The following is a 121,896-nucleotide window of genomic DNA, read 5'->3' as shown; positions in this document are numbered from 1 at the left end:
CAAAATGACTGGATAATGATATGAATCAATTAAACAGATACTATTCTTCAGCAATATTTTACCTCGCACTAATGACATCAAATCCTAATTGTATGTTGAGTACATAGAATAAAGATTTTTTTTTCCTTTTGATGATAGAGGGTTGATTCAAAACCATTTTGAAGTTCCTGTCCACTGGATATTCCTGGAATATCTTTACCAGTTTAATAAACACTGTATCTGAATAATGCACACATTACTTATTAAACACAAAAAAGTGTTAAAGAAATTAAAATGCCATTAAAAAAGCTCTTTATTATTTACAGTATGTAAGTCAGCAACAGCAGGTAAAGGTACCAAAACAATCCATTTGTTACAGATAAGAAATAGTAGGATACATGTTTCATAAATGATAAAACATTGACCAAAATAATTTCAAATAAAATCATGCAATCAAAAATTAATGCTTTTTTAACCCCAAAAGCAAACTGCTCGCGCCAATAACTTACTGTAAGGAAAAACAAAACCACAAATGTATACTTCAGATTAACTTATTTTTACATAAATACAAATTCTTAACCACATAACTATGTACAGTAGACCATCCCATTTCTTTTTGTACTGACAACACTAGGCTATTTACATGACATCACTAAACATTCAATGTAATTTGAAAATACAATTGTTCGTGTTTATTTCATCTTGGTATGTGGCAAGCTTTTTTGAAAAATAAAGACCTTCTTTGGCTCTTGGCAAATGCCAAGCTTACATGTAGATGAAACATGGCAAATAAACAAATGTTGAAAACTCTTACTGCCATCCTGTCAAAATATATGTGACAATTTAGTCATTGACATTTATTATACTGCAACATCCTGTAAACTTAACTCACATTTCCTTTTTGTTGAAACAGCAAAGTATTAGTATATTATGTTAGGTTATGTGAATTATGTATCGTCCCAAAATTATTATACACCAATGTTTCTTCAACATCCATCACTAATACTCCAACAAACATGTATGCACAGTGATTTCAGGTAAACAGCCTGATACAGCTATACTTGGTGCTGAAATTATTCACAAGTCATTTTAAAAGAAATGACATCTTAAAAATACATCTGGTCAAACCTTTATGGTCAATGAATAGCTACTGTATTACTATGTTGCAACAGCCAAGTTAGATTGCTAGCAAGGTATTTTCTGATGTGCCATCTATGTAATTATCTTGTACCTCTTATGCATATAGCACAGGAGAGCATTGCCTGAGACAGCCAAGGCTTTTGTAAATAATATGATTTTAGTTCTACCCCACTCTGGCTCCAAGTCAGCCAAAGTATGCTGCAGTTAACCTAAAACATAACATAAGAAACAGGAGCAGGACTAAGCCATTTGACCCTTTAGTCCTGCTCCACCATTCAGTAAGATCATGGCTGATCTGACTGTGGCCTTAACTCCACTTTCCTGCCACCCCCATAACCCTCAACTCCCTTGTCAATCAAAAATCTGAATATATACAAGGCTGTTAGACAATGACCCAGCCTCCACTGCTCAATGGGAAGAGAATACCAAAGACCAATGGCCCTCAGAAGAAATTCCTCCTCATCTCCATCTTAAATGGGAGACCCCTCACTTTGAAACCGTGTTCCCTAGTTCTTGATTCCCTCACGACAGGAAACATCCTCTTAGTGTCTAACCCGTCAAGCCCCGCCAGAGTTTAGCCCCAATCCTGCTCAAGCGTGCATCAAAAAATAAACTTCTAATCCCAGAAAGCTACCTTTACCACATCATTTTAATGGACCTAATGCAACACCAATGGAGGTAAGCCATTTAGAAACGGCTTACGCTTTGAAATGAGGAAGGAGGGTAAGCTGTTAATTCAGGTTTGCGCGGAATAGATTTAAGAAACAAGGCCCACTGTCAGTGGATCTACTATGTTTGTACCTTTGCGAAGTGGATGCCCAGGTAAATGAAGCAGGATGGGTCATGATCTCACTCCCACCTCATTCACATGGGATTACTAACACGCTTCCACCCTCCTCCAGAAATAATCCACGGCACCCCAGGAATGAGAAGGGGACTGAAACCCCATACAGATCCTGACCCCTTTATCACTTCTACATTTGGGAAATAAACAGAGTCCGAAACAGGTAAATTGGCTCCTTGCAGTCTTTTCGATAGACAAAGGTCCTGTTTTCATCTTCCAAGTAATTATTGTTTTAATTGAACCATTTTAGGGGAGAAACTAGGCTCTAGAGATTGTATCTTGGGAAATCACAGGTCCACAAATTCTATAATTTCTCCCCATTCATTTTTTAATGATGGATAATGACAATGCCCGCGATTTTCCAAGAAGCACTGCCTCTGAGAACCAGGCAAAATGTGCTACTTTATATACCTTACATGTATTAAAAAGCCACCATGACTCATCTCAAGAAATAAGCCATGTCCTCACTGAAAAACAACAGCCACTTTCTTACCTGCTCCAATTATGTTCATACAAGCAAATCTGAGTCCAAGGCTCCTTAGGTTATATCTGGGGAGGTGTCTCTCTAGTTTTAATAGCTTCTGAATAAATAGCCATAAAAGTTTGACCGTGTTATATTTTGTGCTACTCAAATACTTTTTAAGGCTGAAGGCATAGCACAGCAGTAGCCAATTGCACATCTTCTAAATATTCTACTCCAAATGTAGAATTAAGCACCAAGCAAAGCACTCCACCTACAGCTACTCAAATAAAAATTAGGGTGTATTGTTAAATAACATTTTTAGATCATCGGTTTTCCTTTTCTCCCCCCTCACTAGTGATTCATCAACAATCATTTTCCCCCATTTAATTCACTTCCTGTGGCAATTCCTGGAATCCTGACAGGAACACGTGTGAAAACTTGCTGCCACTGATTATTCCATTACTGCAATATTTATCAATGTGGCAAATTGGAAAACCAAATAAAACAAAAGTAACAGATAGGCGCGGTTCAGGTTATTTTATTGTGGCTCAAGTTCTCCTGATCCAGCACCACTTCTAATGGGATGATGAAAGCAGGCAATTTGCAATAATGGTGTTTTATAACTATACCATTATTGATTAAAGATTGTAATTCTGAAAACCCATATCTAAATTTGCTCCTCGAAAATGACAGAACTGCACATAAACACCAAATTCATTTTATCCAATGCATTACACTGATTTGCTGTGTTTCTATATGTGTTTTCTCATTTTAGAATAAGAAATTCTAACCAGGGTCTGTTATAAGAAGAGTACCATCGTTTTCCAAGTGAACAATGAAGGGTAATTTCAATGATCCTGTGCTCCCAATGGAGGCCAAGCTCTAAGCCTAAGGGGGTCCCATGTCAGAGAATCGGTGTTAAAGTTGTAGCCATATCTCCCTTTGAGGGCAGGACCCGCTGAAAATACAGGATTGCTGTGAATTGACCTTGAAGTGTAACTCTATTTCACTTTTGACATTCTATGATTGCTTCCTTAGCAGTCCTATTCTGTAAACTACCATATCCCACAGGGATCAGTGTGTCTGTACCACTGCCCAAAACAAAAACAAGCATCTACATTAAAATTTCCACAAATTATAAATGCAGTAATCAAATTAATTATTATACATGTGCTGCTAGCTGTCAGCATTCTCATTGCATAAATTATGTAGAACTCACATCTACCATCAACTTTATATTTAAGCCAAAATAGAAATGCTAGGGTCAACTTTGTGCACGTGCACTACTGACAGAGTGTCATGCCTGCTGGAAATAGATTGAAGATCCCAGTGCTGCTTCCCTTGATTTTCCGATAGGCTGACCCCAGCCAGCAAGACTCCCCAGCCAGCAGCAACCAATCATGAAGTTGACCCTCTTAACCCACCTTCTTCACGCATGCAATCCCACATTTTATATTTTTAGGATAGATGTGCCATCTTTCCAATAATATGCATTTATCTGGTTATCAAGATCCACCTGATAGCCATGGGTATCCTCTATATTTATTTATCTTTCAAGAATTAATCATACATCCAAATCATCTTTGTTACAATGCTTATTAGTTGACACAAGAAATTCAGCTCAAAACTAAAAGCTGACCTGTGGAACATTCATATGGAGTGTATTTTCCTCTTACAAGGGATTCGCTCACTACTTTTATGACCCTCTGATGCCATTCACCATTTCATGACCAGAAACCAAAGGTTTGCAAGAGTAACTGAGCAAACATGTCCCTGCTTGATTTGCTCTAGCTATTACTTGTCAAAGTGCTTAGAGAAAATCGCAGTCTAAAGCTGAATCTGATGGCTGCATTGCATCAAACACTGGTGTGTGGCACCATTTATGCAGTCACATACAGCTTTAGGTTTTAATTTTTAATAAGTATTTCAAAACATATCTTGGCTGAAGATATGAATAGCAAATATTATGCTTCCTGATTATACAACAGCAATATAAAATACACCAATGAACCATCACAACAGTTCATTTAATGAATCACTGAAGTATGATGAGAAAGGTAGCTAGGGGTAAACAGGTAATTTTCCAGATTTGCAGAGTGTATCTTTGCCAGCTTTTTGCTACAGCAATCCAAAACTATTACCACTGACCTGCTCTCCCCAGATAGCAGTGTCTTCTTTTGCTTCAAATGTGTATCCAGTTATCCATTAGAATGTGCAATGTCTACACCGAGTACTCCCTACTAGCAAAGCACTGCATGCTCCAATAACCCTCTGAATAAATAAATTTCTCAACCGCTCAGACCACCACAATTTTAAAGTGATAAACCTCATGTTGTTGACTTATCCAGGGGAAATGGTCATATTCACTATCACAACCCTTTGTGCTTTTAAAACCTCTAATAACTTTCGTCCTAACCTTCTCTGTTCTAGTGGAAACAGTCCTGGCTTCTCAGTTCTTTCAATTATAATTTCCCATCACGTGTAATCCGAGTGAATCCACACTATATTGTTTTTACAGCTTTAATGTTCTATAATATGGTGCACAAACTGTACATTGCTGTAACTATGGCCTCACCACTGCCTTGTTTAAATTCATAGGCTGGATTTTATCAGTGGCGAGGGAGGCCAGGTGAAACCTAGCAGACTGGTGGCCAGGCAAGGGGGAGGGGTGTTGCCTCCTTTTTGGGCCCTGTGCACCAATCAGAGGCCCCCCCCACAAGAAAATTCTCAGCTCCCACCTTAATGTACCTAGCCCCCAACCCCGCACTGGGGCCTGCCAGCCTGGCCACAGTGAGATCCCAGACTTAACTAAGTTTCTTCCATCGCTGCATATCCCCTTCTTGGGTTTCCAGCCTTCTAGCCTGCAGCTCTCAGCCGTGGGACTTCGATTCAGATGGGGCTGGAAGTCCTGCCTCAAGCCAACTGATGGCCAAGTCAGTAGGCAGGGTCGTCTGCTCCTAGTGTAAAATTCAGCCCATAATTGAAGTGCTATATATACCCCTATTTATAAAAAAAAAAGTGCTGTTGAAATTTTTTTTATAAAATGATCTCACACAGTCCCCATTCTCTGTAATCCTTCTCCAGCCCTACAAACAATCCCACCCAAACTGGCTCAAGTTTTGTACATCCTCCCCATTCTTTGCCCAACTTTCAGCCACCTGGACCCCATTCTCTGGAATTACCTCTTTAAACCCTTCAGCCTCTTTACCACCTTCAGGACCCTTAAAAATCACCTCTTTGACAAGGCTTTGACCATCCTCATAATATCTCCTGTGAAATGCTGTGGGAGTGTTTTCTACATTGAAATGCTACTTAAATGCAATTCACATAATCTACCTAAAATCAAGATTATGTCATTGTCTATTTGGCAACAGTAAATAATCAATGACTTAATAAAGTTCAGTTTGTTCCTTAGTCATTTTACAATAAAGGAAAATTGTCAAAGATTTAGCAATTCTATTCTGTAGGATTGAGCTCGTGTCAAACTTTACTTTCACAATTGTTGAGGCCATGGGACTGGGAAAAATGCACATGTGTAGCTATAAATTCTTCTCTTTCATCATGCTCACAATCATCCCCTTGTAAGACACCCCCACCCCCACCACCACCACCACGTGTAGGAACTGAAGCTTAGTGGTCATTATACTTGCAGCCAGCAAGCCCAGAGGTCATGTGTTCAAATCCCACAAGTGGAAAGTTGAAATCAATAAATTGTGTCATTTACAGTCCACCAACAGATATAAGCAGCATGAAAATGGTTATAACGTCTTTCAGAGAAGGGAACCTGCTATCCTCAAGCGTGACTCCCATACTATGGGATGGCTTTAATTGTCTGTAATAGTTGCCATTGCTCAACAATAAGATGCATCAACCATAGCTGCAGACATGATACCAGGTGTAGTTCAAGTGTACTATTGCTTTACGTGATTTATGAGTAATATATATTTTATAATATTCACAATGTTCGTCCCAATACAAAGAAAATTGTTCTTCTTGCAATTCCCAGAGGCATGTAGCATACAAAATCTCAGGATTTTGCTACCAAAAACTCCCTCTTTCTAACTCAGCATGTAGCTTGACTTCTCAAAATCAATTGACCGTGCAGAATGATCTCTATGGTCTTTGTGAGACTTTTGCAAAAGACTAAATGATGTGGTTATTAATACTATAAATTTTTAGGGTATTAATTTAAAAAGTTTCATACCAAATTTTGCTGTTTCCGCTGCACAGGTGTTGATAAAATTACACTACTTGTTCTGCTAAAGTCTTAACAAAGATTGCTGCAACTCAAGTTGATATTAGCATATAGTGTAAACTGTTACTCAGTACATTCATTGCTGGTTCCTTCCAGAGTCCAAATATCTCAACTGAGCAAATTAATATCAATATGCATTCCAGTCCAGTAACTGACTGAGGTCCTGCCACAATAACATGTTGTGAAGAAATATATTTTTAAGAGGGGCATGTGTTCTTCTCATTATTGGAACTCTATACTGCTCTCATTACAGATGAAAATCACCTCCTAGAATATCTATTATTTCAGTAAAACACAGTGGCCTAGGTTTTCTCACTGTATTGCTAACAGTAATTAAAAGTTTAGCTGGCATTTCTGATATCATGGATGGTTGATTAAATATTGTTAATGTAGTTCCTTGCACAAATATGTTTTTTTAAACAGTGCAAATCCACCACACAGCTATCTTGACAAGGGAAGTATGCCTCTGCTGTCTGAGATATTTGATCGCCATATCAGCAGTATGTACAATTCCATTCCTCATTCTCTGTATCTAAGCTGTTCCAGCTGATCCATGGTCAGCCTTGGGGTGCTTAGTGCTTAAGAAAGCATGGAACAAGGCCACTCAACATAAAGCCTGTGCTTTGTGTAGAATCAATAGCCATATCTTGGCCTCTACCCAATTCACATTAACTCATATGAAAAACTCTTCCAGGCTTTTACTACTTTCCAAATGCAAATCAAACAAAAACTCCAGAATCTCACCTAATTTGAGATAATAAATAACCGGCCATTCATAGCTGGATCCGATATTCATCCAGCTGTTTTTAAAGGTGCTGGCAATGTCAGCATTAACAGCTTTTGCTAAAATCTATTTGACAGGTTTGCTGTCCTATGGAGGGGAAACATGTACTTGTTTGTGGAAGATTCAAGGCTTGGATTCCTTCTCCACTTTTAACCAAAGGCAAAACATTGTTTCCTTTCTAAAGCTATTAAGATTTACGACCACAAGTAATTGGTACAATTACACATTGTAAAAGAACATTGATGAGATCAACGTAACAATATAAATTTTGCTCCTGCGGAAGTATATTTAAAGGCAATCAGGTGTGAAATTCCCCATCTGAAACAGAAGGTGAATATGGACTACAGAAATCAGACCAACCATTGAGGTGATAAATTAAATCAGAGTGCTTAGCAAAAGCTGCTTAATCAGCAAAATAACTATCTGAATTATTTTTAATTACTGAATGTGTTTGATAGATTCCTTTCTTGCTTTGATAATAAAATTTAAAGATTGTAAAGAAATTGACTCTTAAAATAGTTAAAAGAAATAATCTGCAATTGAAGCCAATTGGTATGAAGTTAAAATGTTCACTTCCAGACGCTCAGTGTCCTGCACTGTTAGAACTGCAGCTAAAGGAAGGCAATGAAAGGTACGGAGATTCTAATGCCCAAATAAAAATAGATAGTATTGTACTAGCTAACAAAATTATTTTACAAGTGCTCACTTGACCAGGAAAATATTTTGAAAAAATATATATCCACCTACATTTTCTGTGTAGACGATCACAAGCTGAAAGTTTAGCATTTCTGCAATTCTCATAGTTAAAACCCAATAAATACCTCAAATCTGACTATCCTGGAATCCATTCTAAACATTTTATTTGAACCAGCTATTATTTGTATGTGGGCGTAATCAATGCTGCCATTGTTTAGGAGGGTGCAAAAATACAAGAAAATGAAATCACATAGTAGCAGCGTTGGCCTTCAAGCACACAAATGCTCAGCAAAACAACTTAATTAAAACCCTCACCAGTGTGTGTGTGTGGGAAAAGACGACTTACTCCATGTAATGCAAGCAGCATTCGTTCAGCTGTGCTCCTTTATCAAGTGTCCAAGATACATACTGGGTGCGTGTTTGGAAGAAGCTGAACCTCTATTGGTTTAAACATCATCCTCTCCATTCCTGCTTTCTGCAACACATTCCGTTGTATTCTGCAGGAAAGCTTCCTTCTCTGGAGTTACTGCTTCACCATTTGACGTACCTACCGTGTCCTTAAAAACCCTTACAGTTCTGTCAGCTGGAAAACTGGAAGAATTAGACTCCGAGCTGTTCCGCATTCCATAAGCAAAGTAAATAATGCATCCTGTCAGAAAAAGGGAACAAAGGATTCTTACTCAAAAATTGATTCACTTTGAAAACTGAAGTAATACATCATAAATGACATTCCCCATATGATAAGTTAAAAAAAAGTTGAACAGTCCTTTTATCCAAGCAAATTCCTTATTTACTTAAGCACAATTATAATTAGGAGATTAAAGAATGCCATCAAATTTGACAATTTTTGGTAACTGATTCTGACCTAGATCTCTTACTAGATGGAATAGTGCTTCAAGCTGCAGTCTGCAATGAATTACACTCAAACTATTGTTCCTCAAGTCTAATTTGGTATTAATCTGAAATTCATTTTCCCCAATGAAGGATAACTGGTAAATCTTCAAGGCTTGCAAGGACTTGCAGCAGATTCTGAATTTTTCTTGGAATTGCTAAGTACATATTTTTGCCTTGAGCCAATTGGATTCAATTTAATCTGGCAACATTCTGTTGCAGATTTTTTTCAGTTTTACAGCTAGCTTTTAAGGGTGAATTTAGAACACAAATAGTCTTAGTGCAAATAATTTATAAATTCTATAGGTGTTTGACAGTTTTAGTTGTACTAAATGTGGGCTTTGCTACCATACAGAATGGTTGAGATGAATAGCAGAGATGCTTTTCAAGGGAAGCTAGATGAGCACATGATGGAGCAATGAATAGGGGCCTCAGCTAATTACAATCTATATTAATGACTTAGATAAAGGGACAGAGTAACGTATCTGAGTTTTCTGACTATACAAAATCAGGTGAAAATTTAAGCTGTGGGGAGGACACAAAGAGGCTGCAGAGAGGTTTGGACAGGTTAAGTGAATGGGCAACAAGGAGGCAGATGGATTGTAATGTAGAGAAATGTGAGGTTATTCACTTTGGTTGTAAGAATAGAAAAGCAGAATTTTTTTTTAAAAGGCATGAAACTTTTAAATGTTGATCTTCAGAGAGACTTGGGTGTACTTGTGCAAGGAACATGAAAAGTTGTTATGCAGGTACAGCAAGCAATTAGGAAAGCAAATGGCATATTGGTCTTTATTGCAAGGGGACTGGAGTACAAGAATAAAGAAGTCTTGCTACAATTGAATGGGGCTTTGGTGAAGGCACACCTAGAATACTGTGTGCAATATTTAAGGAAAGGTATTACTTGCATTGGAGGCAGTACAGCAAAAGTTCACTAGATTGGTCCCCAAGATGAAAGGCTGATTAAATTGGGTCTATATTCTCTGGAGTTTAGAAGTATGGGAGATGATCTTACTGAAACATTCAAGATTATGAAGAAGCTTGACAGGGTAGATACTGAGAGGTTATTTCCCCTGGTTGGGGAGCCTATTAACAGGGAACAGCATTTCAGAATAAAGGGCTGATCATTTAGACTGAAACAGTCATTTGGTAGTACAGAACATGACTATTGGTGAAAAAAGAGACACGGCAAAGCTTTTTGTCTTGCACTCATAAGGACACTTCACAAGAATCCCAATATAAGGGGAAAACTACAATTTATACTCTATGTGAAGAGTGTGTTGATTGGTTGGCAAGTAGACTCTGATTTGGTAGATGCATTGCCATGGAGAATGCACCAGTGATGGTGACTGACAGTTAACTGCCAACCATTGAAACTTAAACCAGGCAGCTTGACTCTGATTGATCAAGGCATGGCTGTCATTTATTTTGTTTAGCTGAAACAGGCACAATGCATGTACATGTTCCGTCAGCAAAGAACATGGTCCTGTGTATTAATATATGTAGCTTCCAGTACATGCAAATACATCATACTGCAAGCCTGACTAACAATCTTAAATTGGTTGTCAGCATAATTTTTAGCACAGAGGATTATTTAGCAAATGTTGTTCCATCGCAGAATCACATCTAATGTTGGACACTAGGCGGGATTTTCTGCACACAACCACCGCCGGGATCGTCCGGTCCCACCACAAGTCAACGGACTTCTGGCTGGGGCGCTGCCTCGCCCGTGGTGGGTCATGCCCGCGATGGGGCCGGACAATCCCAGCCACTGTGTATTGCATTTAGACCGAGTGAAGAAATTTCTCCTCATTTCAAAGGGTTCTGAACCCTTGGAATTCTCTATCCTAGAGGGTTGTGAACGCGCCTTCGTTGAATATATTTACAGCCGAGATAGACAGATTTCTGGTCTTTCAGGGAATAAAGGGATTATAGGGAGAGGCTGAGAAAGTGGAGTTGAAGCCCAAAATCAACCATGATCATAGCAAATGGCAGAGCAGGCTCAACAGGCCATGTGATCTTCCCCTGCTCCTTTTTCCTATTTCCTAACAAATAGGAGGATATGTTGATCTGGCTAGATGAAATGGGATGGGAAGAGGCTCATATGTAGTAGCATAACCTGCTTCTGTGCTGTAAATTCTATCGCTATAGTGCTATTATGACTGATGAAACCATCATCTTTGGTGCAATTACACTCGAAAGAAGAAAGTTCTTGGTACTTTATTCGTAGAACTATCTAGAATATAGCATCCTACACTGGAGCTGTGATTTCTGCTGTGCTGATCTGGCTAAAGACCGGGGAATAATACTGGGGGCGGGGGCACTTAGAAATTAGGATTACATTTAAAAAGCTAAGAATGGATGGATTATGGAACAGCACCAGGAAATAGGGCAGTGTTTGAAACGCACTGAGTTGGCTATCAATTAGCTGCAATGGATGGCTCACAGACTTTGTGTAACCTGTAAAACATGTATGCAAATACAAGGCCTGGCAGAGGCTTCCTAAGGCAAGCAGTCCCTTTTACTGTTCTTAGACAGGTGCGGTGGTACTTTTAGGCTTTTAATATATCTGCTGGTAGATGATGATAAAATGTTTCCCCTACAATTATTTCTTAATTGCAAGGCACCCAAAAAATAGTACAAAATGCAAATGAGCTTCTGACACCTGGGAGAAATGCAGCAGAGGGAGAAAAAATATTGTGTACCCATGGGTAGAAACCTCCGAAACAGCTCATGTAGCACATGGAAAAGATAGTAGCACCAAAATGTAACCTTTCTCAACCCCAGAAACGTAGGCAAGTGCCAAAAAAATTCTCCCACCCCCCCACCTTTAACCAGCTTATACTTCACCCCTTTCTTATTTTACTTAGTTCTGTTGAAGGGTCATGAGGACTTGAAATGTCAACTGTGCTCTTCTCTGCCGATGCTGCCAGAACTGCTGAGTTTTTCCAGGTATTTCTGTTTTTGTTTGGGATTTCCAGCATCCGCAGTTCTTTGCTTTTATCTCTGTTTAATTGACTGCCACTTCTCTTCAAGAAATGCCTATCTTGAAGAAGTTTTGCTCTACTCTCTGTCAGGATTTTCGTATCTCTCTTTTGCCTTGTTCACCTTCATTGCTTTCCATTTCTCTCCTGGTGTTTGACAAGGTGTTTACTAAAACCCACTTTCACAGCCAGATTTCTTTTCTCAGTGACTGTCTCCTTGTCCGACTTAGCTCACGAGGATTTCAACTGAAATTCCATCCCTCATGTTTCGAACCCACCCAGGGTTACAGGTATCTCCGGGACATACACCGTTCCTCGGACTGCTGTTCCCTTCGCTTTCTGAGATCCACACTCAGTGCCACGTGCCGCCATATGAACTCATTCGACCTCTCTCTCCAGCAGCACCGACGCACACTTTTTCAAAGTTGCGCATGCCCTCAGTTTCATTTTATTCTTCGTCTCATCCGACGCCTCAACAAGAAACTTTTTCTCTTTCTCTCAAATGCTAAGGAACGCAAGCTCCTACAACTCATTGACACCAACAGCCATCCAGGACCCTCCACCCCTGCCTATCCCTCTGTCCCCATCCTGTCTTCCAATCCCAGCCCTGGCTGTGTATTCATGATACCCCCTGACCTTCCCCTCTCCAACGCTGAACGTTCAGTGTCAGCAAAGGACTGTTTCATACCCTTACCCCCTCACCTCAATGAATTTCGGGCTCGGCGCGATGCTGAACTCTTCTTCCGCCGCCTTCGTCTCGGTGGTCACTTCTTTGGGCAGGAGTCCTCTCCCCATTCAACGGATCCTTTTACCCACCTCCAATATTCTCCCTCCACCTGGATCCCTCCCTCTGGATTCTTACCTTCTCTTGATCTTTTCATTGAGAACTGTCGGCGTGACAGTCGTCTCAATTTCTCTGCTCCTCTCACCCATTCTAACCTGTCTCTCTCTGAACTTGCCGCCCTCCGTTCTCTCAGGTCCAACCCTAACATTGTCATCAAACCCGCTGACAAGGGTGGTGCTGTTGTTGTCTGGCGCACTGACCTCTACCTTGCGGAGGCTGAGCGTCAACTCACAGACACTTCCTCCTACGTCCCCCTGGACAATGACCCCACCACTGAACATCAAGCCATTGTTTCCAGGACTGTCACTGACCTCATCTCCTCTGGAGATCTTCCTTCCACAGCTTCCAACCTGATTGTCTCCCAACCTCGGACGGCCCGCTTCTACCTCCTACACAAAATCCACAAACAGGACTGTCCAAGCAGACCGATTGTGTCAGCCTGTTCCTGACCCACGGAACTCATTTCTCGTTATCTTCTCTCTCCCCTTGTCCATCCCTTCCCACCTACATCCGTGATTCCTCTGACACCTTATGTTACATCAACAATTTCCAGTTCCCTGGCCCCAACCGCCTCCACTTCACCATGGACGTCCAATCCCTCTACACCTCCATCCCCCACCAAGATGGTCTGATGGCTCTCTGCTTCTTCCTCGAACAGAGGCCCGAACAATCCCCATCCACCACTACTCTCCTCCGTCTGGCTGAACTTGTTCTCACGCTGAACAATTTAACCCCCTTCACTGTCTCCTTAATCCCAAGGGGTCACATTCACCTATCCTTAGCTTGTGCTTTTCTTTTCTGCAGATGTGTCACAGCAACAAGGGGTAGCATCAGAAGGGAAGAAAGCTCTCAGAGGACAATGAAGATTTGGATAATTATGTTGAGGGCAAGGCAACTTAGGACTCCCAAGTTTCTGTTCCAACATCTTCTATATTAACCCAAGCCACCTTTCTCACTGCCGCTCCAACTAAAACAATAGAACAATTAATTGGGTTGAAATATGAGCAGCATCAGTTTGGATCAACGATAGCATCCTCTACTGAGTCAGGTCACAGGTACAAGCTTTGCTCCTGGACTTGATGGTACTACTCAAAGAAGAGCAGAGCTGGAGTCCCAGCCAACATTTATCCCTGAATGAATGCCCCAAAACAGATCAACCAGCTATTTATCTTACTGCCCTTTACAGGACTTTGCTCTGCTTAATTTAGTTGCAAAGTAACAATGACGACACTCCAATCAAATAATTGGCAGTGAAGTGCTCTCAGATAGACTGGGGATCTGAAAGGTAATCCATAAACATAAATAGCTTGTTTCTCACCTATCGCCATCCAGATAGCAAAGCGGATCCAAGTACCTCTATCGAGCTGCATCATTAGGTACATATTCACAAGGATGCTAACGATAGGTAAACAGGGCAAGAGAGGTACCTGAAAATCAGGACAATGAAATATATTAATAAGTGTAAAGCTTAAATCAAAATACTCATGCAAACTTAAACAACAAAGAAAAAAATCAGGGTGCTTACCTTAAATGACAGTTTTGTTTTACTTTCTGGCTGCCTCCAGATTATAGCGGTGAAAGTTGCACACAAAAGGACCAATAGAATAAGTAAGCATATGCACCACGCTCTCCCCTCCAACAAAGGATCTTTTGCATGGACAGCCAGCAGACAAAAGATTAGGATAAAAACTCCTGCAACAGGAAGCATAGTGCGTTACTACTGCCACAACTGGGTTGCCCGAGTGAAACTTGCTTAAAGCGTCTTTGTTGGCTCTGTACATTATTTACATAGGTACGTAAAGAGAGGAGTTCATTTCAACATTTTAGCTTGCTGTTGTGTTATCCATCGCACCAAGTTTCTTATTAATCCTAATGCTCTATCCATATAGTGTTAAAGTGTATGTTAATATCTGTAATTTGCGAGTACCCACCTTGAAAATAAGTTCACTGATTTTTTATTTGCTACAAAACAAAAACAGAATTACCTGGAAAAACTCAGCAGGTCTGGCAGCATCGCTGGAGAAGAAAAGAGTTGACGTTTCGAGTCCTCATGACCCTTCGACAGAACTAGGTGAATCCCAGGAAGGGTTGAAATATAAGCTGGTTTAAGGTGGGGGGAGAGGGAGAGAAGTGGAGGGGGGTGGAGTGGTTGTAGGCAAAAACAATGATAGAAACAGATCATCAAAAGATGTCGCAGACGGCAGAACAAAAGAACACATAGGTGTCGAAGTTGGTGATGTTATCTAAACGAATGTGCTAATTAAGAATGGATGGTAGGGCACTCAAGGTATAGCTCTAGTGGGGGTGGGGGGAGCATAAAAGATTTAAAAATATTTTAAAATAATGGAAATAGAAGGAGGGAAAAAGAAAAATCTATATAATTTATTGGAAAAAAACAAAAGGAAGGGGGAAGAAACAGAAGGGGGGTAGGGATGGAGGAGGGAGGTCAAGACCTAAAGTTGTTGAATTCAATATTCAGAAGGCTGTAAAGTGCCTAGTCAGAAGATGAGGTGTTGTTCCTCCAGTTTGCGTTGGGCTTTACTGGAACAATGCAGCAAGCCAAGGACAGAAATGTGGGCAAGAGAGCAGGGTGGAGTGTTGAAATGGCAAGCGACAGGGAGGTTTGGGTCATTCTTGCGGACAGACCGCAGGTGTTCTGCAAAGCGGTCGCCCAGTTTATGTTTGGTCTCTCCAATGTAGAGGAGACCGCATTGCGAGCAACGAATGCAATAGACTAAGTTGGGGGAAATGCAAGTGAAATGTTGCTTCACTTGAAAGGAGTGTTTGGGCCCTTGGACGGTGAGGAGAGAGGAAGTGAAGGGGCAGGTGTTACATCTTTTGCGTGGGCATGGGGTAGTGCCATAGGTAGGGGTTGGGGAGTAGGGGGTGATGGAGGAGTGGACCAGGGTGTATTTACTGCTGTCTGGAGAAATGCATTCCATGCACACACTCAACCTTGTTCGTAAACAATCTCCTGCAATCATATTTAGTTTTAATTTTAAGATTATGTCCCTTTGTCCTGGATTCCCCTACGAGGAGAAGTTGGGCCCCATCTTTTAATTCTTTATCATTTTTAACATCTTGATCAAGTCATTTCTGGTAAATGTAAACCCAGCCTTCCCCATTCTCTGATCACAACTAAGTATTTCCATCTCAAGTGGTACCAGGTGAATTATTGCTCTACTTCCTACAAAGCCAATAATCCTTCCCAAGGTGGGGTCAGGAATCCAAACACAGTATTTCGAATGAGGTACGACCAGTTTCTTCACAGCTGAACTTGTACTTCCTTGCTTTTATATTCTGTACCTCATGTCACAAAGCCCAGCAACTTATTAACTAGTTTGATCACTTTTTTGTATCTGTAAACTAATCTTTAATGATTTATATACTCAAAACCTAACTCCCCCCTTAACCAACCTATTTAAGTGCACTGCACCAGCTTTTCCAATTTATCCACATAACTCAAAGTCCTTCAATCCTGGAACCATTCTTATAAACCTTTTCTGCACCCTCTAATCCCTTTCTAAAGTACAGTACCCAAATTGGACTCAATACTCCAGTTAAGGCCGAATCAGTATTTTAAGAAGATTCACCAAAGCCTCTTTGCTTTTGTACTCTACACCTCTATATATAAAGCCTCGGATCCCAAATGCCTTATTAACCACTTTCTCAACCTGCCGGGCCATCTTCAATGATTTGTGCACATTTACCCCCTGTTGACTCTGTTCCTGTTCCTTTATGTATCCTTTATTTTTATACTGCCTCTCCTCATTCTTTCTACCAAAATGTAACACTTCACGTTTCTTTGCATTAAATTTCTTCTGTCACGTGTCCACACATTCCAGCCTATGTCCTCTTGCAGTTAATCCTCCACACAGTTCACAATATTTTCAAATTTTGCATCATCCGCAAATTTTGAAATTGTGCCCTGTACACCCAAGTGTAGCTCATTAATATAGATCAAGAAACGAAGCTGTTTCAATACTGATACCTGAGGAACATTCCTCTAGTCCGAAAAACTACTCTTTGTTTCCTGTCACTCAGCCAACTTCATATCCAGTGTCACCGTTCCTTCTATTTCAAGGACTCTAGCTTTGCTGACAAGCTTGTTATGTGGCACTTTATCAAACTATCAACTTTAGGAAGGCCATGTACTCCACATCAACCACATTACCCCCACCAACCCTGTCATCACAAAAACTCAATCAAGTCAGTTAAACACAATTTACTTGTAACAAATTTGTGATGCCTTTCCCTAATTGATCACAAAAGACAACGAAAGCAGTCATTCTGCATCAGCAACAACTCAAATAGCAATGCAAAAATTTTTGTTGGAGGGATTTGGTTGGAGGAATGCTGGCCAGGCTATCAGAAGAGATCGCTGCTCTTCACTAAACAGTCCAAGTGACTGTTAATTTTGTCCTGGATTCTCACTGAACAACGACGAGGTAACCTTTCGACTGTTAGTCAGGATGTTCTGGTACCTGATGCATCTACATTATCTGACACACAATCTGGGATGCAGGGTGGGCCACTTGGGTGCAATCAATAATGCCCTGCACTTAAGTAGAATGGGTACTTGGAAAAGTATTATGCTCTCTACGTTTCTGGTGGTGTTCCATGATGGAAGAGCTTATCCTAACAAACAAATGCACCTGGCACGTGCTGGAAGAATTGGTGCATGGCAGACTGACAAATTTGATAAATAGCATTCAGTGGGATAGAAGTTGATGGCTGCCAGCATCTTCAGAGTTACCAGCAGTACCATCCCTATCACAGATATTGTTTGGAGGCCTGGCATAACTCTGTGACTGCCTGCGAAGTAAATGGAGCAAGGACAAATCTCCTCCAACAGACCCAGATGGTTATGCACTGCGTTGACAGATAGAGTTATTTGGAGAAGGGAAAATAAAGGTAGTCTGCTTGGAGTAATCCAGTCTGTCCACAATTGCCCTTCAGTTACAATTTTTTTTAACATCAAAAACAGCTCTGCTGCTAATTGCATCAAGGAAATAAATCAACTTTGATTAAAAGGCATGAAGTATGGTAACCATGGTAACTTACCAATAAAACACACACATGTATTAACTATAAATCCCGATTGTTTGGAAGGGAGACTATTTTCAGGGAATAACATGGTGTTCAATGAAAATTCTTCTTCACACTCTGGTAAAACTTCTGCTTGGGAGTCACTAGTGCTGACTGATTCAGTCATATCTACATCATCAGATGTGTTTGCCATTTGATATGTTGCATTAGAAAACAGGTCAGGCTGGTATCTGCAAAGAGAAATGAGTCGTATTATTCATTCCAGATAGGAACATAGGAGCAGGAGTAGGACATTCAGTCTATCAAGCAGGCTCCGCCTGAACAATGCACGTACAACTGGTTTCATTTTTAAAATCAATTATTGAACTGAAATTGAAAATCTGTTCAAATGGTTCCTTCAGCAACTTACTAGTTAAGGCACTGGCCTGTGGCACTGAGTCATTAAGATCAGGAAGGTGCCAATTTTGGCTCCTGGTCCATGCTGAGTCAGTTATCTCAACCAGGGTAGTGGTGAGAGCAGTACAATGATCTCAATGTCCCCATACTAAGGAGAGTTTTAAAAAAAGGCAGGCTTCCTGCTCCTAATTGTTAGCTGGTGATGCCAGCAGAAAAGTGCAGAATCCCAGACATCAGGTGAAATCAGAATCAAGCTGAGCTGCAACACCGTCATGTCCTGCCAACCTCAACAACTGAATGTCTTGCAAGAGCTCACTGTCTGCTGTTGCACATGAAGAACAAGGCAGACTATCAGTGGGTTTTACCAGTCATGGCTCCAGACGCCAATGTGAGCCTCAGCCTCAGAACAGCCAAGAGGGGGTAAAAAATTGAAGGGGCGGTGGGAGAAATGAAAGCTAATGTAAAGGACATCAAATTATTAGTCTCTGAAGAAACATTCACATAATTACCTGAGCACCAAAACACAAGCAGCCACCAGTGAGTAGGCAAGAAGGGTTCCAATTGACATTAGATCCACAAGGTCCTTGAGGTCAAACAAGAAGGCCATGATAGCTGCAGTAACAGAGCAATGTAATGTAAGTTTCTGCATAAAGATCACCAGTTTAAAAAAATATAAAACACTGAAGAAAATTAGTGCAGCATTTCAAAACAACACAGCTTTCCCACTGGGAAGTTGACTTGTGGTCAGCTAATTTCACCAAGTTTAAAGTAGAACAATATCACCAGTACAACTAACAAGCTGACTTTATCGTTGGCACATAGCTACATCCAGCTCTTTAGGCAGCTCTTGCTGGGAAATAAGGATTCGGGTAATCAACAGGTTACATTATACACCAGAAAAATAAAAAATGTCTGGATTGCCATAATGAATCAAAATTACAGGGTATAGGTTCAAACATGCAAGTAATAAATTTGCTTTAACAACAGAAAGCAAATCAGGTTTGCCCATATCTCCAGTAAAAAGCTCTTCTGCTATCCAGCATTAGGGCATCTAGCTAAACAAATCTTCCTTCTTTTTAATTATGTTGCAACAATCACTATAGCAGGAATTCAACGGCACTAAACTTAGCAACGAGAAACACTTGCATTTATATAGCACCTTATGCCACACACAAGCTTCACACAAGTAATTACTTTTTGGAATGCAGTGTTACATACACAACGAAAGCAGTCATTCTGCATCAGCAACAACTCAAATAGCAATGCAATAATTTTTGTTGAAGGGATTTGGTTGGAGGAATACTGGCCAGGCTACCAGCAGAGATCACTGTTCTTCACTAAACAGTGACCTTGGATAATTAACTGAAGAGACAGTTGCAACCTTGGTTTATCATCTCATCTGAAGAACGTAGTCCAATTTTTCAAAAATACAAGAAAATATTGATTTTAAAACACAGACATCAACCAGTACATTTTTTATTCATTCATGGAATGTGGATGTTGCTGGCTAGGCCAGCATTTGTTGCCTATCCCTAATTGCCCTTGAGAAGGTGGTAGTGAGCTGCCTTCTTGAACCGCTGCAGTCCATGCAGTGTAGGTACACCCACAGTGTTGTTAGGAAGGGAGTTCCAGGATTTTGATCCAATGACAGTGAAGGAACAGCGATATATTTCCAAGTCAGAATGGTGAGTGGCTTGGAGGAGAACTTCCAGGTGGTGGTGTTCCTATGTGTCTGCTGCCCTTGTTCTTCTGGATTGTAGCAGTCATGGGTGCTATATAAGGAGCCTTGGAGAGTTCCTATAATGCATCTTGTAGATGGTACACACTGCTGACACTGTGCATCAGTGATGGAGTGAGTGAATGTTTGTGGATGTGGTGCCAATCAAGCGGACTGCTTTGTCCTGGACGGTGTCAAGCTTCTTGAGTGTTGTGGGAGCTGCACTCATCCAGGCAATTGGGGAGCATTCCATCACACTCCTGACTTGTGGATGGTGGACAGGCTTTGGGGAGTTAGGAGGTGAGCTACTCAACTGCAGGATTCCTAGGCTCTGAGCTGTTCTTGCAGCCACAGTATTTATATGGCTAGTCCAGTTCATATTCTCTTCAAAGGTAACCTCCAGGCCATTGATAGTGGGGAATTCAGTGATGGTAATGCCGTTGAACGTCAAGGAGCAATGGTTAAATTCTCTCTTGTTGGAGATGGTCATTGCCTGGCACATGTGTGGCACGAATGTTATTTGACACTTGTCAGCCCAAGCCTGAATATTGTCCAGGTCTTGCTGCATTTGAACATGGACTGTTTCAGTATATGAAGAGTCATGAATGGTGCTGAACATTTTGCAATCATCAGCGAACATCCCCACTTCTGACTTTATGATGGAAGGAAGGTCACTGATGAAGCAGCTGAAGATGGTTGAGCCTAAGACACTACCCCGAGGAACTCCTGCAGTGATGTCCTGGAACTGAGATGATAGACCTCCAGCAACCACAACCATCTTCATTTCTGCTAGGTGTGACTCCAACCAGTTAAGAGTTTCCTCGATTCCCCATTGACTTCAGTTTTGCTAGGGCTCCTTGATGCTACACTCGGTCAAATGCTGCCTTGATGTTAAGGACAGTCTCTCTCACCTCAGAAGTTCAACTCTTTTGTCTAAGTTTGAACCAAGGCTGTAACAAGGTCAGGAACTGAGAGGCCCTGGTGAAACCCGAACTGAGCATCAGTGAGCAGGTTATTGCTAAGCAAGTGCCACTTGATAGCACTGACCCCTTCCATCATTTTACTGGTGATCGAGAGTAGACTGTTAGGGTGGAAATTTGCCGGGTTGCATTTGTCCTGCTTTTTGTGTACAGGACATACCTGGGCAACTTCCACATTTCTGGGTAGATGCTAATGTTGTAACTGTACTGGAACAGCTTGACTAAGGACGCAGCAAGTTCTGGAGCACAAGGCTTCAGTACTATTGCCGGAATATTGTCAGGGCCCATAGCATTTACACTATCCCGTGCCTTAAGCTGGTTCTTGATATCACGTGGAGTGAATCGAATTGGCTGAAGACTGGCATCTGTGATGCTGGGGACCTCCAGAGGAGGCCGAGATGGATCATCCACTCAGCCCTTTTGGCTGCAGATTCTTGCAAATGCTTCAGCCTTATCTTTTGCGCTGATGTGCTGGGCTCTCCCATCATTAAGGATGGGGATATTTGCAAACCCACCTTTTCCAGCGAGTTGTTTAATTGTCCACCACCATTCTCAACAAGATATGGCAGGGCTGTAGAGCTTAGGTCTGATCTGTTGGTTGCAGGATCGCTTAGCTCTATAGCTTGCTGCTTATGCTGTTTGGCACGCAAGTAGTCCTGAGTTGTAGCTTCACCAGGTTGATACCTCATTTTTAGGTATGCCTGGTATTGCTCCTGGCATTCATTCCTGCGCTCTCCATTGAACCAGAGTTGATTCCCTGGCTTGGTGGTAATGGTACAATGGGGGATATGACGGGCCATGAGGTTATAGACTGTGTTCAAGTTCAATTCTGCTGCTGATGGACCACAACACCTCATGGATGCCCAGACTTGAGTAGCTAGATCTGTTCGAAATCTATCCCACTTTGCACGGTAATAGTGCCACACCACATGGAGGGTATCCTCAATATGAATGTGGGACTTCGCGCCACAAGGACTGTGCGGTAGTCAGTCCTATCACTGCCGTCATGGGCAGATGCATCTGCAGCAGGCAGACTGTGGAGGATGAGGTCAAGTATGTTTTTCTTTCTTTTTGGTTCCCTTGCCACCTGCAGCAGACCCAGTCTGGCAGCTATGTCCTGCAGGACTCAGCCAGCTCAGTCTGTGATGGTGCTACTGAGCCACACGTTTGGCGATGGATATTGAAGTCCCCCATGCAGAGTACATTCTGTGCCCTTGCCACCCTCAGTCCTTCCTCCAAGTGTGTTCAACATGGAGGCGTACTGACTGATGAGCTGAGGGGGCATTGTACGTGGTAATTAGCAGGAGGTTTCCTCGCTCATGCTTGAACTGATGCATGAGACTACATGGGGTCCACAGTCTATGTTGAGGACTCCCTGAGCAACTCCCTCCCGAACGTATACCACTGTGCCCCCACGTCCGCTGGGTTAGTCCTGCCGGTAGTACAGGACATACCCAGAAATGGTGATGGTGATGTCTGGGACATTATCTGTTAAGATATGGTTCCTTGAGCATGACTATGTCAGACTGCTGCTGAGCTAGTCTGTGAGACAACTCTCCCAATTTTGGCACAAATGTTATTAAAGAGGACTTTGCAGTGTTGATGGGACTGAGTTTGTCATTGTTGTTTCCAATGCCTAAGTCGATGCTGAATGGTCCATCTAGTTTCGTTCCTTACCGACTTTGTAGCAGTTTGGTACAACTGAGTGATTTGCTAGGCCATTTAAGAATCAGCCACATTGCTGTGGGTCTGGAGTCACATGTAGGCCAGACGAGGTAAGGACAGCAGATTTCTTTCCCTAAAGGGGATTAGTGAACCAGATGGATTTTTACAACAATCAGCAATGGTTTCCTAGTCGTCATCAGACTTTTAATTCCAGATTTTTACTCGAATTCAAATCCCACCATCTTGTTTCATTCTGCATGGCGGAGAGGCGTTATGAAGGTACCTTGCTATCAAATATTGATTTTTAATCCATGGGCTTTTAAAAAAACATACTTGGCTGACACAGAGGCTGGGATTTTCTAATGCCGCCACAAAATTTCCAAAGTCAGTGGACTTTTGTCTGGTCCGTCAAGTTTTCAGGCTCACCCACAATGATTCCCATCATGGGCACTACCGGAAAATCCAGCCACAGACTCTAACACACAGCAAGGTGGCTGACATGAATTTACATTATCACTTATTCCACATTCCAACCCCATGGAGAGGAGACAGCAAAATGCAAAAACCATCACAGACAACAGCACCACCCAGGGTTTGTGAACGACCTTCCTTCATGCCCAATCAACAAGACCTATGGAAGCCACCTACAGTACTCAATAGCTGAAGATGAAGAGAAAGGCCTTGATTTTTAAGATACCTCTCCAGAAGAGCTGATCAAGTTAATGTTTGAATTACTGGCAGTTGGAGAGAGATTACATGACCAGCCCAAGTCCTTTGTGTAGTTTAAGCACATGGGTTTCCGGTCAGAACGGGACTAGCAGTTGAGCTAAGTGGAGCTCCTGCCTCTCTCTTCCCACACAACTAACAAATTTGGACTGTCTTCATTCTGCAGTAGGCAGAGATTTTAAAGAAAAAACTCAACTCCACAGCTGTCTCTCCAGGAGAACAACGAACTCTAGCTCTACAGCAGTAGCACCTGATTCAGCCTGAAGCCATTAGAGACTCCATGCTATAAATTGTGAACATTTTTTTATGAACTCTAATTTGGCCAATCTATCCACCCCTACTCTGTAATCTGTATGTGTGTGTGTGAACTTTGAGCTTGTGCGCTTGCAAGTCGCAGCATATTTCATTATTTTACCTAGATCGGTTTAAATATAACAAACCAACCTCCTCTACTGTTAAAATCAAGAAAACCTGTTTTTTTTAAAATGATCACAGTGTCTAAACAGTTACGTGCTCATTGAATTAGCAAGCGTAACCCTTTTTAAACAAAACACCTGTTGTGGTCAAACGAGGAGAAGGGAAAGAGGGGAGCCATTGGACCCCTCCTCAGCAGGATGTAACAGGAAGGAGAACGCTCATTATTAATATGTACAAAAGATCGCTACCTCTTTAGAATTAAATCTATTTTATTAAGGCTCAGATGCACAGCGAGTTCAGGACCTGCCTCCCAAATAAATGATAAAAATCAATCCCAGTTTCTTTAGCCTATCATAGTTTTGGAGCAAATTTCAGCTGGTCAGACCGATTTTCCCAACCAGCTACTGGTAGTGAGGTGACCAGCTCAGGAAGTCTAAGTGTTCCTATTGATAACGAGTAAAGTGTTAACTATAATAGTGGGATGTTTTTCCTTCCCTGCTAAAGCAAGCTGCCTGGCAGTGAGCAGTTCATGTGGGAAGACAAGACTAGGAAAATGTAAATATTAATAGATGGGGCAAACATACGTCATTCTAGACAGGTTTTATTTATAAAGTTTATTTAGTTGGTACTCACACAGGTTAGCTATGCAGTCAGAGTGCAAGGTTATTGACTCAAGAAGGTAGGTAAGCACACTGCAGCCCATGACTTACAGCTTATATGAACAGCTTACCAGAAAGAACCCCAGCTGCAATAGTTGAAACTATTGGGGCTTTTCTCTCACTCACTCCGGACAGAAATCTGAATAGCAGACCGTCCCGTGCCATTGCAAACAAGATTCTTGGCAATGGAAACATTGAACCCAATAGGCTGCAAGGGAGAAATCAATTGTATAACTCAAGAGGCTGTGATTAGATAGGGAAAGTAAATATATTGATACCAAAAAGTAAGTATCAGGCCTCAAGCATAACCAAACCCTGATTGGATCAGAGGGACCTTGGTGTGCTTGTCCACCAGTTCCTAAAGATAGCAGGACAGGTAGATAAGGTGGTTAAGAAGGCATATGGGATACTTGCCTTTATTAGCCGAAGCATAGAATATAAGAGCAGGGAGGTTATGCTGGAACTGTATAAAATGCTAGTTAGGCCACAGCTAGAGTATTGCGTGCAGTTCTGGAATCCGCATTATAGGAAGGATGTGATTGCACTAGAGAGAGTGCAGAGGAGATTTACCAGGATGTTGCCTGGGCTGGAGAGTTTTAGTTATGAAGAGAGATTATATAGACTGGGGTTATTTCCTTGGAGCAGAGGAGATTGAGGGGGGGCATGATTGAGGTGTATAAAATTATGAGGGGCATAGGTATGGTAGATAGGAAGGAGCTTTTCCCCTTGTTGGAGGGATCAATAACCAGGGGGCATAGATTTAAGGTAAGGGGCAGGAGGTTTAGAGGGGATGTGAGGAAGAATTTTTTCACCCAGAGGATGGTGGGAATCTGGAACTCACTGCCTGAAAGGGTGGTAGAGGCAGAAACCCTCATAACATTTAAGAAGTATTTGGATGTGCACTTGTGATGCCATGGCATACAAGGCTATGGGCCTAGTGCTGGAAAATGGGATTAGAATGTTAGGTACTTGTTTCACTGGCACAGGCTCGATGGACTGAAGGGCCTTTTTCTGTGCTGTAGACTTCTATGACTCTATGAATTGTTCGCCTTCCCTTTTCATTAATTCCAGGCTTTTTTGAATTTATATTTTAGCTATTTCAAAAGGTAACCCAAATTAGAAAGTGTCCTTGTGACTGGCACAATGCATTGGGCAAGTGTTAAAATGTGAGGTCATACATATAATTAGCCAGTCTACAATGTTGCTGAGCCCAGATGTGTTGCTGTGGAAAGATGCCGAGACATCAGGCATTTCTTCAGAGTGGGCACAGGGAAGGTTTGAAAGGCAAGTGGTCAATGGTAGCTTCACGCAACCCTAAATAACTGGTTCCAAAGCGGTGTTGGTGGAGGTCAGAGGTCATTAGAAGACAACCTCCTCACTCTAGTCAAACAATGGCTCAAGCTCACAAAAGGAGATAAACTGGCAGGCGACAAGTCTTAAAAAACAAGCTGGCACTTTGCATTATTTAAAATATTTTAAATGTTGTCAGAAACAGTTTTAACATGTGGTGGTATTGAGAAACTGCGTTTTCAGTGTTCAAAAGGTTGAAGGAAAGAAAGAAAAAAATTACTGCAAATAGAAGTGCATTGGGGAAAAGAGCTCCAAGATCTTAGTTTAAATTAGAGGCCACAACACTACACATTTGGCAGAATATATTTACCTTCCCTTTCTGTAAATGACTGTCCCTTACCTGCTACAACCCCGGAGACTACTGTAGCAATAAGGGGTGTTTTAGTCTTTTCGTTGATTCTGGCCAACACTCTGAACAGCAGTCCATCCTCTGCCATTGCATAAATTACTCTTGGCATTGGAAATATGGAACCAAGAAGACTAATGTAGAAAAAACAGTCCATCCTCTGTTAGTATTATACAATCAAACGCACAAACAGTTAATTATAAAAACAAATCTATGAAACAGCCAGCTTCTTTATTAAGGGCAATAAAAAATGTTACAATGTGTTTTTTTTTTAAATTTCAGTATTGTCAAACATGCTGAAAAATACCATCTTGCTGGTCAAAACCACAGAGTGGTGTGGCCATTTTTGAGGAACATGTGGTGATGCAAAACTGTTAGATTTAAACCAGCACTATCCTTTCAAGCACAGTGTGATGTTCGGAGGATGGAAACAACATACCCCCTAATTCTGTGCGCATGCATGGTAACTTAAAGGGGCCAAGTTGTGCGGGAGAATTTTTGGGCTGCTGCACAGCTGTGCAACTTGGAAGGAAACATTGGCTGGAAATGTAGGAGATTCCTTCGCTTTCCTAAAAATCAGCAACGATTCACAAGCCAAGCACAAGTGATATGAAACTGGAATTAAGCCATTTGATGATCTCCAATTCAGTATATCGAATCAAGGGAAGGTTTCCCTATTTAATTTTGTCAATGGGCGCCATAGTACTTGCGTGTGTGGGGGGGCAGGGGCGGTATCTTGGTGCTCACTGGCCCCAATGCGGCCTTGCAGATTCAGCCTGGGGTGGGGGAACTAAAGTGCACCCCTTTTGAAGAGGGTAGCAAGTAACTTAGAAAAAAAAATCTTGTCCTGCTCTTGGGTTTGGTGGCGGGGGTGGGGGTGGGGGTTGAATTTTACTGTTTTCAGGTATGATTGCACATCATGTCCCAAGAAGTCTTTTCAAAGCTGACATGTGCTCACTTTCCCCCTAATATTCTGCTGATTAGTTCATGACTCCATCTGTTCAAATACAACATTTGTGCCTGGGTGCCTCTTAGTTCGTTTGCTTTTCACTTCAACGATCCTGAAGATTTTTGTCTGTGCTCATCACTTGCCTTTTATGCACCTTTTAAAAAAAAAGTCAGTCCAAAGGTGGACCTTTATGATTTGTTTCAGAATCGTCACATAATGCTACATCACAAAGCATTATACTCACAAAGCCACTTCGAGGCATAATAGCTTTGGAATGCTGTCACCATGAGATGCTTTAAATATGTAAAAACTAGAGCTGAGGAGCTCGAGCACATGTACACTAAATAGAGCAAATAGTGAAGGAATTCAATCCCTCATCAAAACAGCTGAGCTGCACTTAAAATTTATATCACAAAAGAAGATTTGTGAAAGTAAAAGACAATATTGTTCCTTACACCTTCTGGATCCAGTTTAACATTTTGCAATCAGTAACAGCTGATCTGCTGAACAAGAATCTACTGGAAATCTGAAGGGATCAATTTAATTGCTCACACTGCAACGTAGTGAACTATAGAAATTACTTTTCATATGAACCTTTCCAAAGTAGTTTGAAAGGCTACTGTTTTCTGATTTATGGCGCTCACAATAGCACAACTATGACAGTTGAAGGCAGACAAGTCGCCAGGACCTGATGGCCTGCATCCAAGGGTTTTAAAGGAAGAGGCTGCAGAGGTAGTGGAAGCATTGGTCGAAATATTCCAGAACTCACTGGATTCCGGGAGGGTCCCAGCAGATTGGAAAACCACTAATGTGACGCCCCTGTTCAAGGAGGGAGGGAGACAAAAAGCAGGAAACTATAGGCCAGTCAGCCTAACATCTCTTGTTGGGAAAATGCTTGAGTCCATTATTAAGTAAGAAATAGCGGGACATTTAGAAAAGATTAAGACAATCAAACAGAGTCAACATGGTTTTGTGAAAGGGAAGTCATGTTTGACAAATTTTCTAGAGCTCTTTGAGGGTAAAACAAGTAGAGTTGATAAAGGGGAAGTGGTAGATGTGGTTTATTTGGATTTCCAGAATGCATTTGATAAGGTGCCACATAAAAGGTTATTGCACAAGATTGGGGCTCACAGTATAGGGGGTAATGCATTAGCATGGATTGAGGATTGATTAATACAGTCGGGATTAATAGGTCTTTTTCAGGTTGGAAAGACATAACTAGTGGAGTGCCACAAGGATCAGTCCTAGGGCCTCAATTATTTACAATCTAAATTAATGACTTGGAGGAGGGGACAGAGTGTAATGTATCCAAATTTGCTGATGATAAAAATAGGTGGAAGGGTATGTTGCCATGAGGACATAAGGATATAGATAGGTGAGTGCATGGGCAAAAACTTGGCAGATAGAGTTTAATGTAAGAAAGTGTGAGGTTGTGCACTTTGGTAGGAAAAATCACAAGGCAGACTATTATTTAAATAGAGTGAGACTCCAAAAAAGTGCAGCACAGAAGGATCTGGGTGTTCTTCTGCATGAAACACAAGAAGTTAGCATGCAGGTGCAGCAAGTAATGAAGGTGGCAAATGGAATTTTGGCCTGTATTGCTAGGGGGTTGGAGTTTAAAAATAGGGAAGTCTTGTTACAACTGTACAGGGTGTTGGTGAGGCTACACTTGGGGTAGTGTACAGTTTTGGCCCCCATGTTTAGGAAAGGATATACTGGCATTGTAGACAGCTCAAAAGAGATTCACTAGGCTGATTCCTGGGATGAAAGGGTTGACTTATCAAGAATGACTAAACAGGTTAAGCCTTTATTCATTAGAGTTTAGAAGAATGAGGGGTGATCTTATTGAAAGGTACAAGATTCTGAGGGGGCTTGACGGGGTAGATGTTGAGAAGATGTTTCCAATAGTGGGGGAATGTCGAACTAGGGGACATAGTTATAGAATAAGAGGACACATTTAAAACTGAGATGTGAAGGAATTTCCTCTGACGGTAGCGAGTGTCTGGAATTCTCTATCCCAGAGAGCTGTGGAGGCTAGCTCACAAAGTATTTAAAGAGGAGATAGATAGATTTTTGAAATATTAGGGAGTTAAGGGTTGAGAGCACGAAAGAGGAGTTGAGGCCTGGGGCAGATCAGTCATGATCTTATTGAATGGCAAGGTAGACTTGAGGGGCCGAATGGCCTACTCCTGTTCCTATTTCTTATGTTCTTACAGTTGTCTGGGCCCAGGAACAACAGCATCACACCTCATGCATCACATGCGCCACACCGTGCACCAGAATGCATTACAGTGCAAGGTTAGCTTACGCAAGTAAAAATCTGATTGTTCCAATATGCAGAGCCTAAAACAGAGCATACTGGGGTCAGAGGAAAAACGAGAGCAGAACACTATCTCCTCCTCTAATATAAAAACAGAAAATGCTGGCAAAACTCAGCAGGATTGGCAGCATCTGTGCAGAGAGAAACAGAGTTAACATTTCAAGGCTGTATGACTCTTCTTCAGAGTTAAAGAGAAGTAGAAATGTGATGGATATTATACAGTTTAGGACAGGGTGGAGCAAAACAGGAGGTTAGGGATAGGTGGGAGCTGAGGGTGAAATTCAACAAAAATATAATGGACGCAGGACAAAGGGAGTGTTAATGAACTCTCTCAACCATCTTTACCCCTTTTTAAATCAATTTTTAAATTTTTATTTATTTATTCATTTATTTTTTAAAAATCTATCTCATTTTTTATCCTTTTCCCCCCAACACACCACACACTTCTGACCCTCCCCCCTGCCCCCCACCCCCGTACCTCCCCCCAACCCCAACCCCCACCCTCCTCCACAAAGGGTCATCTGTCATTCCATTTTATCTTCTGCTATTAACATATTCTGCTATCTTACTTTTATGCCACTATCAGCACCTTCTTTAGTCTTTAACACTACCATTAACAGTCCCTTTGTCCTGTGGCCATGACATCTTTGTCAAATTTCTCCCTTAGCTCTCACCTACCCCTGACCTTCTATTTTGCTCCACCTGTTCCACCTCCTCTTAAACAGTATAAAAATCCATCACATTTCTACTTCTCTTTAGCTCTGAAGAGTCATACGGACTCGAAACATTAACTCTCTCCAGATGCTGCCAGAGCTGCTGAGCTTTTCCAGCATTTTCTGTTTTATTTCAGATTTCCAGCATCCGCAGTATTTTGCTACCATCTCCTCCACTCTCGTCAAACAATGGCTCAAGCTGATGACAGGAGATAAACTTGCACAAGCATATCTTCAAGTCTTGCTGTCCATCCTTAATGGGGAATAATCTACAAATGTAAAAAATGGCAGAAGTAAAGCACAGAGGCAGGAGAACAGCATTCAGGGTGTTGCTTTGGAAATACTTCTGCAAGAGGTGGTGGAACAAAGAATGGGTCTTTTTAGAGGAAAAGGGCAATCTCTGATAAATGAAAACTAAGTAGCACAGTTAAGGATGAGAGGGGGATTAATGCTCACTCAGCTATGGTCCACAGCCAGAAACATAAGCAAGCAATTTGACAAGCAATGCAAGATTGTCGCTATGTGTAATGTAGCGGCATTGTCTTACAAGGCATTTTAATGGAACTCTAATGTAACAATGATACAGAGAAACGGTGTCCAACTCTCTAGCAACAAATGGCTTGCTCATAACAGGATCTTTAGAGCAAGTGTCCAGCAGGAAGGCAATTGCTGGAGTTGGCAAGGATGATTGAGATGTGTCTCAGGGTGACACAATATCAGTAACACCCAGACATCCCATTCAAATAAGCATAGATAAACCACACTCCATACCCCACCCCAATCTACACCTGTCATTGCAGGGCCATTTACAGATCCAACACAAGGAGATCCTGGGTCATCTCCACCTCTAGAGGCAGCCCGGGGCATGTAGCAACCGTCCACCTCACTTGGGGAAACAATAAAAAGGAGCACCCCCAACACAAGGGCAAGTGCTTTTAATCTGCCACTAAAAATGCCATCCAATCCATTAAAGCCAATGTTGAAAATCATACCAGCTGCCTGTCAAACACACTGACCTCAATGTTGAAATTCCTGATATGTACTCCAGTGGCACAACGTCATGCAACTGGAACTCGGAAAAATTGGTAAACTTTACCTTGAGCGATTATTCCTAATGTTTCATGCTGGAATGTGGAGGTGGGGTGGAAAGAGAGGAAGGCTCAATCCTATTAAAGAACTTGACTTTGCTTTGTGCTGTTATAAGCTCTACATCCTCCAATCCAGCATTAAACATGATGGAGCATTAATGAACCATAAAGTCACATTGTATGTTCTAAATCACAAAAAAGAGAAAACAAAAGTTTATTATTTTGACTACAACAGATGTTTCTGTTGATGTAATGCCATCAGGGCTATTACAAAAAGAGTTTGACTGATTTCAGAGGGTGTTTTTAATTCATTTATGGGATGTGGGCATCGCTGGCTGGGCCAGCATTTATTGCCCATCCATAATTGTCCTTGAGAAGGTGGTGGTGAGCTGCCTTCTTGAACCGCTGCAGTCCATGTGATGTAGGTACACCCACAGTGCTGTTAGGAAGGGAATTCCAGGATTTCGACATAGCGATAGTGAAGGATGGCAATATATTTCCAAGTCAGGATGGTGTGTGGCTTGGATGGGAACTTCCAGGTGGTGGTGTTCCCATGTATCTGCTGCCCATGACCTTCTAGATGGTGGTGTTTGTGGGTTTGGAAGGTGCCGTCTAACGAGGCTTGGTGAATTCCTGCAGTGCATCTTGTAGATGGTATATACTGCTGCTACTGTGCATCAGTGGTGGAGGGAGTGAACGTTTAAGGTGGTGGATGGGGTGCCAATTAAGCAGGCTGCTTTGTCCTGGATGGTGTCAAACTTCTTGAATGTTGTTGGAGCTGCACTCATCCTGGCAAGTGGGGAGCATTCCATCACACTCCTGACTTGTACTTTGTAGAAACATAGAAACTAGGACTAGACCATTCGGCCCTTCGAGCCTGCTCTGCCATTCAATGTGATCATGGCTGGTGCTCTATCTCAACACCATCTTCCCACTTTCTCTCCATGCCCCTTAATGCCCCTAATATCCAAAAAAATTATTTATTTCTTGGATATATTCAATGACCCGGCCTCCACAGCCTTCTGTGGTAGAGAATTCCACAGGTTGACCACCCTCTGAGTGAAGAAATTTTTCTCCATCTCAGTCCTAAATGGCCTGCCCCATACCCTGAGACTGTGGCCCCTGGTTCTAGATTCCCCAACCAGGGGAAACATCCTCCCTGCATCCAGTCTATCCAGCCCTGTTAGAATTTTACATGCTTCAATCAGATCCCCTCTCATCCTTCTAAACTCTGGTGAATACTGCCCTGAAGTACCAATCTCTCCTCATACAACAGTCCTGCCATCAACTCTCGATCACGGAGAGTAGACGGATAATTGGCCGGATTGGATTTGTTCTGCTTTTTGTGTACATGACACAGCTGGGCAATTTTCCACATCGCAGACTAGATGCCAATGTTGTAGCTGTACTGGAACAGCTTGGCTAGGGGTGCAGCAAGTTCAGGAGCACAAGTCTTCAGTATTATTGCTGGAATGTTGCTGTATATGGTGGACAGGCTATAGGGAGGTCAGGAGGGTAATTACTTACTACAGGATTCCTAGCCTCTGACCTGCTCTTGTAGCCACAGTATTTATATGACTAGTCCAGTTCAGTTTCTGGTCAATAGTACCCCCAGGATGTTGATAGTGGGGGATTCAACAATGGTAATGCCATTGGGGCAACAGTCAGATTTTCTCTTGCTAGAGACGGTCATTGCCTGGCACTTGTGTGGCGCGAATGTTACTTGCCACTTGTCAGCCGAAGCCGGGATATTGTCCAGGTCCTGCTGCATTTGGACATGGACTGCTTCAGTTTCTGAGGAGTCATGAATGGTGCTGAACACTGTGCAATCATCAGCGAACATCCCCACTTCTGACCTTATGATGGACAGAAGGTCATTGATGAAGCAGCTGAAGATGGTTGGGCCAGGGACACTACCCTGAGGAACTCCTGCAGTGATGTCCTGGAACTGAGTTGATTGACCTTCAACAACCACAACCATCTTCCTTTGTGCTAGGTATGACTCCAACCAGTTGAGGAGTTTTCTCCCTGATTCCCATTGACTTTAGTTTTGCCACACCCGGTCAAATGCAGCCTTGATGGTCAAGGGCGGTCACTCTCACCTCATCTCAGGAGTTTAGCTCTCTTGTCCATGTTTGAACCAAGGCTGTAATGAGGTAAGGAGCTGAGCCGCCCTGGCAGAACCCAAACTGCATCACTGGCTCCCACTGAACTTCTGATCTAACACAAAATTAGCCCAACTAATTCAGGCTGTACAATCTATACTGGAGACTAAGAGAGAGGCAGGGAAAGTGTGAGATTCCTTATATACACCTCATCCATAAACTTACTATTCAGCTATTCCCTTTTACAAATCACCCATGTTTAGTTATTTTTTCATTAAAAATGTTAGATGCATTCTAAAAACACAAATATTATTTTCTCAGCCATGCAAGTTAATGACTGGATTGGAAGAAAAGAATCACATAATACCTGGTGGACAGAGCACAGAGCGATCCAACTGCCACAGCATATTTTGCCCCGTCCCATCCAACATACTTGAAGGCAACTGGCAATGGGCTGTTCTTGTCCAGTAAATAATATGGCATCATCAACGTAAGGGCAGCAGACACTCCAAAATAGGCAACAAAACAGATCAACAGGGAAGCAACAATTCCGATTGGAATAGCACGCTGGGGATTTTTCACTTCCTCTCCTGAAAAAACAGACAGTAAAGATTGGAAGACCATAAGGATTCAAAATGTAATGTTACTCAATTTGATGCAGTGTCCCTTATTAAAAACAACTCAACATCCACACTCAAATGAAAGACCATTCCAACTTAACGGCACAAATCCTCGCGATGCTCCCTCGCTTCCCCTTTCTTCCTGATATTACAAGTACAGCGTTTCAAAACCACCAATCTCGGAAACAAGGCTGTGCCGGATTTCAAGTTGGATGGTTTGGGCCATGGATGGTCGAGCCAAGCCGGCTCTGTTGGAGTGGGGTCAAGGGTCACTCGGAGCAGGGAAACACACCGGCGCACAAGCAGTGAAGCAAATAACTAGAACAACTAGGCTGGCACCACACTTCAGCAATGTCCATATTAAGTTAACTTTTTTATTTTACTCAATTAAAAAATTGATGCACGGCAGATTCTAAAAATGTCTGGTTTTTGGACAAATCCGGTTTTGGTTGCAAGTGTTAGCAGGCTAGTCGATAGTGGCAGGGGATATCATAATGAATCCTGATCCTATTCTGACCTAATGACATCCATAAACATGTATTTTTCATTATTTGACAGTTAAATCAAAACAGGATCTTATCTAAAGTGTGCTACAGGGTATCAACATTCATCTGGGGAGGGTGAAGTCTGCAGAGAGTAAAGTTCTAAACTAAAAAGGACATGTTTCATGAATAGATTTCTGTAAAGGAGATTGCTAAGTTACAGAGCATGGCTATTCACTCGATAGAATCATTACAGCATGGGAGGAAGTCATTCAGCCCACTGAGCCCATGCTGGCTCTCCATAGAGTAATCTAATCAAAAGCATCGCTGAAGCTTTATTTCCTCCGAGTGAATATCCAATTGCCTTTTGAAACCTTTCATCATCTCTGCATCCACCACCCACATAGCTTCCAGGTCCTTGCTGCTCACTGCGCGGCTTCCAGGTCCTTGCTTCTAATTGTGCAAAAACTTCTTTGCTTCCATTCCCCCTACTTATCTTTCCCAAAGCCTTTAGTCTGCATCCCCTAAAGCCTGATCAAATTGTCTGCGTTAAATTTCATCTGTCACTGTTCTAACACACACACTCACACACACTCACTCTTGGCACTTCTTCCAAATTTAACAGTTCCTTTATTTTTTTAATCCAAGTCATTGATTTAAATGAAAAACAGTTACCTTCCAAAAGCCAAACCTTAAGGCTTCCATTCAGTCCTTCCCCTGACATAACTCCTCTAATAAGTATACAATGGTTTATACCCATCAGCCAGATCTTTCCTCCTTGCCGAATATCCATGGAGTTTTGAACTGCGTGTGGAATTCTACCAACCACATCTGTGAGCCAAGCTCAAAACTAGCTGGATTGATGGGATGAAAATCTTCTCTATTTACTGGTGTGAGGGTCATACATGAAATCAGCTTTCGCAGTTTTCACATAGTTATGAGAAAGTTTGGACCTACAAGACAAAATTGTCTCTCTTTCTGTCCTCTCACTGGTAGAAGCCGTGTGGGGGAAATAGAGCAGAGTGAGCATTATTTTGCATCTGCACTTGGAGTACAGGGAACTGTCTGAAATGGGAAGGCTTCCATCACCTATCATCCTTCATGTTGGTAAGCACAAAAATATGTAATTAAAGAATAAAATACTCCCAGATGACAATCTTTGTGATGTAAAATGAGCCAGATTGTCAAATTAGGAGATCCCCTGGATTGAGCATCCCTAAAGTAATCATCATTCAGAATGTTTCTGGCGTTTGTTGCCTTTCTGATGTTCTTTCTGCCAGATATAAAGTTTTCTGCAAGTAGACCACTCTTTCATCTGGGCAGCTGGCACTGTCCTTCAGAAGTTTGGGCGGGGCTCTACTGGGACTGCTTCCATTTGCAAGCAATTTGCCATACTGGAGAATTGCACTATGGTGATCAGTGTTAGATAGGGCAATATGCAAAGCTAATATTTTTGATTTGGTGCAAAAAGGCCACAGAGGATTATTAAAAAACCATTTGTTCAAAATTAAGGCTAAATAAACTTCAAATAATGTCTAATCTACCAAATCATGATTTCTGCACAGCCACTGAGGAAAGCTTCTAGAGGCTCGCTCTCACCCTGCAAAGAAATATCGAACACCACAAATAATTTATGGGTCAAATGAGTTTAGGATTGTCAAATAATTTAACCTCACCTTTTTGAATTTTTATTATTCGCGTAGGCAGTACTGCCATTAGGCAGTCACAAAGCACATTAGGGCCAATATGCTGTTGCAAACATGGCGTGTGATCAATATTCTTGGGCTATTGTTTGAGCACATTCTTTCCTGGAAGCAGTCAGCTTGTTAGATACTTAATTGGTTGGTTCTGAAATAGTACTCTGCTCTGTCAGATTTTCAACGGAGTTGCAGAGCCTCTACTTAAATACAGCCTATGTTGCCAACCTACTTAAGAAGAGGTTCCCCCAGCTGCAATGTGCTTCCTCACCAGGTAACATCCATCCAAGGGCAATGTACACCCACTATTGTGCCTTAGTGACAACAGTGCTCATGAGTATCATAAAAAATTTGATGTTTCTATACCAAAACAGCTGCAGAGAATATAGGCAAACAGCTTCTGTTCCCATGGTTACGAGATTTGCAGCTAGTTAAAACAGCATGCAATGTATTGACTTGGTTTTCAACACATGGCACCCTGAAGATAAACCTTCCCCTCACCTGTGGTGGCAATACAGTCAAATCCTACAAAGGCGTAGAAGCACGTGGCTGCACCTGAAAGCACTCCTGTGAAACCATAGGGCATGAATCCCCCAGAGCCATAATTCCAGCTACTGTATTCTTCAGTGTAACTGCAGAAGAGGCAAGACATTTAGTTTTATTGTGAATGATCAGTCATCCTAGTTAACACAATTGCTGTGTCAGGCATTTATGATTGAATATGAACAAAACCTATTAAGGCTGCACCATTCTATATACACAAAACAAATGCATGCAAAATGTGTGTAATTTCCACATTTGCCTGAAATACAATGTTAATCAGTTATACCATCACTCCAATTATCACTGACTGCTTGGCACCTACATGTTACATAGCACATTTTCAAGACAAGTAATGACATAAACCTGGATAACTACAATTCCATTAGTCTTACACCACTAACTGGTAACACACAGAAACTAAGTTGAAGAGTATTTATGAACTGACCAGGAAAAGCTGGAAGAACCAATCTGACCAATTGCCTTTACTCCTCTGAGGAGGTCACATCCCAATTGCAAACCCCTAGGATACAGTGGTCCTGAAAATCTGTGATAGGGAATCTCAGCCAGTAATCCCAGCAGGTTTTCCAGAGCGAGAAGGAAGTTTCCTATTTTGGCTGCCAGTGGCAGATACCAGCTGCTGACTGGGACAGCTGGCACAACAACCAGGAATTCAATCTACAAGAAAGATGGGAACAAACAGACGCAAGGCTGCTGAAGAAAGGTGCAGACAACAAGAGTCTGTTTATACCAGAGCCCCTCCAAGCCCGGAGTTCCTGTGCTCCAATTGCTCAAGAGCCTGCAGATCAAGAATTGGCCTCTTCAGTCATGTCAACTACCAGAGAGAGAAACCTTCCCACGATGCATACCTATGAAAAATCTGCCATCACATCATCAGCAGATACCAGCTCTTCTAGACCCAGAAAGTCTCGCCAAAACACACTGGACCAGGGGAGGGGACATTCATCTGCTCCCCCTGCTTGCTTTTCTCCTAGGGGATTCTATTATTTTTTTTAAATCCAACTTTTTTTAAACTTCCATCTCTTCGACACTTCTCCCCTCGGTGGGTAGATATTCCTGGTCTGACCAGATGCATCTCCACTGATTTTACATCAGACACCCAGAGACTTCATGAAGCAAAGTGTTTCGGGCCAGGCCCTTGTAAAGGCAGGCAGGGGATCTACTCTATCCAAGTCCTGGCCTAGTTCCTGTTGCTTCTGGCGCATTCACTTTGAGGTTAAGGCACAAAGGTGGCAGGTTTTTGAGGCCAGTTCAAGGCAGTTCACACATCACGTATAAAGACTGGAGATGGAGAATGAATTCACTGAAAGAGAGGGAGCTGAGAGTCTGAGAAGGGAACAGTATGTACTAAGCTAATTGACGGAGGGCTCAATACTGACTGTTTCTGACATACACAAATGACCAGGATTAAATAACACACATGACACCATAATGGCAGGGAAGGCTGCAGGAGAATCTGATGAAGAAGCCAATGAGTTATAAAAGAACCTGGTGCACAAAGCTAAAGCAGATGAAATTTAAGGCCTTACACATATTAAGAAATATGAGGAACATATTTCATGCATGGTTCTTATAGGCAGGTTTAATGAGATTATGGGGTGATAGACAATTATCCAGTCATTACAGAGCAACAAACCAAAGAGGATATTGAACTAAAAACAGAAAATGCTGGAAAAACTCAGCTGGTCAGGTAGCATCTGTGGAGAGAGAAACAGAATTAATATGCATTCCATAAACTGGGCCCAATACGTCTCCTGAACTCTTCCTTGCAACAGGATTGCACAATCTTTCAGTTCCCCAGAGGATCTCTCAACTTCAATTGATACAACTGTCAAGGACAAGTACATATAGGTGGAGGGCATCAATTGGATTGTTACTTGAGCACATATAAAGAGAGATTTACTGAGACAAGAGTTGAGTGGAGTCAGGCGATATGTGCCCATAACGTTTCACTCCATGAATAAATATATTCTAAGTAAAGACTGGCTTTGGATTCTTCCTTCACTAACTGGTTGTCAGGAGTATAATGCTGTATGATGTTGTCTTTGCCTGTATGCCATTATAATGTAATGTAAGGGTGCTCAGCAGAGCAAGGGCTAATCTGGAACTGGAGAATAGCACCACCCATGGTATGATGTATAGAGTCACATGGTAACAGACTGAGAACACAGTCCAGAGAGAACACCCTGGACTAGACTGCATGGAGGTAACAACACTATGCACGACAATAACCTGGGATCTGTAAATAGTTAAAGATTAACAGTAAACGGTTTATGCTTAAAACGTACAAGTTTCAAGATCTCATCATTGAGACATCTAAAGAGCCCCTATTACAACATAACAATCCTCCTCATTCTCTTTAACATTCAACAGCTTGTTTTCCTGCTCTCCCCAACCCTCAGCTGCCAATTTTCAGGATATTTGTATCACAAACATAACCAACATTTTCAATTAAGCCAGCCAATGAGTTGGCCAAAACTGTTCAAATTTTAATAACAGTGTCATTTTTGCAACCCAGCTTTACCATTTACTGTTCTGCTTGAATGACAGCAAATGATTTATGTAGTTCCTCTCTCAATTCAATCTGGAGCAGTTTCTCTCTACTTTTTTTTGTAACATTCTCACTTTGAATTTCTGTATTCTAGGCAATTTATACTTTTTCTCCCTTATTCAAATTTTACAGTTCTTATATTTTAACCCCACTTTCCAAACATGTTTCTTTGTATATATACGTGCTGCAATATGTTCTCTTTGCCTCTGCAGTGTCATAATGTTTTCTCCCTTTTTCTCTGTATCTCTTGGAAGTTTCTCTGTTACTTTCTCTCTCTTACTAGCAAAGAAAGGCAGGAATATATCAGCATTCCTAATAAATCACTGTGAAAGTCAATATTTCTGTACTCACTTCTCTGAGGTAGTGCCATTTGTCCCATTAATCGAGACATCCTCAGTCAGCTGCCAGTTCTTGAGTGACCCTTTCACAAAGCCAGAGACCATGACAAAACACAGCACGAGGACATTGATGCAAGTGAAGACTTTGTTAACCATTGCTGACTCCTTCACGCCGAAAGATAATAACCCTGAACAAGTGAAAAGATATTCCTCAGAAACAGGTTTCTTTTTAAATCTATGATTACATTGTTACAAATAATCTTAAAATTTATTATAAAGATTTAAGTAATTATTCAGCCAGACACCAGAACTCAAAACAATCTAATAGCAATCAGTTTTGGCACAGAACGGATGCAAGTATGGTATATGTCCAAAAAGTGTAACTTGAATATGGTCTGTAAAAGTTGTTCTCAGTCTGCCTATTAACAGATCATTACTTCATCCAGTAACATGCCTTCGCTTCTCAAATCCTACACGGCCCTTTCACACTTACAATCTATCAAGCATATCTAAAAAAAAACCCCAAAATACTACAATCTCTAAAAGATTGATCCATAATAATCTGGGAACTAGAGGAAGTGTTGGGTACACCAAGCATTGCAAATAAAAGTCATTCCTCATTTTGGCTCCAGTCCATGGCTGTTCAGAGGGGAAGTAAACGTGTATGTGCAGAGGGAAAGTGACATGGCAGTTACAGTGCAATAGCATATATAGCACATTATTCCTGATGCTTCTTAACCAATTACATCAATTGAAATCTGCTATCAGAAAGAGGCTGATGCCCAAGAGAAAACATTTCAAAGACTAAAGTTTGACAAAGGTTGCACCTTTCCTTTAATCATTATCCTAAGTTTTTGAGTCATTTCCCCACAACAATCTACTTGAAATTTTGTTGTAAAACTCTCAGCTACAAAGCTGAGAAACGGGAGAAAGCAAATGTTCAAAACAAGACTAGGCACAAGTCAGGACTCAACTTGGCTTGGTGTGAAGCTTATGCTCACAGTTTGCAAATAGACTCAATACCATTGCTGTTAAAAAAAGCAGAAAACACAACCTAGGTTGATGCAGGGAGAAAAAGAACTGAAAAACAGCTGACATGATACTATGTATAGCAGGAGGGGGAAATCATTCGATGGGATGATACAGTGCACTGTTGAAAAGGTAGTGGTGGACACCAATGCTATGCAGAAGAATATGAAGAATATAAATAGCCATCTGCTACATTTACAAACTCCATCTCCCCTCAAGTTACCTCACAATTATATTGCTAGCACTATGTTTATCTGAAGGTAGATTGTTTCATGCAATGTGTGTTTAGAAGTAAATGTAATCATCTCAATATAGAAAAAAATACAGACACCCACATGCAGCCAGTTTACAGCAGAGCCAATTTTCCCCAAGTTAAACCTACCTCCAGGAATGCAGAACATAAACTAAAAAAGCTAGAATAGTGCCAAGAAAACAAGAAATTGTAATTTTTTTTCTGGTAATAACCCAGGCATATCTTCTTATGTGCTGGAAGTCAGGCTGTAACTGAATTAAGAGCTAGCGTGATTGCAAGGATTTAAAGTCAACGGTAAGAGGTGGTTTTGATATGTTAATGAACCAAGAGGAATTTCAATCATAGTTTTACATAAAGCAATCATAGGAATATTTGAATTGAGTTGTTTTAGTTCAAAGGGGGATGTATGCAGGTTTTAAAAAGGTGTAAAGAAAAAAGGTAAAGACAGGGTAAAAACAGAAATACCTGGAAAAACTCAGCAGGTCTGACAGCATCGGCGGAGAAGAGCAAAGTTGACGTTTCGAGTCCTCATGACCTTTCAACTCAGCAGGTCTGGCAGCATCGGCAGAGAAGAACAAAGTTGACGTTTCGAGTCCTCACGACCTTCTGTTGAACAGAAGGGTCATGAGGACTCGAAACGTCAACTTTGCTCTTCTCCGCCGATGCTGCCAGACCTGCTGAGTTTTTCCAGGTAATTCTGTTTTTGTTTTGGATTTCCAGCATCTGCAGTTTTTTGTTTTTATTTTTGTTTTTATAAAGACAGGGTAAGTTTGTTCTTACAAGCCTCACAGCTAAAGTAAAGAATGATTTAATCAGTTCTGGGAGGAAACCATTTCTGAAGAGACTGGTTGAGACAATAGAGAGATCAAAGGGAAGGAACAACATTTAACGAAATACTGAAGCCAATGTGAGGGGGTAGCTGCTCAGATCTCCCAGAAGGCAACAGGGTAGCTGGTCAGAACTCCCAGAAGGCAGTGTGAATAGGGCCAGACTGAAAGAATCAGTTGCTGCCAGACCCAGCAGACACCCCAGAGAAAAAGCATGGTGTGGTAAAAATTACTGGACTTCTTTAGATTCTAAAGCCTATAAGGATAGTTGCTGAACAGAAAAGGGGAAGGTTAGCTCTGAGGGTAGTTAAGATTTGTGGAACTGTTTTAAAGCACTGCTTACTGTGTGAAGCCATTCGTGTGTTTAAATGTAATTGCATTTTATTTGTTTTTTTTTCTTCTTTTAATAAATGTTTACTATAAAATCATCACATGTAATCGGGAACATCATTACCTGATTTCAAAACTGCCCCTCAAACTATACAACTTGCAAAAAACCATTTTGGCAGCTGTTTCAAGTTTCCCTCTGGCATTTACCATTGGCCGTGCCATAACAATAGGTAATATTAGCATAAACATGTTCAAATGGAAAAGAGCGACGAACAGGAAAGGAGAATATAGAGGAAAAGGGGAAACAGAAGAGTTTACATAATTTTAATTAAAATGTTATTCCTATTATTCCAGTTATATGTAGGATTAAAATTACAGGTGTAATTTTATTCCTGATAACTTTGAATTATTAACATTTGTTCATGTTATATGAACTAAATTTAGAAGTATGTCAAGCCCAAGATGCCAATAGTTTTCTTGCCAGCTGTTAAAGGTCAAACTTTCCTAAGCTAATAGAAAGAATTTGCATTTCGATAGCATTTTATCACTTCTCTCAGGTCCACGAAATGCTCGGATGTCTCTTCCCTGAAAGCTCAAGTCTGCCTTTGTTCCTAATCTGCACGTCTCTACTTATTGTAAAACCCACCTCTCATGACCCTTGCATGTGATCTGTACTACATACTGCTCCAATAACGCTAGTTTTATCTTGAATTTTTAGGATTGATGTGGAACTTGCTTGCGTACTGACGCAACACCGCAAGTTAAAATAGGCAAATGTAAATCAGCACAACTTGAATGAAGTCACTGGAAGACGTGATCTCACTGGAGGGGGGCCAAAAGCAGCAACAGTACAAAAACAATTAATGCAATGTCCCATCAAAAAAAGGGAAGGTCTTAAAAACAAACTTCACGTGCCCATTATTCAACCATTCATGTTTTAACGTGCTTCCATGAGAAGGTGATGAGCAGCCTCCCTGCGTGTGCTCCATTACTTCTTTTAAATCTCTGCTTCTCTCAATAACACAATAATATGAGCAACAGTTAAATCATTACTTTCACAGCAATGTAATAAAGAAGCAAAGATAATATTCCATTTTTCAGTGCAGAGTAAATGAAGTTTATTTTCCTCTAGTTGGTCCATCTGTCTGTCTGACGCTTGTCTATGCGTCAATTTCTTTCCCTCCCATTCAGAATCCTTCTTCATCCATGTCTTCCATCCCTTTCATTTTCTGCTTTCTGTCTCCTCTTTTCCTTGTAATGCATGTACAAATCAGCACCGAGATAAGCTGGTTGATAGCTGACTCCTGTCTAACGTGCAGGGTTTTCTGGGAACTGTTCCTTTAGTCATAACATTCAGAAGCCTTCTTGGGCTTTTCCAAAACCGTAAAATTAGGAATTCTGAATGGAGTCTGTGTATACAGCAATAGTGACTTTTCTGTTGTGGAAAGTTGTTTGGATATCTACGTGAACACAAGAATCTAAGAAAAAGGAGTAAGATCATACAGCCCCGCCAACCTGCTCTGCCATTCAATGCGATCATGGCTGCTCTGCCTCAACTCCTCTTTCCCGCCTGCTCTCCAAATCCCTCCATTCCCTAATGGATCAAAAATCTGTCGATGTGAAGAATGAGTTATAAGTTACGTTGAGAAGTTTGGTTTGTGTGGCAGGGAGCAATCATACATTAGAAAGTAAACAGAAGAACGAGCTGGATTATTCTCTGAGGGCAGGACCCCCACATTGCAGCCTAGGTTTCAGGGGGTAAGCTCACGTCAGGTTGGCCGGCTCGCCCTGCTCCAATTTTTCAGCCCGTGGGCCTTTAATTGTTTTGAGGTGAGATTTCTGCCCCAGTCCTGGAGGTGGCCCCATCTCTAGATCTGTCAGAAAATCGGAAGCCGGCAACTCTGCAGTATCAGCAGTGCCACTGGGAGCAGTTGCTACAGTGCAACTGCAGGAGGAAGAGCAACCATGGATGCTCTGGATCTTGCCAGCGCCAGTGGCAAGGGGTGGGGTGGAGGGCATGTTGGACAGGACAAGTGAGGAAGGTGAACACAGGGACGGAAAACCATGAGCCTGGGTGCACATCGATTGGCACTGGTGGCCCCTAAAGAAGACGCACCCCTTCTAATTGTCCAGGGGCCTACAGATCAAACTTGCCTTACTACATGCTAGACGTAGGCCTCTTCCACAGCCCACTAAATCTTAACAGTGACAGGATGGAGCCCTTAAGTGGATATTATTTGCCCACTTAAGACCCTCATTTGGGCAAGGACAGGTGGCTCATCTGACTCCTCCCTCCCCAACCCCACCCCTGCTTGTAAAATTGCACCGGGGCTAGGGGCAGGCAATGGGTACAGTGCCAATGGCAGGGCACCCTATTTTACAGGTCCACAAACCTGTTTTCCCACCCATGAGCAGCTCATAAAATCCAGCTCAATGTATTTTTCTATAAAGGAAAATAGCTTATTTTACATTTGAAAGGTTCTTGGACAAGGTAATAGTTTGGTACTCTACCTCTAGCAATCTGGGATTTGGTCAAAATAGATCAGAGATGAATGCTGCCAATTTAACTTGTTCTCATACATAGTGGAGCTCAGGCTCACTTTTCATCATCACTACCAATGTTAAAACAACCCACATCACTATGTGAAGTCCTTTAAAGGCACCATAATCCTATTCTAAATCCAACATTAAACAAGGTGTATAATACCCTATAACAGCTGAGCAAAGGATTCTTAATTCCTACATGCCACACTAGATTCCACTGGATTATTGTTGCTGCAGACTTCGATCAAATCTAAGGGGCTAAATTTACTTGGCCGTTCCAGCAGGCTCCCACTCTACTCCATCAGACTCTTACAAGGCCAGTGACACAAACTTCCTCAGGCTGAGAATTATCCCTTCCACACACATAACGAGGCTCGGTGTGAGGCTGGAGGTTTAGTACACCTAGTGAGGTGACACAAAACAGCGTCCAGGTGGGCACAAGAGGGCACAGACCAGAACAGCCCAAACCACTGAAAGGGGGATAGGTTTTGTTTTGAGTATAGTGTTGCCCTTTTGAAAAGAAGTCAAATGAGGTGCAGAAACCTTTTCTCTGAGGGCCAGTAAGATTGGGGATTCTCTTCATCACCACCTTGTTAGTCAGGTAGTGGGAGTTCCCAGCAACATGGGGTTGTTGAGACCCAAAGATGTGCCGTATGCAGGTCAAGTGCCCATATATTCCAGCAGGATCAACACTGTAAGGTACAACCCTGGTCTACTTGCTCATACTGCAACCCAATAATTTTTGGGGCCACAATGAGGAATCGTTGATGCAACAATTTAACAGTCAGACTCCAATTTAAGATTAAATCACCGAGTTCCCAGAGTAGATTAAAACCAGTGCTTATTTCAACAAAAGCCATACACTGAAATATATATAGGGCTAGGGGGCAGAGAGATAGAGGGGCAGGGAGATAGAGGTATGTAGCTCGTGTGTTAACTTTGTAGTAACAATTACTCAAATAAAGATGCTGGCCTCAAGACCCATAGAAAGGAAAAGCCAAAGTTGTCAAGCAACATGATGGAGAAAGCTCAAGCAGAAATTAAAACTAACATTCTACTTTGGGATCTTCCTAACTTCACCCCCATCCCCTGCACCCCCCAACCTAACTACAGAAAGAACAGAAAGTGTCAATAAGGCTTGGATTTAGTGAAATAACAGAAATCAGAACCCATACTCAAGACACAGCATCTATCACAGTTGCACTAACTGAAGTTCAAACTACGTTTCCATAGTTACTGAAGTTCAGTCACTGCAGTTAACTCATCTAAATCCATATAATAATAGGTTTGTAAAATAATTGCTGTTGTGAAGGAGTACATGCCTGTTAGCAGTAAGATTATAAATACGGCAAAGATATCTGGATACTCTGCCAATACACCAGGAGCATTCATTGCCATATACTGACGACAGAACACTTCGATGTGTTTACCGATGAGTTCATCAAATGTAGCACTCCATGCTCGCGCAACACTTGAAGTTCCTGTAGAGACACAGAAAAATATCAAAACGTTGCCAGATATCACTTTAGAAATTTGAATGAACAGCGCCCTATAACAGAAATGGGCCATTAAACTAGAGGACCAAGCGTTAGCAAATTTAAATATTCAAGCTGCACACTCTTGTGTAGTATTAACGTTCAACAAATCCATTTGTATCCTTCAATCTGGAGCCAAAGTTCAATCATTTAAACAAGATTTCAGAGAAAGTATTTTGCACTTCAAACAAGTTGACTTATGAAATCCTGTTGAGATGATTATTTTTTCTAACTACTCTGCACGTTGCAAGATTTATGAATAGAACATTTTGCAGCATTAAACTAGTACCAGCAATACTTTCAAATGAATTAGCTCTAAAATCCTTGTACAGTATTTGAACATGCCAATGACACTATTTGAATGTAGTACTAACTGAATTACACAATAGACAGACACAGGTGGTTTTAGTTTCCTGTTATATCGAGTAATGCGGATATGTTAAAATGTTTATGTATTAATAAAAGGATGTTAAGGAGCCTCAAATTTGAAAACCAAAATTGGCAGAAAAATCTGATTTTATACAGTTGACCTCATAGTTAACAAATGACACTCCCGAGAAGAGGAATCATTAATGCTTTAAAAAAAGGTTATTTTGAGACGGCTTTGACCTAAACAATTTGACCTAGGTTATAACAAATGAGAGTGTGCAGCTCAGAAGTTATGTTAACCTCAATAAAAAAAATTCCTGAGCTATTATATATTAAAAACTCTGGGTGATCCCACATTCTAATTGAATTGCACCTGCAGTTGACACTTGCAGGGCTATGTTATGTGACCCATTAACTTAAGTGGTACCCTAGCTACAGTAACAAGGTTAGTCAACTGATCTTAAGCTACTTCTGTGAAATATGGATGTTATTCCTAACTTTGTACATACAGGTACACTGTAGCAATCTACTCATTCACCAGGCATCTTGCTACAGAAGACTAAAGGCAAGTTCTCCAAGATTCTGCAAAATAGGTATAGGACAAAAAGATTAATGTATGCTGAAACAGTCAGTCAGCACCAAAACAAAAATCAGAAAACTTTCCAAATTTATGTCTACTATTATTGAGGTCAGTGTGTTACCCTGAGACTTATCCCCCAATCATTTAACTCTTTTCCAGGGCTGATCACAGAATTGAGAAAAAGCTAACAACCTGCCTCAGATTTCCCCTCCCAAATCCAAATGCTAACTACAGCACCCCAACAGCTAAGATGAGGTGACTGATCCCAAGTACAAAGTAGAATCTTTATTTGTGTGCCTCAATACTACACTGATTTATCCAATAAACCTCCACTCTCCGCCCTCCACCCCACTGACAAGCTTGCCACTGCTCATCAAGATACTATATCAGAGCAAATATTAAGTCAATCCCTAATCCAGCGCTGAATATAACACCAACACCAATCAAGTGCTCAGTGTGCAAACTTCCACAACAGGACAGCACTCACCAATTACATAAGAAAGGATTAGATTCCAGCCAGTGATGAAGGCCCATAGCTCCCCAACTGTAACATAGCTGTAGAGATAAGCAGAACCCGTCCTAGGGACTCTAGCGCCAAACTCTGCATAACAGAGGCCCGCAAGCACAGACGCCAAAGCAGCAATCAAGAACGAGATAACGATGGCAGGGCCAGCATTCTCCCTGGCTACGGCTCCAGCCAGCACATAGACACCTGCTCCAAGGGTACTGCCAACACCAAGGGCAACCAAGTCCACTGTGGTCAAACATCTAGCAAGTCGGGTTTCTTCATTAGTGCAATCCACATATTTACGGCGAACCAGTTGGCGTCCAAAATAAATAAGCGGTTTACAATCCATCTTGCTGGACCAGATTTGCTGAACAGTACAAACCTAAAATAAGAAGAAATACATTGATGAAAAGGCGAAAAGAAGAAGGCCTCTTTTGCTATTCAAAGTATGTTTTGTTTCAATAGTTTATGCTTCTAGACAAAATCTAAGTTACCTTTGTTATCTATAAGCAAGATAGAAGGCAGCACTTACGCTAACAAAATAAGGCCAATGTGTCACAATAACATACTGTATAATTTTGGGAACATTCAGCCATAACACATCACAAGGTTAAGTTGTGACAAGTCCCTATTGCATGGATTTACTTTAAATCGTTTCTACCCAAAATATGTTGGTAATTTTTTTTCTAATTACATTACTCCAAACATAATTCAGAAAGCATTGTCAGCAATCCCTGTTAATACTTCAGTCTCATTAGCTTCATTAGTAAACTCATGAAGATCTGTCATCCAATATATGTATATATTTTAAATAGTGGAGCCAAAATATGTATTCCAGACATTTTAGATTCAAAATTAGCCTTTTGACAATCAATGGATCCCTACAATGTAAACCTAATTGAATAATTCAGCTCAAAATTGATTGATCAGTCAGAAAGCAATTGATCAGCAATACATCAGTGAAAGTGGTGTACAGAACAATACATTTGATGACATTCTGCCTTTCAATATCCTACTTCAAAGAAATACAAGTGGTCCTTCCTCGAGTAGAAATGCTTCTAATAATACTACAAATAACTGTCCAGCCAGCCAGTTCTATAAACTAACATGGTATAGAATGTCGTGACACTTTCTAAGCAACAAGATCCAGACCTCCACCACCACACCAAGGAGAACCAGCCAGCATACAATGCAGCCACCTTTCTGATAGCAGGATGGGTAAATCAAAATGACAAACTTGTATAGGCAGAAGCTTAAAGGCAGCTGGGCACTGGGGAAAGGGATGGCAGAGCAGAGAAGGAAGCCACAAAATAAAAGAGATTGGGTACTCTTCAAGAGCATTCATTAATAAATAACAAATATGCCCATTCTTTCCCATAGAGGTAAATGACTTATCTGAATAACCAGGTAGAGATCAGATACTTGTCGTATAGAAAATCAAAACCATAAATCTGGATCCCACCATTTCATTCTGAGGCATAGTTCATCGACAGGTGACGGACTATGCAAGTTGTGCCAAATCAATTCAGATTGAAGCCAAAAAAAAAAATGGCAAGAATTGCTCTGGTCTCAATAAGTTGTAACATCAGCAACAATGATGATACCAACAGCTTGCATTTATTGAGTGCCATCATCATACAAAAACATTCAAAGATGGAGTAGGGAGACGAAGTTGATGGGATGTGCTCGAAGGAGAATTGAAGAAGGTACAGAGGGCGGTGAAAAGACACAGATTTATGGAGGAATTCCAGAGAATGGAACCTCGGCAATTAAAAGAAGAGCAGCTAATGTTGAGGTGAAGGGACAGCAGTGTGGTGTTAGACTAGAACAGTCTTACTCACCATCTCCCTTAAACTCAAACTGACCTGGCAGTGCTTCTTAACCAGCCAATGCTGCAAGTGGAAATGCAGATATACACAGAAAGACAGTCACACGGCACAGATCAGTCCATGTCAGCCTTGAGATTTCGCTTGAGTAAATGGTCTTACTCTATATTCCTATTTCATGATCGCCTTTTTCCCCATCCGTTATTCAGTCTAACCTTTGTTTTCCCCTCAACCACTAACCCTGGAAGTGAATTAAGTGCATTGACGGGCAGAGGGATCTGAGTGTACAGGTCCACAGGTCACTGAAAGTGGCAACGCAGGTGGATAAGGTAGTCAGGAAGGCATATGGCATGCTTGCCTTCATTGGCAGGGGTATTGAGTATAAAAGCTGGGAAGTCATGCTGCAGCTGTATAGAACCTTGGTTAGGCCACACTTGGAATATTGCAATTCTGGTCGCCACATTACCAGAAGGATATGGAGGAATTGGAGAGGGTGCAGAGAAGGTTTACCAGGATGCTGCCTGGCCTGGAGGTTATTAGCTATGAGGAGAGGTTGGAGAAATTCGGATTGTTCTCACTAGAGCAACAGAGATTGAGGGGCAACTTGATAGAAGTTTACAAAATTATGAGTGGTATGGACAGAGTAGATAGAAGCTTTTTCTCAGGGTGGAAGAGTCAATTACTACAGGACATAGATTTAAGGTGAGAGGAGAAAACTACAGAGATGTGCGGGGCAAGTTTTTTATGCACGGGGTACAGAGTGTCTGGAATTCGCTGCCAGAGGAGGTGGTGGAAGCAGGTATGATAGTGGTGTTTAAGAGGCAGCTTGACAAATACACGAATAGGATGGAAATAGAGGGATACGGACCCCGGAAGTGCAAAATGTTTTAGTTGACGGCAATGTGATCGGCGCAGGCTTGGAGGGCTGAAGGGCATGTTCCGGTGCTGTACTTTTCTTTGTTCTTTGTTCTTTGAATGCCACAGGCCCATAATTCACTATTCTAAAAACAAATCCCCTCATCTGTGCCAAATATCTTGCCCTGGGGCTCCCACTTCATTGTGCTGGCTTTTTCAATACGACTGACCCAAAAACAGTGAAGCCAGCGCAAAAAAAAGATGCAGTTATAAACTACAAATCACACAGAGCGCAACTTGAGTTTTCCGCAATCTCTTGTGCAGGTTTAAGAAACATCACTAGAAACAGGCCCCACCCCCAGGGTGAATTAATGAAATATTGGGAGCTTCTGATAATTATGCTCATTTGCAGGCCTTCAAAGAGACTCCAGACATTCACTGGAAACGTGAAACATTCACTGAAAATTGAACTTCTGAGTGCAAGGGCACCAATAATATGTTTTGAAAATAAATGTAAGTTACTCAGGGACTTGTTACTCTAGCCCAATCTAACTAGTGAATGCTTCTGGAGAGGTTTAAAAGAGTAATTCCCAGTTATTTAAAACACTGCGTCTCCTGCCAATGCAGGATGGCCACACATGCACAGAAAGGCAATGATGTTATTGACCAAAGCCACTGTGCCAGCAAAACCCATCTTTAAAAAAACACTTGTGTGGAGATTTTCAAACTCAACAATTTGAGTCCAAAAACTATAATTGCATTCAAATCTCAAAGAACCTGAATTTATAGAGTCTACTTTTAATAAATCTGTTTTATATTAGAGTTCGGTACTATCTGGTTATGTATGAACTTCCAGATGACCTAGAGTTAAGCCAACAACATTACATGCTGAATCTGAGGGTTTCATAGTCAATGTCTGAAGGCTTTCAAATTGATTTGCAAGGTTTTTTTTAATTGTTTCATATGAAAATGCACTGATGCTTTAAAATTTAGAAAATGATGAGATTCCATACAGATTTGCTATTTTACCAGATGGATGAGCACTATCACTTTAAATTATTTTTATTTTTCATTACAAATAAAACTCTTAGGCCCATGAGTATCTAAGAAACCAAAAAGTATAACTGATTTAAATTCTGATCTCTGTTGCTCGCAATGATGTCACAGAGTAAAACAATACAACCACTAATGCACCTCGTTGGCAGCAAACATAGCTGATTTAAAATTGGAGTGCTCACAGGTAGGGGATTGACACATTCATTAAAAACAATTAATTTTGGTGATAAATTCATTTTCAGCTGTCTTTATCAAAATGCAGCAAGTAACCACTCTTATCAAGGACGTTTCCAAAGCAAAACATTTTAAAAAGATTATGATTTAAAATACAGCTCGATTGCACGGAATCATCCAGCAATAAACAAACGAAAATTCAAGAAAACACTCTTCTCAATGCTAATGCAATTTTGGGCAACGTTTCCACATAAAGTAGAAACACTATCCCCTTATGATGTTTAATCTTGCAAGTGGGTGCTCATTTTAGATTCAACTACTTATAAGAACATAAATATATGAGGCCACCATACCTGCCCTCAAGCCTGCTCAGCCATTCAATACAACCATGGCTGATCTTGTGCCTCAATTCCACGTTCCCATCCACTCCCCATATTCTTCAATTCCCTGTCAGATCGAAAATCTACCTGTCACAGCCTTGAATATATTCAATATATTCAAACAACCTCTCAGTGTCTCCCTGTTAGACCTCTTCAGAATCTTGCATGTTTCAATGAAATCACCTCTCATTCTTCTAAACTCCAGAGAACATAAACCCAGTTTACAACCCCCTCATCCCAGGAACCAATCTAGTGAACCTTCACTGCATCATCTCCAAGCCAAGTATATCCTTCCTTAGATATGGAAGCCAAAACTGTACACAGTGCTCCAGGCATGGTCTCACAAAAGCCCTATACAATTGTAGCAAGACGTCCTTATTCATGTACTCCAAATCTCCTTGCATAAAGGCCAACATACCATTTGCCTTCCTAACTGTTTGCTGCACCTGCATGCTAACTTTTGTGTTCCTCGTACGATTCCACCGAAATCTGCCTGAAGATCAATATTTAGAAGTTTCAAAATAAAAGTTGCTTGTCTATTCTGAAAACAGTTCATTTCTATCTACCCTGTCAAAATTTCAAGCAGTCTTATATGTATCGTTCTGATGAAAAATCCCCACCTCGCTTAGCAAAAACATTTGCCAAAACAATTTAATTGTTATCTCTTTAAAAAGAGTTCAAACCAAGCTTTGGACCATTTAACTCTGAATTTTGCAATACCTAACCACTACTTCTTCATTTACACAAGACAATGCTAGAAAGAACCATTGCAAGAGGAAATGGCTGCATTTCTTTCTATCTCTTAAGTTTCTTGATTCACCTTATCTTCTGGATTCTAGTGCAAAACATATCACATCCATTCATTTTCGAGGAAACTCATCGCATATATCAGTCATGTTAAAAGCAAATTGCTGCTAAAAGAAAATTCCTAAAGGTTCTCTAAAGCGAACTACATTTTCAGCCAACTGCTTGTGTCAGGGAACAAGAGGCAAAGAGGGGTGTGGAATTACTCCACGTGGAAGAAGCAAAAATAAAATCAGAAGGTGAATCAATCCAAACTTCGCATATACGCCTCCAAGCAGCGAGTAAATAATATGAGGCTAATTGGCTGGGGAGTTTGGTTATCATTTAGAAAAGATTAAAATAGTGAAGGTTTATGCCAACCTGTTCTCAGACGCCAGTTATGATAACATAAGCAGGTTTTATCTACATAGCCTTGAGGCAAACTGTGAGAAATCTACACGCACCAGTGTATGTGATGCGCTTTCAGAATGGATAAGGACAAGAGCAACAAGCTCGAGAAACAGACGTTACTTATACACATTATCCTTACAATTCTCAGAATAGCTCTTTCCCAAAAAGGAACTATACACAGAGGTACTATAATTAACCTGTTGGAAATCATTTTGGAAGCCTTTGTTTTACATAACATTTATTTACCTAATCTCGGTAATAGCTTACAATAAATGTGGATCCCATTCAGTGCATGTTCCACTGAACAGGATTTGCTTTGCCAGTTTCAGCACAAATATCCAATCATGGATTCAGCCCATGTCCAAAATGGCCACATGAAGATAACTAACAGTAGTCATTATATGCTTTGTTCTGCTGGGTTCAAATCGGATGCATGCTCACCATCAACAACTTGATTTAGTTAGCCCCTTAACACTGGGAGGAACTGTGTCTAATAAATGGGGCTGAGGACTCAGCAAGGCCCAACCAGTAATCAACTCAAGGGCAACTAGGGATGGGCAGTAAATGCTGGCCCAGCTAGCAAAGCCCACATCCTGTGAATGAATAAAAAAAAACTTTCAGCCCTATCGTCTGACAATACAAGCACTGCTCAAATATTCTGAGAACCTAGTGATGATATTGTGGTGGCAGATCAGTAGTGTAAACTGTTAGCTTCAAATCAGTAATTTAACGTTTGCTGCCTAGTTGGTGGTTTACTAATCCAGCCAAGAAGTGAACTTTGACAACCAAATCCAGCCAATTCGCAATTTAAAATGCGTACTTACCCTTTTCCTTTCCCAATTTAAAATTTTTTGTGTCTTTTGCCCTATCTCTTCAGCCCTTTCTGCCCCCACCCTGATATTATCCCTCTTCAACTCTTCTCAGCTGGAATCCGCTACAATAGGAAACTAAACCAAGATCAGCTGCATAGGTGAGGTAATTAAATCTAGTCCCATACATTTGTTCCAGTGGGCTATTTGAAATGTGGAGAGCTTTTCATGCCCTGTCCAACAATCTTTCCTCAAATTAGAATTGCCAAAGAAACAGATTACTGACTATCTCCATGTTGTTTGCAGAACAATGCTGGCGGAGAACTGGCAGTCACATTTACCTGCATAACATCCCTGCACTGAAAGTAAAAACAATTCACTGTGCGAATTAGAAACGTCGATGTGATGAATTACATTTTAAAATATTGTCATAGGTGGATTAAAGTGCATGCTGCATATTAGATTAACTCTTTTTTTCAAAAGAAAAATTCTTTTGAAGGTAAGCCACCCACTGATTTTTCTAAAAGATATTTTTGCCATTTCCCCCATTTTGCATCTTGGTGCATCTAACCCCTGGTTGTGCAGAATCTCACCTCCTTCCAAGCTCAACGCTCATATTCTGAACAGTCACTATGAAATGCAAAACAATAATCAGCACAGACTTCATTAGATTTTTCTTTTCTCCCATTGTCAAGAAATGGTTGTTTTCATCTACTTAGTGACTTGCTACCACAGACCACTCCAGCCCACATTTTTAACTTGAAGCAGGAATTACTGACCAGGTGCCAAGTCATGCAGCGAAGATGCCTGACCTCAAGCAGCAGGAGATTTTAAATGCTGCATCTCATCTGCAGGCCCGCAGTCAGATTCCTGCCTGAAACTGGCTGGATGCAGCAGCGGAGTGACAGGCTGGGCGACATTACTGGAACTGATGAACTGTTACTAGCTGACCATCAACATTGCTGCTATTCACTGCAATGGTGAACATGAAAAGTGCAACTAATCTTTCTTCACTGCTAGAATTGCAGAAGTGACATATGTGTTTTATGTTCCACCATGTGACTGAAGGCATGTTCCTGTGAAATAAGTGCTGATTAAAAAGCAGAAATTCTGAAAGTAGTGGGGGTGAGGGGGAATTGGATGTAGTTTTGAATTCTGGAGGTGGTGGGGGACAAGAAGCAGTGGCATTTGAAAACTCTGACTGCTGCCTGCCCTGCCCCGTGCCAAATGAGGAAGTGAATGTGCAATTATTAGGAACCGAGTTGAAACTTCCCACACTTATTCCAAGTTGGATTTTTCAAAGGGCAGAATGCAGTCTCCGTGTACCACGTGGGCAGCTTCATTATTTTTTTTTTAAATACAGATTTGCAGAACTGACTAGCTTCAGATCGAGAACCGATTAGAAAAAAAAACCTACCCAGTTTTATATCTGCTAATATTAGAGTGTGTTAGAAATAGTAATATTACAGAGCAAGCTTGACAAGGTCCATCACAGCCACTAGGGTCTCATACAGCTATTGCACTTTAAACATTAATTTTTGGGATGTGGCATCTCCACATTCCCTGTGGTGGTGACCCACCTTCTTGAGCCACTGCGGTGTATGTGGTGAAGGTGCACCCTAAACGCTGTGACAGAGGGAGTTCCAAAATTTTGATCTAGTAACGATTAAGGACTAGCCAAGTATTCTAAGCTCATGGAGTGTGACATGGAGGAGAAAATGGACCTGTCGGTGTTCCCATGCATCTGCTGCCCACGTCCTTCCAGGTAGTAGGAGGTCACAGGCTTGTGAGATGCTGCCAAAGAAGGAGTGGCTGGCTGCTGCAGTGTATGCAGTCGCTAGTGCACACAGCAGTCCCAGTATGTTGCTGGTGGAGAGGGTGGGTTTCTAGACTAAATCAAATGAGGCCATTGCATATTTGAAAGCGGCAGCTGATGTGTGCCCCAAGATAGGGTAGAATTTACTCCTTATTTTCAAAAGTGGAAAAAAATTTGAGAATTAGAGATGCAACTTTGAAAAAAGATTTTTTTTCAAACAAAGAATGCATTGGTATGGATAAAGAGATAAACATCTTTTCAACACACTCGTTTTGGCAACAAAGTCACCAATGAATACTTAGATCTCAATCCATTTGGCTTGTATTACAACAAGAGCAAAAAGAAACTACAGTCTGCATTTCTCTCACATGTGCACACACCCACACAAACAACTTAAATCTCATGGGGCTGTAACCAGAATTAACTGGTCCCTACTGGTTAAGCAAGTGTCAGTTATTTCCCAATGATTGAGGAATACAACACAGTATTAGACTGAACACAAAGCAAAATAGTGCAGATGTTGGAATTCAAAAACATAAACAGAAAACACTGGAAGGAGATGACCACACAGCATCTGCTAAAAAAAAACCCAAGTCAATATTTCAGATATTGAAATAAAAAACAGAATATGCCAAAGTTACTTAGCAGGTCTGGCAGCATCTATGGAGAGAGCATGAGCGAGAAAAAACAGGTCACGAGCATGGATTTTAACCGAGTCAGGTTGACTCAGGAGCCTTTTAAAAATGGAGGGCACGTCCCGATTCCCGATCCCATTCCTGGGCTGTTTAATTTTCTGAAGTGCTTTTAAAGGGTTTGGGCTGCTTCCTGTCAGAAGCCCCCATCTGGCACTCTCGACTGGCCAGCTCCATGTGGGGATAGGCATCTCCTACTCCTACACAGTTTTTATGGAGTCGGGTCAGGCTTTTAAAGAGTCACAGTTCACTGCCCCTCATCGTGAATCGTGAACCCTAGTCTGCATGAGGGGACCTTTTAAAAAGCAAGTTATGTCAACGAACATTGCAAAATTGACAGTAGAGATCAGAAAGCCTGAGCTGTCAATCAATGTTTCCACTGGGGAGCAGCTGTTCTCATATTTTAATAGCTCAATTTCAACAGTGCGGTCAATTTCACAATTTTATTGACAAGTGGTTCTAAGGGTTTGTGGTTTTTCAAACTTCAATGGTTCTAGTTGATTGACACCATACATGTGGTGTCCATTGGCTGTAGAAAGTGTACAATGGGTCAATGGCGTGGAAGTGCCAGAGCTTGGCATAGAGGGCATGATAGGACAGAAGCAGTGGGTGGAAGGGCACAGCTTGGCACGGGGAGCATGGACATGGCTAATGACACTTGTTTGGTGGCCACGGAGTGCTTCAAAGGAGAGGTACTATGCAGTACATTCTGCAACATGCTACTTGATTGAGCAGACCGTTGGCATGCTGAAGATGCGTTGCCAATGTCTGGACTGGTCAGGCGGCACTCTCCAGTACTCTCCCCAGAGGGTGTCCCACATCATTGTGGTTTGTTGCACCCTACAGAACCTGGTGCTCCAAAGGGGTCATGAGTTGCCACATGGAGAAAGGAAGGAGTTGCACATCTCCAATGAGGGGAAACACAGAAAGGAATGACATCAAAGGGGTCATTCCACAGGAAGAGGCTGTTGCACAGGCCAGATGTGCCCGTGAGACACTTATAGTGACAAGGTTCCAGGGTGATGAAGACAACTAGCTCATATGAACCCATTTTACCTGTCCCCTCGATGCAGGGTGGACATTAACATCATCTTTGATATGTTCAGCATCTCAATGAAGGACATCAATCTCAGATTGAGTAGTCACAGTCTTACATGATGAAGGTCTTATCCTTGGAAGATCAGGCAGCCTCTGGAGCATGTGGCCATTCTGTAATGGGATAAGAACTCCCCAGGGCTCAATCTGAAGCAAATAGTCATGGTGCAGTCCTTTCAAACATTGCACCAACATTTCACTGTCTACAGCAGCCTTCAAGAGGCAGGAGCAGCACTACAAACAGCGCACTCATGGTGGTATGCCTGGAACATTGCAAGGCAACCCCAAGAGGACAATCATCAGTCACTGGTATCATTTGATTGTCTGAGGGCTCACCTATATCCGGACAGCAGCATCTCTCCAAATGCCATCTCTCATCCAGGAATAATGGTCAGGCCTCATCCTCATACTGAGGCCCCAAGATGACATCGGTCTTCAGGAGGCTAAGATCTGTCACTCTACAGCATGGAAACGAACCTGTGGGTCAGGTTACCTTTGTGTGCACAGAGTGTGCTTCAGCAGGACCACTGACAAGCACTGCATTCGTCTGGAGATTCCCAAGTTCACGTCCAGCACCTGGGAGTGACATGGCCCAGTCAGTCTCAACACAGCATTTAAGGATTACTTAGTAACTTCATTTATACTAAAGACCACTCAGCAGATGTACTGGAGCTTCACTCTCATTCCATTACAGCCCTCCACATTTTCATTCTACTAGATTGAGATATGTATGAGGAAGCCTAAGACACTGAATGCACTGTCACAATCAGATAACCATGTTGATTGCCTATCTGAGAGCTAGCTCAGGGATTATGTCAAACCATGCTAGCCAGACCTTCCTCACGTGATAGGGCGGCATCATACGGCTGGGCACACACCTACAACATCACATAGTCATGCCCATCTAGCAGACATTGCAAGTGTCACCAAGTACAAATTAGGTCCATTGCTCTGCATCATGCAGGCGGAAAGTGGAAACTAATATAGGAGTAACGTCTAGTCATAAACACGGTCACGTGTTTTCATGCTGCAGGCTGCATGAAAGGCTAAGATTCCTTTCAATTTCAACAGTGCGGTCAATTTCACAATTTTATTGACATGTGGTTCCAAGAGTTTGTGCTTTATCAAACTTCAAAGGGCCTAGTTGATTGACACCATACATGTGGCGTTCATTGGTTATAGAAGTGGGTCACTGGGTGAGGAAGTGCCAGACTTGGCATAGAGGACATGAGAGGACAGAAATGGTGGGTGGAAGGACAGAGCTTGGCACGGGGAGCGTGAACATGGCTAATGACACTTGGTCGGCGGCCACAGAGTGCTTCGGAGAAGTACAATGCAGTACATTCTGCAACATGCTACTTGATTGAGCAGACCGTTGGCATGCTGAAGATGCGTTGCCAATGTCTGGGCTGGTCAGGCAGCACTCTCCAGTACTCTCCCAAGAGGGTGTCCCACCATTGTGGTTTGTTGCTCCCTACACAACCTGGCAGACACCCATACCTGACAGACATTACATGGAGGCTATTGATGAGTGCACTTGGTTGAAATGACTCCAGGCCGGGTTGCATTTAAAGCCTATAACATCTACAGAACAGCCTTCAGTGCAGCAGCATCAGGATAATAAAAAACTTTCCAAAATCTATACTCATGAGGCCACATTATACGATCCTCTGATGCAAGGCATTGTCCAACCATCACGTTCGTTTACAAAGCGGCTTTGCTCATATCGCTTTGGTGAACATAAAGGCGACTGACTGAGCTGAGGCTGAGGAGACAACACAGACCTGAGGGACACGATGGGAGATATTTAATGAATGGGGTGAGGGGGTGGGGGGAGGGCATCGGTTACACTTGGATGATGGTGGAACATGGCACTAAAGTTCAAGGCCAAAGGGAGTGGTAATGTGACAAGTAAAGAGACAAGTGTTTAGAGGGAGTGTCAATGCCAGAAAGATGAACACCTGTGGACCAATTCTCCAAACATTAGGAGTCTCCTCTCGACAAAGGCAGACATAGAAATCAAAAATCCATCATCGCCTCCAATGTGCTAGCTCAGCCTTCGGCCAACTGAGGAAGAGAGTATTTAAGGACCAGGATCTCAAACCTGAGACTAAGGTCATGGATTACCGGCAGCAGTGTTCTCTGCACTCCTTTATGCTTCAGAGTCTTGGACAACCTACAGCAGATACCTCAAAGCTGGAGAAGCACCATCAGTGGTGACTTTGCAAGATCCTCCAAATCCAGTGGCAAGAAAGACTATCCAACAGCAGTGCCTTCTCTCAAGCCAATTTACCTAGTAATGAGGCGCTAATCACTCAAAACCAGCTCTGCTGGATTGGTCATGTTGTTTGCAGCCTGACACCAGACTCCTGAAGCAACCACTCTGCTCTGAATTTGGTCAAGGCAGGAGACTCCCAGGAGGACAGTGGAATCATTTTAGGGATGTCCTCAAAACATCCCTGAAGAGATCAAACATCCCCGCCAATGGATAGAAGCCCCTAGCCTGTGACCGACCAAAATGAAGAAGGATCATTCAGGAAGGTACTGAACACAGATACTTCATCAGGAACATGCAGAGGCAAACTCGAGGCATTGGAGGGAGTGCACAAATTAAAAATAATTAGTCCAAACAACTCATCTACCCAACCCTTCAAGGACCACTTGCCCTCACATGCGACAGAGTCTGCAGATCACGCATTGGATTTATCAGCTATCTCTGAATCCATGGAACCAGAGTGGAAGCAAGTCATACGCAAACCTGAGGGTCCACCTAGGAGAAGTGTTTCCCCATGGAATTTCTATCAGCATGACTTGGAAAGGGAAGGCAGACATTAAATCTGACAAGTAGTTAGTTACCCTACAGTCAAAAACAGTAAATTACCAAATCCACCACCAGTTTTCACTGCTTTACTACAGTTATTTTAGGGACCTGCTGTAAGGGGAGGGTCAGCTGAACTTAGTGCTTTTAAAAGAAAAATCACAACACTCCCCAGTACAGAGGCTAGAACCCTATTATTGAATTACCTGGCAACTGGCAGAATAAATATACTGCTAATTTTATTTTCATTCTTTCTTTGGGTAAGGTATCATGGGTGCTAGTAATAACTTTGGTACCTTGCCCAAACAGTTATTATTCATACAGCAAAAGTGAAATACAGCATATGCTGGAAAATTTAAATAAAGTAGCAAATGCTAGGAATAATCAGGTGGTCAGGCAGCATCTGTGTAAAGAGAAAATGCATCAGATGGATCTTCTGATGAAAGGTCATCAACCCGAAACGGTAACTGTTTCACTCTTCACAGATATTGCTTGACCTTGAGTATTTCCAGTATTTTATTCTTAATTCCTATCTACACAGCAAGTGACAGCAAGCTGATTAACTGCTGGAGAGGCATGGTACAGTGAAACGAGATTAAAACCGCTGACCCTGTTCTCAACTCATATCAGGCCGGGAGCATCAAAAACCACCTAACAAGCGATGTCTGGATGGCCCAGATTTTACAGGCAGTGGCAAAGCACTTGCAACGAGCTTGTAGGAAGCTGCTACCAAAGATCCAGGCACCCAACAATATGGATCTCATCAAACAGGCTAAGCAGCCAATCACATTTAAGTATTCTCATAGACAGCTGTATTTTTCACTTCTGATTTAAAATGGTACAGAAACCAAAAAAAGATTGGTACATACATTTGGGATTAAGGTTGAAGCTGAAATAGCAAACTTCAGGAAAATGTGAAATTTAGCGTGACTTTGCATGAGGCTCACATAAGACAGCCATATTTATGGTCAATGCACATCCTTTCATGTGTGAGTGAATTCCAATGTAGCAGACATGGAATTTCTAGTGGCTGCACTGGTTCTCAGCACATCTTTCACCATTTATGTCAAACTGTGAAAGCTAAGCGTGTGGTCCAAAAAGAGAGGCCTTTCAGCTTAAATGCAATAAGAGTAGCTTGAAAGACTGTCGCCATGCTTCCCAATCTGGTTTAGCTCTTAAATAACGCTAATTAGGGCCCAAAAGAATGCATTCAAAGATGAGGACCCTTATCTTGGGCCTCTTCCAGATACCACAAAGCTTCCTCCTCAATTAATACAAGATTCTAAGGAACTGGATTCACACACTCGGCTCTCTCCATTCAAACAATTTTGATGTTCGTTTTAAAAGGTGAGCATCCTTTTCCAAAATGGTTACAGCCTGCAACAGGATCATCCACAATGAACTGGGAAAAGTTTTCCCACATTTGTGCATGCTTACCGCACACAGTTCTTACCTTCAATAACAAACACCAACCTTTTAAGAGCTGCTCCTTTACCAGATTATCAGTCTTTCAAGCTGCTGCTCCCAAGCAACTGGTTTCCACGTCAGAGTTTTTGTAGAGTTACTGAAGATTAAGTTGTGAGCATTAATAATTTGCTGGGGAATTGGGCAAGGTATAAAAGACAGTATGCTACATCCTGGGTTTTGGTGCTAAGAAATTCACATACAGGAAAGAACAAACTTGTATTTATACAGTATCTTTCATAACCCCAGGACACCACAGAGTATTGTGGGGTCAGGTCTCTGGAGCAGGGAGTTAAACCCATAAGAACATAAGAGTTTGGCCATTCAGCCCTTCGAGCCTGCTCTGCCATTCAATGAGACCATGGCTGATCATCTACTTCAACATCACTTTCTTGCAACATCCCCGTACTCATTGATGATCTTCAACGTAACATGATCCTCAATGTCATTTTCTTCACCCCTTTGCGGGGGAAGGGGGTTGAAGCCAATGAAACAAGATTCTAGCATGTTACAGTCAGAATTTCAAATATAACATGATAAAAACTATTCTAATAAAGAAAAATCAGAAACAGTGGTCTGTTACAATAATGAGGTTTATTAAACTGATAAGTACTCGTCTTTAATTGAAGAAAAAAGTGACGGGAGTCATGTGACCTGTTTGTAATCTGCCTAACAGCAAGGGCGGCTCAGATTGTTTTACTGGGAAGAAGGTACAACACGTTTACACTTGGAGACAGGGGAAGCAGCCTGTGTACTAACAATGGATAGACTATTAGCCTCCAAAGTCCCAGAAAAGTGTTGAGATTGCCGGGTTGTAAACAGATATATTTTAAACTGTTCATTTACTTATAAAAGACAGTTGGGGTGTTATCTAATAGCTGATCAGCATTTCTACTTGTGATTCATGTCGCCGCCGAACTTTGAGTGAGGAAGGGTCTAAGGTATCTGTGAAAACTCTCAGAACAAAGTTAGTCTGCCAAGATCCAGGAGAGGGGGAGCAGCTACAGGCAGCAAGACGCTGTGGTTCACTATGCAGGTGGGAGCTTATTCTCAGATTGAACAGATCAAACTCACGAGGAGTTAAAACAAGGCTGGAAGATTCATCTAGCTTGCGCTAGAGGAAGAATCTCCAGGGGAAAACCTCACAGTGAAAGACAATTCTGAGATTAAACGTTCCCAGTCTGAGAAAGGAAAAGAAGTAAATCCTGGGGTGGGGGCTAAGAATCACCAAGCACTAGTTCCAGGAGAATTAAACGTCTACCTAAAGAGCAGTGTAACGTGTATCTTTGAAAATGTGTTTTTGGTTGTGCTCAAAGGAGAAGAGAATTTTTTTTTGAATTATTTTTTAAAATGCAAGTTGCCTACAAAGATAATGTTTAGTTAATATTGCTTCTAGTCATTTGTTACAGGAAAACTCTTAAAATGTGAAACTTTGTTGTGTCAACTTTTCATCTATTAACTGGAAGTTCAAATTTTTTTCAAAGTTATAAATCTCTACGAGATCATAATAGGCCCTCAAGCAAAGCATTCAATATTCATTTACAAAGACCATATAATCAAACAACATCTTCTGCTATTACTGTGTGCTAATCAGATAGAGTAAATTTAAAATCAAAATCTCTATTGACTTTTTTTTTCACCGCCAGATGAAAATATCAAAAGCTACGAACATTTCGCAAACGAGCAACTTTAATGATGGAAGTTCCCTTAGAGTCCCTCCTGAACAGCCACCATAATTTGCAGCTAAGCAGAAAAACTAAAAACACAGCATACCAAGTGAGATGGAACAATCCTGCTAAAAGCCAAACTGCTGCAACTACAGGTATAATTCAGATGGTTGAGTGCACTATTCCTCATGGAAGAGAGTTCAAATTATGTATAATTTCTGTCTTCATATACATTTTAAGAATAGAAAGTTTCCGCAAGTCTGAAGTACTGGTTTGGGATTCATTTGAATCGATTATACTGCAGAAAAAGCTTTATAAAATCTGATAGCAAGGGATATGTCTGCATAACACAACAGCTTGTGAAACTTTCTGGACTCAAATGTGGAAAATCTATAAATAATGCTGCATTGCAACCAGGTTTATTAATGACATTACAACAGCCTTTGAACCTCAAGGGATTTAAAATAGCCAGGAATTTAATCCGATCTTGCCTAATCAGCACTTTGTGCCAAGGGGATTCTAGAATACAGCTGCTTGATTTATCTGTTCACTTGTGATGCCGAATCAACCAGGTTTAAAAAGTGGGTACAGTAAGGGTGTATCAAATTTAAGCCAATCAGAACAGAGTCTGGTAGACAAGAAACAGTGCCAGGAGGTAACAAAACAAAAGCACATTGAGTGATCATTCAAAATAGCAGGACAGGGATAGAAGCATGAAAAACAAATGATTCAAATTCTCCCATCACATGGTCATAAGTGTACTTACATTATTTACTGCCAATATTTAGATTGGACAATCAAATTAACTTGCTATGCTGTGTCAAATCGTGATAGAGAAACCAGAGGGTCTTTCTAAATGGATATTACCTATCTGGTGGGATTGGTGTGTGAGGGTCCAAGACAGGCTCTGCACCTGAAAGGCGCCTATTTTAACAGTTGGGTCTCATCATATGATTGGTGGACTGGTTGGCTGATCCCATTGGCAGCAGGCCACCCACCCACCTCACCCAAACAATTCCTGATAGCAGCTCCAAGGAAATATATTTAAAGGGTAAATGCACCCTTGAAGGGGAAATTGCATTCACTGAAGTTCAACACTCTAATTTCTCATTGTGCTGGACATTGGACATGGTTGGAAAGAAAGGTATACCACCCCCAGCTTTTCTGACATTGGCTTGGAGATGTGGCTAGCAAATGTGAGGGAAGTACTTGGCGGAAGTGTGATTAGAGTTGGTGGGGCAAGGGAGCTACTGAAGCATCCTTCCACCACCCCCTGTGCCCCACTCTCCCCACATGGGCCTGGTCCAGTGCAGGAAGGGATTCAATTACCTTTTCTTTCACTGCATATGATCAGAGTCATTCATTCTGTTCCATCCTTCAGCATTAAGAGCAATGGTTACATACAACACAAGGGCACACTGCATTACTTCTCATGAGGCAAGATTCACATCGATAAGAGTGAAACCTCTTAAGTCGATTAAACCTCTTAGTTGGTATTGATCCCTCAGTTATGAAAGCACTCAACAAAAGGCAAGTATTGTTGCAGAGCCCAAGGCTCTCACATTTTGACGATTGTCATCAATAGTTATTGTCTGGCTAATACAGCATTGGTTACCTGCTTGGTATACATTTCCATTAGCACCCTGGGTGGTTGTCACCTTTACAATCAGTAGCATGACTTGGCCCCTGTGGTAGCAGGTAGTGAGGCAGTGGTCAGAAACAACTTGCCTCAAGAAATGCAACCTCCTCAGACATATCTAGAAAGGCCATCCTTGATTTGTAGGCCTTGTTGGATCCTGTGAGCTGGCCCCTCACCTGCAGAGGCCCACTGGCTGTGTCTCCCGCATCATGGACTCTGCTGCTACTGTCGTTGCTGCTCTTTTTCTTCCTCCTTCATCCAGTAAGTTACAGCAAGGAAACCATCCATCATAAAACTTCCACTGTTTATTAAGGTGGAGTAACCAAAGAGAGCATCACAGACAAAAAGAAGTCCAAGATCACTCCATCAACATTCTGAGTAACACACAGGCGGCACTGATCTGGGTGCATGCAGCTTCTCATCTCGAAATCCTGCTTCTCGAACCAATCTCACTCGGTTTAATTTAGAGGGCTGGGAGATCGGCAGGAATTGTTTCTTTTTAAACAGTTAAAATTGTACTAGGGTCTGATTTGCAACATGCATACAAATTTACACGAGATTGGTGTCCGCCTGCAACAGGACCTGTGGCCAGCTGGAAAATCTCCCAAGATTAAAATCGCATCAAGCAGCATCAGGCCACTAAGTACACTCGACCAATTTTAACACCTTCACACACCCTATTCCTGCTTGGTAACAAAACCCTCGTGAGGCAACTTCCACAAACCTACTGGCAATACTTTACCATTTTAATACATCTCTTAACCCCCCCAGTGCCAATATTGTCAGATTGCTTCTCCGACATTCAGACCAGTTAAACGTCATGAAGACCTCCTGGTCAAAAACTCCATTCCCCTTTCCAGGTTTAGTCAGACAGTTTGCAATTTCTACTTGACCCTGAACTGAGCATCGGCCCCCTACGGTTGCTCCACCAATAAGACTATTCACCTCTGCCTCAGCCTTCATCCGTGCCTTGGTCACTTCTATACTTAACGCTTACATCCAGCCTTCACTCTCCATAAAATTCCCCTCATTCAAAAATCTGTGCATATCCTATCCTCCAACATCCCCTTCGCACTCGCTGCCCTACATTGGCTCCTGGCCCCCACAATGCCTTAAATTTAAAATCCTCATTCATATTTAAATTCATTTATGGCCTCACCCCTCCCTAGTCGCTATATCTTTTCCAGCCCTACAAAGGTCCAGCGTTTTATGCATCCATCCACTCAACTTGCCATCCTACTGGTAACTTGGTCAGTCTAGGTCCGATGGTCGGGAATTCTCTCCTTAAACCTTTACCTCTCCGCTATCCTGTGCTCCTGCCTCTTTAAAACTCTCCTTAAAAAACACTTCAGACCAGTTTTGCTCACCCATCTTTCTTTGTGCCAAATCTATGTCTGATAAAAAGTTTCTGTTCAGCACCTTGAAATGTTTATCCCACATGAAAGACTATATATAAATGCAAGTTGGTGTTGCTGAATGCAGTAACCTGGTATTATTCCTAGAAAGACTCTTACTTGTTAGTGTGCCACAACAGTTTGGTCAATTACTAACAAGTTCATAAAAATGTATGGGAACACATCAAGCTGCAATTTACTGTACAAGTCACATGTAACAAAATAGCTAATTTGCTGATTGTACATGTAACTATTGTAACTGACATTTGTTTCTCTTGATAAGGAGAGAAAGTAAAGCTCTCACCTTGTATCATACTTGGAATTTCAATCTGGAGGTAGCAAACCGAATTTGACGAAGATAGTCTATACTGAGGAAGACTGCAACAAATTACAAGACATCAATAAACTTTCAGAATGGGCATTTAATTGGCAAATGAATTTCAACACAGATAAGTGAGGTAACTGCATTTTGTACAAATGGATGAAGAGGTCAAACATTACTTGCAAAGTAAGAATTTAGAAGAGCAAACGGATTTGGGAGTATAAACAAGCAAACCATAAAGTATTGCTGAAAAAGAGAGGCATGTTGTCGAAGGTTTTCGTCTTGCACTGATCAGGATAATTCACAAGATTACCAAATTGTAATGGGAACAACTTTGGCAGTTAACTGGTGCATTCTCCTTGGCAACGTCTCTACCAGAGTCCACTTGCTAACCAACCAGCAATCTCTCCTCATGCAGTATAAATTGTTGTTCCTTTTACATTTGGTATTTTTGCGAATTGTCCTGAGTGCAAGAAAAATGTTTTGACAAGGTGTGTTTTTTTCAGTAATACTCAAGATCTGTACATTCGAAGGACTATAAATTACAAAGTAGGTGATACAGGTTAATAAAGCCATAAAATAAAACCAAGCATGAATGTTTACTTCTAGAGGGATAGAATTGCATAATAGAGAAGTTATACTAACCCTGTACTCAACCTTGGTTTGACCAAACTTTGTGCATCATATTATAAAAAAGGATATACAGGCACTGGAAAAGGTACAAAAAAAGATTTACAATGGTGATACCAGAAATGCATGGACTTTCCTATCAGGGAAGGATGATCAGGTTGGATCTCTTTTCTTTTGAAGAGAGGAGGTTGAGGGTGACCTAATGGAGATTTGTTTTATAATTATAAAAAGTTTTGATAAGAGTGGATACAGAGAGAATGTTTCCTCTTGTGGGGAAGAGTACAACCAGAGGTAATCAATGCAAGATAGTCACCACGAATTCCAACAGGGAATCCCAAAAAACCTTCTTGGTCAAAAAAGTGGCGAGAATGTGGAACTTGGTACCACAGGGAGGAATTGAGGCAAACAGTGTAGAGGCATTTGAGGGGAGACCAGATAAATAGAAAGGAAGAGTGGTTATGCTGATAGAGTTAGATGAGGAAGCATAGGAGATGATTCAAGTGGACCATTAATGCCGGGATGGACTGGTTGGGCCAAATTGCCCATTTCTAAATATCCTACGCAATTTCTATGAAATGCTGACTGAATTACAGAAATTCAAATTCAATCCTTTGCTTTAGTATTAGAAATTATTCCTTTCCCCACTTATACAGGAGGGGCTGTGTTTGTTTGGAGCAGACAATGTTTTAAGTTACAAACAAAATTTCAAGCATTATTTTGCCCTTTAGAGATAATTCTCTTATTTCACCTAGGGTAGAGCCATACCCACCTCAAACACATGCCAGAAAATCATTTGTGTACCTGGACCTTCAGGACATCCTCCCCATCCCCCCCCCAAACCTCAATCAGATGTCGTGCTGGAAGTACAAAGTCAGAAAATTATCTCATCATTTCACATTCTTGTACCATTCTTTCTACAGAGGGAGAGAAATTATGACTGCAGTGAATAATCTTAAACTAATGTAGAATGCAATGATTTTCAAGTAATCAAATAATTATATTGTGAATTTTGATAGAGCCAACAATCTTATTTTTCCAATGAAACATCATTTCTGAATCTTTCTTCATTCAGGTATAGTTTTGACTCAGTTATAGCTCTCCGGCCTGAGTCAAAAAGTCCCATTCCTGAGACTTGAGTACATAATCAAAACAGACACTCCAGTGCAGTACAGAAGGAGTGCTGCACTGCAAGAGGTGCCATCATTTGGATGAGATGCTTAACCGAGCTTCAACTGCCCTCCTAAACTGGGGAAAGGCTAATTTTACAAAGATGAGATATGATTTGGCCCAAATGGACTGGGAGCAGCTACTTGCAGATAAAACTGTATCAGAGCAGTGGGAGGCATTCAAGGGAGGAAACAGCGAGCATAAAGGGCAAATAAGTTCCCGTAAAAAAAGGGTGGGGGGGTGGGGGGTCGGGACCAAGTCCGGAGGACCCTGGTTATCAAGGGACATAAAGGTTAGGATTAAGAGAAAAGGAGAAGCTTATGGCAGATACCTAGGGATCAATATGGCAGAGTCCCTAGAGGAGTATAAAAAGTGCAGGGGGGAAAATTTAAAGGAAATTAGGGAAGCTAAGAGTGCATGAGAAAGCATGAGAATAAAGGAAAACCCAAAAGGTTTTTTTTATTTATAAAGAGCACGAGAATACCTAGGGAAAGAGTAGGACCAATTAGGGACCATAGAGGTAACCTGTGTGTATGGACCCGGAAGACGTGGGTACAGTTGTCAATGAATACTTTGCATCGGTCTTCACAATGGAAAAGGACAACGTAGGTATAGACATCAGGGTGGAGGACTGTGAAATATTAGAGGAAATTAAAGAGAGAGAGGTGGTACTAGCGGGCTTTGAGGCCTTAAAAGTGGATAAATCCACAGGCCCGGATGAGATGTATCTCGGGCTGTTGAGGGAGGCAAGGGAAGAGATACCAGGGGCCCTGGCAGTAATTTTCAAATACTGTCTGGCCACAAGTGAAGTGCCAGAGGACTGCTAACGTTGTCCCATTATTAAAAAAGGGAGGAAGAGATAGACCAGGTAATTACAGGCCAGTCAGCCGTACCTCAGTACTATAAGGAAAGTTACCAGAAAGAATTCTGAGGGACAGAATACATCTACACTTGGAGAGACAGGGATTAATCAGGGATAATCAGCATGGATTTGTCAAGGGAAGGTCATGTCTGACTAATTTGATTGAATTTTTTGAGGAGGTAACCAGGAGTGTTGATGAGGGTAATGCATTTGATGTGGTCTACATGGACTTTAGCAAGGCTTTTGATAAGGTCCCCCATGGCAAACTGGTCAATAAAAGTAAGAGTCCATGGGATCCAAGGCAACGTGGTCAGTTGGATCCAAAATTGGCTGAGAGGCAGGAAGCAGAGGGCGATGGTACAGGGATGTTTCCGAGTGGAAGTCTGTTTCCAGTGGGGTTCTGCAAGGCTCGGTGCTGAAGCCCTTGCTGTTTGTGGTGTACACAAATGATTTGGACTTAAATGTAGGAGGTATGATCAAGAAGTTAGCAAATGATACGAAAATTGGTAGAGTGGTAAATAGTGAGGAGGATAGCCATAAACTGCAGGGGGATATCAATGGACTGGTCAGGTGGCAGAGCAGTGGCAAATGGAATTCAACTGGAAAAGTATGAAGTAATGCACTCGGGGAGGGCTCAAGGGATTACACTATGAATGGTAGTACCCTAGAAAGTACTGAAGATCAGAGGGACCTTGGTGTGCATATCCACAGATCCCTGAAGGTAGCAGGGCAAATGGATAAGGCAACATAAAGGATACTTTTGCCTTTATTAGCCATGGCGTAGATTACAAGAACAGGGAGGTTATGCTGGAACTGTATAATTCGCTGGTTAGGCCACAACTGGAGTACTGCATGCAGATCTGGGCACCACTTTATCGGAAGGATGTGATTGCACTGGAGAGGGTGCAGTGCAGATTTACCAGGATGCTGCCTGGGCTGGAGGGTCTTAGCTATGAGGAAAGATTGGATAGGCTGGGGTTGTTTTCCTTGAAGGAGCGAAGGTTGAGAGGGAACCTGATGGAGGTGTAGAAGATTATGAGGGACATAGATAGAGTGGAGAGGAAGGCACCTTTTCCATTAGTAGAGGGGTTAATAACCAGGGGACATAGATTTAAGGTAAGAGGTAGAAGGCTAAGGGAGGAATGGAGGAGAAAGGTTTTCACCCAGAGGGTGGTGGGAATCTGGAACTCCCTGCCTGAAAGGGTGGTGGAGTCAGAAACTCTCATAACATTTAAGAAGTATTTGTATAAGCACTTGCATTGCCATAGCCTCCAGGGCTATGAGCCAAGCACTGGAAAATGGGATTAATATAGTCAGATCTTTGTTGACCGGTGTGGATATGATGGGCTGAATGGCCTCTTTCTGTGCTGTAAACATCTATGAGTTTCGAATAGGCACAAAAGGTCCGGTAGCACTATCCTTCAATGAACATCGCTAAAATAAATCTGTTCATATATCTGACCACTGTTTGTGGGACCTTATCACGAGCAACTTGGCTGCCATGTTCCTCTTTATTTTAGCAGTGACAACACTTCAAAAATAAAGCATTGGCTGTACATAGTTTGCGGCCTTCTGAGCTCACAAAAGGTGCTATTCCGGAAGTGATGTCTCCTAATAAATATTCCACAAAGCTGCCCATTTTGGATAATCAAATGATGAGTTATCATGCCACCTGCCTCTTGCACCACACCCTACCAACCTGCTTCCCTTCTCTTGCAAGAGATGTATTAGTCACTCTTTATGATCACAAAGCCAGCCAGCATAAACATATACAAAACTACCCTCATCAGATTTTACTGTTTTTCCATCATGTTGTCAAGTCTGTATTGTAAGCACATTGAAGATTTTCTATAGTCCTTATGCAATGGGTGTTGCCAAGGCAGTTTTCCAGAAGCAATTACAGCTTCTTTTAAACTTTATATACTAGGTGGCAACATAAGTCATTATGCTTTAATCAATATTTCTAGTGACAATCCCAATCCTAAACTAGCTTTGAGTCTTGTGATATCCTTGTTCCACCTCTCTGTACCCACTGATTCACTAATGCACTTTTAATGATCAAAGGCTAAGTACTACATATAAAACTCACTTACCAATATGCTTACCAATTCTCAGTTAACACAGCCTGTTTTGCATGTAAACTCTTGAGGCACATTCTTGACACTCCCTTTGTTGGCAATTAACTCAATTTGTTTGAATATATCCAGATCCTGATAATCACAACCAATGGTGTAATTTTAATCGAACCTGTCCAATGGGTACCGTGACTGAATCTGGCAATACATTTCACACTACTGGCAATTTAACTTTCATTGAAAAAGTGATCTTTTGCCTTTGACAGTCAACATCTGTCCAAATGTTTCATGGCCCCTATACCAGTGTGCAAGTCTTACACTTCCCTGCATTAAAATTCCTTAGCCAATCCTCTTTACACAGAACCCCATGAATTTCATTAATCCCCCTAACTGTACAGTTTATCATAGCAAATCTGATAGTAGAAGTACATATAACCCTCCATTTGGTTGGAGTAAACAGAATACACAGAACAAACTTTTGCAGAACACCCATCAATAATCCCAAACAGAACTTTTAAAACGTCTCCTTGTCTCCTACTTCTAATCACCTTTTAAATCCAGCAAGTTGATTTGTTATTGGTTCCACATAGCTTAATATTCTTTAAAAATGCAAATATGGAACTTTACCAAAGGACATTGGAAAAAAAATCAAAGTAAATCAAATAACTGGATCAAACTTGTACACTGATTTATTTCCCACTTCAGAATTCCAGCAGATTCATGAGGCATGACCTAATGCTTCCAAACCACTTCGACAAACCATTATGACCTCTATATCCTTCAGATAAAGACGGATAGTTTTCCCTTAAATTGTTTTGTTTGAATGTTTCCGCATTACTGATGTTATATGGTCTATATCTTCTAGATTCATGCCTTACTTTTCCTATGAATTGACTATGAAGTGGTCTTGCAGAAACTAGAGAATGTCCAGAACTGTCTATAAAAGGTGTATTCTGGGAGTTGATTAATGGAAGAACTCAGTCTCTCAAAAGGGCACTCAAAGTTTGATGACTCTTACATTTTACAACGATCACTGCTAATAGTAGGGATGAAAGCGCTGCAGTCAAGTTATACTGCCCGGACCAACTAAGTAGCATTTGTAACCACTCCAGAAACCGAATCTGAATGATGGAACTTTGCATCGATAAATTGACTCTCCCTAAACTGATTTTCAAGTTCATTGTGAAAATGTTGTATCTCCACATGAAAGAATACAGTTTTGAAATCAATTATAGCGAATTTCTTGAGCACCCACCTAAACAATGAGCAGTAACATTACCATCATGAATTTAACTTCACCATAGCAATGGTCATCTTCGGTTAAAAAAAATAAGGATGAGCTTCCACAGGAGAGTGCTGTCATCAAGCTCAGCATCTGTAATGCTGGTAAAGTCTCGCTGTTTGTGACTTCTTTCGCGAATGCATTTACCTGCACAAAAATCCTTGTACACACAATCACCCATTGCAGCCCCAAATCTCCACCTACCTACGATTTAAACATTGAAAGTTTGTACATGAAACATTGACTGGCCTTAAATTAAAAAATCAGCATTAGAATAGAGAAAAACCGAGCTTTCTATCTTGTATTTCCCCCAGTAGGAAGTGTGCACTGTACTTGTCATCTGTAACTGCATGCGGATTTGCTGTATTGTACAGGATTCATTAACTCCTGACCAGTATTTTACAGTAAAGGTACAATACAGCACTTTACTAAAGATGTGCGAGTCAGAGCCAATCAGAAAACGACCCAGGAAAGGGAAGACACTTCAACAAAAAGTCATAATCTTAGATAGGCTGAAAAATGATGCAAGTGCTACCATTTCAGCCAGGGAATACTCTGTGAATAAATACATAATCAGGTATATTAGGCAGTCTGAAGAAAAAATAAGAGCCTGTGTTAATGCTTCTGGTGGTCATACTGCCAGGTTAACTTTTGTAAGTAGGAGATCTCCACATTTGGAGGAAATGGAGAAGTTATTAATGTGTGGATAGGGCACCAGCAAAGGGGGACCTCAGTTAATGGTCCAATCATTATAAATAAGGCACTTGAATTGTACCAGCACATAAAAAGCAGTAAAGAGGGTAGCGTTGGTGTCACCGGTGATAATAGTGACAATGAAGGTAGCACAGAAGGTGCCTCTCCTTTGCAAAAGATTCTCAGCCAGAACTGTGTGGTTTGATCACTTGAAAAAGCGTTTCAGACTGTGTAATGTGAAGCTGGTGGAGGAGGCTGCTTCAGCTGACCATGCAGTTGCAGGAGAATTTCCCACGGTGCTGCAGGAATACATTAAAGAGAGGGGCCACCTGGCAGAGCAGGTCTTCAACACAGGCGAAGCTGGCCTGTCTGGAAGAAAATGCCAAATAGAACTTACAAATCCAAAGAACAAAGGGCAGCTCCTGGTTTTAAACCAGCAAAGGACAGACTGACACTTCTGCTGTGTGTCAATGTGACTGGTTTTAAATGTAAATCAATGCTGGTTTATTGGTCAGAAAACCCTCGAGCTTTCAAAAGGGAAAAATAAATCTTGTCTGTCAGTCTTTTGAAAGGCTAATAGCAATACCTGGGTTTCAGCAATTGTTTTTGAAAACTATTTTGGGAATTGCTTTCTGCCGGAGGTCAGGACTTATTTAAGGGTAAAGAACCTGTCTTTCAAGGTCCTGTTCATCCTTAATAATGCAGAGAGCCATCCAGATGTTGACATTTTGTTTATGCCAAGTACAACACCATTTATCCAGCCAACGGACCAGGAGTCATTGTAAGCTTCAAGGCTTACTACACCCATAGAAATTTCAGCCACATTCTTAATCTCCTGGGAGCAGACCCTTCAACCACAGTCCGTGATTGCTGGAATCCAACATCCTCATTGCAAGGGGCATAATTAAAGATGCATGGGATGAAGTTAGAGCTCCAGCCATAAATGCCCACTGGAAAATAGTTTGGCCTGAGGAGGTGAATGATTTCACTGGGTTCCCCAACATGGGTGCTAAAGTGGCCAGGAGTGTTGACTTGGCAATACAAGTTGGAATGGAGGGATTTGAAGCCCTGACCACAGATGAAGTAGATAAGTTGCTTCAGTCTCACCAAGAGGAACTATCAACGGAAGAATTGGTTGAACTGATAAGATTAAATGAGCCAAACAGGAGCAGGAGCAGAAAGACGACCCTAAGATGGCTCACTTCACAACCAAGGCGATGGCAGATCTCATAAGATCAGCTGAAGATTTGAAAAAACAGATGACAGGCCATAATACAAACATGGGAAAAACATTGCCTTTTGTAGAGTGGTTGACACTGCTATTGCTCCTTACCGGATAATTTTACAAAATTGAAAAACAAAAGGCAAAGCAGTAAACAATAACATTGTTCTATCCATCCACATCAATGTCTACACCAGCCACTCCCTCCACACCACTCAACTAATGTACAGTAATTTGTACAGTAGTGACATTTTACACAGTTTTCTCACCTTATTAAACAATTTCACCAGTAAAATTGTCTTAAATTTATGAAAAACAGTTTTTATTGCCTCTGTTTCTTTAAAAAAGACAAATTTTGGGGTGGCTGGGGCCTATTTAATTCACTCCCATTATTAGGTATGTTCGCCATTCGCAATTTCGCCCTTTGTGAGAATTCGCAGGAACATAACCCCCATGAACAGTCAATGGTTTAATGCAAAAGCTTGTATGAGTCACAAAGAACCCTTGTGGTTTTGCCCTGGTCTGATGCCAGATCAGAACATGTCTCAACCAAGGCACATAACGTATAGCAGCCCTTAGACGGGCTCAGTTGTTCCATAGTCAACTTTGTCTGATCTGGAGAGCTTGCTCTTACATTTAATAGATAAACCAGACATCAAAATATCATTAAGATGCAGGGGATCAAATAATACTAGCATTTGCTCAAGATCATTCTTTAGCATTGAAGCTTTCACAATTAGCCAATTTGAAACATTACAGAAAGTGACATTAGGAGGAGATATAAGAACTGCCAATGAACATACGTCACCAGAAATGACCTATGATAAACGTGCAAATATTGGAATACGCTGTTGCTGGAGGCTGGCAGGAAAGACATTGATTGGAAAAGCTTTTAAATCAAAGAACTCACCAGAAAAATAATAATTCTAAATCTGGAAACTGGCACAGATAACCGCATAGGTTTGGATAAAATATCTTGTAAACATTCATTCAAAAGCTTTGCAATGATCCTTTAAACCTTTGCACAATTTCAAGCAAGTAAATAAGGAGTTTGGAGAATGCTGTTCTTGTGTTGTATGATCAGACTGAATGAATGTGGTAGGTCCACATGAGAACTTGATTTCACAGATAGCAGCAACTGAAGAAACACTACATGTACCAGAGATCACTTCAGGACTGTCTTAGATAATCAATAGTATTGTTGGTCACTTTCACAAACAGTTCAAGTGACTTACATTCCAGGCTGTGCTCATGTTGTCCAATAAGTGGCATAGTCCTTGATATAACAATAGGATCACCTCGTGATTTAAAATGGGCACCATGACTTTCACGTTTCCCTACTTGTGCTTGTCCCAGCTTTTAGAACGCAGACTGAAACAATTGGTGAGCCTAGGCCAGATATTTATTTAAAGCTAATTTATTTCACAGAAATCAAGTCAGCAGGGTAGTAATCAAAGCATATTGCATTTACTTAACTCCACCTCACCCCCCAAAAATGGGTGGAGATAAAAACAAAACCATAGGTTCTGACCTTTATGGTCCGACCGATCAGTCTGTAACATTCCATTCTCTACACAGGATTTTTAAATTCCAAAAACGTGGCCTCTTCCATTTTAATACCAGCTCTAAGCCAAGGACTGTGGTTCACATTTTCTGATTTTAAAACGCTGACTGCCTGCCCATATATCATCTTTTGTCTGTGTCCCATAGTCAGGGGAGGGTTGCGATGCTGACTTTCTGCCAATTAAGTGATTCGCTGGTATGCCTGTATATAGACCAAGCGCTCTCTTTTAAAGTAAAAGGAAAAGTATGCCCCATTCTCAAAGTGAATGGGGGTTATTCAGACTAACGGGTTGGAATTTTTGCAAATCCAGAAGAGATCCACGACTTAGCAAAACGCTACCAGAGCTCAGAATCCAACATATTCCCACACCTCCACGGTTCAGGGTGGCAGTGGCACATTTAAAAGTGCAGCTTTTCTTTTATTCATTCACGGGATGTGGGCTTTGCTGGCAAGGTCAGCATTTATTGCCCGAGAGCAGGTGGTGGTGAGCTGCCTTCTTGAACTGCTGCAGTCAATGTGGTGTAGGTACACCCACAGTGCTGTTAGTGAGGGAGTTCCAGGATTTTGACCCAGCGTCAGTGAAGGAACGGCAATATATTTCCAAGTCAGGATAGTGAGTGACTTGGAGGGGAACTTCCAGGTAGTGGTGTTCCTATCTATCTGCTGCCCTTGTCCTTCTAGATGGTACTGGTCATGGGTTTGGAAGGTGCGGTTGAAGGAGGCTTCGTGAATTCCTGCAGTGCATCTTGTAGATGGCACACACTGCTGCTACTGTGCGTCGGTGTTGGAGGGAGAGAATGTTTGTGGATGTGCTGTCAATCAAGCAAGCTGCTTTATCCTGGATGGTGCCAAGCTTCTTGAGTGTTGTTGGAGCTGCACTCATCCAGGCAAGTGGGGAGTGTTTCATCACACTCCTGACTTTTGCCTTGTAGATGGTGGACAGGCTTTCGGGAGTCAGGAGGTGAGTTACTTCTCACTGGATTCCCAGCCACTGACCTGCTCTTGTAGGCACAGTATTTATATGGCTGGTCCAGGTCAGCTTCTGGTCAACAGTAACCCGAGGATGTTGATAGTGGGAGATTCAGCAATGGTAATTGAATGCCAAGGGGTGACGGTTAGATTTTCTCTTGTTGGAGCTGGTCATTGCTGGACCCTTGGGTGGCGCAAATGTTACTTGCCACTTTGTCAGCACAAGCCTGGTCTTGCTGCAGTTGGACATGGATTTCCTTCAAACAGAAGGAATTTTGGTCACAAAATTTCTGAAACACAGCTCATGGGCTTTACAAATTTGATTGAAAAGTCTAAACCTAGCAGTTATTTGGAGAGATAATGCACCCATCTGGAAAGGTAAAATACCCCTTTGTAGCAGGTCAGCTACCCCATTGAGATTGTTAAGAGTCGGCATGAATGTGCATAAAAAATAGATAAGGTCTGTGATAGTCAAGTCATTTAAATCCCCTGCTCTTTAAATTTGAGAGGCCATGGGATGGCAGGGGTGGTGCATGAGGAGGTTGTGGGGCAGGGGGAATGACAGCTGAAGGCTAGAGGGTTTTTTTTGTTTTATTCTTTTTATTTCACTTGTGAAGAAGTCCCAGAGTACCGTGGCAGACCTTTTAAACAGCCCCCCTCGGCAGCCTCCACACTGGTTCCAGGGATGGCAGGCTGGACTCCAGATACCAGCACCCCCCATCTCCAAATGAAAATCCAACCATTCAGGGCACTTGCTTGTGAGTTGGGTCGCAGATTCAGGAAATTTCCCAAATCGGAGAGAAAATTCAGGCAATTGTGTTATGTTTGAAACTCTCAACTAGCCTATCTGGCTTTAATACTAATCTTCAAAGTCTGCACCCTATTATTCTTAAATTTATTCTTTCACTGATCGTGGGCATCGCTGACTGGGCCAGCTTTTATTACCCATCCATAATTGTCTTGAGCAGCTGGTGGTGAGCCGCCATCTTGAACCGCTGCAACCCATGTGGCGTAGGTACACCCACAGCATTGTTAGGGATGGAGTTCCAGGATTTTGACCCAGTGACAGTGAAGGAACTGCAATATATTTCCAAATCAGGATGTGTGGCTTCGAGGAGAACTTCCAGGTGGCGACGCTCCCATCTATCTGCTGCCCTTGTCCTTCTAGATGGTAGAGGTTGAGAGTTTGGAAGTTGCTGCAGTGCATCTTGCAGATGGTGCACAATGCTGCCACTGCGCGGTGGAGGACAGGATGAATGTTTAAGGTGGTGGAGAGGTGCCAATCAAGTGGTCAGCTTTGTCCTGGACGATAATCACGGAGTCAGAGGTCTACAGCACAGAAAAACGCCCTTCAGCCCATCGTGTCTGCGCCAGTCAAACAAGTACCTAACTATTCTAATCCCTTTTTCCAACACTAGGCCCATAGCCTTGTATGCCTTGGCATCGCACATCCAAATACTTCTTAAATGTTATGAGGGTTTCTGCCTCTACCACCCTTTCAGGCAGTGAGTTCCAGATTCCCCCCACCCTCTGGGTGAAAAAATTCTTCCTCACATCCCCTCCAAACCTCCTGCCACTTACCTTAAATCTATGCCACCTGGTTATTGATCCCTCCAACAAGGGGAAAAGTTCTTTCCTGTCTACCCTATCTATGCCCCTCATAATTTTATACACCTCAATCATGCCCCCCCTCAATCTCCTCTGCTCCAGGGAAAATAACCCCAGTCTATCCAATCTCTCCAGCCCAGGCAACATCCTGGTAAATCTCCTCTGCACTCTCTCTAGTGCAATCACATCCTTCCTATAATGCGGATTCCAGAACTGCACGCAATACTCTAGCTGTGGCCTAACTAGCATTTTATACAGTTCCAGCATAACCTCCCTGCTCTTATATTCTATGCTTCGGCTAATAAAGGCAAGTATCTCATATGCCTTCTTAACCACCTTATCTACCTGTCCTGCTATCTTTAGGAACTGGTGGACATGCACACCAAGGTCCCTCTGATCCAATCAGGGTTTGGTTATGCTTGAGGCCTGATACTTACTTTTTGGTATCAATATATTTACTTTCCCTATCTAATCATAGCCTCTTGAGTTATACAATTGATTTCTCCCTTGCAGCCTATTGGGTTCAATGTTTCCATTGCCAAGAATCTTGTTTGCAATGGCACGAGACGGTCTGCTATTCAGATTTCTGTCCGGAGTGAGTGACAGAAAAGCCCCAATAGTTTCAACTATTGCAGCTGGGGTTCTTTCTGGTAAGCTGTTCATATAAGCTGTAAGTCATGGGCTGCAGTGTGCTTACCTACCTTCTTGAGTCAATAACCTTGCACTCTGACTGCATAGCTAATCTGTGTGAGTACCAACTAAATAAACTTTATAAATAAAACCTGTCTAGAATGACGTATGTTCGCCCCATCTATTAATATTTACATTTTCCTAGTCTCGTCTTCCCACATGAACTGCTCACTGCCAGGCAGCTTGCTTTAGCAGGGAAGGAAAAACATTCCACTATTATAGTTAACACCTTACTCGTTATCAATAGGAACACTTAGACTTCCTGAGCTGGTCACCTCACTACCAGTAGCTGGTTGGGAAAATCGGTCTGACCAGCTGAAATTTGCTCCAAAACTATGATAGGCTAAAGAAACTGGGATTGATTTTTATCATTTATTTGGGAGGCAGGTCCTGAACTCGCTGTGCATCTGAGCCTTCATAAAATAGATTTAATTCTAAAGAGGTAGCGATCTTTTGTACATATTAATAATGAACGTTCTCCTTCCTGTTACAACCTGCTGAGGAGGGGTCCAATGGCTCCCCTCTTTCCCTTCTCCTCATTTGACCACAATAGGTGTGTTTTGTTTAAAAAGGGTTACGCTTGCTAATTCAATGAGCACGTAACTGTTTAGACACTGTGATCATTTAAAAAGAACAGGTTTTCTTGATTTTAACAACGGAGGAGGTTGGTTTGTTATATTTAAATCGATCTAGGTAAAATAATGAAATATGCTGCGACTTCCAAGCGCACAAGCTCAAAGTTCACACACACACACACATACAGATTACAGAGTAGGGGTGGATAGATTGGCCAAATTAGAGTTCATAAAAAATGTTCACAATTTATAGCATGGAGTCTCTAATGGCTTCAGGCTGAATCAGGTGCTACTGATGCTACTGCTGTAGAGCTAGAGTTCGTTGTTCTCCTGGCGAGACAGCTGCAGAGTTGAGTTTTTTCTTTAAAATCTCTGCCTTCTGCAGAATGAAGACAGTCCAAATTTGTTAGTTGTGTGGGAAGAGAGAGGCAGGAGCTCCACTTAGCTCAACTGCTAGTCCCGTTCTGACCGGAAACCCATGTGCTTAAACTACACAAAGGACTTGGGCTGGTCATGTAATCTCTCTCCAACTGCCAGTAATTCAAACATTAACTTGATCAGCTCTTCTGGAGAGGTATCTTAAAAATCAAGGCCTTTCTCTTCATCTTCAGCTATTGAGTACTGTAGGTGGCTTCCATAGGTCTTGTTGATTGGGCATGAAGGAAGGTCGTTCACAAACCCTGGGTGGTGCTGTTGTCTGTGATGGTTTTTGCATTTTGCTGTCTCCTCTCCATGGGGTTGGAATGTGGAATAAGTGATAATGTAAATTCATGTCAGCCACCTTGCTGTGTGTTAGAGTCTGTGGCTGGATTTTCCGGTAGTGCCCATGATGGGAATCATTGTGGGTGAGCCTGAAAACTTGACGGACCAGACAAAAGTCCACTGACTTTGGAAATTTTGTGGCGGCATTAGAAAATCCCAGCCTCTGTGTCAGCCAAGTATGTTTTTTAAAAGCCCATGGATTAAAAATCAATATTTGATAGCAAGGTACCTTCACAACGCCTCTCCGCCATGCAGAATGAAACAAGATGGTGGGATTTGAATTCGAGTAAAAATCTAGAATTAAAAGTCTGATGACGACTAGGAAACCATTGCTGATTGTTGTAAAAATCCATCTGGTTCACTAATCCCCTTTAGGGAAAGAAATCTGCTGTCCTTACCTCGTCTGGCCTACATGTGACTCCAGACCCACAGCAATGTGGCTGATTCTTAAATGGCCTAGCAAATCACTCAGTTGTACCAAACTGCCACAAAGTCGATAAGGAACGAAACTAGATGGACCACTCAGCATCGACTTAGGCATTGGAAACAACAATGACAAACTCAGTCCCATCAACACTGCAAAGTCCTCTTTAATAACATTTGTGCCAAAATTGGGAGAGTTGTCTCACAGACTAGCTCAGCAGCAGTCTGACATAGTCATGCTCAAGGAACCATATCTTAACAGATAATGTCCCAGACATCACCATCACCATTTCTGGGTATGTCCTGTACTACCGGCAGGACTAACCCAGCGGACGTGGGGGTACAGTGGCATACGTTCGGGAGGGAGTTGCTCAGGGAGTCCTCAACATAGACTCTGGACCCCATGAAGTCTCATGCATCAGTTCAAGCATGAGCGAGGAAACCTCCTACTGATTACCACGTACAATGCTCCCCTCAATCTCCTCTGCTCCAGGGAAAATAACCCCAGTCTATCCAATCTCTCCAGCCCAGGCAACATCCTGGTAAATCTCCTCTGCATTCTCTCTAGTGCAATCACATCCTTCCTATAATGCGGATTCCAGAACTGCACGCAATACTCTAGCTGTGGCCTAACCAGCTTTTTGTACAGTTCCAGCATAACCTCCCTGCTCTTATATTCTGTGCCTTGGCTAATAAAGGCAAGTATCCCATATGCCTTCTTAACCACCTTATCTACCTGTCCCGCTATCTTAAGGCGCTAGTGGACGTGCACACCAAAGTCCCTCTGATCCTCCGTACTTCCCAGGGTCCTATCATTCATCGTGTATTCCTGTGCCTTGCTCGACCTGCCCAAGTGCATCACCTCACACTTATCCGGATTAAATTCCATTTGCCACTAATCAGCTCATCTAATCAGCCTGTCCTCCTGTAATCTAAAGCTATCCTCCTCACTATTTATCACCCCACTAATTTTCATGTCATCCGCGAATTTACTGATCAACCCTCCTACATTCAAGTCTAAATTGTTTATATATACCACAAACAGCAGGGGACCCAACACCGATCCCTGTGGAACCCCACTGGACACAGGCATCCAGTCACAAAAACACCCCTTGACCATCACCCTCCACTTCCTGCCACTCAGCCAATTCTGGATCCAATTTGCCAAATTGCCTTGGGTCCCATGGCTCTTACCTTCATTATCAGTATCCTATGTGGCATCTTATCAAAAACCACGCATTCATCCGGACTAACCTCCTATTTCTATACTCACTAGCACGTGGCACCAGAGGTAATCCAGAGATTACTACCTTTGAGGTCCTGTTTTTTAAATCTGTTTCCTAGCTCCCTAAATTCTGCTTGCAGGACCTCATTCCTCTTTCTACCTATGTCGTTGGTACCAATATGTACCATGATCTCCATCTGTTTGCCCTCCCCCTTTAGAATGCCTTTCGGCCGTTCAGTGACATCCTTGACCCTGGCACCAGGGAGGCAACATACCATCCTGGAGTCACATCTACGGCTGCAGAAATACCTGTCTGTTCCCCTTGCTATCGAGTCTCCGAACACTATTGCTCTTCCCCCCTTTTTCCTCCCCCCCCGTGCAGCTGAGCCACTCTCAGTGCCATCAGAGAGGCTCCACTCCCCAGAGAAACTGTCACTCTCACCGTTTTCCAACACAGAAAAACGGTCCTCGAGGGAGATGCACCCTGAGGATTTCCTGACTACCAGCCTGACACCTTTCTTCTGACTGATGGGCACCCACTCCCTCTCTGTCTGCACTTCTGTAAGCTGTGGGGTGACCACATCTGAAAACATGCTAAACACTCAGCCTCACGGATGCACCCTAGTGCCTCCAGCTGCTGCTCAAGCTCTAATACTCGGAGCTCAAGTAGCTGCAGCTGGTGGCACTTCCTGCACACGTGGTCGGTCAGAGTGCAAGGAGTGTCTAGGACTTCCTACATGTTGCAGGAGGTATATAATACGGGACTGAGCTGCCCTGCCGTGCCTCTAGTTGAAAAAAAAACCCTTACATTAAGTTAAATACAGTAAAAAAAAACTTTAAATTATTTATGTACTTTAAATAAAAACTAGAACCTTTATGTTTCCTTAGCTTAATCTATTTTAAACTGGAGAAAAACACTTACCCACTACTCACCAATCAGCTCTCACCTTTGTGCTGATGTCACTTTTTGAAGCTTCCTCACACTCGCGCTGGTTTTGATCTCTCTACCACGCTCTTGTGATGTCATTCTTGTTATTTTCAAGAAGAACTGACTGCAGGATACTCTTCCCAGGCTGCTTCACCACAATGCTGACTGCAGGGCAGTCTTCCCCTTGACGATATCAAGCTTCGAGTGCTGTTGGGGCTGCACCCATCCAGGCAAGTGGAGATTATTCCGTCACACTCCTGACTTGTGCCTTGTAGATGGTGGACAGGCTTTGGGGAGTCAAGTGGTGTAGTGCTAATGTCACTGGACTAATGATCCAGTAGCTCCGGATAATGCTCTGGGGATACTGGTTCAAATACCAGTATAGCAGCTGGTGGATTTTAAATACAATTAATAAAATCAGGAATATAAAAGTTAACCTCAGTAATGGTGACCATGGCAACTATCATCAATTGTCATAAAAACCCATCTAGCTCACTAATGCCCTTTAGGGAACAAAATTTGCTGTCCTTACCTTGTCTTACCTACTTGTGACTCCAAATCCACAGCAATGTTGTTGACTCTTAACTGCCCAAGGAAATGGCCTACCAAGCCACTCCTTTCAGGGGCAATTAGGCATGGGCAACAAACACTGGCCTTGCCAGTGACACACATTCCATGAAAGAATAAAGGGTAGAAAAAAGCGATGCAGAATCCCTAGCCCCTGACCTGTTCTTGTAGCCACAGTATCTATATGGCTGGTCCAGTTCAGTTTCTGGTCAATGGTAACTCCCAGGGTTGATAATGGGGGATTCAGTGATGATAATGCCATTGAATTCCGAGGGGAGGTGGTTAGATTCTCTCTTGGACTTGGTCACTAATTGGCACTTGTGTGGCGTGAATATTACTTGCAACTTGTCAGCCCAAGCCTGGATATTGTCCAGGTCTTACTGCATTTGGACATGGACTGCTTCAGTATCTGAGGAGTCGTGAATGGTGCTGAACATTGTGCAATCACCAGCGAACATCCCTACTTCTGACCCTACGACAGAGGGAAGGTCATTGATGAAGCAGCTGAAGATGATTGGGTCTAGGACACTACCCCGAGGAACTCCTGCAGTGATGTCCCGGAACTGAGATGATTGACCTCTAACAACCACAACCATCTTCCTAGGTATGACTCCAACCAGCGGATAGTTTCCCCCCTGGTTCCCACAGACTGCAGTTTTGCTAGGGCTCCTTGATGCCACACTTGGTCAAATGCAGCTTTGATGTCAAGGGCAGTCACTCACATCTCACCTCTTCAATTCAGCTCTTTTGTCCATGTTTGGACCAGGTCTGTAATGAGGTCAAGAGCTGATTGACCCCAGCAGAACCCAAACTGAGCAATAACCTGGTCACTGATGCCGAGTAAATGTCACCTGATAGCACTGTCGAAATCTTTTATCATTTTGCTGATGATCCACAGTTGATGAATGGGGTGGTAACTGGCCGGGTTGGATTTATCCTGCTTTCTGTGGACAGGACATGCCTGGGCAATTTTCCACTTTGCCGAGTATAGGATGAGTATGGTAAATGAAATGACTATAACTTCACAACATATTTCAAACCATCTGACAGCTATTAAAATTAATTTAATAATTAACGACTGCTTGGCAGAACATCTGTGTTCCATCCGCAAGCATGACCTCGACCTTCCGGTCACTTGAAACTTTAATTCATCATCTTGCTCTCACCCTCACATTTCTGTCCTCAGCCCCTGCAATGTTCCAGTGAGGCCCAACACAAGCTTGAGGAACAGCACCGCATCTTCCAACTGAGCATATTTACAGCCCTCTGGACTCAACACTGAGTTCAACAACTTTAGAACATGAACTCCTGTCCTCCATTTGTATTTTTCCACCTCTAGTGCCAGCCTGCATTTTGTCCTCCCATTTTGCTTTCAGACAGCACTAATCTTTAATCTGCTATTATCTGATCCCTCCTCTGGACCAACCTTTGTTCCTTTAATACTACCATTACCGTTCCCTTTGCCTTATATTCCATGACATCCTTATAATTTAATCTCTCCTGCCCCTGGCCTTCCACACCTCCCCTTCCTTTTTCAACAAACCCATCACAGTTCTACCTCCCTTCAGTTCCGAAGGGGTCATATTTGACTTGAAACGTTAACTTTGTTTCTCTCTCCACATTGCTGAGCTTTTCCAGCATTTTTTTATTTCAGATCTCCAGCATCCACGGCATTTTGCTTTTATTTATTAAAATTAATTTCTTGCACTTGATTTTTCAGATGCAAACTGTGTGGTCGGCGTGAGGGCTTGCTGTGGTGTGGTTGTGCTGGCCAGTGATTAGCAACAAAGGGAGGGAACAAAAAACAAGACAAAATAATCCCTCCATCACCCCCAACTCCTCAACCCACACCTATGGCACCTCCCCATGCCCACGCAAATGATGCAACACCTGCCCCTTCACTTCCTCTCTCCTCACCATCCAAGGGTCCAAACACTCCTTTCAAGCGAAGCAGCATTTCACTTGCATTTCCCCCAACTTAGTCTACTGCATTCGTTGTTCCCAATGTGGTCTCCTCTACATTGGAGAGACCAAACGTAAACTGGGTGACCGCTTTGCAGAACACCTGTGGTTTGTCCGCAAGAATGACCCAAACCTCCCTGTCACTTGCCATTTTAACACTCCACCCTGCTCTCTTGCCCACATGTCTGTCCTTGGCTTGCTGCATTGTTCCAGTGAAGCCCAACGCAAACTGGAGGAACAGCACCTCATCTTCTGTCTAGGCACTTTACAGTCTTCCGGACTGAATACTGAATTAACAACTTTAGGTCTTGAACTCCCTCCTCCATCCCCACCCCCTTTCTGTTTCTTCCCCCTTCCAATAATTTATAGATTTTTCTTTTCCCACCTATTTCCATTAATTTTAAATCTTTTATGCCTCCCCACCCCCACTAGAGCTATACCTCGAGTGCCCTACCATCCATTCTTAACTAGCACATTTGTTTAGATAATATCACCACCTTCAACACCTCTGTGTTCTTTTGTCTGTGACAGCTTTTGATTATCTGCTCCTATCACTGCTTGCATGTCCCTACAACCATACCCATCCCCCCCACCCCCCCCACCTTAAACCAGCTTATATTTCACCCCTCTCCTTATATTCACTCAGTTCTGTGGAAGGGTCATGAGGACTCGAAACGTCAACTCTTTTCTTCTCCGCCGATGCTGCCAGACCTCCTGAGTTTTTCCAGGTATTTGTTTTTGTTTTGGATTTCCAGCATCCGCAGTTTTTTTGTTTTTATCTCTGTGTTTAATTGACTGCCACTGCTCTTCAAGAAATGCCTTCCTTAAAGAAGTTCTGTCGTCTCTGCGACAAGATTTCCGTATCTCTCTTTTGCCTTGTTCACCTTCATTGCTTTCCATTTCTCTCCTGGTGTTTGACAAGGTGTTTACTAAAACCCGCTTTCACAGCCATATCTCCTTTCTCAGTGACTGTCTCCGTCTCTGACTTACCCCACGTGGATTTCAACTGAAATTCCACCCATGTTTCGAACCCACCCAGGATTACAGGTATCTCCGGGACATAAAACGTTTCTCGGACTGCTGTTTCCGTCACATTCTGAGATTCACACTCAGTGTCATGCGCCGCCATATGAACACACTCGACCTCTCCCTCCAGCAGCACCACTGTACACTTATTCAAAGCTGCGCGTGCCCCCAGTTTCATTTTATTCTTTGTCTCATCCAAGGCCTCAACAAGAAACTTTCTCTTTCTCTCAAGTACTAAGGAACGCAAGCTCCAACAACTCATCGACACCAAGACCCATCTAGGACCCTCCACCCCTGCCTGTCCCTCCTTCCCCACCCTTTCTACCAATCCCAGCCCCAGCCGTGTATTCACTATACCCCCTGACCTTCCCCTCTCCGATGCTGAACGTTCAGTGCTCAGCAAAGGACTGTTTCATACCCTTACGCCCTCATCTCAATGAATTTCGGGCTCGGCACGATGCTGAACTCTTCTTCCGCCATCTTCATCTCCGGGCTCACTTCTTTGGGCAGGAGTCCTCTCCCCGTTCAACGGATCCTTTAACCCACCTCCAATATTCTCCCTCCACCTGGACCCCTCCCTCTGGATTCTTACCTTCTCTTGATCTTTTCATTGAGAACTGTCGGCGCGACATTAGTCGTCTCAATTTCTCTGCTCCTCTCACCCATTCTAATCTCTCTCTCTCTCTCTCTGAACTTACTGCACTCCATTCTCTCAGGTCCAACCCTGACATTGTCATCAAACCCACTGACAAGGGTGGTGCTGTTGTTGTCTGGCGCACTGACCTCTACCTCGCTGAGGGTGAGCGTCAACTCACAGACACTTTTTCCTACCTCTCCCTGGACCATGACCCCACCACTGAACATCAAGCCATTGTTTCCAAGACTGTCACTGACCTCATCTCCTCTGGGGATCTTCCTCCCACAGCTTCCAACCTGATAGTCGCCCAACCTCGGACAGCCCGCTTCTACATCCTACCCAAAATCCACAAACAGAACTGCCCCGGTAGACCGATCGTCTCAGCTTGCTCCTGCCCCACAGAACTCATTTCTCGTTACCTTGACTCCATTCTCTCTCCCCTTGTCCAGTCCCTTCCCACCTACATCCGTGATTCCTCTAACACCTTACGTCACATCAACAATTTCCAGTTCCCTGGCCCCAACCGCTTCCTCTTCACCATGGACGTCCAATCCCTCTACACCTCCATCTCCCAGCAGGATGGTCTGAGGGCCTTTAGCTTCTTCCTCAAACAGAGGCCCGAACAATCCCCATCCACCACTACTCTCCTCCGTCTGGCTGAACTTGTTCTCACACTGAACAATTTCTCCTTTAACTCCTCTCACTTCCTCCAAATAAAAGGTGTGGCTATGGGTACCCGCATGGGCCCCAGCTATGCCCGTCTCTTTATGGGGTATGTGGAACATTCCTTGTTCCAGTCCTACTCCGGCCCCCTTCCACAACTCTTTCTCCGGTACATCGATGATTACTTTGGTGCCGCTTCATGCTCTCGTCGGGACTTGGAAAAATTTATTGATTTTGCTTCCAATCTCCACCCCTCCATCATTTTCACATGGTCCATCTCTGACACTTCCCTTCCCTTCCTTGACCTCTCTGTCTCAATCTCTGGTGATATACTGTCCACCAATATCCATTACAAGCCTACCGATCCCACAGCTACCTTGACTACAGCTCCTCACACCCCGCTTCCTCTAAGGACTCCATCCCATTCTCTCAGTTCCTTCACCTCCGTCGCATCTGTTCCGACGATGCTACCTTCAAAAACAGTTCCTCTGACATGTCCTCCTTCTTCCTTAACCGAGGTTTTCCACCCACGGTCGTTGACAGAGCCCTCAACCGTGTCCGGCCCATCTCCTGTGCATCCACCCTCACGCCTTCTCCTCCCTCCCAGAAACATGATAGGGTCCCCCTTGTCCTCACTTATCACCCCACCAGCCTCCGCATTCAAAGGATCATCCTCCGCCATTTCCGCCAACTCCAGCATGATGCCACTACCAAATACATCTTCCCTTCACCCTCCCTGTCGGCATTCCATAGGGATCGTTCTCTCTGGGACACCCTGGTCCACTCCTTCATCACCCCCTACTCATCAACCCCCACCTATGGCACCACCCCATGCCCACGCAAAAGATGTAACACCTGCCCCTTCACTTCCTCTCTCCTCACCGTCCAAGGGCCCAAACACTCCTTTCAAGTGAAGCAACATTTGACTTGCATTTCCCCCAACTTAGACTACTTTATTCGTTGCTCCCAATGTGGTCTCCTCGACATTGGAGAGACCAAACGTAAACTGGGCGACCGCTTTGCAGAACACCTGCGGTCTGTCCACAAGAATGACCCAAACCTCCATGTCGCTTGCCATTTTAACATTCCACCCTGCTCTCTTGCCCACAAGTCTGTCCTTGGCTTGCTGCATTGTTCCAGTGAAGCCCAACGCAAACTGGAGGAACAACACCTCATCTTCCGACTAGGCACTTTACAGCCTTCCGGACTGAATACTGAATTCAACAACTTTAGGTCCTGAACTCCCTCCTCCATCCCCTTTCTGTTTCTTCCCCCTTCCTTTTGTTTTTTCCAATAAATTATATAGAATTTTCTTTTCCCACCTATTTCCATTATTTTTAAATACTTTTAAATCTTTTATGCTCCCCCCACCCCGACCAGAGCTATACCTTGAGTGCCCTACCATCCATTCTTAATTAGCACATTCGTTTAGATATATATCACCAACTTCAACACCTATGTGTTCTTTTGTTCTGTTGTCTTTGACATCTTTTGATGATCTGCTTCTATCACTGCTTGCTTGTCCCTACAACCACACACCCCCTTCTACTTCTCTCCCCCCCACACCACCACAACCACCACACACACACACACCCCCCCCCCCCTTAAACCAGCTTATATTTCACCCCTTCCTTGGATTCACCTAGTTCTGTTGAAGGGTCACGAGGACTCGAAATGTCAACTCTTTTCTTCTCCGTCGATGCTGCCAGACCTGCTGAGTTTTTCCAGGTAATTCTGTTTCTGTTTTGACTACAATTTATAGACAGTTAGAAAAAAAAATCCAGACAAATTATTGCTGAGAGGAAGGACACTTACACATTGGGGGAAAAAAGGGCTGTGGAGACATGATACAGCTACTTCCATCAACATAGCACCTTTAATAAAGAAAAACACCCCAAAATGCTTCAGAGAGCAATCAGAAAAGAAACAGGTTTGAGGATGCTCCCCAAAGGAAGAGAGGGGATTCCAGAGCGTAGAGGTCAGGCTGCTGGATGCGAATATGCCATTGATGGACCAACTTTACGTAACAATTTGACCCCAAGGTAAGCTTCCAACTACATATCCACTCCATTACCAAGACTACCTACTTCAACCTCTAACCTCATCCATCTCCACTCAACCCCTTGCTCATCTGCTGTTAAAACCCTCATCCATGCCTATGTTACCTCTAGGCTCAACTATTCCAATGCTCTCCTTCCCAGCCTCTCACCTTCTTCCTTCCATAAGTTAAAACCATCTAAAAGCCTGTTACCATATCCTAACTCACACCACGTCCCATTGATCCAACGCTCCTGTGCTTGCTCGTTGACTTTCACTGTCTCCCTCAAACTCTCATCCTTGTTTTTAAATCCCTCTTGACCTTGCCCCTCCCTGCAGCTGTCCAACAACCCCCACCCACACCAAGAAACTACACTCTCCCAATTTCCATCACTGGCAGTTCTGTCTTCACCTGCTCTCTCGCTTTCTTGATGAGGATGTTCTAAATCTGCCTCTTTAACCAAGCTTTTGGTTATCAGTCCTAATATTTCCTTATGTGGCTTGATGTCAAATTCAGTTTCTTAGATTCCGGTACTGTCCCATCAGATTGAAATTTGGCAAATGTTACATCGCTTTTCGAGAAAGGAGGGAGAGAGAAAGCAGTGAACTACAGGCCAGTTAGGCTAACATCAGTTGTTGGGAAAATGCTGGGATCTATTATTATTGAGGCAGTCTTAACAATGCACTTAGAAAAGCACAGTATGATTAGAACAAGTCAACATGGTTTTACTTAAGGGAAATCCTGTTCGACAAATTTACTAGTTTTTTTTGAGGATGTAACTAGTAGGGAAATCAGATGTAGTATACCTGGGTTACCAAAAGGCATTCAATAAGGTGCCACACAAAAGGTTAATAAGTAAAATAAGGGCTAATGGAGTCAGGGGTGATATACTAGCATGGATGGAGGACTGGTTAACGGGTAGAAACAGAGTGGGCACAAACAGGGCTTTTTCAAGTTGGCAGGTAGTGAATAGTAGAGGGCCACAAGGATCAGCGCTGGGCCTCCAATGCATCTGATATGCCTGTAACCTCTTAGGGAATTTTTTCTTGTAAATTTTTGTGCCCAATTTTTCCATCCGCCTCGTGATCGAGCTTCCTCCTTATCTTTCTGATTTTGTGCGGATTTTGTGAACTGGTCAGGCCAAATGGAAGCTAAGTAACTGGGGCCAAAATAATTGCTAATTGATAAGTAGAAAAGGGAAACAGGAAAAGTACAGCTGCAACTTAGTAGGGTAGTAGGAAAATAAATGGACTCAATACTAGATCCCATGGTATGATGTACAGAATTTAGGAGTAAAAATGTAATGGTGAATCTGTATACAAATTGGAAGTCTCAAATGTAGAATTCTAATCATTCTGCTTAAACCCCTTCATGTCCTTGCCTCTCACTGTTTCTGTAGCCTCCTGCAGTCCTACAACGCCAAGAACTCTCCATTCCTCCAATCACTGCCTGTGCATACTGCCATTGAGGGGCATGCCAGCTGCCATCTGAGCTTCACGCTCTGGAATTCCTTCCATAAACATCTCTGCCTCATTTACTTCAAGGGTCCTCTTACCATCCTAAACATTTAGTCATTCACCCTAATATCTTCATTTGCCTTGTGTTAATGTTTTTCCAATTACATTTCCGTGAAGTGTCTTGGGATGTCTTTCTATGTTAAAAGCGCTATATAAGTGTAAATAATGCCACCAAACGTGACGAAACATGAATACAAGGACAGGCTTGAAAAACTGGGTTTGTTTTCATTAAAAAATTCAAGAATAATTTGATGGAGGTCTTTAAAAATATGAATGGATAAGAATGAGTTGATAAATACTTTTTCTAGTGGTTGTGGGATCTGGAACAAGGGACATGGATATACAATTAAATGCAAGAGCTTTAGAATAAGGAGGCTCTGAAATGCATTATCAGAGTTAGTGAGTGAAACAGAAAATACATATCTAAAATGTCCACCTTTAAGAATTGGTTAGATATATGGTTGAAGAAAGAGAAATAATAAGGAATATGGGATTAGTATTACTCCTCATGGGCAGGATAAACACCAATGTAATTCTGCACTAGAATTTTAATATAATTTCATATAGAAAAGTAGTGACTATTACACTTAAACAGATCATAGTATGTAAAGTCCTGTGGGGCTTTAGATTCTTTAAGATTTCAGTGTTGTTGGGTCAAAATCCTGGAACTCCCTCCCTAACAGCACTGTAGATGCACTACACCATATGGGCTGCAGCAGTTTAAAAAAGCAGCTCATCACCACCTTCTCAATTAGGGATGGGCAATAAAAACTGGCCTGGTCAGCAATGCCCACATCCCGTAAAAAATTAATAAATTAATTTTTAAAATGATGATGAGGGTCTGAAAAATCAATGATCCTAAAGCAGCGTTTCTTCTATGGGCACCCAATAGACATGAGAGACACTCACGATGCAGGACAATCCCTAGCCAGGCCACATCCCATGTATTAGGTAAGGAAACAAGAAGATCGAAGGAAGCTCAAAATAAAATTTAACATCTGCCCTACAGTTTTAGCTTCAGGATGTTAGACTTCACCCCAATGGCAATGAAAAGTCTTAATTTGTATTTATTACTGGGATGATTCATGAATTTTCAGGTATGTTAAGAGAATCTTAAAGTTGGCATCTCTAAAAGCCAAATACTGTAATGTAGCTTTAAAAAAGAACAAATGGATCTTTTGGGAGTGAACTGAAGCTATCACTAGGGCACACAGACACATTTGGGCTCCAGCGAGTCTAGCTTAAAAGAAAAGAGAAGCCAAACCCACCATAATGATTGATCAGGAAGGTGGCTTGTTGACCAGATATCCCAGGGCCTCCAGTCAAAGATACAGGTTATACTTTAGCTGTCAGAAGAGACACCAAGGCTACAAAGCTGATTGGCTAGAAGAATAGTCTTGGGCTAGAATATTCTAAGGACCTCCAGTTAGAGATACAAATCTAGGTTAGATTGGTGGGGGGATGTTAGGAGCACTCTTCCCATTGGTCAAGAGTTGCAAATATTGGGTGAGAGATCATTAAGTGTGTTGATTGAGGTCTGCATGCTTGGGCTAAATGTTGCAAAGCTACCTGCAAAAAGGGTATAATCACTGAGGTCTTTGCACTTGCCAAGAGTTAGCCGGTTGTCAGAGGACACTTGCTGAGGGGCATTTATCAGGAGAGCACATGGCAGGAGTAGGGCACTTGCTAGGAAGTTAGTATTTGTGCAGGGCAGATCGATTGAGAGAAGGCAGCTGTTGAGTATGTAACTTCAGCAATTAAGGGGGGACTGGAAGCTGAGAGTTGGGAAAGGAGCCACTAGAGTTGGAAGTCTTAAAGCTGAAAAGGGATAATTGGGCGACATCTGTTGAACTTCTGCATTGTGCCATACCTCTACTAACAAAAAGTATCAATTTTTATTGTCCAATAAACCTCATTAGCTTGCATCCTAAATAAGCAATTTTTTTTTTGCCAATTTGGTTATTCCTCGAATAATTTTCTTACTTTGGAATTTGGTATAAAGTCCAAATCCCTAAAAGGGGAAAATAATTATGTCAGGCACCCAATGAGCATTAAGAGGAAAACAGAAGGAAAAGCCAAGGACACTCCACCTATCTCATCTATACAAATCCTGTCCTTATTTTAGGCACAAGCATAGATCCATTCACAGGAGAAGCTCCAGTAAAGTGCAATGGGGATGGAGATCTGACTTACTCCATTCTCCAGGAACAGAGAAGAAAAAAATCTACCTTTACATGACCTACCAGATGGATGAGAAACCAACAGCCGACTGCACTTTGGAAGTGGGAAGGCCAGAGATACTTAGTAACTAAGAGAGAAAATTAATTTCTGTTTGGAAACACTACGTACTCAAAATGATAGCTGTTTTGCTGTAGTGGCCCTATCACTTTTTGTGCCTATTTATTACCGAAATAGCACACATAATTGTAACACCGACTCAGTACCAAGGTCCAGCCAATTTGTATTTTTAAGCAGATCTGTAATTTATCACCTATTTCTGCTTCAGGAATAAATGTTAAATACAAGTCAAACAATTTACAAAGGCTCCCAAAAATATTTCCATCACAGGACTACTGCCAGTTCCCGCTCTCTCTCATCAAACGTGGAGGCAGAAGTGTGGAGGCAGCAATTTCCAGTGTGTGTTTAAGGGATCCCTAACTGCGACCAGGGAAAGCCAGAAGCAAATTTGGCACTCTATTTTAGGTTTTAAGCCTTAAAGGCTTCCAACATTAATCTCCTTGCTACTTTAGGTGCTGCAAAAACGTTGTGTGGAAAACAGTGGGTCTTTCAAACCCTCAACCCCACCACACGCTTCCATCTGTCTATAAGGTGCTGCTTCAGGATCTTCACTGGTCATTCAGTCCACCGAATTCCCATCCCCATATCAGTGTACCAGTTCACTGAATTAATATCTGTAAGTCCCAACTGTGAAAATGGTTCAGGTCCAACACAGATTTCTCTGGGTGTGACAAACACTAGATCCACCATCCCATTCATTTAATTTATACTGGAAACGCAAATCATCTTCACAGTGAATTGTGCAGATAGGAACCTATTTCATTACAGTTTGGAAATGACAAATCATTCTAACATGATTTTGATTTATCCTGCCAAATGCACCAAACTAAATGACACAGCCACACATGGGCAGTGAAATGGAGCTGAAATGGCCCAAGGAGTCCACGACAGACAAAAGCACAGATTTCGTTCTACAAATATTCACAAGGCAACACTGATTAGGAACAGACACAGAAACATGGCATGCATTTTACCCTAGGAATTCTTTAGTTACCTGCACAAAGTGCAATAGCACTTCTTTCTGGTTGCCTCTTTTGATCTCCCTCTCTGCATGGGGATGTCAGAGCCACATATAGGCTCAACAATCAATACCAAGGTTACAATTTCTACAGCTTGGCTCAAATTGCACCTCTCATCGAGCTCTTTATCCAAGTAAAAAATGTTTAATTATAGTATAGTAAGCCCTACCATCAAAATACAAATGGCAGCAACTACACTTGCTAGCTGCTCCCCTGGCTTACTTCACTGAAATCATGATTCAAAGTTCAAACTACATTTGAAGGTCAACAACAAAAGATTAGGAATATCAAACTGTCACTTCCCTTGTGGCATCCTTCACATACCACTCGTGCACATGATGTTTTTCAGAGTTCCCGTTACATAGTCCCAAGTAGGAAAATCCATCACTATGACGAAACATGCACACGATGCTTCAAGCATTTTTTTTTTAAATTTGTTGTCTTGCTAAAACGGCATTGAGTTGAGTCTATCAGTATACCTAATCAGACTGAATTCAATCTAAGGAAACAAGGTGCACGGTGGTTTAGATGTTTGATTTTCACAAGGTAGATACAGCTTAAGGGCCCATCCTAATTAATCCATTCAGAAAACAAAATATATGTGCTCCATCACTCTACTCTGTTACTTCTTCAAACAATTCACTAAGGTTGAAAGAGCATAACCTTTTTTTTTAAAATCTGTGCTGATTAGTTTTCATTAAATTTTCAGTTTTGAGATGTTTTTCTATCACTTTTTTTAAAATTCCATTATCTTTCCTACTACTAGCATTAAGCTGACTGGACTTCATTTTCCTTGGCTTGTTCTTGCGATCTTCTTAAATGCAGTGACAATTTTTGCAATCCATCAGTCCTCTGGCACTATTCAATTTTTTAATGAATTGTTATATTCAAGTAAAAGGGCCTCTGCTATCTCTTGCTTTACTTCTTTTAAATTGTGGGGCATTCCATCTAGACCAGGGGTATATAATCCTCTAAATTTGATTAGTTTGTTTTCTGCACCCTTTCTATCTTATATGAATTAAGAGGAGTAGGCCATTCGGCCCCTTAAGCCGGTTTTGCCATCCAATAAGATCATGGCCAATCTGATTGTGGCCTCAACTCCACATTCCACCTATCCTCAATAACTTTTGACCCCCTTGTTAATCAAGAATTTAACTACCCCTGCCTAAAGAATATTCGCCACTCTTTGGGATGGAAGTTCCAAAGATTCATGATCCTCAGAGAAAAATTCTCATCTCCATTTTAAACTGTCTCCCCTACTTCTAGTCTCTCTCACAAGGGAAACATCCTTTCAGCATCCACCCTGTCAATTCCCCTCAGGACCTATGATTCAATAAGATCACTTCTCAATCTTCTAAACTCCAGTGGATACAGGCCCAGTCTGTCCAACCTTTCCTCATGAGATAACCCCCCCATCCCAGGTATCAGTCAAGTGAGCCTTCTCTGAACTGTTTCTAACATTTATATCCTTTCTTAAATAAGGAAATCAAAACTGTACATAGGACTCTAGATGTGGTCTTACCAACAGCCTGCACAACTGCAGCAAATCATCCTTTTATATTCCATTCCCCTTACAATGAACAATATTCTATTTGCCTTTTTAATGACTTGCTGTGCCTGCACGCTAACTCTTCCTGATTCATGTGCCAGGACAGCCAAATCCCTCTGTACCTCACAGAGTTCTGCAATCTCTCTCTATCTAAATAATATGCTGCTTTTCTATTCTTCCTGCCAAAGTGAACAAGTTCACATTTTCCCACAGTATACTCCATCTGCTAAATTTTTGCCCAATCACTTAGCTTATGTCCCTTTGCAAATCCTTGTGCCCTCTTCACATCTTACTTTCCTACCTACCTTTGTGTCATCAGCAAATTTAGCAACCACTTAGTCCCTTTATCCAAGCCATTGATATAAATTGTAAATAATTGAGTGCCCAGTGCTGGTCACTGTGGCAATCCACTTGTCACATCTTGCCAAAAAAGACCCATTTATCCCTACTGTTTCTTGTTAGCTAAGCAATCCTCTTTCAATCTAATATGGGATCCCCTACACCTTGAACTCTTATTTTACGTAATCACCTTTGATGTGACACCTGATCAAATGCCTTCTGGAAATTTAAGTATAGAACATCCACAGGTTCCCCTACATCCATGTTGCTTGTTACTTCCTCAAAAGAAGTCCAATAAATTAGTCAAGCACAATTTCCCTTACACAAAACCATGTTGACTTTGCCTGATTGCACTGAGATTTTCCAAGTGCCCCACGATAACCTCCTTAATCACAGATTCCAGCATTTTCTCTATGGCAGATGTTAAGCTAACATGCATGTAGTTTCCTGCCTTCTGTCTCCTTCCTTTCTTGACTAGGGCAGTCACATTCACTGATTTCCAATCTGATGGGACCTTTCCAGAATCTGTGGAATTTTGGAAAATTAAAACCGATGCATCTACAATCTCAGCAGCCACTTCTTTCAAGACCCCAGAACGAAGTCCAGACTTCATTCAGGGACTTGTCAGCTTTTATTTCTAATAATTTTCTCAGTATCCTTCCCCTGGTGATTATAATTGTTTTAAGTTCCTCCCTCCCTGTCACCTCCTGATTCACTATTTTTGGGATGTTATTTAAATCCTCTACAATGAAGTCAGATGCAAAATATCTGTTCAATTCATAGATCATTTCCTTATTTTCCATCATTAATTCCCCAGAATCTCTCTCTAGAGGGCCAATGCTTGTTTTACTTACTCCTTTCCATTTTAAATACCTGTAGGAACTCTTACTATTTGTTTTTATATTTCTTGCTAGCTTTCTCTCAAAATCTAATTTTTCCCTCCTTATTAATCTTTTAGTCATTCTTTGCTGTTCTTTATATTCTATCCAATCTTCTGACCTGCCATTCATCTTTGTGAAATTGTACGCTTTTTCCTTTCAATCTGATACAATCTTTAACTTCTTTATTTAACCACAGATGGTGTGTCCTACCCTTAGCAGTCTCTCTCATCAATGCACCTTTACTGAATATTCTGAAAAATCTCAAATATCTGCCACTGCATCTCCACTAACCTAACCCTTAACCTAATTTCCCAGTTTACTGTAGCCAGCTCTGTCTTTATACCCCCATAATTGCCTTTAGTTAAGGTTAAAACACTATTCTTAGATCCACTCCTCTCTCCTTCAAAGTGAATGAGAATTCAATCATATTATGTTTACTGCTACCTAGGGGCACCTTTACTATGAGATCTTTAATGAATCCTGTCTCATTGCACATTACGAAACCTGGTTTACCCTGCTCTCTGGTTGGTACCAAAATATGCTGCTCTAGGAAACTGCCTTGCAAACACTCTGAACTCATCATCCAGACTACCTTGTTAATCCGATTTGTCCAATCTACATGTCGATTAAAATTCACAAAGATTATAGTCATACTTTTCTCACAAGCCCCCATAATATCTTCCTGTATACCCCGTCCTACAGTGTGGTTATTGTTCGGGGGTCTATAAACCACTCTCACAAGTGACTTCCTACCTTTACAATTTTTCATCTCTACCCAAATTAATTCTACATCTTGATCTCCAGAACTAAGGTCATTTCTCTATTATACCAACATCATCCTCAATTAACGGTGCTACCCCTTCACCTTTTCTTAGCTTCCTGTCTTTCCTAAATATCATGTACCCTTGAATATTCAGGTCCCAGTCTTTGTCATCCTGTAGCCACATCTCTGTTTTGGCTATCAGATCATAGAAATAAATATGTATTTGTGCTGTCAGTTCATCTGTTTGGTTACAAATGCTACATGCATTCAGATACAGAGCCTTTAGTTCTGGCTTTTTACTTTTTTTTGTAACCTCCAGCCCTATATGCTGGTGCGCTCTTCGGTTTGCACACTGTCCCTTCCTACCATGCTCTGATCATTATTTCCCTTATTCCAAACTTGCTCTTTTGCCTTTTCTCCTCTAATTAACCTATTACATCTTCTCAAACTTGATACCTTGCCCCCCACTACTTTAAAGTCCTCTCTACTGCTCTAGTTATACAACTCACCAGAACACTCAATCCAGCACAGTTCAAGTGAAGACCGTCCACAATGATGCCGCTCCCACTTTCCCCAGTAAATGAATCAAAATTCATTTATAGAGTCATAAGAGGTCTGCAGCACAGAAAAAGGCCCTTTGGCCCATCGAGTCTGTGCCAGTCAAACAAGTACCTAACTATTCTAATCCCATTTTCCAGCACTAGGCCTGTGTCCTTGGATGCCATGGCATCACAAGTGCACATCCAAATACTTCTTACATGTTATGGGAGTTTCTGCCTCTAACACCTTTTCAGGCAGTGAGTTCCAGATTCCCACCACCCTCTGGGTGAAAAAATTCTTCCTCACATCCCCTCTAAACCTCCTGCCCCTTACCTTAAATCTATGCTCCCTGGTTATTGATCCCCCAACCAAGGGGAAAAGTTCTTTCATGTCTACCCTTTCTATGCCCCTCATAATTTTATACACCTCAATCATGTTCCTCAATCTCCTCCGCTCCAGGGAAAATAACCTCAGTCTATCCAATCTCTCCTCAAACTAAAACTCTCCAACCCAGGCATCATCATGGTAAATCTCCTGATAAATTTCTCCCACATCAATCTTTGCGTCACACATTTAACACTCTAATCTGATTTACCCTATGCCAATTTGCTCGTAACTAAGGTAGTAAACCAGAGATTATTACCTTTGAGGTTCTGCTTTTTAATTTAGCATCCAGCTGCTCAAACTTCCTCAGCAGAATCTCTTTCCCAGTTTTACCTATGTCATCAGTACCTACGTAGGCCATGACCACCCACCAATCCCCTTACCTTACCACAACTAATAAAACCTTAAACTTGTGCAATTTATTAGTAACAGTAAGATAACCAAACAAACTATTCACCAGTCACTTATCTGTTTTTCTGTGATGTCACAGTTTGATTTCTCTGAGAACAGCTGCTCTGCTCTGGAGCCACAGACTGGGCTGGGTTACATAGCTCTTCTAAGTGGTGGTTACGGCCTCCGGGTCCTCCTTTCAACCACCCTTAAACGGTTTTATAACATTTTGACCTCTTCCTCTACTGTAAATTCCACCTTCGTTAGTTTCCCTTGGAAGTACTGAGGCAAAGTAACCAATTTTTCTACAATTTCACTGTTACCCACAAGCTTACCTTATGCATTATTTTAATAGTTGCCGATTTTGCCATTTGTGTCTGTTAATGTCTATTACTTTTCAAAATTCCTCGCTAATTTAGTTTTGTAGTTCATTTCAGCTTAATTGTGTTTTTTAAAGCTTTTCATATCCTTTTTCTGTCATCACCTTTACTGTCTGTGCATTATTTATTTAGCGAACGCAAATCCCCGAAGCCAAGCAATTGCCTCATTTGCAGAGTTTGTGGTGGTTAGTTTGCTACTTAGTCCATAAAAGGGACACACGGTAGCGTGGAAAGATATAACAATACTGCACAAGTGCACATGGGGTTTGCACTGAGGCCCGAGTGTTGGAGGTTGGCTGCACAGGGGACCTGGTCTGTCCTGAACCTGTTTAGCAAGGATACTCACACTGTGGCAATCCAAAGCCTGCCATTCAACAGATGGGGTTTGTCACAAGGAACTTGTTAGTGACTTCCTGTGTTTCCTATTCCTTGATCCAAATGCTGTCTGCTGGTAGTACTTGCCCAGGAAGGTTGCTCTATATGGGGCACCGAGATGGAAGGCGGGCAGCAGGCAGTTGAATAGGTCACCATAGAGGAGTAAGTGAGGTGCAGCACGAATGGTTTCAACTAGCTTGTGAGATTCATCAGTGGCACAGTGAGGTGTGCAAAGACAGGAAGCCAGGGAAGGGGTGTTGAGCGGAGAGTTCCAGTTACAATACCCATTGCTGCATTCCATTGAGTGTCATCAAGATGTGTGTGCAATGACCTCTGCCAGACAGAGAAGCAGTACTCTGCTGCTAGTATGAGAGTGCAAGTGCTGGGATCCAGAGTGCTGTGGCAGCAGCAGCCTACGTTGATCCAGTAGGTTTAGTTAGCAGGTTTGGTTAGCAGGTTGTTTCTGGCTTTGACCTTTGCTGTTGTTTTCTTCAAATGTTCCTGTAAGGAAAGAGTCCTATCTAGAGTCACTCCGAAGTATGCTGGGTTGGGATCATGCTTTAGTCTCTGGCCATCCACATAGATATGCAATTCTTTTTTGGCGCTGGCATTATGGGGGTGGAATACACTAGATATGGTTTTAAGGGGATATGGGGGACAATGGATCAGTGTTCACATCACACACACTCACCCTAACCCCCAACCATGGTGAGTACCATGGAGCCCCAGGGGAAGCTAATGATCCTACCTGTAGACTAAATTCCAAGAGAAAATTAAAAGGACTCCGAAAGAGCCCGCTTGCAGAAGCTCAGTCCTTCCAGAACCGCCAGTCACAACATTAAGCAACCCACATAGCAATCGGGCAAGCTCTCAAGTCTTACAACTTAATGTTGAGGGACCATCAGTTACCAAACAAAACCTTATTAGATGCCTTGCCACCCAACATTCATTGACATCATTTGCATACAAGAGACCCAAAGTGACCTGCTTCTTCAATTCCAATATTACATCAAAGGCTTTGACCTATTGTGCTATTCCCCTCACGCTAAACACAGTCATGCCACCAATGTCTGCTCTGCCTCTGCTGACGCAGCCGCCCTGTCATCAACAAGGTTCTGTGACACAATTTGGGTCCGTGGTTTCCAGAATGCTAACGTGTACAAGCCTCCAAGTCTATGCATTTAGCGTATGTCCTTTGCCTTGGTTTCAACTTTAATCTAATCTCTTTATTCATCCACGATTGGTTAGTTTGCTCTTGCTTTTCTTTAAAGGTGAATATATTTCACCTGAACTCTATTCAATATTTTAAATATTTTCGACTGCTGTTCCACCTTTTTGTCTGTCAAAATTTACCCCCCCCACCCGTTTACTTTCCAATTTCCATAATCAGCCCTTCAAAATCAGCTTTTTTTTTTCAACCTTTAACTCTGTTTTATTTATACATTTCTCAAAGACCAATCATTATTTTAACCCTTTTTGTCTTATGGTCGCTACTGCATGGATGTTTCCCCATGCTCACTTCTCTTGTGCACTCTGATTCAGTTCCCATTACCAGATCAGGCAGTGATGGTGGGCTTAAGTACTGGCTTACACTGTAAAAACTCCATTGCCTTTTCCCCAATCTTGTCAATTTATTCAGGGGTAGATGAAATCTCCCATGATTATTATCCTATGTCTTTTACTCATTTCATAGATTTGCCTACATATTTCTTCCTCCAGTTCTCTCCCATTATTTATGCAGCCATAATTCACTTATCCCCATCACATTTTGTGTTGAATTCTGTATACATTGCTCTTCAGACATACGGTAATTTATTTTCATTAGCTGTTACCCTCATTTTATTTTTAATGGTCATCAGTTCTTGACTGTTATCCTTTTTTTTTTATAAAAGCATTGTTCTGATCTTTACTTATCTATTTCTTTTATCTTCAGGTTTACATTATTTCCACTAGACCCTCACTCTGTTTTACTAGTTTAAAGTCTTACCCACAGCCCTACTTTATCCTTTCCACTAGGACACTGAGCCCAGTCCAGTCACGTCCCAATGGTAAAGCTCCTTGCTGTGCCAATTCTGGTGCCAATAGCCCATTAAATGAAATCCCTCCTTCCCACACCAATCTTTCACCTATGCATCCACCTACCAAATCTGTCTATACCTATGCCAATCAGCAAATGGCATGGGCAGTAATTCCGAGATTACCACTTGAGAGGTCCTTTTCTTTTAGAATTTAATTCTTAACTTCTGATATTCCTTTATCAGGACCTCTTCCCTTTACTCTCCAATATCATTTGTCCCAACGCAGACTATGACAACTATCTACCTCCCCAGCTGCTCTGAGATATCCTTTACTTGTGCACCTAGTAGGCAACACACCTTCCTGACTCCCAATTGTGACCAGAGGACACTATTTATCCCCTAATTATCAAATCTCTATGACTACAACCTTCACGCATGTCCCCCACCCTGCCTGCACCCACCCACTCACTCCCCTCTTGGACTGCATCTTGCTCCAAGATTAGCATTCTAGTCATCCTCCCTGCAGCTTTCGCTCTTATCCTCACCAGACAACAAGTATAATGCTCCAATATCAGGACCAATATCTGCAGAACCTCCTCCTCAATCTCCCATTGGTTCCACATATCCTGTGACTGAGTCACTCTCCCCTTCCTGCAGTTTCCTCTGGAGGTGCGACTATTCTGGAAGAAACCACACAGAAATTCCTTCCCCTTTCCTAATATTATCATAAAATAATACACCACAGATGGAGTCCATTCAACCCATTTAGTCTGTTCTGACTCTTTCAAAGAGCAATCCAGTTAGTCCCACTCCCCTGTTCTTTCCCCACAGTGCTGCATTTTTACCTTTTAAGTATTGAACCAGTTCCCTTATAAAAGCTATTACTGACTCTGTTTCCACCAGCCTATAAGACAGTGCATTCCAAATCCTAACCACCGGTTGCACAAAAATGTTTTCCCCTACGTCACCTCAGGTTCTTCTATCAATTACTTTAAATCTGTGCCCTCTCATTATCAACCCTTCAGCCATTAGAGACAATCTCTCACTATTTACTTTATTTAAACCCGTCATGATTTTAAACAGCTCTATCAAATCTCCTATTAGCCTTTGTCACTCTAAAGGAAAGCAATCCAAGCTTCTCCAATCTATCCACGTAGCTGTAATCCCTCAACGCTGGGACATGTTTGACTGCCTCTAACTCACACTCCAGCTCAAGGCGGCCACACTAGAATGACCCCAGCCAGACATTTCCTGTAAATATGGAAATTAGGGCCAATCTCGCTCTCCATGAACTTCTGCATATCACTGTCCCAACACATTAGAGGTAACTCTTTCGAGTTAAAACCAATTAAACCAAATTAACAAAATTGGGATAAATCAGGTACAGCCCCTAATTCAGGTCAGCTGTAAAACCAAGAACAAAGTTTAAATGAAACTTACAAACTTTAAACCAAAATGTGATTAAAGGGGTCGATAAAGCACCCCAGTCAACACATTAGAGGTAACTCTTTTGAATACAAACACGTTTCCATCTGGTTCAGATGAAGTTACATTGTTTCATAGTTTGCCATTGTGAGATTTGAATTCTTGATCTTGAGGTTACAAGCCCAGTACCATAACCACCTGGCTATTTAGGCCAAGCCTAACACATTAGAGGTAACTCTTTTGAGTACAAACACGTTTTCCATCTGTTCCTATTCAGATGAAGTTACATTGTTTCATAGTTTGCCATTGTGAGATTTGAACTATTGATCTTGGGGTTGCAAGCCCAGTACCATAAATGCTTGGCTATTTAGGCCAAGCATAAGTAACTCTTTCGAGTACAAACACGTTTCCATCTTTTTCAGATGAAGTTACATTGTTTCATAGTTTGCCATTGTGAGATTTGAACTCTTGATCTTGGGGTTACAAACCCAGTACCATAACCACTTGGCTATTTAGACCAAGCAACACATTAGAGGTAACTCTTTCGAGCACAAACACGTTTCCATCTGTTCCTATTCAGATGAAGTTACATTGTTTCATAGTTTGCCATTGTGAGATTTGAACTCTTGATCTTGGGGTTACAAGCCCAGTACCATAACCTCTTGGCTATTTAGGCCAAGCATAAGTAACTCTTTTGAGTACAAACATGTTTCCATCTTTTTCAGATGAAGTTACATTGTTTCATAGTTTGCCATTGTGAGATTTGAACTCTTGATTTTGGGGTTACAAACCCAGTACCATAACCACTTGGCTATTTAGGCCAAGCACACATTAGAGGTAGTTGCACAGCCAATCTTTATTTATTAATTAACAGTATTTATACCTAGAACTAACAATCCCTCAAGGTCTTATATTAACTGACCTGATGGATTAGTTTCATTTGAAATTAATTGGTAACTATTCTTTATTTATATAAAGCGGATACCTGTTTAATGCAAATTATACATGTTTAATGTTGTGTTAGACTTCACCTAGTTCACACATTTGTGTAATTAATAAGGCTTAAATGATCAAATTGTTCTGTAACAAGTTTAGTGATAAAATCTTAATCTGTATGAACTATTGGGATGATTCATGAATTTTGGGTTATGTTGTTAAGAAAGTCTTAAAGTTGGCATCCCTTTCAAGTGCCAAAAATGTAGCTTTAAGAAATAACACGGATTGAACTGAAGTTACAGCTGTAACACATTTGGGCTCCAACAAGTCTAGCTTATCAATGAAGAAAAGCTAAAGCTACAAAGCCGAATGGTTAGAAGAATGGTCCGTTAACAGGACCTCTGGTTAACGGGTAGAAATTAAGAACAAAAATAAAAATACCTGGAAAAACTCAGCAGATCTGGCAGCATCTATGGAGAGGAACACAGTTAACATTTCAAGTTCGTATGACTCTTCAACAGAACTAAGTAAAAGTAGAAAAGAGGTGAAATATAAGCTGGTTGGGGGGGGCAGGTAGATCTGGATAGAAGGCTAGTGATAGGTGGAGATAGCCAATAGATGTCATAGACAAAAGGGCAAAGAGGTGTTGAAGGTGGTGGTTTTATCTAAGGAATGTGCTCATTAAGCATAGAAAGCAGGACAAGCAAGGTACAGATAGCCCTAGTGGGGGTGGGGAGGGGTGGGGTGAAGGGAAGGGATCGAAATAGGCTAAAAGGTAGAGATAAAACAATGGATGGAAATACATTTAAAAATAATAGAAATAGGTGGGAAAAGAAAAATCTATATAAATTATTGAAAAAAAAGGAGGATCGGAAAGGGGGTGGGGATGGAGGAGAGAGTTCATGAACTAAAATTGTTGAACTCAATATTCAATCCAGAAGGCTGTAAAGTGCCTAGTCGGAAGATGAGGTGCTGTTCCTGTGTTGAGCTTCACTGTACAAATTAAGATCTGACTGTTGTGCGGACGCTAGGAATGTCCTTGCCCTTGGTCAAGACTTGCAAATATTGGTTTGGAAGCTGTTAGTTCTCTTGTTCCAATTGCACATTACTGGGCTAAATTTTGCAAAGCTACCTGCAAAAGAGTAAAAAATATCTTTTCACTTGTTATGGGTTAGCATTTGTCACAGGACACTTGCCAGGGGAAGTTTGTAGGTGTAGGACACTTGCCAGGAGAGTACTTGCTAGATAGTTAGCATTTGTGTAGGACATTGCCAGTTGACAGGTATTTGTCACAGGCTGAGAGGTTGCCATTAAGAACCCAGTATCAGGCTTAGTGAGTGCCTAAAGCAATTGTCACAGGTTGAGGGGTTGCTGTAAGAATCCAGTATAGACAGGTATGCCAGGGCTAAAATAATTGCTTTGAGAGGAGAGAACACACACTCAGCAGGCAGCTGTGAAATGTTTAACTTCAGCAGTTAAGGTAGACTGGGAAGTTGTGGGTTGAAGTCCTAAAGTTGAATAAGCTAAAATCTTGAAGGCTGTCGTGAGCTAAGAGACCAAGATCAAGAAACCAAGAGAAGGCCCTAGAAGTCCCAGGATCCACAGGAAAGACAGGCCGACACGAGTTGAACTTGTGCATCGTGCCATGCCTCGACTGAAAATGTTAAGTATCAATCTTCATTGTCCAATAAACTTTGTTAGTTTGCATTCGAAATTAATGATTGTTCTTTTACCAATATGGTTATTCCTCGACAATAAATTTCTTGCTCTGGGGTTTAGCATTGAGCCCTAATTCCTATAGTTGACTTCTTCTACTTATTTTATTTTGCCTGCTTTAGTTTCATGGGTCTAGTTGCTTGGCTAAAAGACATTATGCTCTAACTACTCAAAAGAAGTGATAAATTAACACCTAGTTCTAATACTTTGGCTCTATCAATTTTCATTCTGCCCCGACAATGAAATCACTTTTTTGACATGTTCCCTCTTGTCTGGTGCGAGCTGCTGTTTCTTTTAAATTGTTAATGCTCGGGATCCCGTTCTTTTTAAGTCAGTTGCTCACTTCCTGGGCTCCTTTTGAACTGTTGATTCACTCTTTCCTCATAACTCAGACCTTTGACACTAGAGATTAATGTGACTCTTCTGTGCCATTGCTCCATCACTCAAAGGTTTCCTTTTATGTCTTGGCAACTAGAATTTGTCTTCCAGTTCTATGTGCAATCTGACCAGTGTACTGCATGATTTGATCACCACTTCCACTGACTTGGCTATATAGTTCAAATTACATTGGATTTGTTGATTGCTGCGTCACATTTGTTAGTAGGCACGTTGGGCATCAAGTCACAGGTCTCTAACTTCATAAGCTATTTCAACACTATATATGGACAAAGCTCATCACTCGTTTTTTCTTCACATGTTGTTCATTGCATTTATCAGTCATCACTGCATAGAACGAGGCCATTCAGCTTATCAAGCTCATGCTGCTTTCTGTAGGGCAATCCAACAATTCCATTGCCCTGCTCTTTTCCCACAGCCCTGCAAGTTTATTTCACTCAAGTACCTATCCAATTTCTTCTTGAAATCCGTCATTGTTTCTACTTCCAGCACCCTCATGGGCAGTGTGTTCCAGGTCACTACCACTCATTGTGTAAAGAACATTGCTCACATTCCCCCTACTTATCTTCCCAAAACCTTAAATCTGTGTCCCCTAATCCATGTCCCATCAGCTAATGCTGATTAAATTGTCTGCATTAAATTTAATGCTATTATTCTGATCCTCCCCACACACATATTTTATAATTCATGAGCTGCATCCGAGTTTGGCACTTCCTCCAAATTTAACAGTTAATTTATTTTTTTAATCCAAGTCATTGATTTAAATGAAAAAGAGTTGCCTTCCAAAAGCCAAACCTTAAGGCTTCCATTCAGTCCTTCCCCTGATCCTGACATAACTCCTCTAACAAGTATACAATGGTTTTTACCCATCAGCCAGTTCTTTCCTTTCTGCCGAATATCCATGGAGTTTTGAACTGCGTGTGGAATTCTACCAATCACATCTGTGAGCCAAACTCAAAACTAGCTGGATTGATGGGATGAAAATCTTCTCTATCTACTGGTGTGAGGGTCATACATGAAATCAGCTTTCGCAGTTTTCACATAGTTATGAGAAAGTTTGAACCTACAAGACAAAATTGTCTCTTTCTGTCCTCTCACTGGTAGAAGCCGTGTGGGGGAAATAGAAAAATTGCCACGCTGGTGTCATACAGGGCTGCTGGATAGAGTAGAGTGAGCATTACTTTGCATCTGCACTTGGAGTACAGGGAACTGTCTGAAATGGGAAGGCTTCCATCACCTATCATCCTTCATGTTGGTAAGCACAAAAATATGTAACTAAAGAATAAAATACTCCCAGATGACAATCTTTGTGATGTAAAATGAGCCAGATTGTCAAATTAGGAGATCCCCTGGATTGAGCATCCCTAAAGTAATCATCATTCAGAATGTTTCTGGCGTTTGTTGCCTTTCTGATGTTCTTTCTGCCAGATACAAAGTTTTCCGCAAGTAGACCACTGTTTCATGGGCAGCTGGCACTGTCCTTCAGAAGTTTGGACGGGGCTCTACTGGGACTGCTTCCATTTGCAAGCAGTTTGCCATACTGGAGAATTGCACTATGGTGATCAGTGTTAGATAAGGCAATATGCAAAGCAAGCCACACCTAAATTGCCAGAACAAATCTCAGAACAAATCTCAATTTACTGTTTTAGTTTGGTTACAGCATAATTTACTATTAGAAAATTGCTGCTACAGATTGATATACACTCAATCTATGTCATGATATATAATACGCAGACAAACGCTGTTGGAAAGGAAAGGTGAAATCTGATCTGTATCTAACACAGAATATAGTTCCAAATTTAAATTATTATATATAATAAATGCAAAACACTGGCAATGTGACATTATAATGCTATTGATTAGTTACTTTGCAGGCTTGAATTTACATTTTCATCATTGGTAATTAGAATCAAATAGAAAAATTTAAATTATGCTCAATGTTAACAAAGTGCAACTTGACTGCAACTAAAATTAATGTGTTTTTTCAGTAGAAGTTATACCGACTATTTTAGTTCATTTTCCAAGTGTCAGTGCATCAGTACTGTGTTAGTGCATCCAACAACTTCTGTGAGGAGACCATGACATTCAGCACACGGTGACGTTTGCACAATATTCAGAATGCATTCGTTGAAAAGTTAGTTCATTACTATAGGTCCAAACAGAAACATCCCAAAGGCATCTGACCCATGGTATGTATATCCCACTCCGTCTGGAATGTGTGAGTCATCAACAACAAAGCTGCAAATGCCAAAAAAAATTAGTGTCTTAATGATTCTTTCAAAGAATAAATGCAATTGTAACTCAGTTAAAAAGGAGGTGGAGGTGAAAAACTAACCCCTGCTGCCCACAATAAACACACACTTTGCTCCAAGTGTAGGCGAAGTTTACACGTCTGTTTACATTGAGAGTCATTCTTGCATCATCCTTCTCGCTAGGTTTTCATTAGCAGCCATGTGGCCATTGCAACTTCTCCATTGAAGCGTCCGTTAAACATAATCCACTCGCAGGCAAAGACGGCTGAACAAAACCGAACCAACGAAGAAGCGTTTGTTCAGTAAAGCCCAATGCCCCCGGTTAATGCCGATTATTCAACGACCCCCAAAGCGCCTCCAGGTTACAACAAAAAACACACACACACACACAAAAAGGTCGAATTAAAACGTGGCGCTTACCTTTGGAGGAAAAGGGCTTGGGCTCCAGTAAAGAAGCTTTCCCTGGCTCAACACACACTGGGTTCAGAGAGAGAAGCGGCTGCAAGGTAACGACGAGGAGCATTCACGCTGCCCAAGCAGACACAGACACACACGCGGAAAGATATTAGATAAAATGTTGCATTGCCAACCCCTGCTTGCCTGCGCCGGAGAGAGGCGGTTCCCAGGAGCTCTGCATGATATGAATGGCAACGTGACCTCGCCTAGTGCGTGCAGCGCTTGAACGTATAGTATCAGCATTCCGCCAATTTCACTGTTTCATACTTGCCTATGTTTGGATACCTGACTTATCTGCATTGCCAGCACAAACAGGATTAAGGAGGGCGGATGTTTCATCAGGTTTTCAGTTCTGATGAAGAAGAATAAATAATTGGAACCTAGATGCAGTATATATAACTGGAACGGATGCATACAGTCGCTTGGTAGCAGAAGTCGAAAAATATCAAGGCAATATAGACGCGTCCCCATTTTCTGAATCTGCATTAATATATGAACATATGAACTTAACAACTCGCACAGTCAGGTTCATTTTAATGACACCATGTCTGCCCAAATATGATGTAGCAATCTAGATCCAGCCCTCACTGACATTTTGGTCAATTTCCACAAGAAACGTGTTTCTGATGCAATGAGCCCTAACCTCCTATCCCACGCATATTTCCAATATATGTAGATGCTATATTTACAATGTTCATATCTACAGCCACGTGTGAGAATTTCCTTACACACCTTATTGCGCTCCATCCCGTGCTCCCATTCATTATTGAGATGGAGCAGTCTAACACGTTCCCTTTCTTCCAGGTGCTAGTTGACAAATTCGCTAATAGGTTCTCCAATACAGTCTACCATAAGCCTGCCTTCACCAGTTAATATACACATTGAGATTCATATAGCTCCACACAGTATAAGATTGGTATTATCGGCAATCTTGTAAATAGGGCCCTAGACATTTGCTCACCTTGCAAGCTTGATGCAGAAATAGAGCACATCAAAGTTAACCTGTGGGACAATGGAACATAGGAGCAGGGGTAGGCCATTTGGCCCCTAGAGCCTGTTCCACCATTCAGCTAGATCATGGCTGATCTACCTCAATGTCATTTTCCTGCACTATCCCCATTACCCTTGTTGTCCTTAATATGTAGAAATCTATCAATCTCTGTCTTGAATATACTCAATGTTGAGCCTCCACAGCCCAAGGGGTAGAGAATTCCAAAGAATTACCACCCTGATTGAAGAAATTCCTCCTCATTTCAGTCTTAAATAGCCTCTAACTCTGAGATTGTATTCCCTGGTTCTAGACCACCCAGCCAGGATAAACATCCTTCCTCCACCTGTTGAGCCAATAAGAATTTTATGGGTTTCAATGAGATCACTTTTTATTCTTCTAAAATCCAGAGAATGCAAGCCCAATCCCCTTAATATCTCCTCATAGATTAATCCCGCCATCCCAGGGATCAGTCTGATGAACCCTTGTTGCACTCTTCTATGGTCAGTATATCCTTCCTTAGGTAAGGAGACCAATACTGTACACCATACTCCAGGTGCAGTCTCACCAAGGCTCTTTATAATTGCAGCAAGACTTCTTTATTCCACATTCAAATCCCCTTGCAATAAAGGACAACATTTTCCTTCCCAGTTGCTTGTGCTTGCTGCAACTGCATGTTAGCTTTCATTGAATTATGAATAAGGACACCGAGGTCCCCTTTGGACATCAACACTTTGCAATTTCTCACCATTTAAGAAATACTTTGCATTTTTATTTTTCCTGCCAAAGTGGATTACTTCACAGTTTTCCACATTATATTCCACCTGCCATGTTCTTGCCCACTCACTTAGCCTGTCTAAATCCCCATGAAGCCTCTTTGTATCCTCTTCACAACTCACATTCCCACCTAATTCAGTGCCATTAGCAAACTTGGAAATATTGCATTTCATATCTTATCCCATATTAAATATTACATATTACATGGTGATCATTGTTCTCTATGTATCGCACAAGCTAGTAAATAGATCAAAGGCCGCTACTTCCAGAGCTAAAGAGTGCCTGACCTACCTGAAATTACCCTAGGGAGGAAAATTGTCTCAAAAAATTGAATAACTTGTTCAGCAAGCCATTTCACACTGCTTCTATGCTGTGGCTACACAAGGTGTATATTCTTTCCACTAACAGGATACTGCCGTCAGTCCAAAAAGACGTTGTGTCTACCACACAATTGAGTAATGTTGTGTATGAATTTCAGTGTCAGTGGGATGCCAGATACATAGGTCGTACATCCCAATGACTGGCTGATCGAATCAAACAGCATGTTCCTTTGGCCTGAAGAAGAGACATGCGGACTCAAAATGTTAACTCTGTTTTTTTCTCTAAACATGCTGTTAGACCTGCTGAGTTTTCCAGCATTTTATGTTTTTATTATTATAGCATGTTCTTTCAGTTGTTCATAATAGGCAGATTACAGACCACTCAAGCAACCTGTGCTTGCAAAGCCCAAAACAAAACGTCTGATTCCATGATTGGACAGCACTTGCCAAACAATCCAGTGTGCATTAATAGCTACAATAAGAACCAATTTAGGATTATCAGTCCAGCTTGTAACATGGCTCATATATGCTTGTGAGAAGCAACATCCATTCATACACAGAAGTGTGTTCTCTGCAAACAAAAGGAATACATTCAAACCTTGAGCATTTTTTGAATTGCCAGGGTGCTTTTGGAGTCTAAGGTTCCCCATGGCTTTCTCCATGGCAATACCTCAGCCAATCAGAGTCTACTTTCCAACCAATCAGCACCCTTTTCTCCTGTCATGTAAGTTGTTATTGTTAGAAATTTGGCATTCTTGAGTTGGGACAGGAGAACAGCGGAAATGTTTTAGGGATGTCCTTAAAGCATCTTTGGTGAGGTCAAAAATCCCTACCAACTCATGAGAGTCTCAGACATGTGACCAACCAAAATGGAGAAGGATCATCTGGGAAGTCACCGAACACATCGAGAGACTTTGGCCAGAATGTGCAGAGGCAAAGTCAAGGCATTGGAGGGAGCACACAAACCTCTAAGTAACCTACTTACCCAGCCCCTCAAGCATCAACTGTGCCACATATGGCAGAGTCTACAGATCACGATTCAACTTATCAGTCATCTCAGAACCCATTGAACTGGAGTAGAAGCAAATCATTCTCGATGCTGAGGGATTGCCTAAGAAGAAGCAAAGGATATATAAGATAACTAGAACCTATATATATCTATATTTATTTGCATCTTAGGTCCTCAGGATGCCACATGGACATTGCAGGCAATATGTTGAAGTGCAATTCTGTTCTGGGCAAACATAGCAGCCAGTTTACATACACAAAGCTCCCATCAGTGGCAATGAGATAGATACCTAAACAATCCAGATAGCCAACCCCACAAGGTAATCTAGTAGTGTTGGTTGAGTGATTAATGTTCAAATAGTGCCATAGGATCTTTTACAAGCACTTGGTAGGCTTCATTTTGACATCTGAAAAGACAGCAACTCTGACAGTGCATTCCCTACTCAGTACTCGGCTGGATTATGAATCACAACAACTTGTATTTATATAGTGTTTCAGTTTATATCGTACATATATAGTAAAATGTGTCAAGGCACTTCACAGGATTATTATCAAACAAAATTTGACATCAAGCCAAATATTAGGGCAGATGACCAAAAGCTTGATCAAAAAACATAGGCTTTGAGGAGCATCTTAAATTGGAAAGTAAGGTTGAGAAACGGAGAGATTTTGGGAGAGAATTCCAGATCTTAAGTCCTCAGCAGTAAAGTGATTAAAATTAAGGATGCTCAAGAAGCCAGATTAGAGGAGTCCAGATATCTTGGAGGCTTGTAGGGCTGGAGGAGATTACAGTAGTAAACCAGATTTATTTTGTGAGTTTGGAATCTAACGCTGGTAGATATCTACTGTAGGTGTGCATGTAACAAGTTTCAGCTCACAAGCTAGCTACGATGCATCTGGAAGCAAAATACTGCATATTCTGGAAATCTGAAATAAAAACAGGAAAAGCTGGAAATATTCAACACTTCTGGCAGCATCTCTGGAGAGAAAAACAAAGTTTGTTTCAGATCAATAAGCTTTTGGCAGTTCACCTATCCAATAAAACCGTGGATATACCTACGACCTATACAGGTTCCCATAACAACCCCCTTACCTGGAATGAAGCAGAGTCAAAGGAGAAGTTGTTCAAAGTAAGAACAGGTTCAGGAGGAGGAGGGTGATGGTGATTGTGGACTTTCATAGAGGACCCTGAGGGTATCCTGGTGGGGGATGGAGTTATAGTGGGACTGGACATTCATGGTGAAAAGGAAATGGTTAGGGTTAAGAAACTGGAAACTGCTAAAGTGCAACAGTATGTTGTAAGATTCACATATGTAGGCAGGAAAATAATGAACAAGGAGAGGAAAAATAGTCAAGATAGGAAGAAGTAAGTACGATGTTGGGCAAGAACAGGCTGAAATGATGGCCATAGATGCTTGCGAGAAGCGACATACATTCATATCAAGGAACGTGTTCTCTGCAAACAAAAGGAATATGTTCAAGATAAAAGCAAAATACTGTGGATGCTGGAAATCCAAAATAAAAACAGAAGATGCTGGAAAAATTCAGCAGGCCTGGCAGCATTTATGAAGAGAGAAACAGAGTTAATATTTCAAGTCCGTATGGCTCATCTTCAGAGCCTTGTTTCTGGATTTGGGCAAGGAGATAGCAGTGGGCTGCAGGAGTCCTCATAATTTAAAAGTGTCATTCTAATGGAGGTCTTTGGCACAGTGATGATGTCCCTAGAAGACCTGAGTTCAAGTCCCACCCCAAGACATGATAACCATGGAAATTGTGTTCATAATGTGGCCAAACACGTTGATTATCAGCCTGTAAATCCTTCCAATCTGCCTGATGGCAAGCGGTTAAGAGCAGGAGAGTTTCCTGGTCAGCCATACTGCAGAAGGCAATAGCAAACCATTGCACTACTTTGCCAAGCATCAGCATGGATCAATCCAATGGAAGTGCATGGTTTCCAACACCGTCTTAGAGCATGGTACCTGAAGGAGGAAGAGGATCATTCTGATGAATCCACACTGTACACCTCTAAAGTCAATACATCTTTTCTGAGAACTCTTCTCTAAAACTAAATGCAATGCTCCAGATGAGGTCTGTAGTCCAGAAGCATCAGTTCTGTACTGTTTTGTTCCAGCCCCCTTGAGATAAAGGTTATATTAGCCTTTTTGACCTTTTAATAAACCGCTGCCCTTGTTTTTAGTGATTTGTGTACACAGACACCTAAATCCTTTTGCTCCTCCAAAGCCCCTGGTTGTTAAGAAAATATTCTGCCTTGTTTTTCTCAGATGCAAAATGACAACCACATTCCCATGTAGAACTTCTGGTAAAAGGTTGTGGCTGCAGCAGAGGTCCCTATGGAATACCACATGTCACATTCTGCTAATCAAGGAATCTTCCCTCTTTCCCTACTTTGTCTCCTATCTCCCAACCAATTACTGACCCATGTGACAAGCCTATCTCCATTTCAATGCAATCTAATTTTTGTTAATACTGTCTTGCTATAACCTTATAAAGTACTTTCCTTACAAAGTCCACATAGACACTGTGAAATTGTCCTATATCTACCATGCTAGTGACCCTCTCAAAAAATTCAACTAGGTTAGTCAGATATAATCTAGTGTCCACAAATGCACACTGACTATTTGATGAGTTCATACTTGCTCCAGTGCTTAGTCGTTTTAGGCGGAATCTTCCAGTCTTGCCAGCAGCAGGAGGCTTGGTGGGAAGGGTCAGTTAATTTGGTATGAGGTCAAAAATCAGTTTTCCGACACTGGGATGAACTTTAGGAATTCTGCTCTCTTTAAAGCGGATTAAAGGCAGGTCGAGGTTCCCGACAAATGGTCAGGAAGCTCTTTTGCATTGATTAGCATGCCATGCGTGCTCATTAAAAGGCCACCTCACTGGAATTAAGTTGTCCCTCCAAATTAAGCACCCCACCAGTGAGAAATTAGAACATTCACTTTTACAACTATATATAAACGGCAGCACCTGGCGAGCTTTACTTCTTCCATGATTTTGAGGTGAGTAGATGCTGCTTTGGCCTTCTTGGGGACCGCTCACAAATTGACTCATATTGTGAGCTGGTAGGACAAGCTGTGTGAAGGCCAGACAAAGGCAGCAGGTGAAGGAGGGGTGGTGGTTAGGGTGCTGTGAAGCTGGAAATGGGAGGCATGCTAAGGGTGCAAGGTAGGGTGGAACAAAGGCTAGATATGGGAGGCAGGAGAAGAGTGAGGGGAGGTTGTCCAGGGAAGGAAGAGACTTTCTGGGTTGGGGAGAGATGCAGCGAGGGAATGCTAGGGTACAAGATATGGAATGGAGGGAAGGGCCCTTCTTGTTGGGTGTGGTTATCCTGTGGTTAGGTGGGTTTCCAGGCAGGATGGTGGGAGAGAGTTAGTCCTAGAGGGTGGGGTCGGTGCTGATAATGGTGGGGTCCTGGGAGTTTGACTGAGGGTACTGGGCAGCAGAGAAAACAGTCACAGTCAGAGGGGGCAGTGGAATATAATAGGGTGGCAGGTCCAGGATGGTAGTTGGGTAGCAGAAGTGGGGAGGTCACAGAAACAGATGAAACATGTCTGTTAGATAATGGGAGGCGTCAGGTTCAGGTGGGTGCGGGGACGGTAACAGGTCTAGGCTCAGAGAAGAGGGAAGGCATGTAGAGGTGGAAAGTAATAGGTGCAAAGGTAATGGGGGAAGGTTCAAGGGTGACAGAGGAGAGAGGAACGGTTATATTGAGTAGATCAAGGGTGATGGACAAAGGTTGGTAAGTGACAGCAGGAGGTTGTGGAGTGAATCTCAAAGGTAACACGCATTATTTTTTGATTCTTAACTATGCAATGCAATTGATGCAAAACTATGTCTTTTTGGGTGGGTGGAGTTCAAGGTAAGCACAATTGCCCGATTAAAGGGGCGCCCTAATAATCATGAGGTAACTGGATGTCAACCATGCTCAGTTGTGTTTTCCTTTCTATGGTGGAGCCCACGCAGCAGCGTTTGTTCCTGACTCATGGGTCTCATAACATCAAGATCCCATCAAGGTCTGGAGCTGCAGTTCATTCTATGAGATTTGCCATCTGCTGCTGTCAGAGGCAGGGATGAAGGGAGGGAGGGAGGTGGATGCCTCCAAGGGGCACAGCTGGTGGACAGTAGCAAACTCCCAACTCCAAACCTCAATCCTCGGGTCAATGGTCATATGCTAACAAGGGCTTATGAGATTAGTCTTTCTATACTGCCAAGGCGATAATCTCTCTATATAGTCTCGAGGGTATTGGAGGCAAGATGAATAGTGTCAGGGGGAGGGTTCTCTTGCATGGCTCTCATCACCCCAGTTGAAGAACAGTGTCTCTATGCGCAGTCATGTATGAATGGAAGGAACACCTATCCCTGGTCCTCCAGGATATCTTTCACCTTGAAGTGGTAGGGTGGGGGTGCCATGTCTAGATGGAGACCCGAGACGGGGCTTAGCACTGGTTTGGTGGCTCTGAGATGGAGACAAACCTGTAAAGAATATGCTCACTACATTTACTACTTCAATTCATTCACAGATCCACCAAGGACTAGATGATGCAGGCTCTATGCTCTACTGGCTCTCATCCAGATGAGGAGGAGAAGGGCCCATCGCAAGTTGGCACAGGACCAGGAGAAGCAATGGCCTGAGCAGCAAGAAGCAGCAAGACCTCAAGAAGGTCAGGATGCTGGCAACCAGAGTCCATTGCAATACTGAACATTGGCCTGACCTTGGATATATCACAAGTGGTGCTCTTATATAGAAATGAATGAAAGGCAATGCTGGAGGCACCTTAGAATGTCCTGGAACGTGGTTGCATATGTCTGCCAGCTTCTCCACAACAACTTGAAGGCAATCCCATGCCGTGACGTTAAAGGTCACCAGCACCCTAAACTTCTTTGCCAGTGGCTCCTTCCAGGGCTCCACTGGGGACCTGTGTGGCATCTCCCAGTCAGTGACACACAAGTACATATGGGAAGTGACAGATGCCCTGTTTAGGAGGATGCACTCATTTGTCCAATTCCAACTGGGTCCCAAAAGCCAGGCTGCAAGAGCATCAGGATTTGCAGCATTCTCAGATTTCCTGTAAGTGCAAGGGGCTACTGACTGCACACATGAGGCCCTGAGAGCTCTCTGGCAATCGGGAAGGATTCCACTTTTTCAATGTGAAGCTCGTATGTGATCACACAAGACAAACCCTGCATGTTTGTGCTCAGTTCCCAGGGAGCCTTCACAACGTCTACATTCTGACCCACTCCCAGGTGCCACAGTTTTTTGAACAGCCTCGGTAATCACAGGGCTGGCTCCTTGAAAACAAGGGATACCCCCAGCAGACCTGACTGAAGACATCTGCTTTCATCCTCAGAGTGCCGCTGAGGAGAGCTACAATGCCATACATACATCCACATGCTCCATGATTAAGCGGACTACAGGCCTCCTAAAGATGAGATTCAGATGTTTGGACCACTCCAGCAGAGCTCTCCAATACTCACCACATAGGATATCCCAGAGCATTGTTGTTTGCAGTTCCCTGCACGACATAACGCTATAAAAGGGAGATTGTCTTGGCTGAGCGAGACATGGAGGACCAAGATGTCTCCTCCAACAATGACGATAGTGAAGGAGATGGAGATGATGAGTACCAGGATGTCACTAACCCAGATAAGGAGGCTATTGCAAGCGTACGACAGGCCCATGCCAGTCTGCTTGCTACTAAGTTCCAGGCAGAGTAAGCTGCCGACATTGTCATAGAGTCACGGAGGTCTACAGCACAGAAAAAGGCCCTGCGGCCCATTGAGCCTGCGCCAGTCAAACAAGTACCTAACTATTCTAATCCCATTTTCCAGCACTAGGCCCATAGCCTTGTATGCCTTGGCATCGCAAGAGCACATCTAAACACTTCTTAAATGTTACCACCCTTTCAGGCAGTGAGTTCCAGATTCCCACCGTCCTCTGGGTGAAAAAATATTCCTCACATGCTCTCTAAACCTCCTGCCCCTTACTTTAAATCTATGCCCCCTGGCTATTGATCCCTCCATCAAGGGGGAAAGTTCCTTCCTGTCTACCCTATCTATGCCCCTCATAATTTTATACACCTCAATCATGTCCCCCCTCAATCTCCTCTGCTCCAGGGAAAATAACCCCAGTCTTTCCAATCTCTCTTCATAACTAAAACTCCCCAGCCCAGGCAACATCCTGGTAAATCTCCTCTGCACTCTCTCTAGTGCAGTCACATCCTTCCTATAATGCGGATTCCAGAATTGCACGCAATACTCTGGCTGTGGCCTAATCAGCATAACAGTTCCAGCATAACTTCCCTGCTCTTGTATTCTATGCCTCAGCTAATAAAGGCAAGTGTCCCATATGGCTTCTTAACCACCATACCTACCTGTCCCGCTAACTTAAGGAACCGGTGGACATGCACACCAAGGTCCCTCTGATCCTTGGTACTTCCCAGGCCCTACCATTCATCATATATTCCGGTGCCTTGTTTGTCCTGCCCAAGTGCATCATCTCACACTTATCTGGATTAAATTCCATTTGCCATTGATCAGCCCATCTGACCAGCCTGTCTATATCTTCCTATAATCGAAGGCTATCCTCCTCATTATTTACCACCCCACCAATTTTTGTGTCATCCACAAACTTATTGATCAACTCTCCTACAATTTGTTAACTTTTTGGTTTTCTATCCTCGGTTGGCTAGAAGACCCCAGCTCCATTTTGGTTACAGACATTATTCTTTTCTCTAATGTACCTTGAGTTGTGATAGCTGAATTAAATTGCACTAGTTGCCTTCTGCCCTGCTGGTGGTTTGATCATTTGCATGTGTCAAGCTATACTAATATGCGGAACTTGGTGCTAAGTGCACACATTAGAATCTGTAGAGCACTCCATTCTCCCATGACCTCAGGCACCTGTAAGTAGGATTGTGATTTTACCCAAGCCCCCACAAAGTCCATGTGCATGACAACCTGGAAGCAATATCAAATCTAACCTCAGCAGAGATGCACTCATGTCACTCTCACACTGCTCCCAAAGGGAGGCAGATCTGGCAGAGAACTCTTTCAGAATAGATGAGTCCACAGGGAGAAGCAACATGAGAACACCATGCAACTTGATCAAGGAAGATCGTGTTCGTGCCCCCAGTCGCCACTCGCTCATTGTAAACCCGTATCCCTTGACTTCTTTATCCTGCTTAGAAGTTTTGAGGTTACTTTGGAGTCCACTCACTGAAAGTGCCTCAACAATGAGCTGTTGAGTTGCAACCCTTCTGGACCCTCCAATCGCAGACACTCCTCACGTCTTAGTCCCAGACGGCTGTTAGTGTGAGACTGTGATCCATCATTCTGGACAGACGGGGCCTGGTCTCCACTCCAGCCAAGGTAAACATCTTTCCTGCATGGAGCCTGCAGAGCCCTGTTAGAGCTACTGATGCTTCATATGGATAGCCTCACAGTCCTCAGCACGGTCCAACACACAGGCCCATTCTACTCACTCTCACCTCATGCACTAAAACCCCAGTCCTTCAATGATGTCCAATGCACTTAGGTTGCAAACCCTTTATGTGAGGTCTACTGCCAGCTTCGATAAAGAGACAAAAACAAAAAAACTGCGGATGCTGGAAATCCAAAACAAAAACAGAATTACCTGGAAAAACTCAGCAGGGTCTGGCAGCATCGGCGGAGAAGAAAAGAGTTGACGTTTCGAGTCCTCATGACCCTTCGACAGAACTCGAACTCAAGTTCTGTCGAAGGGTCATGAGGACTCGAAACGTCAACTCTTTTCTTCTCCGCCGATGCTGCCAGAACCTGCTGAGTTTTTCCAGGTAATTCTGTTTTTGTTTTCGATAAAGAGACAAGCAGGCCAAACAAATCTCCATGTGAGGTTTGACAAAGGCTTTGTTCAGCTGTATCCCCCTTGCTAATTTGCCTGTTGCTCCCTTAGTTTCAGCCTTTAATGCATGTTAGCTCAAAATGACAAATCACCAAGGAAGGCCATTAATGATTGGATGTGCCCACCATTGCTTTCTCCAGATATGTAAGGCAGCCTCTGGTTTTCTACTGTTAAGAAGACAGTATAGAGCTTCAGTCTCTCACCCTGAAACAGAATCTACACTGTTCCTTGTCACGTGCATGATAGGTTTAACTCCTCTTGAGTACTCATGGCATCCACCCACATCTCATATCAGGACAACAGAAGCAAGAGCTGAAATAACACATTTTCAGAAGTCAGAACATGGTGAGCTGCAAGTAATGGCTTGCTTAATGTGTACCCAGGCCAGACACTCACACTTGATGACCAGTGCTTCATCATATGCATGTGGGACTATTGAGTAATCACTATGTTGACAATGTGAGAGAAGTGAATCTATAGGAGTTCATTCTCGGACTCTGATGGAGCCCACATTCCGGACCCTTAAATTTCCACGACCGCTGAAGCAACTAGCAGCAAGATGGAATGCAAGTGAACATATATTTACAAGGGCCAAAACTATATACAATGGGTGTACACCTATGTGCCTTCAATACTTCTTAATCTTTCGTCGCTTGCCACTACATCTAGGTGCAGCCCTGACGTCTGCAGCTGAGGAGCAGGCAGCCTGCTGACTGCTGTGCTCTGTTGACTGTATACTTGGTGGGTGTCCTCTGGTGGCCCGAGACCTAGAGGGCACTGGCCTGCTAAGGGTCTTCTGCTCAGGTGCAAGTACACCCTCCGCAGCCTTACCTCCTGGAGGGATGGAGTCACTAGCAGAGGGGAGGTGGCATGCCAGGGCACCCAGGGCTGGTGCTCCTCCTTCCTGTGGGTGCCCCATGGC

At 42.2% G+C, this 121,896-nt stretch overlaps 1 protein-coding gene across 6 annotated transcripts; it reads right to left on the bottom strand.

The window, feature by feature from the left end:
• Positions 1–274: 274 nt before the first annotated feature.
• Positions 275–110,148, bottom strand: LOC121284086 (high affinity cationic amino acid transporter 1-like). 6 transcript variants are annotated; one of them, XM_041199144.1, is made up of 15 exons: positions 109,949–110,148; positions 68,182–68,269; positions 66,765–66,838; positions 61,770–61,860; positions 47,561–47,963; positions 45,912–46,070; positions 39,620–39,794; positions 36,658–36,788; positions 33,725–33,947; positions 26,177–26,316; positions 18,832–18,934; positions 17,942–18,156; positions 14,403–14,569; positions 14,196–14,304; positions 275–8,810 (listed from the first exon to the last, which is right to left on the bottom strand). In XM_041199144.1, the coding sequence occupies exons 5-15, from the start codon at positions 47,928–47,930 to the stop codon at positions 8,608–8,610; spliced, it is 1,995 nt and encodes a 664-aa protein (XP_041055078.1). In that variant the 5' UTR covers positions 47,931–47,963; positions 61,770–61,860; positions 66,765–66,838; positions 68,182–68,269; positions 109,949–110,148; the 3' UTR covers positions 275–8,607. The 6 variants fall into 6 exon arrangements, with proteins under 6 accessions (XP_041055078.1, XP_041055079.1, XP_041055077.1 ...); XM_041199145.1 differs by lacking the exon at positions 61,770–61,860; XM_041199143.1 differs by lacking the exon at positions 68,182–68,269.
• Positions 110,149–121,896: the final 11,748 nt, after the last annotated feature.

This window comes from Carcharodon carcharias, chromosome 11 (assembly GCF_017639515.1).
Source record: "Carcharodon carcharias isolate sCarCar2 chromosome 11, sCarCar2.pri, whole genome shotgun sequence".
NCBI classification, from domain to species: Eukaryota; Metazoa; Chordata; class Chondrichthyes; order Lamniformes; family Lamnidae; genus Carcharodon; species Carcharodon carcharias.
Note: the sequence above shows the minus strand (reverse complement) of the source record. Positions and strands in the feature narration are given on the sequence as shown.

What these genes read in the sequence shown, in the direction of transcription:
- LOC121284086 (XM_041199140.1), bottom strand. Translation starts at nt 65,063, where the DNA reads ATGGAAATGTATACCAAGCAG. An exon ending in TGGAAATGTATACCAAGCAG is followed by an intron (nt 47,964 to 65,042) that starts GTAACCAATGCT and finishes TTCTTATTTTAG; the next exon opens with GTTTGTACTGTTCAGCAAAT. An exon ending in TGACTGTATTGCCACCACAG is followed by an intron (nt 33,948 to 36,657) that starts GTGAGGGGAAGG and finishes CTGTTTTTTCAG; the next exon opens with GAGAGGAAGTGAAAAATCCC.